The sequence below is a fragment of the Trachemys scripta genome, chromosome 8 (genome assembly GCF_013100865.1).
Source record: "Trachemys scripta elegans isolate TJP31775 chromosome 8, CAS_Tse_1.0, whole genome shotgun sequence".
NCBI classification, from domain to species: Eukaryota; Metazoa; Chordata; order Testudines; family Emydidae; genus Trachemys; species Trachemys scripta.
In genome coordinates this window covers 72,101,204-72,229,071 of record NC_048305.1, presented here as the reverse complement: position 1 = coordinate 72,229,071, position 127,868 = coordinate 72,101,204, and the positions used below count along the sequence as shown (strand labels likewise).

At 39.0% G+C, this 127,868-nt stretch overlaps 1 protein-coding gene across 2 annotated transcripts; it reads left to right on the top strand.

Moving 5' to 3' along the window:
- The first annotated feature begins 22,033 nt into the window (after nt 1-22,033).
- Nucleotides 22,034-75,077, top strand: SNX7 (sorting nexin 7). 2 transcript variants are annotated; one of them, XM_034779454.1, is made up of 9 exons: nt 22,034-22,257; nt 38,045-38,227; nt 39,442-39,552; nt 39,968-40,132; nt 41,313-41,517; nt 44,259-44,458; nt 48,323-48,409; nt 67,166-67,318; nt 68,847-69,050. In XM_034779454.1, the coding sequence occupies exons 1-9, from the start codon at nt 22,069-22,071 to the stop codon at nt 68,952-68,954; spliced, it is 1,401 nt and encodes a 466-aa protein (XP_034635345.1). In that variant the 5' UTR covers nt 22,034-22,068; the 3' UTR covers nt 68,955-69,050. The 2 variants fall into 2 exon arrangements, with proteins under 2 accessions (XP_034635345.1, XP_034635346.1); XM_034779455.1 differs by lacking the exon at nt 68,847-69,050 and adding an exon at nt 74,687-75,077 and having other exon boundaries at nt 22,040-22,257.
- Nucleotides 75,078-127,868: the final 52,791 nt, after the last annotated feature.

Here is a 127,868-nt window from a genome sequence, read left to right as displayed (position 1 = left end):
ATGGGTCTGCGGAACCTTTTCCCAGTGAAAGCCTTATCCAGTTTAGTATCAGAGGGGTAGCCGTGTTAGTCTGGATCTGTAAAAAGCAACAGAGAGTCCTGTGGCACCTTTAAGACTAACAGATGTATTGGAGCATAAGCTTTTGTGGGTGAATACCCACTTGCATCCGACGAAGTGGGCATTCACCCACGAAAGCTTATGCTCCAATACATCTGTTAGTCTTAAAGGTGCCACAGGACTCTCTGTTGCTTAAATAAAGAATGAACTTTTGAATAATTTCAAATAATGAATAAATCCGTAGAAATTGTAGGCTGTTCCTGGACAGTTTGTGAACTGAAAAAAGTAAAGTCCTGAAGAAAATTTTTTCAATATTAATCATTTACTTGGCTCTAATCATGTTGTTGGCAAACTGAATCCCCCAGTTCCATTTGTGAGGGGATGGCAGTGAACTGTCCCCTGCAGTCTTAAACCTCCAGCAACACATCTCACTCCCTCCTCTCCCCCAGCAGGAACATCTACCTACACTTCATGACCACTCACCAGTAAACTACAGAGCCCTCACTGTTCTCTTTAAGGGAGTATAACAGGCCTTTCCCCTTGCTAATAATGCCTGAACCTAGTGGCAGTCTTCTGGTGTCTTTGTTAACTGTCCTAGGGATGGAGCCTCATAATGTAAAATGATGGCTTTAATGAATATCTACACTATGCAAATGTCCTTCCACAAAGTCTACAGCTCAAATTCAGTGGAGTCAAGGTTTGCTGTGAATATTTCACACAGCTTTTTATGTGCACTACCACACAGTACTGCATGTCAGATGTACTCAGATGTTTATCAGCTTGTAATTATCTTATCTTTTAATAACTGGCCTGGCTAATGAAGATTTTCTTTTAGATCAAATTTGATAGGTCTATAGTTTTCTGAACATAGGAGGCAACATTTTACTGGATAGGGCACCAGACTGGAAGTAAGAGAACCTGGTTTCCATTCCAGATTCTTCCACTGTACTGCTCTTTGACTTTGGGCAAGTCACATAACTTATCTGTGCCTCAGTTTCCCCATCTTTAAAATGTGAATAATAATGCTTCCCTACCAGTGTCAAGCATCTAGAGGTCCTTGGATGAAAAGTGCTCTGTAAGTGCATGATTGTGGTTGTTGTTGTTAATAATTTTGAAGAAGATTGTGATTTCTCTTCCCCACGATACATGTGTGTGATTTTTCAGCAGATGACCAATGTGCCTGTCCTTAAGCCCTAAACACTAAAATTCTTCATCATTCACCCCATCTGATTCACAGTACTACACAAACCTTAGCTCAACCCTTTCCATTTTTCTCTGTTGGACATATAAAGTCCACATTTTATATTGTGTATTAAATATTTAGCAAGGAATATCAGCTCTCTTTGAATTTTCTGATAGTGTGATGTGTTGGTAGAATAGAAAGATAACTATAACTAGAAATGCAATGATTGTTCGACTTAGTGTTATGAAATATGTTGACTGTACGGTGGATATGTAAATAAATATAATGCTGGCAAATTTGTATTTTAACTACAGTATATTGCCCCTCACATATGTAGTTTTATTGAAGTAAGTAATATTGATGTCCATGTTAGCATTATAGTATAGTATATTGGAAATGAATCCCTTTAATAGGAAATGGGTTTTATCATCTGAGCTGTTTATTATTTTGACTATAGCTATATTTTTAAAAAATGGGAGAAACACTCCAGAATATGACAACAAGCTGAAAAATAAAAATGTGCACGAAGGCAACAAAGAACAGGAGCACACAAGAACCTGTTTGCACATGCAGCATTTCATAAAAATCAGATTTAATGTAAAGTGTGACTTGCTTCTTCCTCTTTTAGATTGTGTATTTCTTCATAACCATCACTTCACAATATAATGTCAGAATGAAACACAAAAGGGAAATTTTTCCAACAATTGGAATTGCCATGGTAACACCCAGATAAAATTTGGTCCTGTATAGATAGTCACATTAGCACTTGTTTTTCAGCTGGGTGCAGTACTGCATGTGAAAAGCACTTCAGTCTATCCAGTTAAATATAGAAGGCATAATTCAGATTATTTCACAAACATCTAGAATTTCAAAATCTCCACAAAAGGATTTAACCTTTAAAACCATGGTATTTTCCAGACAGCCATGAATCATCAGGAGGAGCGAGGTATAGGTATCAATATTAATGCAGTTGTTCGTGTCACTAGTATGGACAAAGTGAATAACATTCTATAATTCCTTTCTCAGTTGCTCAGACATTTCTCAAGCAAATTCCTTTAGACTGAGTTGTCCATACTTTGTTTCAAGTACAAAAGGTTTTATTTTTGGGGAAGTTAGAATGAAATTAATTGATACATTTGAGTTACTGGAGGGTGAAAACAATATACTTTTCCTATGTGTTCTGGTCAGGATTTTTTCTTTCAAATAACTCAAAAGAATGGTTGAAGCGAGTAGATTCAAACCTTGCCCATTTCATGAATTTCACTGAGAATTATTAATCCAGCCAAGTTTTAGGAAAACTAATTAGGTTCTTTTGAAATATGAATGTTCTACATATGTATATTAGAACTATTAGACTGCAAGAGTATTTAGAGCCTGATATTGTAGTTCTTACTCAGGCAAAACTCCCTGTAAACTGGTGAAATGACTTAGCAGAAACAAAATGCAAGTTATGTGCCCTTTCTGAATATGTGATTATTCCTACTAGATACCTGACTCTCATCTAGTCAGGGAACAAAAACATGGCATATGATGTGTGTTTAAGCAAAGCAGTATACATTTCAAAATTCAAATACTCCAGTGAACTGCTCTCAAACTAGCTACAGACCAAGACCTAGTTACAAAAAAAGTCAGCAAATAACTTTGATATAATTATGATTATTTCTGAATCAACACAACAACAAATAAATGAGTGTAAAATTATTCATTATGAATTATTTGTTCAGTTTTGTAAGTAGTATAGACAAGGCTGAATTATTGTTCTAGGAAAAACCATAAACTGGGTATGTCTTGATTTTTGAGTATTTGAAAATTGCAATGAAATCTAGCAACAAGACAAATTTGAAGGCAGGTACTTGATCTGCATGCGGATGTATCACATTTTCAAGAAAAAGGAGAAACATAATGGGAATACTTGGCAGATGGAGTGAGATGCATCAAGCATCAGCCAGCTGCCAAAGGTCCATTTTAAAGCTGCAAATATGTTTGTCTGCCAGAATGTAAAGGGCCAGCTATCACAAAAACATGGGGAGAAGAATTCCCGTAGAAAGTCTATTGTACATTAGGGAGTTTCACTGTTGATGGGGCAGTGTTAAAGAAAGGCGCTTATTGGGAAGAGCCTGAATTCCCACCTTTTTGAGGGCATAGAATCTGCTTGAAAGATTTCTCCAGGATCCCGGTGTTTAAAATAGCTACGCCTTTTTGTTGACATTAGGGGCAAAACTCCCATTGACTTCAATGGGGCCAGGATTTCAACCTGTTTCTAAAATAAAAACTGAAATGCAAATTTGACATCAAATGCTTCCTGTGTTTAAAGGTATCTGACAATCTACACCCCAAAAAAAGTATCCCTGCAATCCCCACCCCATAAAAAAAATCAGATTCTGCTAATTATGTGTCCTCAACCCCTGTTGAAGTTAATTTGATTGAGGGCTCTGAGCACTTAGCAGAAGCTGATTAGCATGTTACAGATCAGGCCCTGAGTAGCCAAGATATATGTTTGATTAGGATATGCTACCTACATTTGGTTAATTCTGTCAATGTTAATGCAGTGGTACAGTATGTACATACTGGAATAGAGATGGGGAATTCCTGCCCAGAGTTCTTTATTGCAATTACTTTAGCTGTGTCCTTTATCATATTGATTTTAATTATATAATGAAATTCCTTTGGCTTTATTATAAAATAGTCAATTTTTGTAAAAGATCTTTCTTTTCTTATTTAATTACTGTTTAATGGATACATTTTTCAAAAAAAGATTAATGGAGTCTTAGAGCCTGGTATCTTGCCCCTCTCCACCCCCTGCTATATTTTATCAAGAAAAAAAGGTGTCCTTGAAGACCCAGACTGGTTTTGGAATGTACTTTCCCTGCTGTCCAGACAGCAGATTTCATGATAACACATGTTGCCTCTGCCAGGAATTCCATCCTATGTGATATGAGACAACATATTGTGTTGAATTGTGGAAGCTTAATGCTGAGAGATAGTGGCCCAAAATACATAAATGGGAATCGTGGTGGGCAGGGGAGAGACAAGGGATAGGCCATACCACTGTGTATCTTTTTTGCCCCTTTTCTTTGCTGCACTGGGATTTTTTCTGTATTGTAGCAGCATCCCCTTGAAGGGAATAGCAATTTAGGATCCTGTGTCTTCAGGAGCTATTTCTGCATGGTACAGTTGTGATTTTATTATGCAGTTGTTATGTTTTAATAGTCATTTGAAATTATTCTTAAAATATTTCCTTGCACATTACAATGATTCTTGTACCAGTAACTAAAGATGTGGTCTCCAGGAAGCGCCATTTACTTCAGGGGAGCACAGCTGCAACAGAGCAAAATGCCTGGGGCAGCAACAGCCATAGGGAACCAGCATCTCCTGTCTATTTGAAGAAGGAAAAAAATCATTCTTTTAAAGTGTGTAGCTCACACAGCTACAGCCACAGTTAAAACTGGGTCTGTGTCCCTCTTGTTTTATTTTTAAATTGTCTAGGGTTTTTTCCTATTCTGTGTTATATTTTTTTATTTATTTATGCTCCCAAGTACTTGTTTCACAAGCAAAATAAGTCATGTGACAGGCTCCATTTTTAGAATTATTAGCTATTTGATGATGTCTCCCTAGGGAGCTGAGTGAAAAAGCAACAAGAAAAGAGACAGAACATATCTGGGGGTAAAGAACCTCTGTGGGTATTGATGAAAGAATGTGGAAAAACAGCAAGAACTGTGGATAATGGAAGATTGCTAGTGCAGGTAGTGGGCTTATCTATATGACAAATTGATGAAGAGTGACTAGGAAAACAATGTTGATTTAACGCTGGCAATTTGAAACATAGACTGCACAGCTGTTTCAGGCAGAAATACTAAGATAAATTCAGAAGCAACCTCTGCTCTGACAGATTAATAAAATACCAGAAATTCTTTGAGCTTCTTAGAGGAAGAGGTCACTAAAGAACCCTTAGAATACGAGATGCTATACATAAGAATAAAGAAAAAGCTCAGAGCTGCCTGTTATCGAGTAAATTCTTTAAAAAGATAGCTTGACTTTTTTAGCAGACAAGACAAAGTAAGTATTAGAAGAAACAGTAAAGTGTCAAATATCTCCTGTTGACACAAAACAAAAAACATTAGAAAATCTGCCAGTGGTAGAAAATATGCGATACTTTCAAAATGGCCAAATTAAAAAAGAATGAGCTAAAATAAGAAAAATACAAGTTGGTCTAATGCTGAAATTTAGAATTCATAAACTCATTAGAGTTTACAGGGATGTTAGCCAGCTACATGAAAAATACAGATTTTTCACACTGGAAGACCTGCAGAAGTTAAACAGGTAGGGAACACTTGAAATCAGCCAGACTGATTGGGTGTCACCATGTTGGTCTTGATTTAAATGTCCCCTCTTTAATGTATGACTGAATAAGGAGATCCAAGGTCTCCAGAATAAGGAAGTCCATAGATCAGGGGTGGCCAAACCATGGCTCGTGAGCCACACGAGGCTCTTTTACAGTTGAAGTGCAGCTCGCAGAGACTCCTACACCCCTCACCCATTCTCCACCTACCAGACTTGGGGGAGGAGGGAAGAGCTCAGGACCTCTGCCTTGCAGCGGGGTAGTGGAGTAGGAGCTTCTTCCCAGTGGGGAGGGGGGTCTTAGAGGCTTCAGCCCCATAGGGTACCCCTGTGGGGGCTTGGGGTTTCAGCAGGAGCAGGGCTGAAGCCCCAAGCCTTGGCAGCTTGGCTGAAGCCCCAATCTCCAGCAGGTGTGCCCCAGCTCTTGAGCTTTTGAAGATTGTTGTATGCGGCTGGAAGGGTCAGTAAGTTTGGCCACCCCGGCTGTAGTCCTAACAGTGTTTTATCTACATCTGCCAGCTGTTTATCATGCAGTCCCTGTGGTCACTGGCAATAAAACAGTGGGTCTACCCTGCCATTAAAAGATATTTTTGCACATTTTACAAATCAGAAAAATTCTGCATCATAGCTGGGTTTCTGAGAAGGAGTCCATTTACCAGACATTGCTCCAACTCCAGACAGTCCAGTATTCTCAGAAGGGCCTCAATGAGTCAGCATTTTTCCACTGGGCTGTCCCAGAACCCAGTGAAAAATAATGAGGATTAATTTATAGACTAGCCATGCAGGAGTTAACTCTTTGCTGAAAGTTCCTCCCTGTGCACTCCCTAAATGGAAGAATGATCAAAGTGATAGACAAGACAATAGTAGAATTGACTGCAGGGATTTGATTTCCCCCTCCCCCTCCCCCCAAAAAAGGGAAACACTCTTAGTCAATGTGAAGTCCCAGTGATTAATTATTCATGCCAAGGCAGGGCTTGTTTACTTTCCCAGGGGTTATAGCAATGTCAAATGAAAACATGTCAGCCTGCCAAGAGACGCCAATGATGTGGAATAATTCTTCTGGAGATGATACACTCACCCCCTCAGTTGATAATGCTGATGAAACCACTCCTTTGAGGAATACATTTGAAACTCTTACTACATTTATTTACAGACTGCCATAAAAACTGCATGTTTAATTTTAGGAAAACTGAAAAATTAAACCAGCTTTTATGAACAAATTCTAAATCATTTCTTTATTTTTAATTTATTAAAATTATGTTATATATTATATAAACTTGTCACCAATTGCAAAGATTAAGAGATTATTCTAGAGTCCATTTATGAGCACTGTTTCAACAGTATAGAGGGAGCAGAGATCTTTAACTTTCCTAGCTCTGGGGCTTACATCAGGAATATAAGAACTGCCATACTGGGGCAGCCCAGAGGTCTGTCTAGTCCAGTATCCCTCTTTGTTAGTTTACTTGGAGGTAGTGGATCAGATTAAGAATCTCACTGTCACATTAAGCCTTTTCAAGACAAGCTCCCACATGCTGAATATGGTATGAAAGTCTCTTTTCCAGGTGTACAATTTGCTCTTATCGTCTGACAATGTCAGAAAGTCACTTTATGACCACAAAGCTCGGTTATTATAATTCTGTCTTCACAGAGCTCTCAGTTCCTCATTTTCAGCTTGTTCAGGATGCAACCACACATTTTCTTACTCACTGATTTGATCAACCGTGAGTATAAAGTGCCCACATTCCACCCTTTACATTGGTTGCCTATAAAGTGACAGATTGATTGTAAGCTGGCATAGTGGGTTTTAAGAGTGCAGGCCCTACCTATATTTCAGACCTATTCCTTCAGCATCTTCTTTGAAGTCACAAATATATTATCTGCTTTTTGTAATATAAAATTAATAAAGAGAAAATATTTTCTATTAGCTACAAAGTCTGTATCTTTTTCAGTGTGCCAAATAATAGTCATTTTTCTCCCAAAGCATTTTGGTTCATGGCTGACATGTTTGCTTTCCTTGTCTGTTGTTTTGCATTCAGCCCAAGTAAGTAGAACAGTGTTCGATATTATCAGACTTGAGGGTTTAAGGGACAGCCATTTCAGTGTTACACTCCTGTGAAAACCATAAGCCCAGTTCGTTGCTGCCCCATTCTCCAAAGTATCTGACCACCTCACAATTTGTAATGTATTTATCCTCACATGGTCCCTGTGAAGTAGGGTACAGATAGGAAACTGAAGCAGGGTGATTTGCCCACAATTATACCAGATGTTCATGCTAAGTGGGAGTTGAATCTGGGTCTCCCAGAGCACAAACTAGCATTCTAACCACTGGACAATCCTTGCTGGTTGCTAGACAGGCTCCTTGGGGCATAGACAACTGGGCTCAAATTAAGGCAGTGCTGAGGCTGTTCTAAAACGTACCACAGGCTGAAGTGACTCCCAGCTGACTGCAAGATAGGGGAGGGTACAAAGGTAGTATTAAAGCTACCTTTGCCCCATCTCCTTAGGCTCTGCATCCAGCAGAGTTGGCCTGCCACCAAAAATCAGGCCCCCTAAACCTAAGAAACTTCAGGAAATAAAATCAGACTGTCTTGTTAGGCAAACCAGAAGTTGTTCTCAAAGATGTTGCATTTGAAAATGAACACTTTACACCAGCTGCTCTCTGTTCATTGCTGTGTTTAATAAATGGCTGTTTTCCTCAGGTATTGTATACAGAACATTGAGCTAACATTCTAGCCTATTTCTCCAGTTTCATATAAAACTTTTTAAAAAGTGAATAATTCTCCAATATAGATTGCTGAATCCACTTAAAGAGGATTCCTGCCCAACTTAAAATCAACTACTGTAGCAAAGATGACCACAGGCTGAAGAAAATGCAACATGGTAGATAGTCATTTGCTGTCTGAAGTGCTATGACATGGAAGAAATGCACTGCTAGGTTTCAGGAGATCAGTAAAGCAGAAAAGTGTGTGGCTCTTCTTTACAGATAAGGAAGGCAGAATTATAAGTTAAAAATGGAAGGAACTGACCTGTCTGCTTCCCAACCATTTCACAGTGTGGAACACTATACACTGTAGTATAGGTTCTGCTTTTCTGGACCATGCAGGTTCCCTTGGATCCCCTTCCACATTCACAATGGTGCAACATCCCTGTGGCCACCACAGCAATTGTTTACTAGAAAAAGTAATAAAGGGAAAGAAAGTATTTATGTATTTTTATCTGTCTGTAATACAGTAAGTGTTTTGTACTTTTGGGAAAAATACTTTTTACATTACCCACCTTTGCTTTTTATTTCATTCCCCTCCCAGCTGAAAACAAGGAGAGACAGTACTATGGGACTGTCCACCGGAAGGAAGTGCTTCATAGACCAAGATTGGTCTATGGACTTCTCATTAGGAGTCAATTCTCCAGCAATTACATTGTGTGAAAGGCCTCATAGGTGCTTCTCTACTACATCATCCCTCAGAGACATGCATGGCACAGGGGTAGAGCCTACAAAAATCTCATAGGGTGGGGATTAAAGAAAAAAACTGGGCCTAGCTACATGGGCTCCCAGTCAGCTGGATCTCTGTGGTCTTTCCAGTTTCCACTTATCCCTAGCAGCAGAATTGCTGGTACTTGTTCTGGGGTTGGGTTCGAGTGATTTCACCTTTAAAATAAATTAGACCCACCTCTTGGATCACACCCTTTCCAATCTGACCTAGAGCTCTTGCAGCTGGAGACTCATAGGCCTGTCAAAACCTGCACTGTGGCCTGGGTTCTGTCTTAGCATAAAGCCCTTAAATATAATAAGTTTTGGCGACTTTTCTTTCCTGGGATTTGGTAATACTTGTTCCTGACGTTAGACTGAAAACATCCCAAGTTTTTAAAACCTGACGCAGTGAAGTGTAATATTAAGAGTCAAAATTTGTTAATATGAGCCTTTTAGTGGGAATTTTGCCTACAGATTGCAGGATCAGACCCTTAGAGATACAATGTTGTTAATTTCTCAACATATTGATTACTCACTGTACTTACTATGCAGTTTGAATCTTGTATATGTTACACTGTTTCTTCGTGCAGGTTTTGAGAATGGACTTAAAATCACCAAACTCACTTAACTTTAGTAAGTGGAACAACAAATGTTCCGTTTTTAATCTACTCAGATAAAATATTTTGTATTTAAAAATACCTGCGCCTGATGACTTGCGTCTGTTTAGACAATCTCGGGAGAATTCTTATCAAAATGTCAGCTGGTTTACTAACGTACTGATCTCTTGCATTTCAGAAATGAAATAGAGAGCAATGCCATAAGACCACACTGTATCTTGCTATTACATGGCTACATAGCAAATAGAATCAAATAAGAATTATTTGCGTCCACATAATCCATATTACTATGGTCACTGAAATCTGATGAGTCAATATTAATAGTCAGAGTAGAACTGTGGTCCAAAGAAATTGTATTCAGCATGACCCACAAGAAACAGGGAATAGTTTGGTTCTGCATTAGATACAAATACATTTCATTTGCTCAAATAATCTGGAAAGCATTATTGGCTGAAATGCACTCCATTGCCAGCGGAGAGGAGAAAAATGCAGTCAGGAGCAACTGCCTTTTTTATAGTCTGAAGCTGTTTTTCTGGGTTAGAACAGGAAAAGAGCTGGAAAACTAGCTGCCCACAAACACTTTCTGTTTTACACATATATTGATCCACAGAGAGGAGAACTAGAAGCAGTTGGAAACTTCATGATACTTTTGCCCAAGTAAGGAATGTAAGATCAGGCCTAAAGCTAAAAAGCTTCCCATTAACGTGTCAACATGGCAGATTTCTTTAAATTGTATTGGTATTATTTTGTACAATTTTAGCAAATCTCATAATAAAACAGCAGAATTCAATCACATTTCAGAAATTTGATTTAAATACAGTTAATTTACTAAAAAAAAATGCCTTTCTGCAAAATGTGGACCATATGAAATCCAGAAATATTTTTAGACAAAACTATAATTTCAAAAATACCCTAAATGTTTTAGTTTAGTTTAGATCATATAACATTCTGTTTTGCTGAAGTGGTATTTTTACAGTGTAGGAGTTTGTAATTTTCTCATGTAATACATTACATGAGAAACATTTTTAATGCTATATATATTAATTAAGGTACTACATACTGAAACATTGCAAACACCACTGATTTGCCTTTACAGCTAGGGTTACCTGTGGTATGTTGTGTATTTTGTAATATTTATAAGCAGCTCCTTTAGATCACTTCTGAACCTTAGGATTTTTCACTTCATGTGAACATTGTTCCATAGCTTCCAGAGTTTCCAAGATACACAACTTATTTGGAAGGACTGGATATTGTCTCAGCATAAACTTACATGAGACATTGCCTGGAAGATGTGAAAATGAGAGTTATTTGTTGCAAATGGCCTCAGAGGAGTCCATGAGGTATATTCAGAATTTATATCTCAAGAAATTTTACTTCTGTCAGGCTATGTGGATCTTGTTCTAACTGTGGGAGACTGCAATTGTTTACTTAAACTGGGTATTGATTATAGCTCAACTGCTGGCTCACTTCCTTCAACTGCAATTTTCATTTTGGCAGTTTCATTTATACTACATTGAAATTCCATTCATCAGTTGAAGAGTTCACATTCCAGTCTCTAGTTCACAACATATTGTCTAAAACTGACTTTAAAAAAATCTGGTCTTATAGAACAAAATGTTACATTTTTAGCAAGTGTGACCTCTAACTACTTTCATTTACAATTAATACTGTTTATATTTGGGTGGGAAGAGGAAATTTTACTGAGGCTGGGGCTAAAAATGAGAGATTTCAGGGCAGTGTGGTCCTGTGAGATATGCTCTTTACACATTTTATAGGAGATAAAGCATCTATTATTTGATACCAATATCTCCATCATATTTTCCACTATTATAAGTGATGCTTAAAGCATTAATTAGGTCACGCGTAGTACCCCAATTTTATGTTGACTGTTAAGGTAGAAAGTTGGAATTTGAGTGCAAAAAAGTTATTTCATGGTTTCTAAAGAGCTAATCTCCAGGAATCAAGAGCCTGGAGAGGGGCATATGGTGATTCTATCTGAAAAACTGTTTTTTAACCCCTGGGGTTTTAATTGGACCATTATTGTGGCTCTCAGATTGATTTGCAAAGCTTATCGACCAACACTTACACCTCTTTGGTAAAATCGGTTTGGACCATTGAATATGGGTGTGGACAGTAATATGGCAAACTGTTAAATCTTTGTAAGAGAATTTTGTAAAGGCAGCTTGCCAGTGACCCTTAAACAACCAGTGATAACCCTCTGTTCTAATGATCACTCCGTGCAAATTATCACTCTGTCCCTAACCTACCATAATAAGGTACTGTTGGAATAGCTGGTTACATCTTGATCCCATGGGTGTCCTTGAATCCCACCACTCTGTTTTTAGCCATAAATTTAGCATGTAGATGATGTAATATGTGGCTGCAAGTTGCTTTGCAGGAAATAGTCTCTTTGCAGTAATAATTATGTAAGATGTATGAGCAGAGTCCTGGATGGAGGCACCTGTCAGCAGGTTTGTTATTTCCTGACTGAGATGTACCCAAAGATGGTAATGGGTAAGTAACTCCTTGTAGGGTTTCTCCGAGTTCCATTTTATCCACCATTTGTTCTCTCTCTATATATAGGTTGCAACGTCCAAATACACAAATGAAGCTCAGATTTATATCTCCTTTTTCTTGAACCTGCATACTACACTTGCTGTGCTTTTTCAGTAGATGACAGTTGTACTGAGTGGAATAATGTGGCCAAGATAAGAGAAAAGGGATACAGCCAAGTAGGGGGATGTGTCTAGATAAGTAAGCCAGGGTTCTGAGTTTGCCTCTTATGGGAGTGGGGATGTATGTACAACATTTGCCATTTCAATCTTTATTCTCAGGAGCATATTGGACCCATTTCTGGATTATCAGGTTGCAGCTGTAGCACATAATGCCCTTTTTATGTATTTCTGGCAGAAGCTGTGACCATTTCCATGTACTACAGACCTTACCATAGTGATCCAGACCTTTGTAACTTCAAAGCTACTTTACTGCAATACTGCAATCAGAGCTGGATGAATAATGTAAAATCATGTCTGTCAATTGTTCATGAGAGAAACTAGATTTCAATTGAGCCTATTCTTCCTTCTTTATTTGCTGTTTGTGAGTGGTCTTGTATGACTAATATTTTATTTGTACAAATATTCCTACAGCATATTTCTGGTCGGTAGGCAATATTATTTTATTATTGAAGAGAAATTTTATTAACAAGAGAAATTTGTTCTGAGTAAATGAAATTCAGTTTATGGTTAAAAGTAGGTTAGGTCATCCAGTCATGGAACAGAAACAATACAAATTGGCCAGTCAAAGAGTTTGATTAAGGATTTTTGAGCACTGAATAAGCAACTGTCATACAGGCCTAATAAGTAGCTGAAATATATTAATTAAAACTGTATGTTGACCAACTTCAAATAAACAAATTTGCATAAACCATAAGATTACAAAAACCTTACAAACAGAAGAAGAACTAAATTCTAGTATAAAAGAGGGTGTTGGTTTTTTTTGTTTGTTTGTTTGTTTTTTTGGCTCAGCTTATATTGATTGGGAAAGGGGTTTAAACTAAATTGAAAAAAAAGCCACTCATACTGGAATAAGAATGTCCACAAAGGAGTTATACTGGTATAATTACACCATTTAAAGTGGTAAAACTTTCTTGTGTAGCCAAGCCCTAAGTGATTTGTGCAAGGTCATACAGGGAGTCTGTAGCAGAGATAGGAACTGAATGCAGCCCCACTCCAAGGCCTTACCCACAGGCCATCCTTTCTCTCTAGTGTTCCAAACCCAACTGTATCTGCAATGCATGTCTAAAAATTCCTGAAGGCTTCAGCTAGTAGAATACAGCAGCCTCACTTTTGAATGAGGGGTGAGACACTGTAAGCACATAACACCTGTTCTCCACTCTCATACTCTGCCTACATTTTCATTTCAGAGTGCAATTCAAGGTGGTGGTTATGCTCTGAAAAGCACTAAATGGCCTGGAAACCGGTTATCTCAGAAACTGCCTATTTTCTTATTGTAGGAACAGCAGGTTGCTCTCACTGTCAGTATCTCTTGTCAAACTCCCCTTAGCTGATGGCAGAGCATTCTTGGTGGAGGGCCTACACCTCCAGAACCTGTTTTCTCCAGTGTTTCCCTGGAACTAAGGGTCCAGTATAAGACGTAATTTGTAATCTGTTCACAATTTTTAGTTTGGTTGGAGGATTTTGTTATGGAATGAATGTGGCTGCAAGGTGTGGGGTGCTTTACTGGAACTGAGGTACAAAGTCTTGTATTTTGCTGTTTCATACTTTCATTACAGATGCAAGACACTCACCTGCTTGGGGATTAATACCAATAAACAGGTATAAATAATAATAATAATATCTTTTTGGGTCTTCTTTTTCATGCTGTAGCAAACTGGACTAACTAGAGCCTAGTTAGATGTGTTAAATTGAGCTACAATATTCAAAGCTCTTTTATTTTACTTAAATGGGTGAGCTACATTGTGTGCAGACTAAAAGTGCCCTGACACCTACTACAGTTGTACTGTAAGAACAAAGTGCTTAAGTTCATGAATCAGGTGTTCGAAATTACTCAAATATTAGATTGTAGGATGCTATCATGGGACATATCTACATCCCACTACAACTGTTTATAACATAAACAGTGATGTCTCTAGCATGTAAAAAAGCAAGAAGGAACTCTTTCATGTGTGTCTGTATACATATTGTAATCTGAATCAAGAAAATTGTATAAACCATATAAGAATTAATATTGTTATCTGATATCTTTGTACCTTCTGGACTGGAGGACAACATTATATTTCATAATTGAATGTATAGATTACGAAACATAGTAGTCATCAAAAAATTAGAATTGCAATTATGTGGAAACAAGAAACTGTACCTTTAGCAGCAGAGTAGATGTTGGATTTAAATGGATGAACTCCATTTGACAAAAGTGTAAACCATTACAAAAATCAATGTTTTCAGTTCCAGTGAGCTTGGAAACTGTTTTTAGATCTTGTTAAAATTATAGAACCCAATACCGTTTTACCTGGAATACTTTCATGTCTAAAATTTGGCAGCGTCACATAACTTAAAAGGATGGCAAGCTTCAAGATATTGATTCAACAAAGGCTTTAAACATCTACAATGTCATAAAAATGATCTGCAGCTATAAAACAGATAACATGATTATGCTACAATGCATTATAATTTCCCTCAGGCAGTAAGAAAAATGCAGGCTGTCTGTTAATGTTTTTTCTTGTATAAATTGAAAAATGAAAAATAAAATATGAAAAACAAACAAACCTTGAAGTTACCCATTGCCTGACAGGTTAGCTGTTTTATAGTGACCCAGTTAAAGAACCTTCCGATCTTAAACCAATTTTAATAATAATAAAGAGTTGAATGGTTATCCTTCTACTCAAACATAATTGGTAGTTCAAAATCTGAGCATACTGACAACTTGCTAGAGAACTTCAACTATCCCATTCCAGTTTTAGTTTGAGGACTGAGCCCAAATAACTTTGTTTTGAAACCTCTGATGGAATTGGCCATAATAAATGTCACGATATAAAGGTCAGATCTTAATCCCCTGCAATAGCTGTTGGTGAAAACATAATGACTTCTGTTTGAACTATATAGATCCCTGACAAGAATTCCACTTCTGAATGTATTTCAAATCTAGGGACATTTTCTCATCTGAAAGGTGCTGAATGTCAACAGATTTACTAATATGCTTATTATTTGTACTTCAGCGGTGGAAGAGAGTGAAACAATTTGATCCCTCTATAGCCCCCTATTCCTGGTTAGAAAGCAGATAAAATAAAACAAGATTTAACCCTGCTCGTATACCTGAACAGTCAGTGAAACCTGACAAGTCAACATTAAGTATTCAAAGTGGTATTGTGGCCTAAAGGGATCACATGCAGCCTGCACATGAGAAAGAAGGAATAGTTTGGTTCTGCTTGGATGTTTGTAAATTTAATTTGTTCAAAAACTCTGGAAGGGATTACTAGCTGGCATGAACTCCATTTCAGCTGGGAGGAAAAATGCAAGTAGGAGTGATATTGACAATATTGCTATACAAAATAGTTTTGCTGGTGAACAAATAAAAGGGGTAGGCACTGCTGGTTCAGTAATCACATATGCATTCTACTGGGTTCAGGGATAGGAGGACCTGAAGATATTGGACATTTCACAGTGCCATTACAGCAATTAAGAAACCTATATATATTACAAAATATTAACATTGATTTTAAAAATACTGTCGAGTATCTTTTCTCAAAGCATAAATATATATTTCTAAATACACAGAAATAATACTATTCATGACATGAAAATAAGTCTGATTTATTGTCCTTTTGTTGAATGAACATCTTTTAGGTCTTCTATTAATATTCTTTGGTGATTCCCCTCTACATAGCCACCTCTTATTGCTTCCTAAGACTCTATCTCTTTTTTACTATCTCTAGGCCTAGGAAGGGGACTGTGATTCCCTCCCCCCACAAAGGGAGAACATTTTTTAATTTTCAAGCAATTGATGGGGAATGTCTGAGGCATTTATTAATCACCTAAGGTAGGATGCATACTTAATAGGAGAAAAACAAGACTCTAGATTGACAAAGAAAAACTATTCAGAAACTACACAGATATAGATTTAGACAATTGAATATAGAATCAATGATGTTATTATTTATGGTTTACTATTTATATAAGGTTGGCCCTTTCAGCAGCACATCTAAAACCACTTTGGTGATATAAGGGAAAACACATTTAACTTGCAAAATGCTGGATACAAAATTTGCATTGAACAAAGTACATATTTAACACAAATTATTCAGAACTTTAATTTAAAATACAAGAGTGATGGGTTGGACCCCCATTCCGGGGTGCCACCTAATGTATTGGGGTCCCCCTGAGCCTGCCTGTTCCACTAGCCTGGGCTCCCTGACCATGTCCTGCTGTGCACACACACACACACAGGTAGGGACACACCCAGCTGTAGAATCACACACAGTCTGCAATCAGCTCAGTGTGTGAAGACTCAGCTTGGGGAATTGCCCAGCACTCTGGTGCACACACTGTCTGGAGTGTAAACCCAAAATTATATTGTCTTGCACTATATAGAGATCTACATAGCGTAAGCTCATGAAATTCGCTCCCTTCCTCAATGTGAATATGAACAGCTTCCCCACTCCCAGTTAAGATTTCCAAAAACTGGGTTTTAGAATAAACAAAAGAAAGTTTATTAACTACAAAAGGTAAATTTTAAGTGATTATAAGGGATAGCAAACAGAGCAAAGCAGATCACTGAGCAAATAAAACAAAACATGCAAACTAAGCTTAATAAACTACAGAAAACTGGCTACAAATAATAATGTCACCCTAAATGTTGTTTTAAGCAGGTTGCAGAATTTCTTTGTGGACAGACAGTTCTTGCTTGCAGCTTAAAACTCCAGGTACATTCTTCGCGGGGCAGACATCATTCCCAGCCTGGGCTGAGCCCTGCCCTACCCCAGTTTAGTTCCTTTGTTTCTTCAGGTGTTTTCAGCAGGCTTCCTTCTTGGGAGGGGAGGCAGTGGAGAAGAACCAAGATTAACTTATTCCCCAGCCTTATACAGGATTTACATATGGTGGAAATCCTTTGTTTCCTAGTTTGATCCCCACCCTCTTCCAATGGAAAAATACCAGCATTTCAAGATGGTATCCAGTACCATTTGATGTGATAACATGACCCTGCAGTGTCAAAGCAGCAGCCCAGGAAACGTCTCAGGAAGGAGGGAGATTAGTATCATCAAAGTCCTACTGTCCTTCCTAATGGCCCATCCAGGCTGTTTGCATACTGTCTGGTGGGCATTCCCCAGGTGAAAACACAGTTGTAATTATTACATAGTCAATATTTCTGACTTCAGATACAGAAATGATACATGCATACAAATTGGGTAATCACATTCAGTAAATCATAATCTTTCCAATGATACCTCACATGACCCATCTTGCATAAAACATATCTTAGTTATGCCATATTCATATCATAAGCATATCTCTATGAAGAATATGGGGCGTAGGGTCACAACAAGTAATTCTGGCATTCTGAATTCTTCCTGGCAGTTATGATACCATCTTGCTGAAAATGTTTCCAAAAGCTGATTCCACGATGTTCACAGCGGGAATTTGTGGTCTTAAATTAAACATGAAGGTCCCAGGTACCTGAGGAACACAAGGAGCCTATTGAAAATGAGTCTTTGCAAATGCACTGAATAGTTTGGACTGATGAAGAGTAAAGATCCACAGCTATGTGTTTTAAACTCATAAATCCTTTCTGCTGAATGCAGTTCTCTGTTTATGCTATCTACAGTATATCTGAATAACACAATCAGTCAGCCTACAAAGATAGAAGGATAGCAATCTTGCAGCATACTCCTCCCTCCTCTGGAGTCTGTAGAAGCTCTTCCCACAAACCCTGGCTGGGCCTGCATGAGTTGTGACGGAGCCAGGGAACTGCTGCTCTATGTAACCGGCTCCCATCTGAATCCAGAGGAAATACCAGTGGTAACATCAGCAAGATCTGTGAAGTTGATACTGCTCTAAATTCACTTTTACTCCTTATTCTGTGACCCCCTTTTTGAGGAATCACAGCAGGCCTGGAGCCAGCAATGGTAGCATGGCTTCTGGATTTTTATCAGTGATTAAAATGATGATTAAAATTCAAACAACTGTTTTAAGTACAGGGAGAGTACAATTTCCTCAAGTGAAGTAAAAGAATACCTTTTCCTCACAGAATGTACTTCAAATATAGATAAAATCTAGAAAGATAAACACTACCAGTCAGGAATTTTAAAATATAATGTCTTGCTAAACTTGATTAATGAGATAATAAAAAAGCTATAATACAAAAAAATCCAATTAAAATATCTTGTGAAATTTCTGTCAAACAGAAATAAAGAACCAAGGAGACCGGTAAAATGTTGAAAAATTGAAATGATACACATGATAGCTTTAGTATTTGAGACTACTTTATATCAGTTTTATACTCTCACTGATTGACTGTCCCCTAGTTTATTAGGCTTCTCAACTGCTGATGTGTTGTGCCTGGAATTCTTTATTTTTATTGTTTTTTTTATATTGTCTTACAGCATAATCTCTGAATATAAACAAATTAGAAATTATAGCACTACACTGCATGTAGGTACTTTCCCTGTACAGAAGACATACAGGATGTGGCACAGTATAATGTATTCTACACCAATGAAAAGAAAACCGAAGAAGAAAGAAAACTCACCTACCACTCATATTAAAGAGAAATGAACAGATGATAGTCTAGCTATAACTTGTCTTATCATTGATGCAGGAAGAATAAGGTTGAGAAAAATAAGATGGAATGTTCCAACATCTTGCTCACATTAGCTAGCTTTAATCAGTAGCTGGGTTGGGGGATGTTGGATAATAATATAAGGGAAGGAGCTCTTGGGGTCTGGGTAGGAGCAGAAGGGCAAAAGCCACAAGATGGGGAGCAGACTGGAAGGGGAGCAGACCTGGGGCAACTATACTCCCCTTCAGAACCTAGAACTGAACCCACGAGTCCTGACACTCTACATTTCTCTGCTGTCAGCAAACAGTTGTGAAACCCCCTGAAAAAAATGTGTCTCATCTCCTTCTAGTGGTTGTTCCACAAAGGACAACCACCTACTACTACTACCAGTTCTTTCTCTGTCTAGCTCAAAGAATCTATGCTGTGGGTATAAAAGTTTGAATTTTGTTCATGACCCAAGTTGAGGGTCAATATGTTTCCACGTGGTAGAATTTATGTGGGTTTTTTGTCCATTCATTTATTTTAAATAGGAAATTACATTAAAAACTACATTAAAACAACATGGTTAAGACTGCAATGTCAAGCAATCAAAAATCAGGAAATGCCAGAATTAAGGGTGAGTCTGCATTATGATAGTCTCCAATTATATGATGTCATACTATTTTTCCACAGACCCCTACCTCACTGAGTGAATGAGTATTATCCAATGTTTATTTTTATTCTTTTCATTCACTGTGTGGATCAAGATAATATTTAATACACAGTACTGAATATGGAATTATTAATTTCCTCATGGTCTTTCCTATGGTACTCTCCCCATCTGAGTGCATCACATATGAATAAATTATCTTCACAACACCTATCAGATCAGGTGGTATTATTATTCCCATTTTATAGCTGAGGCACAAGAATGTTAAGGCAAAAACGGTTAAAATTGTCTACTAATTTGGGGTGCACAACTTGAGATATCTAGGGCCTAATTTTTTAGAGTACTTCACCTTTTTATAGCACTTCATGTGTTCAAAACACAGTTTCAATCCATTCCACTTTTCAGTTGCAATTGTTAGTGCTCAGGACTTCTACAAACCTGACCCAAGTGTCTGGGCATCCAGAAAATGAGTCACATGCAATTAGTGGCTTGTGGCCAGCAGTGAAATTTGGTTTAAGTGCTTTTCCTTATAGGATCATAGAGGAACCCTGTGGCAAAGAGAGAGATAATCCAGTTCTACAGGGCAGCATTCAACTTCCTTAACCGTGAGACCATCCTTTCTTTTCCTGTGGTCCTCTGTCTTATTTATTTCAGTCCTTCTAACAAGTGCAACATGAGGCAGGCGTTCTATAGGCAACAGCCTCCTTCTCAATACAACCCTGATTCATTCCCAAAGCACCATCCAACCTGTGCATTGAGTGACACAAGGGACCTGTGGAAAAGCAGTATGTAATTAAAGACTATATCATAATGCATGCACAAAAGGCCCCTGAATTAAGGTTGCATATGTAACCTTAATACTGGCATTTTCTAATTTTTGAGGGCTGGACTTTGTAACCTTCCTGTTAAAATCCTTCTTTGGGTGTAAATATGGAGTTATACCTATCTCATAGAACTAGAAGGGACCTTGAAAGGTCATCATTGAGTCCAGTCCCCTGCCTTTACAGCAGGACTAAGTACTGTCCCTGACAGATTTTTGCCTTGATCTCTAAATGGCCCCCTCAAGGATTAAACTCACAACTGTAAGTTTAGCAGGCCAGTGCTTAAACCACTGAGCTACCCCTCACCCCACCACATAATAATATAATAACATGTATATAATAATGTAATACATTGTTATGTTGAAAGGTGGTGATGGCTGGCTGCTATCAAGCGAGTCTTTGATCCAAAGAACTCCTGACCTAAAGTCAGTGATTGTGCCGAGTACTCTCTTTCAGGCTCATTGGGAAGAGCAATTAAGTCCCTTCACATACAGCTTCAAACAACAGAGGGATTGCCCAAGGCACATGGCAGGTTAGAGCTAAACCATGTGGGATAAGGGTATTTTTTAAAATGGCAAACACAGGGACAAGAATATTGGCAATGGTTTTCCAACCTGTTTGAGTCAGTAGTGGTAGAAAGCCAGAGAAGCAGATGTGAGTGTGATGCTGAGATGAAAAAGAACTAGGGCTTCATAGACACAGAGCTCCCTGAGAAGCACACTTGGGGTTTGCTGAGCAAAGAAGATGCCTGCTGATGTTTGTTTCTACTGGTGATTTGGGAAATGTGTGTTCACATTTTTTGTAAATAAACAAAATCAAACCAACCTCCCCCGTCCCCCCGACTTGCAGCATCAATTTTTCCTCCTAATGGAAACAGCCCTAACAAGACCCCAAATATTAGCTAACTGCTTGGACCAAATGCAACATTAGCTCTATTTATCAATAAACTACAGAACGAACGTGGTGTTTTCAGCCTGTTTGCACATAAAAGCACGTGAGAAATGGCTGGCGCTAGTGAAGGGGAGGCAGTTCTACATGCTTGTCTGCAAGGCTTTACTAGCGAAACAAGGTGGGGGAAGGTAACATCTTTTATTCATTGGACCAACTTCTGAGGGTGAGACGAGCTTTCCAATTTACGCTGCGCTCTTCTTCAGTGACGCTTTATAGCAGCTTTTGGGCTTTTCCCTGCCCGTCGGTTGGCTTGGTGCCAGCCCTTGCAGAGATGCTTCAGGCTCATGACTCCTGGAGTGCCCAGACGCCAGAGGCTGGGAGCGGCCTAGCCCGCTGCTAGGGCGGCGGTCTGCTCCCCACCCACCCCTCGGGGAGCCCTGCCGCCTGCAGGCTCCCGGATTGCAGCCCAGCCCGGGCGGGAAAGCTACTTCGCTCCGCCTCCCACAGGCAGCTGCAGCGTGGGGAGCCGCCAGAGTGCAACGCGCGCACGCGGCAGGTTTGCCCGTCCCTGGGGCGGGTCTTCTCCCCCCGCCTTTCCGCGGAACGTCTCTTCCTCCCGTCCCCGTGCCCGGCTCCGCTCCCTGCCTCCAGCCGCTTCCAGTCCTGCGCACTGGGCGTGCGGCTGGCGGGGCGGGGCGGGGCGGGCTCCGGCAGCCAATCGCAGGGGCCGCCGGCCGGGCTGCAACAGAGGGATGGAGGCTGAGAGCAGGGTACCGGGGCCCCCGCTCTCCGGCTCCCCGCCTGGCGGCGGGGGAGGAGCCGCTGCTGCTGCTGAGCCCCGGCCGGGCCCCCCCGGCGCAGAGCGGGCCCCGCCGCCCCCCGCCTCCCCGGAGGAGCTGGCCTTTGACGACGACGAGGAAGACCTGGAGGTGTTCAGCAAGGTACGGCCCGGGGCCCCTCTCCCCGCCGGGCAGCCCCGCGCCCTCCTTCCCCCGCTGCACTTTGCCCCGGGCGCTGCCCCGTCTGTGGTGCCGCCAGGGCTTGTCTCCAGGGCGGCGGCGATGTGACTGGCAAGCGGGGCCCTGGAGCTGCCGCTGGCCGGGAGCTGCCCCCGGCTCGTCTCATCGCCCCCTGCACTTCGGGATGGGGCAGCCTGCCCAGTGCAGACACCCCGCAGCGGGGTCGGCCCTCCCCTCCCCTCACGTGACCCCCCCATCATCCTGTTGCGGGGCGGGGGGTCAGTGGCCCGGGAACCCCAATCTTGCACTTGTCGGCAGGTTCCTGTGGACGTGCAGTCGGAGCAACAATCCAGGTACAGTGACCTCTGTTACCTGGGCATGGTCCTGCAGGTTGTTCATTGCTCTAGGCAATGGCAATGAAGCTTGGCAGAGAAATGGCCCTCTTCCTCTTCAAAGCGTTGCACACACATTAACCTGAGACGTCACCATCTGCACTGTTTTAAAGAGCAGAAAATAGGGATTGTAACTGAGTAGAAAAAGGAAAGACAAGCAATTGAAGTGCACGTAGTGTTCTAATTCTTGTAGGCAGCTGTTGTTTTCCACTCATGTTTCAAACAACCATTTAGAAACAAGGAGTTAGGTGCCCGCTCCCCAGGAATTTGCATTTAATGGTTCTCTGGCATGCATAGAGGTGTTTGGTTTTTTCCCAATGGGGATTCACAATCCATTAAGTACTGTAATAGTTTTAGGATGCGTTTTTAAAGAAAAGTTGCTAACTTTTAAGTTTCTATTCAGTTTGTACCAGTAATAGAGGTTGGACAGCTTTAGGATCAAAGTATTCCCAGATGTTACACTTTTTGTAATAGGGGAACTATTATGGTAATTTTGGATATTGGACATCTGGGTTCTGACTCTCTCAGCAGTTTTTCCTCAGTAAACCATTATTGGCATTTGTCATTATTAAGCACCTAGGTAAAATTGTTTGGTAAATTTGTGGGTGCAAGTACAATTCTATTATTGTACAGGCAACTGACCTAGAACCCCAATCTTGCAGTGTAATGTGCACGGGTCAGTGCGAGTTTCCCTACACAGTCCTAAAGTGGGGGCAGAGGCCTGTCTGTATAGATCTTATTGCATTATCAAACCCCTAGTTATTATCTTTAATTAAGTACAGCCCTTAACATTTACAGTCATGTGTACCAATAAAATACATAACAAATATAATATCTAAATATTTAATCTACAGGCATGGTTTATATACAGTATATATTGAAATATGCTCACCAGTACACAAGTTTCAAACTTGAGTTTATTCAAAACAGTTTGAGTGTGTGTACCATTGTTGTGTATGTAAATCAAATTGAGAATAGGTATCATTTAAATTTACGTGTACTTTGATAGAGGAGGGGACAAAATGATTAGTGTCTGAAACTTGGTATAGACCCAGATTGTGCAAACATTCACACATATGATTAACCACATTCATGGAAGTAGTCTCTGAACTATCATGAATCTGGTGATTGTTTTCTTAACACCACAGCTCCTGAAGTCCAGAATCTCACTGTTTATTTAAAACAAGTTTCTAGCCCTCATGGTTGCAGGAAAAAAATGTGGAAACATGACTTGACAAAGTCCTGGCTGGGATGATTTAATTGGGATTGGTCCTGCTTTGAGCAGAGGGTTGGACTAGATCAGTGGTTTTCAAACAGCAGGTTTTCAAACAACAGTACTGGGTCGCGGCGGCTTTGGTCAGCGCTGCCGACTGGACGCTTAAAAGTGCCATCGACGGTGCTAGCTGTTCTGACACCGCGCTATGCCCTGGAAGCGGCCAGAAGCCAGACCTGCTGCTGGCTGTTGCACTCCAGAAGCCTCGGAGCTGGACCTGCTGCTGGCCGCTTTTGAGGCGCAGCATGGTCCGTGGTGCCAGGACAGGCATGAAGCCTGCCTTAGCACCCCCGTTGCACCACTGACCGGGAGCCGCCCAAGGTAAGCCCGTGCCCCAACCCTGCACCCAAACCCCTTGTCCCAGCCCAGAGCCCCCTCCCTCACCCTAAACCCCTCGTCCCCAGCTCTGTTGGATCATGGGCATCAACAATTTTCTTTAACTGGGTCGCCAGAAAAAAAGTTTGAAAACCACTGGATTGATGTGGATAGATGACCTCTTGAGGTCTCTTCCAACCTAATCTTCTATGATTCTGTTGTGGAAGCTTAGAAGCCAGAAAATAAAATGAACTCAGTTAAAAACAAACAAAAACTTTTAACCCATTCTGATAATTTTTTGAGGTCTGGCTCATAATATTTGAACTCTTGATGTTGGCAAGTGCACATTTAAGTGCTTGTAGACTTAGGGCCTAATTCCTTGGCTTTTGGGCCCTGATTTTGAATTTGGATTCATATGAGTTACACTCATAGACTAAGACCAGAGGGGACTTTCATGATCATCTAGTCTCACCCACTCCTATAACAGACCCATAGCCTCTGGAGGAGTTATTGAAGTCCTCAAATCATAATTTAAAAACTTCAAGTTACAGAGAATCCACCATTTACAGTAGTTTAAACTTGCAAGTGACCCATGCCCCATGCTGAAGAGGAAGGCAAGCGCCACCCCCTCCCCCCGTCTCTGCTAATATTTGAGGGGAAATTCCTTCCTGATGCCAAATATGGCGATCAGTTAGTTGACCTTTAATCCGCTTGGTGCTCACTCACATGGCTCCAGTTGTAAGACTAGGTAGGGCCTTGCAAAATTCTTTGATGCCTTACATTGGGTACATAACTTTTTTTCTTTTTAAAACAGATGACTAAAATAAGAAGCGATGATTCTTTTTTTTTTAATTAAAAATTGGATTCTTTTGATTTAAATTAGACTTTTTGGATTAAATTATAATTTTCTTTTTTTAAATAAACCTGTTTAAAATAAAATCTGAATTTAATACAAAATATGTTAAGGCCTGCATAAAAAGTATATATGCTGAATCCATGAGCCTCTGTCAAAAACTTAGATGTTTATCCCTGATTCTAACTTCTGAGGTCAAGCTTTATAAATATGGCACAATAAGTCAGTCTGAGTAATTTAGGAGATTGTGTCATTTTCAAGATTTAGGCAAGACCAGAAACTTAAGCTCTTGTCACTTTTACTTAGACATTTTTGAAAACTTTCCCAGACTGACCTGAAATAATCAGTTTACTTCACTGACTACAGTTAATCCCTCTGTTTAATAAATCATTTAATTGTAAGTGAAACATTTTTTGATACAAAAACTTCTCTTAATAAAATGTTTAAGGTTGTTTTGTTTAATACAAATAAATTTTATATATTATTTTGTGTGTTTCCTTAAATTCCAGTTACCATCTTTATGCAGCTTGATCCAAATATGAGCAAAAAGTAAATTATCTAGTAAATAAGCAATATATCATTCAGTGTTTCCTAACATAATAAAATGTACAATTAATAAGAATCTGAAGATATTAGGCCATATAATTCCTTAAATAAATGTATACAATTATAGTGTACCCTCCTAGGTAGCAAAAAGATTTACCAAATCTAGTTTAAAGGCTCTCTCTTGTTGTAAATCAACATATTAGAATGGTTGTATCAATCAATGAGAATGCACCTTTCTTTAGAAAATAACTGAAATACAAAAGGAAAAGTTGATTTAAAATCAGTGATTTTTAAATTGAGGCTTTCCACTTGGTGATTTAAATCACCTCAGTCCATTCTGAATATCACGATAAAGAATGGATTAATTCATTTTCGCCTTGACTGATAAATTTTATTGTAGTTTTTCAAAGCTATCCAGTGCTTGTTCTAAAGTGTAGAATAATACATAAATCTAGAGGAAATAATCAGTGTGTGCACAGACATGTGTTGGGAAGTACAAATAGGCTACCCCTCCATCTCATTAAGTGATTTTTCTTTAACCTGGTATTCTTTAAGTCTTCCAAGATTGCATCTGCTATATGAAGATCTGTAAGTTGGTGCATTAAATATGATTCAGTTATGGTAATAATTTTTTTATATCTGATTTGATAAAAGCAAGATCTGTCATTATTACCTTCTCTTTTCGAGCAAACCCTCAAACTTGGTAAAGAATAGAGCATGCACTGAGCCAGTATTGTTATGGCAAACAGGCTCCAAAAATAGCATATGGGGTGATAACCACCTACCCTTTGAGGCTTCTTAAGTAAACCCAATAGATTGCTAACTCTCTGAAATGAAACAATAGAATATCTAATAGTACAGTGGTAGGAGCAGCAAATATTTCATCCTGAAGAAGAGCTCGGTGTGGCTCGAAAGCTTGTCTCTTTCAGAAGTTGGTCCAATAAAAGAGATTACCTAACCCACCTTGTCTCTCTAATTAAGTGCAAACTCATTTGGCATTGATGTCGCATGTACTTCTATAGCATGTGGACTGTAATTCAACATTTATTTACTTGAGCACACATTTCTAGTGTTTCTGTAAACAGTTAGGCACGGGTCACAGTGGACTGGGAAGAAATTGATATATTAGAAGGGTAACTGTAGAGACTTCACATTTACTATGGAACAGTTATGTGTTTGATAGTACTGAAGGAAAAATCTTGATATTAATAAAGTAAGGCCAGAAGGGACCATTAAATCATCTAGTCTCATTTCCTGTATGCCACACAATACTGTGTACCTCTGTAGTGAGCCCAATAGTTGTTATATTACAGCATATCTTCCAGAAAGATGTCCAATCCTGATTTGACGACATCAAGAAATGGAGAATCCATTTGAACAATTTAGTGCAAAAGAATGTCAAAACATAACTTAAAGAGTTATTTGACTTTTATTTGTGTGATCTTGGCTTTTGGCTTTACTGGTCTAAGCTAGGAAATTTATTCAGGAAGTAATACTCATTTGCCTCTGAGTATGTCTACCCAGGGATAAAAAAAACCATGGCTGGCCCAGGTCAGCTGACTCAGGCTGGTGGCGTTTGGGCTCTGGAGCTGAAGGATTGCTGTGTAGATGTCCGAGTTCTAAGACCCTATGAGGGTGAGGAATCCCAGAGTTCGGGCTCCAGCCCAATCCCGAATGTTGTAATTTTTAGCTCTGCAGTCTGAGCCCTGCGAGCCCAAGTCAGCTGGCCCAGTCCAGCCACAGCCATGCCATAGGGCTTTTATCCCTGGGTAGATATACCCTATACCTGCTGGTCCATTGTAATTAGTTCAGTTATGGTGCTGCTTGCTTATCAAAGGGATAAGGTACCTTATATCAAAAACTTGTTATAAAACATGGATTGCAATCAATATTTAAGGATAGCTATAAAAACTTTATAATTATTAAGAATCCAAGTGGCAGAAATGTATTCCCTAATTATATCAAAGAGAAAATGTAATGGGTGTTAAAAGGTATGCAAAGTGGTAAATTATTTCCATAAACAAAACAAACATTTCACACTGTGTTTGGACGCATAGCATCCCTTTTCTGTCTTGAACATTTGCACTTACTGCTTTTGTTTATAGGCGAGGAAGACAGTTTACTTAAGATGCAGATTTGGGATCCAATTTTCTATGGTAGTGAAAGTCTCCTGCAAGGTTTTTAATACTCTCAACTTCTTCTGTAGCCAGGAGGTGTTGTGCACACACAGTTCTTTGCAGGATCAGGCCCTTTTACTTGATTCCCAAATCAACTTGCTTTCTTGTTTCCAGTCTCTCAGACTACCTACCTTGTTAACTAGCTGGTCCCTTGTAGTTGTTATATCCTACTGTTAAAGGGGTAGGTATGAGGCAAATTTTGGTTTCAGATTTAACTTATGGAAAACTTACTGTTCCAAACTCTATAAAATGTTCCCAATAAAAATAACTAGATGTGAAGTAGCTGTAATTTTTTTGCTTTACATATAGTCTTCTGTGGAATTTGTAGCTTAAACAATGTTGTATTGTGCTGGTACATGAGTATCTAAAAGTGAAATTGACTTCATTTTTAATTTAATTCAGTTTAGGCAATGAAAATAGGCCAAATAGCTAAATGGTGAAAAATAAGATTCTTAATTGTCAACTTTAATCTAAAGGTATTACTCAGAATATAAACACAAAGCATTTATTTTGTAAAAAACCACATGGATGTTTAGCCTGACACTGTCCATGTCACAGGGAGTCTCTGTCACTACACAGTGTTTGACTGCTTGACCAGTTCATGTAGTCCCACACACACCAGGTTGTTACCTTTTCACCACTTGTGTATTTATTCTTTCCTTGCAAAATATCACAGTATAAGGCAGGCTTAGAGCAAGATGGGGCGTCCCCACAGTCCTCACTCCTCAGCCCAGGCTCACCCTCTGAGCTTTCCTTCTGAGCTTCCCCTTACATCCTTTCAATTACATCATTAGCCCAGTAACTACCACCCAGGTGCTCATAATTCCCAACAGAAAGTAGTTAATTGCTCATAGCTGAGCCTGTGGCCTTCATGCTGGAGAGCATCAGCAAACAGGGTGCTACTAATCATGCCATGACTCAGTCCCTTTAATATAGAGACCTTGACCAGTATCTGGAGGGAAAATATTAAAGGCCAGCACCCAGTGTTGTCAGCCTGATTGGGCATTGTGTAATATTCAAGGTGTAGGACCTGTTCCTTTTTATGTTAACCTCTGTTACAATGGTTAAAAGAATGCTGAAACTTGTTCCATCTTGTAAGGTAAAGTCAAATCAAAGTGTTGTCTTCAGTTTCCCTTCATCCTCTGCTTTCTTGAATTTCATGATACACATGATACCTCATACTATCAGTTGTGTCCCATGTTATAATGGGATGACATAGTTTTGACCAGAGCTGCCAGGACTTTGGTTATTGACCAACTCAAATTCTTGACCATGTTCTCCTCTCAAAACTTCACTATGCCTAGCCAGGTCTACCCCTTTGGAGAAATCCTCTCTCAGATAGCCACAGTATCTGTGAGAGCTTGGAAAATCTATTCGGTCTGACTGTTCTGGGGAGTGATCTATTTTATCAAATAGTCTGAAATTTACATTAAGACAGGAATACTGTTATGTATTGAAACTTGCACTACACCTCACCAGTTGTTGGAACAGTCATCTGTAAACTGAACCCAACAGGTTAATTTTCCACCTGAGTTCTTGGCAGATCCTCAACTGGTGTAAGCTGCCAGAAATCTGCTGAAGTCCATCGAGCTTTCGTGACAATTTAAACCTGTTGAAGGTCTACCCCTACGTATATGTTCAAGATTTTTCTTTAGGAGTTTGATACTCTTCATGTAAATACACAATGTGGAACTGAGTAACCTTGTCTATCTGAGGTGATTTTGTGAAAGGTATATGTTGGAAATGCAAAGAAATTAAGGATTCTTACTTGGAATTCAGAAAAACATCTACCTCTGAAAATTTTTGCAAAACTTTTATCTGTGACAACTATCAGGTTAAATGGCTGTAATAAGAAGCATCAATGAGTTTTTAGAATTGGATGTCCTGGTAAAAATTATTTACAAAAAATATAGTTTTTTTCAAATGTTATACACTCAGTTTGTAATCTTAAGGAAATAATAAAGCAAGACATCTCTGAGCAGTTAACTCGCATAGACATTGAATTTGTCAATAGGCATATATTTGGCTGTGATGTTAGTTTTATGAATGCATAAAACTTCTCCTTACTGACATTCAATTCTTTCTTAATATAAATTGCTTGTTAATTTGGTGGCTTTTTAAAGGGACCGACTTGAAACAGTATTCTTCTAAGTGTCCCCTCCTGCAGGAAGCTGTGAACAAATAAAATCTTGATGGAATTCCACATAGAAACCACCATGTCTAAAACCTACAAACATTTATATTCTTGAAAAAATACCAATAGTCATTGTGCTACTTTAACAATCTAAATAGTGAGATAAGCCTTGAGAAAAAGTGGCAAAGAAATGACAGGGCTTTTGGAGAGAAAATGTATCTTTAAGTTAGATATAGGTTAACTTTACAAATAAGAAGAATATCATGCCTCACATCATCAGTTAACCTGAATAATCAGTGAAACTAACAAGTCATGATGTGACCAGTATTTTACATAGCATTTATGCCATTTAGGCCCCACTTGTACAAATGGATCCACTGGTGCAAACCCTATTTATTGGGACATATGGGTCTTCACTGGTACATATATTTGTCAGATGTGGGTCTTTTAATCAGTATTCTTTTCTTTGTACAGCAACAAAGAAGAAAACATTATAAAAGAGAAAGTATTGCAAAGTCACAAATTGGCAACATTCAGCTCAGTTTCTGAAGTTGACTAAGCTTCAAACTGACATACAAAGTACATTCATTTTCTGTTTATGCAACTTGCTTCTCCAGTTTGTTTTTGATTACTTGGGGTGGATCAAATGCAAAATGTGGTATGATCACTAATTCACATGCAGCTTGAAAAACCTGTATGCACGCACTCACTCCTCTACAAAGAACAGTATTTCATTTGTAGCTATATCTTCATCGATGTGGGTATTAAAATGCTCTTTTCTCTCACGTTCTATTTTTATATACTTAGTGCACAGGAACTGATTTTCCCCTCCATTTCATGCTCAGCAACTGCTTCTTTCTTCACCCCTAAAGGCCAGAAGCACCAACCCCTTACCCATACGTCATGAAAAAAACTAGTGTTCGTTGCTTCTTACCAAAAATTATGGCTTCAGTAATTGCTCATTGTAACCATGCCTCAGTGGGTCACAACTGAGGATGCCAAATTCAGGACAAACTGCTGAGAAGTAGGGCAGATACACCCCAAGACTAGTGGCTAATCCCCCATAGGATATACCAAATCAGCAACAGAAGTAAACTTCTGTTTCACCACATTGGCTAACAAGAGTCATAAAGGCAGTTTCCTTTCATTCCAGTCATTGTATTACCACCAAAAACACTAGACTTAGAGATGAGTGGTTCTTTAAAACCAATCTCTTCAAATAAAAGGTTCTTCTGATCCCAAATGACCAGGCATACATCCGGGTCAATATATAACTTAGATCTTACCCCAAAATCACGCTGATGCCAATCCTTTAGTATCTAAAATCTAAAGGTTTATTTATAAAAAGAAAGAAAGGTGAGAGTTAAAATTGTTTAAAGGAATCAAATACATACAATAATTGCAGTTCTCGGTTCAGGCGTGCAGCAATGATGGAATAAACTGTTGGCTTAAGTCAGGTCTATGGCTGCTTCCAAATCATTGGAAGGGCCTCAATTCCTTGGTTAGAATGCTCCCATTAGTATAAGTTCATAGTCCAGAAGCTGGAGCAGAAAAGAGGCAAAATGGAGGGGTTTCCAGGACTTTTTATATCTTCTGCCATGTGGAAGGAAACCCATTGTTTTGAATAAAGCCCTCAGTACAACTAGTGGAAAATTACAGATGACAAGATGGGAGTTTGGAGTCACATGTGCAAATCACCTGTGCATGCCTGATTTCATTTAATCATTGCAGGAAGCCATTACCTATATTTCAGATGCAATGTCCACTCAGTGTAGATGGGTGTCTCCCATGGTCCATTGTGAGTTACGTGCCCTTTTGATGGGTTACTCAATTTGAATAGTCCCTCCAAAATGTGCTGGCTAACTGCCTTATGGGCGTTACCCCAGGAGCAAACATTTGAAATGCAGGTATATAGCCAATTCTCATCACTTCAAATGCAAAAATGATACATGTATACAAATAGGATAATTATATTCAGCAAATCATAACCTTTCCACAGATATCTTACATGCCACATTTTGTACAAGATTTGTTGCAAATATAGAACAGTGGTTGCAATAATGATCGATATGGTCATATTTTAATCAGATAACGTCACACCCTTAAAACCATAAAGGCCCAGGCCAATGTTTACTTTTCCTTATGAATCCTGCCCCCAACCTCCCTAGTACTGCTTTACCTTAATTTTTCTCCTTATTGACAATATCTTCCTGAACTTGTTTCCCATATGCTCTATATAAATCCTATACCTGGCTACTGAAAACTTCCAAATCTCCAAAACATCTGCTATGGACAAAGCCAGGTATTTGAGTAGCCCGTCACTAGCACTCCTTTTTAGTATAACAGTTGGTCAGGCCACTGACAATGGTTTCTTTCTTGCTGCTCTAGTCTCAAGCACTTAATCTGCAGAGGCCTCTAATAGCAGCTTCTTTTCCCTCCACATCTGCAAGCATGTCACGTGAGGCAGACTGCAAGCTCCAGATGCTTGGCTCTGATTGCAGCTCCTGTTGGAAGCACATCTGCTGTGTGTCCAACATGTTGTAATATTTGGGTGATGGCAGAACGTGAATTTCAAGAGACTTTAGAGAGTCAACTGAAACAAAAACCTTTAGGAGGACGAAATAAGAAAACTACAAATTTGCCTACCAAAACTGACAATGACCTTTAACATTACAACAACCCTACAATAATAAATCTAAGATACTGTTTGTTTCATAATCGTGGATAACTTTGTCTTCCCTTCACCCTTCTTGTTTTCCTGTGAGTCAGAGTTTTCACATGTGTAATATACTCTGGTTTCTCTTCAAATCGTATAATTCCTTCTAGATTCCTACAGCAGAATTGTTGCGTGCTTGAGTAGTCTGCCTGTGTTCTTTTATAAGTAGGCTGAGTGATGACAATGTAACTTGCCAACCAAAACACAGCTGGCTGGTCTAATTTTAGGACCACAAACTGAACATCCCTCTCAACTACGTGGTTACTCAAATCCTTTCTGTGGTGATGTGCTCTTCTCCCCTCCCCAGAAGGCTTGTACACCTCTACCTTGATATAACGCTGTCCTTGGGAGCCAAAAAATCTTAACGCATTATAGGTGAAACCACGTTATATCGAACTTGCTTTGATCCACCGGAGTGCGCAGCCGCGCCCCCCCTCCCTACCCCTGGAGCACTGCTTTACCGCGTTATATCCGAATTCGTGTTATATTGGGTCGCGTTATATCGGGGTAGAGGCCGTTTTGTGTTAGTGTCCTGACCTAGCATATTTTGAAATGGCTTTCATTCTGCATGTAAGTTACCATACTTAGCCAAATGGAGTTATGCAACTATAAAAGCACAACTCTTACGTCTTCCCCCACACTTCCAACCAATGCTGATTAGGTGCCAGAGTAAATAGAATGCTTTTGAAGGCAGTATGATCTTCAGTGGAGTAGAAATGTCTGGAGAGAGACTAGGTGAAGTCAGTAAAATCACTGTACTGGACACACACTTAAACTCGTACTCAGTAATTAATAGCTACTGAAGGTCTTAAGGTAACTTTATTCTTCTGTAATCTTCCGTCTCACTATTATTTACTTATTAAAAAAACTGCTTCCAAAAGGAGGGAGGAATCTTGGCACATTAGCTATAGAAGTGAGTAATTCTTGGAATAATACAGGGGATGCTAGTATAGTGGCTGGCCAACAATATATGCTTGCTACTTCAGCAATTTCTTCTCAACACCCCTCCCCCCTCTTTTTTTTTTTTGTTTGTTTTTGTTTTAATTGATGGACTCTGAGGAGGGCTGTTCTCCTGACTTGCTATTGTTAAGCAGCATGTTTGAAAGGGAAATAGTCACTATGGGGCTGGTCATTCCATAGCACTGTTGGCTGAACAAACAACTGGGATTTCATATACACCTCTACTCCGATATAACGCTGTCCTTGGGAGCCAACAAATCTTTACCGCATTATAGGTGAAATGGTGTTATATCAAACTTGATTTGATCTGCCCCCCTGGAGCGCTGCTTTACCGTATTGTATCCGAATTCGTGTTCTATCGGGTGGTGTTATAATGGGGTAGAGGTGTACTGTTTTGAAATTGGCCATGCCTATAGGAAAAAGGCTGTAAAACATTTACTATGTAAATAAGTGGTTTTGCACTCTTGAGCAGTAGTTTGCTTTTTCTGTGTCATTTTAAACAGCTAATTATAAGTAAAGGGATATATTATTTATTTATGTTGTGGTGATGTCGGATGGCCCAATCAGTAGAGCTCTGTGCGGATACAAAATTTGTATCTGCATCCAATTCGCAAACATGATCTGCGATATCCGCATCAGTGGATGTGGATATCTGTGGATATAAAGCGGATATCCACAGATTTGGGGCTCTAACAATCAGGTTTAGAGCCATGTTTTGCTAATAGAGAGTGTTGCAGACTTGGCTGAGTCCCTCTAGTGGACTATCACCAGTCTGTTGTAATTGGACCCAACCTTTGGATCCCATGTGCTTCCAAGCCAGCTGGGTCTGGGCAGACTCCAGGCACCGTATGTCACTGTCTGTCATCTTTCCTTGGGATGTGGGACTCCATAGTCCTACTGCCCTGGGCCCCGAATCCAGTGCCAGGACTTCCCATCCCTGCCCAGTCACTTATGCATGCTCCCCTAGCACCTAGCTGTGGGTGCTCTGGCTTACAGTTTAACCCTTCAGGAACCATGTGGCAGTTAAAGCAAGGAACATGGGCTTTGCAACAGGAGTTTCTTAACCACAGTAACATTTACTCCTAAAGCATACAAGAGTTACAGATTTTTAGGAAAAAACAAAAATGTATATGTTATCTTCCCCCACCTCTGTGTTCACCCCTTCTGGTGAGGCCTAGGCCACTCATTGTGTCATAAGGTAGGTATCTCTGCCTTCTGCAGGCCTTTCGCTGCCTGGGGATGGTTGGCTTGAGGAGAGAGGGAGCTGAGAGCAGATCCTGATCTTAAACAAGGTTTCTGCCCTCTCTGTCAGGTGATGAACTGATCAACAGCAGAACTCCCGTTGGGTGGTTAGTAAGTCCCAGCCATTCTGGAGTTCAAATTGGGAAAACCTGGCTCGTCTCTATAGCAAAACCCTTGTGGGGCTGGACCCTTTACTTGGAAGACTATCACAGTTGATGACTCTTGTGTTAGCTTTTCAGGGAGGTGTCCAGTGTTGCAATAAGCTGCCATTGGTCTGTCCTCTAGGCAGCTACGGTTATATACTCAAAATGAGAATTTGAAAGTCCCAGTTTGATACTGACATACACCAATCCATCAAATATGGTTCCTGTCCTGAAGAGTGAGAGGTTCCTAAGAAGGGGAAAATACTGACCCGCTGAGCTGGATTGAGCTTATATCTATCAAGAACAAGTTTGATTTGTGCTGGATTGTCCCAAGAGAATGTGAATAAAGCTGCCAACTGCCTAAAGCTGGGGGAGGAAGAATCTAGCTTTGTAGTGAGACCCTTGTAGGACTGTGATTGGCCAACTTATTTGATTTTTATTTATCTGGTTCTGATATTATGCCTGTAAAATCAAAGCCTGGCAACTTTAAAATGCTGCAGCTCGTTAAATCTATCAACTGTGACTTAGCCATTGTGTGAAATTTGTTCTTCCCCCTGATGGTGATGGAACAAATGACTTCACTGCACGTTAAGTGGTGGGGGCCGTTGTCTGGCTTTTAGGAAAAGGTGTGTGGCCCCTTTAAGGTCTGGATGGCCAGAATGACTTGCTGCAGCAAGAGGATGGGGTCCACCTGTCAGACTTAGGAGCTGATGCATTTTTGGCTGATATCAAAGAGGGTATTGATACATGGGGGGAGGCTGCCAAGCTAATTGCTGGCGCTTCCTTGTGGTGGATGTCCAGTGCAGGTTTTCCATAGGGAAGGGATAAAGTGATCAGATGGAATGAACTGGGAAAGAATTTAAGGGAGGCATTCTTTAAAGGAATTGAAATGGGGCGGGGTGTGTGTGTTCAGGGCTCCTATGACTGGTACAGTGGGGAACTAATCCCCCTCTTTTTAGCCCCCCTTAACCATCATTTCAGGGGTGGGAGTGGCGAGGTCCCAGTAGCGGGTAGGTTGGGGACTAGGATGAATAAAGGAGGAGGGCTGGCACCACCCCCGCCCCCTCCCCCAGTATATATAAATGATTCTAGAACAGTGGTTCCCAAACTTTAACAACCTGTGAACCCCTTTCACTAAAATGTCAAGTCTCATGCCCCCCCGCCCCAAAATATTTCCAGATATTTTCTCCTTTACCTGAGTATAAATTATAAAAGCAGTGATCTTGGAAATATAAAATTTGTTTTTATGACATGCTTATTACACACTGTTTATTATTAATTATTATTTATCATTACAGTACTTTTATTACATTATGAAAACGGCAACACTCTTCCAAGATCTCACTTTCGTAGCTTGTATCACTTTGAATAAGCCTGTTATAAGACAAGGCTCCTATGTTTCATCAAGGAGTATCAGATGTGAAACAAGCATGAAGGTATTTAAGAAGCCAACTTAAAGAGTTCTTCCTACTCAAGTATTTAAGTCTTGAGCAATCCAGGCAAACAACGCACGTTACAGCAAAGCTTAAACTTGTTCTTCATAATAATTTTAAAAATAATACTAGCTGCCTATTTAATTTTAAAAACAGCAAAAAATATCCACCTCCCTTTTCATTTCTTATAAGGAGTCTTGAAGTTTAAATCTTAGTGTGATAGATATGCTTGCTTTGATCTGCTTAGCTCTTGGAAGTCCAGGGGCTCCGGGCTGCTGGCCCCATGGTGACTGGGGTTCCTAGGGACAGCTCTGTCTGCCATTAGGGAATTTTTTCCCGAGAACCCCCTGTAACATGTCACGAACCCCAGTTTGGGAACCACTGTTCTAGAATTACCTGCACTGTATGCTGCTATCTGCTGGTTATTTCCTGACATTTAAGAATAAAGTTGTGGCCTAATTAATCCACATCTTATTGTCTCCTGTTTGTCTTCCAGCATAGCCGGACAATGGAAGTGGTAAATGTGATTTTTATACCCTTCTCACTTACTGAAGAAAGCTGCTCAGTGTACATCTAACTTCAAAAATATGGACTAGATGCTTTCCTTTTGCTATAAGAGCCTCATAAACCTTAATGGTTTGCTTAAGCATTGAATGAGGGTGGGGTTTGTTGTATCAGTCTTGTCTGATCTCTTAACATAAGTGTGGTCTCATGTGTAGCTCGTACTTCGATGGAAGGGATATTTAATAGGTGTGCTCCTTTCTCTGAATCGTTATTAAACTGATGCCCCAGTATTGTATTGGAGGTCATTTTGTGACTGGAGGTGCTGTCTTTCAGATGAGGCTTAAAACTAAGGTCCTAGTTTCCCCGCTCCAGGCCAATGGGGGCTGCAGGAAGCAGCATCCAGTACATCCCTTGGCCCGTGCTGCTTCCCGCAGCCCCTATTGGCCTGGAGCGGGGAACCGCGGCCAGTGGGAGCCACAATCGGCTGAACCTGCAGACACAGCAGGTAAACAAACCGGCCGGCCTGCCAGGGGCTTTCCCTGAACAAGCGGCGGCCCAACTTTGAGAACCACTGTTGTACAGTACAGTGGGTGCTTGGTTTAATTAGTTTGGGCATTTGTAGGTGACTTCTGTTTTCAGCTATCCATAATGTTGTCATCAAATATAGTGTTCTGCTTTTCTCTCATCAGTCTTGTTCTTGGTTTTTTTTTTTTTTTTTTTTTTTAACCACTTATTGAATTGAGCACTGAAAAGGATAAGAGGATGACAAGGCTGTTTGTGGAATATTTTCGCAGTTTTATCTGCTATCTCTTTTACCATCTTAACCGTTCACTTCAGAGCAGTGGTGGGCAACCACATTGGCCAGGAACGGCGAACCACGGCCACTGGGAGCTGCGAGTGGCGGTTTCTGCGAACGGGCAATGTAAACAAACTGTCTCTCAGTCTGCCAGCGGATTACCCTGACGGGCCTTGTGCGGGCCGCCAGTTGCCCACCACTGCTTCAGAGCTATTGTTTTGATGTCTGAATCCTCCACCCTTATATGTTAATAAGAATTTCATCAAATGTCTTATTTATCTATAGGATACATCACTGACTGAGGCAAATTCATTCAGTCCTTTGATACCAACATCCCCCTCTTCTATGATAAACCAGTACAAGTTTGAAGATGAGCCAGAATTAAGGGATCTCTTCATTACTGTTGATGATCCTGAAAGTCACATTACTGCCATTGAGACTTTCATTACCTATAGAGTTGTTACAAAGGTAAGTGTTTAATAGTCATGATAGTTTAAGTGTAAAGTAAAATTTTACAGGTGTTTAGTGTTTTAAAGGATTTCAAATAATCTTTCTAACATTTCAAAATTATATTCTGATTTTGCAGTGAGTTAACAGCTTAGTCAAATTATTTCCAACTAGTGGCTAGATTCTAAAAACACTTAAGGTGAGTAAGATTACTCATGTGAATATTTGCATGACTGAGTGCTTGAATGAGAGATCATTAAAGGACTAGCTGAAGTTATTTTAATGATTGCAAAAGCAGCCTTTTGTGTGAAATTGGCATTTGCTATTGTGTGTGTGGCATTTGTATTATTCATGACAAGAACATGAAACAAGAGGAAGGCTGATGCAGTTGGAAAGTACTATATTGGCATAAGTGTCGTGGCTGGAAGCTGGCAGAGTGGAGCGGGCTGGGGCTGGCTTCTTTGCTTCCGCCGCTGCCGGTGAGTGTGGGGAGGTTGGGGAAAGGGCGCCCCTGCCGTACTCACCTGCGGCGGCAAGTGGAATGCCGCGGCCCCAGCCCGCTCCGCTTTCCTTGCCCCGGCCCCAGCCGTGTCGCTGGGGGAGGGGTTGGGGAAAGGTCCCACATTCACCGGCAGCGGCAGAAACAGAGCAGCCCGGCCCGAGCCCGCTCCACTCCGCCAGGTCCCAGCCGCAGCGCTCCGCTTCCCGCCACTGGTGAGTACGGGGGGGCGTCCTTTCCCCAACCTCCATGCATTCACCGACGGCGGGAAGCAGAGCGCCGCAGCTGGGAGCTGACGCGCTGATCTGCCAGAGCGCTGCTTTACCGCGTTGTATGCGAACCCGTGTTATATCGGGTCGCGTTATATCGGGGTACAGGTGTACTCCTCTGAGGGTATATGTCTACACTCCAGCTGGGAGGTGTGATTCCCAGCTCAGGTAGCCAGTCATGCGCTAGTGCTGCTTGAGCAAATGTGCTAAAAATAGCTAGGTAGCTAGGGTAGCACAAGTGGTGGCTCAGGCTAGCTCCCAAAGTATGTGTCCAGGGAGCCTGGGTGGGTTGGTACTCAAGCTAGCCCCAGCTCCTGTGCTATCCCAGCTACGTTGCTGTTTTTGGTTTGCTAGCTCGAGCAGAGCTACTATATATCTGTCTACCCGAGCTGGGAATCACATCTCCCAGCTGCAGTGCAGACATACTTTTAGATTTTCCATCTTAATTTTGTGGTTATGATTTTCAGACATCTCGTGGTGAGTTTGACTCCAGTGAATATGAAGTTCGAAGACGATATCAAGATTTCCTTTGGTTGAAGAGCAGACTTGAAGAAGCACATCCAACGCTGATTATTCCTGTAGGTTCACTGGATTTTGTGTTACATTTGTTCTTTTGTGTTAAATTTATCTGTAGTGAGCTTTGGAGAAATCTCTTTCAGGATTCTGGGGTCTAACAACCATTAAGAAGCTAATGTAGTTTGATTAATCTTTTATGTGCATGTGCAAAATTCAGAGAAAAATAAGGGCATTTCTCTTTTCCTTAACCTACTCTCCCTTTCCTTTCTCTTGATTTTTATATCTATTCTGATGCATTATCTATTGCTAGAATCAGATTGAAACACTGTTTACTGTGTTAATTTTATAGTGTTTTTTTGTGTGTGTGTGTGTAGTGAATTGTACAAGAATGTCTACCGTCTCATGGGTAGTAGAACTATTGTAATATATGTAATATGCAAAGTTATACAATGTTTTATTTATTTATTTTCCCCTCAGCCATTGCCTGAAAAATTTATAATGAAAGGAATGGTGGAACGATTCAGTGATGAATTCATTGAGACTCGAAGGAAAGCATTGCATAAATTTTTGAACCGAATTGCTGAGCATCCAACTTTGACTTTTAATGAAGACTTCAAAATATTTCTTACGGCACAAACCTGGGTAAAAAAAAAAAAAATCATCTGATTTATAGTTACAAGAAATTATGAACTGCCTTACTAGGGGCCTGCATAGTTCAGTATCTTCTTACCAACCATGGCTAGTGATAGAAGTGTCATAGGAAGGTGCAAGGAATCCTGCAGTAGGCAGCTATTGAATAATTGCCAATAAGAAAAAATTATTTCTGATACCCGTCAGAGTTTGTCTTATGCTCTGAAGAATGAGGGTTGGTCTCCCTTCCAAAACTCTTATTCTGACTCTTCTAATTCTAATGCATGTGATTTTAAATTATTTTTTGTTTTGATATTTGTCCCTTTTTGCCCATATTTTTTAAAAACAGTAGTAATAATCTGTTCATTGACAATGCAGCCAATAGACCACCATTTAATTTCCCACTGTAAACTGTGCAGAATGTATCCACTGGAAAAGAAAGCAAGAATTTTGTCCTCCAAAGAGCATAGCTCTGAACTTAACCAAATGTTCCATTAGCAGTTTATAGAAGTGGAGGGAAAGTAAAAAGGAAAGAAAGAGGGGCTGCTGTTCACTGTAAGAACATAATTTTCCCCAATGGATGACTTTTCTCTGCACATGCTTCCCTCTGTTGTCTTGCCCAAAAGTCTGCATACTGGCTGACTCTGCTTTAAGACTGAAAGGGGAAGAGGTTTGTATTGTCTTAATCCTTCCCTTCCTAATCCCCCTGCATGCTCCCTGCTTAAGTAGAGCATGGCTAACCTATGACACAGAATGGTTATCCTTGACCATACAGCCTTCAACCACAATATAAAAAGGGAAATTAGTAAAGGGATGGGGGGAGGAAGGGAAAGAGAGTCTAATTGCTACATACTTAATAACTTTACAATAAGATCTAGACATCAAATTAAAACCTAAAGTAGTTTTGTTTCAGGGCCGCCCAGAGGATTCAGGGGGCCTGGGGCAAAGCAATTTCGGGGGCCCCTTCCATAAAAAAAATTGCCATACTATAGAATACTATATTCTCGTGGGGGCTCCTGCGGGCCCGGGGCCTGGGGTAAATTGCCCCACTTCCACCCCCTTACCCTCCCGGGCGGCCCTGGTTTGTTTTATTCGTTCCTGTGTAGTTTTATTGTTTTAATTTGTTTTGCTTTAATTGTAAACCATGGGTAGACAACATTAAAATATTCACAAGGGTATGTTCTTCTTGTAGGAACTTTCATCTCACAAGAAGCAGGGTCCTGGCTTGTTTAGCAGGATGGGACAAACTGTAAGAGCTGTAGCATCCTCAGTAAGAGGAGGTGGAGTTAAAAATCGTCCTGATATGTTTACAGATATAAATGACTATATGGAAACATTTAATCAGAAAATAAACTTGCTAGACAAAATATCCCAAAGAATTTACAAGGAAGAAAGGGGTAAGTAGAAATAATGAACACACGCTTGTTTTTATTGACTTCAGAAAGTAATATATTGAACAAGTGAATTACTGTGAAAAGTTAGTTCACTTTCACTGTTCCACACAAAATGCTGCTTTCTAGCAAGAGAAATGGAGAACAAGAAATTCTTACTTTTTTCATTCAATGTCTAATCCTCAGCCTATTGGCAGATCAGTGTGCAGCTGTGTGGGGATCCACATCTGGAAGCCTTCCTCATTGGTTTGAAGTTGTTAAGATGCCTGCAGAGGTAGCATGCTCATCTCTCAAGAGAGAAGGAAAATAACTTGCCGATAACCTCACCTTTCTCTTGCTTGTTACTGAGTCACACCTGGAACTTCCTTGGACAGAATCAGCATAAATAATGTATTAATAGGGAGGGTAGTTTAACTATGCTGACAAGAAACTGAAAACTAAGAAGACCTAGACGTTTGGTTGGCTTTTTACCATACTAATTGGAAAAACAGTATGAACGCTTTTTGTTGTATACAGATGACTACTTCTTAAAGTGAGATATAAACACTTATTTCCTACTAGCATAATGACAATCCCATTCTGAATCCCAGTTGTTTGTAGATATTCAAACCCCTACAAATTCTTATATGTTAACCAGAACCTCTTATGAAGTTTTTTGTTTCTACAAATATAGTGTTCTGTACCTGTCAAACTGAGAAGTTCTTTGTACTTATTTTGAACCTTAGTCTGTGTGTATATCCAAATACTGGAGTGTGTAGAATCAACAAAAAAATGTTGAGATGTTCAGGAAGGGATCCCTGATTACTATCAAAAGATGTCTGTTACTATAGATATGTGTTATAATGAACAATATGGTGTAATTGATGAAGGGTGCTTACAATCTAAATATGTTCTGTGACTGATGAGGAATATTTGTTACTGCAGATTTTTATGTGATTTATAAAATAATGATTCATTGAAAGATATTTGTAACTCATTAGGAATTGCTTGTTGCCACAGATGTTGTTAGTAATATGTTGGGGTTAGAAATTTCTTTACCTTATCAGTCATGTAACCTGACATATCATAAAAAATTCCATAAGTAATTAGGCAAATAAAAATATCAAAAACTGGACACAGTGGAATATGTTGTGGGAAAGTTACTTTTCCTTCCCCCCCACAACGGAATTGTATTTGTCCTAAGCCTTGTTAAATCTGAACATGTAACACTGTCACATCCATTCTTTTGGTTGATTCTGCATCTTTATTTGGTGTCACATGAAAGAGAATTTTAAAAAATATTACCTTTCTTGTTGGTCATAACATCTGTCAGATGGGTTTGTTTGAACTTCATGCTCTTGTTAAAATTTTCCTTGATTTTCAAGAAAAAAAGTTTGTTCTGAATGGAACAGCAGCTTGCATGCTTACTTGAATCTTTAAATTATATACTTTCTGAGCTTGAATCTGATCTCACGCTGAACTATGTTTTAAAAATCCCACTGGTCAATACTTGAGGGTTTTCTCTTGCATGTAAAAATACTTTGAAATGCTTCACTGTGTTCCATAATAACTAAGGCTTTGTTTCCTTTAGCTTATTCTGTCATTCCAGATCTCTGCATGTCCTGACTAGATTGCGTGTTCCTTGCACAAAGGAAATACATATTGATCAAAGGGATTTTTTTTTTGTCTTAGCAGTTCATTCCACTAGGTGTAGTTGGCATATAGTGAGGAGAAGTTCGTGGTTATACATTTAAAGCACCAGCACCAAAATACTGGTGATAAAGTCTCATGGAGTTTTATTCACTCTCAGGTGCTGCCAGATGTTGCTTATGTCTAGCCTTTCCCAACAGTAATCTGCAGAACACTTGTCATGTGCAAAGCTGATTTTGTCTCAGCAGTGAACCATTTGTCAAGCAGTGAGTGATGCTTCCTACTAGTTGTAGCCCAATCTGGGATTTTCCATTAAGTTTCCAGGGCTTTTTTGACCAACTAAACTCAAAACAAGCATCCCTCTCTACACACACTGCTTCACGTGTCTCTGTGTTGGATGTTTCTTTGGTATAAAGTCAGCTGTGACCAAGTTGTAGAGGGCAAAAAAAGTGGAGGGACTGAAAACCTCAGCAGTCAGAATCAAATTAAAAAGTGACATTAGAGCAGTGTGGACTTGATCCAAAGTCATAGCCACTTCAATTTACCTTGGCCCATAACACATGAACATTGGTAATGTGAACACACTGTATAGGGCCATATTCTGCTTTGCTCATCTTTAGTAGTTTATTGAAATGAATGAGACTACTCCAGAGTAAAGTTCTATAAAAGTGGCAGTATCTGGCCCTACTTTTTCTGAGAGAATACTGTGGCCACACTTACAAAGTTTTATTGCGCTATAGAGCTAATGATTGTTTTCTGAAGATATTTCTTATACTTAAAAAGAGAAATACTTCTAGAGTGGTAGTAATAAAGTGGTACTCCAGAACTGGAATGAACTTAAGCGCACCCACTGACTCTATTGTGCATGTACAGCTCTTTCAGAAAGGTAATTTTTCACTGATTGATTTTTTTAGCAATATGTTGGTAATAGCTTAACGAGTAAAAGTATGAGATGTTTCCGTTGACCAAAAATAACAACAAAAGAAGAAGAAAGCTTTGTTACTGTAATATCTTCTCCTTTTTGAGGATCATTTGGCCAGATTTTGAAACTAGCCTGTTTCTGTGCTTTGCATCTATCATTGACTTGAGTACTAATATGCAGTAATCTTCTTATTAAGGGTATTATTGTGAAATGAAGGAATATGGTCCAATCCATACTCTTTGGTGTGCATCAGAAGAAGATCTAGTAGATTCGCTGAAAGGTGTTGCCAGCTGCATTGACAAGTGCTGCAAAGCTACTGAGAATCGAATGGCAGGACTATCAGAAAATTTGCTGCCTGTTCTACATGAATATGTTCTCTACAGTGAAATATTAACGGTAAGACCATAAGGGTTGCTTATACTGGTATATTGAGTGACCTTTGAAGACAGAATCTGCTTTGTATGTAATTGATTTTGCAGTCACTACATTAACTCTTTGAGGGCTACAATTTGTCTTTCTGCTGCTAATTGAGAACATAACAAATGAGTTACAGAGTGAAAAAAGCTTATTTTAAAAAAAAAATAAAAGCAAGAATAATTTTCCTTAGGATGGCTGCCCTCTTGCACAGAATCTTTTTCTTCTTCTTCTTCCCTACTAATCAGACAAGATGCGTCCAGTCTCAAAGAGAAGATTTCTTTTCACTGTAGGGAGTCCTCTCCAGTTTCCTCTTACAGCTAACTCCCCATAACAGCAACATTAAGGGTTGAGGGGTTGTGTGTCCTTTCCCTGGAAATTGTTGCACCTTAGGAAAGGCTTACATGCTAGTGGAGAGAATAGTTGTCCTTACGTAGAAGGGTTCAAGGAATTACAACTCATGATGAATACAGAAGAACTATCTTCTCTGTGTCAAAATATTGACTCATCTAGGAATGGAGACTGATACACAAAGTAAGGCAAGGTTTTTCCCTCCTTGGAGATGTTTCTAAACCTTAAAATCCTGACTGCTATTCTGGAAAAGGGCAATGAACTTCTTTAATAGATAAGAATCTGCCATATGGTCATGCAGATGTCATGCCAGGGCCTGGTACCGTGCATTCTGTTCCATTCAAGGCCCTTCTAACAGTTTCTCTGACAGAGTCTCCCATTGGTGGGAGACAACTAGGAAAATCTTTACTCTGTCTTAGTGAATAAGAACACAATACAGTGTGGGTCAATTAAGGGACATTGGTTAAGCAAAGATCAGAGCCTCTACATCTACATCCTAGTATTAAGGTCTGTCTGCCTAACAGTACTGTCCCCGCAGAAGTCCTGACTAGACATTTTTGTCCTCATTGGAATAAACAACATTGTGATAGCAGCATTTGAGAATAGCCAGGGTGCTGTAAATGCAGCTCCCTTATGGGAGAATCCTCTCCTGAGAGTGTTTTACATCCCAGAGTGCACATATCTGTAAGCAGATCATCCCAGGAGAATGACCAATCCACAATGGGGTGTTCCAGAAGATGGTTAATTGGACAGTTTGACCAACTATCTCTCACTCTACATCCATCGCAAACCACCAGCTAAGACAAGCATTACAGCCTGTATAGAGATCCCAAAGCCTTAATATTAGGGAGAGTACACAGTCATCTTGGCCAGGGGTGATTTCTTTGCATTGCCCACCTCTTTCCTGATAGCATTAAAGACGGCAGAGAGAGACTATGGCCTGCTGAAGTTAATTACGTCAGTGTGGCAGCCTCTGCACTGGGTATCCACATCATAATGAATCGTAACCTTCAACTTGGGACAGTGCTACTATCCTGTGTTCCTTCAAGCCTTTAGATTTCATTTCCATCCTTTGCTTGTCCTGGGAGGCAGCTCTTACTATGCCTGAAGGTTGGAAAGATTGCAGCCATAGCAGGTGACAGCCTCAATTCCTTAGTCTTATTTTTAAGTATGAAAAGACAGTTACCCATACCTGCCCCAGACTTTCTCCTCAGACATATTTGTTACTTCTTCTTTGCAGTTTGGCCTGTCCCTTTGCCAGTTTTCTCTGCCCATCTCATCAGAACAGTTGCTGTGTGTGTGCTGACGAGAGATTCTATGGACAAACTGCAGAGTGACTATGTGGCCTTTCATTCGCATCTCTGAAATGAATGTTGCTTGGGTGTGTCTACATTAGCTCTCATATCTTTTGGGATACTGAGTTCTTGGTGCAACCCTTCCAATGCAACATTAGGCAGCCTTAAGCAGTTCATCCATTGGCTCCTTCCTCCTCTATTCCATGCCAGTCTCTCTCCCTTCTTTCACCCTGGATATTTTGTTCTAATGCTCACTTCTGCCCTGCACGCTGGTTAGGGTACTCCTAGGCAGACTAAGAATGCATTGATCATAGCCACGCTTTGGAAAAACCTGTTTTCTGAGGTATGACAGTGCTAGCACCTCCCAAATTGTCTCCATAAAAGTGTATGCCTAAGCAAAGGTTTTGTCACTAAGGCAGGATAATCCTCATATTTTTTGGCTTTGGAAGTGCTGAATGGGAAAGCGGATGCATTTGGGTCTTAAGGAGGAGGTTCCAGAGCCAAAAATCTTTGCATCTGGATTGGATCCCTCCTACTTGACTGATAGGGGAGACAGGACAAACCTGGGGAAAGTAGGCCTATACTACCACTATGCCTCAGAAAACAGTTAACAGGCAAGACATTTGTTTTAGGTCAGAGTACTGTTGTTTGGAGGATTTGTGAATGTGCTACCGATTAGAGCAGCAGAGGAACTGTGGAAGCATAATATATTTATTTGTTTAACTTACTAAATTAATAAAAATATGAAAATTAGAGAACTAATGAACATTCCCTGGGTTCCTCATTTACAAAAAAGCATTTGCCAATAGCTGGCACATATTAGTACTGAAATTATTAGTTTTACCTTGGAATTAGAATAGATATTTGTTATAATGGCTGACAAACAGAGAAATTCTAATGGTTTCTCCTGTAGTTTTATATAGGATAAAAGAGGAAGTAAAAGGAAAAAAAATACACAAAAGAATATTAACCCATTTCTACTTGTTTCGATTTTACTCTTATAACCATATATTTGACGTTTGTAGTCAGACAGGAGATACTTTAAGGTAGTGAATGGTAAGTTTTGTTATAAGTATGTACTATAGTGTATTACTTGATAGTCTTTAAAAAGGTATCTTATTGATAAATCATCTTCAATATGTACTAGTCAGGGTGGCAGTGTGTTTCCTCTTCAACATTAACGTTTTGACAACTAGCATAATGTGAAATAAACTTCTAACTAGGACTGGTTATGCCCTACACTGTTTAACATATACTGTACTATATATGAACACTGTAAATCTCTAAGAATATCTAAATTAAAGAGTAGAAGTTGTTGGGACAAGATAACATACAGGATTATCAGAGAGTTTTTGAATTTATACTTGCATACTATCTTTCTTCTGAGTCCTCTTAAAAAGACATAAGCTTCATAATAGTACTGTGAGGGAAGTTTAATTTCAGTTTTACAGATGGGGAAACTGAGGCACAGACTTTTTCACTGACTTCTTTGATGTCACACTGCAAATCCGGAGCAGTTTGGAATGTAACCTGTCATAATTACTGGCCCTGTAGTCTGACAACATTCCCTCCCTTTTTATATTAGTTTTTGCCATTCCACTAAGAATCAAATCTATTGAATTAGCCTTAACTTTAAATAAAAGTGGGCTTGCTAACATTGATAGATTTAGTTGATTATTTTCAGATAAAGAATTTTGATAATTTTCCTCTTCCTTTGCCACCAAACTGTGGTACATACATACATAACATAGCGGATTTACATTGATATTTCCTATAGTATCTGGTATATCATTTTAGTTGAGTCCTATCTCTTGTGCTATTGCTTTCATTCAAATAAAATACTTCCAGTATTGGGACTTCTCTAAATCACGTTTCTTGTAAAGGATTAAAATAATATGACTATTTCATAGACTGACTCACTACATAATTCTTTATAATTTGTAGCTACATAGATTCTCGTAGCGTTGGGTTTGGTAGGATTCCTAACAATTTTTCAGTTAAAAAAAAAAATGGGGGTAATAAAAACAAATATACAATAGATGCTTTGAAGTTATCTAAGTAATATCTTTTAAATCTGAGAATTCTATTGATGGGATAATCTAGAAATTCTCTAAAGTGGTAAGTACTCTTGATTGCAAGACGTCTTTGTAAACAGATTATCACAATTAAATACAATCTATTTCATCTTAATGTTTTAAAGGGTGTTCTGAAAAGAAGAGACCAAATTCAGGCAGAGCTTGATTCCAAAGTTGATGCTTTATCCAATAAAAAGGCAGAAAAGGATCTGGTAAGTTTGTAAATCTTTCTGAATGTTAAGTTGTATGACTAAGGACCCTATTCTGACTAAAAATTAAGAGTTCTCCTGACAAAAATAAGCTCTGAAAAGCCATGTTTTGGGGCTGCACACTTCCTGACCTATTCTAAAAAAGTTTGCTCATGCACTGCACAGGAAATAAGAATTGATACAGTGGTGTATTGACAGCTGCTGAAATGCCCTAGAAGAGGTAGATAGGATGGTCAAACCTGTTCCTTGTTTATGCTTTTTTTTTCTTTTTGAACAAAAATGTGCATTGTTTGTTTTTGTTTTGGAGGGATTCTGCCCTTCTGGTAGAGCTAATTGAGCTCTTGTCACCAGAACTGGTGAGGCATCTCCATGCTTGCTGCTTCTTCCTAACAAGAAGCCAGAATTTGACATTTTGGCAATAAAGCTGTAAGTTAACTACTTTGTCATTGTAAGACTGTCATTTATTCCTTTAGACTTCCACATTTTAGTGTCCATCTGTTTATCTTATGAGCCTGGCCAAGTGTCACCCAGCAACTTTTAGCTACCTTTGTCTGCAGTAGCATCAGTGTTGCAATAGTTCGTGTTTATCCTTATTTCCTTGATAGGTTTTCATTTTGTTTTAGACAATATTTGTGGGCATTTCAAAAGCACTTGATATTAGCCTAACTGCTCCCATTGAAATAATTTGGTAAGAGTCCTGTTGACTTCAGTGGGAGCAGAGTTAGGCCAGTACTGAGTGCTTTTGAAAAGCCCATGGCTTTAATGTGAAAATGTCTTAAATAGTTTCTAACAAAATGACTGTAATATCTCCTCCTTTGACACTGGATACGATTTTGAAAGCTTAATCAGCTTTCTTATGTTTGCAGTTGGTAATAAATTTGAGGGTGCAATTGATGTTACTTGGAAATCTTAAATACCTGATTTGGAGACACAGTCAAATATGTGTAAATAACAGCTTGTGCAAAATTGTAGGTGCAAACAGAGGCCTGTTTAAGGTCAGGCTGTTGTCATATACTAAACAGATGCAGTGCCATTTCGCATATTGCAAACAAGAACAATCCTATTATGTAAAAATCAACTGATATAGTTTTACGCTTTGAGAGAGGATTGAGATTGAAAACTTAATTACTTTCAATTCAAGAATCATTTGCCAACCCAGATAGCTATTTAATTGTAGTGCAAAAAGGAAAAGTTAGTGCAGAAATCTTATTTTCAAGCCACTCTCATATTCTACATAAAAAAGCATAAAATCCTAATACTTGGTTTCAGAACAGTCAGTCAGATGACATGAGCAAAGCAGGCATTTTTTTCTCTGAATATCAAGACTGAATGATTGGGTTGCCCCTCCTGCCGGGTAGTGACAATGGGTAGTAGAGCGCTGTCAAACAAGGGGAAGAACAAAGTGTCCAAGCTCCTGCTACTGTTTGCCACATCTCAGGCTTGTTCTTTAATATCAATAACTTAATTTTAGTTCCGGCAATGAACCTTAGGTTTTATATTTTTAATTTAATTTCTGGCATACTTTGAGATCATGCTCCTTTTACTGCACTGACTCAGAATATGTGAGCAGCTGCGCTGCAGGGCAGACAAGATGACTGACCCAAATTTAGCTTATTTCTTCACTGAGGACATGTCTAGCAATCTGTCTCCATGGGTTTTCTAGATGGCTCTATTTATTTTGGTAGTTGCTTTTCTAGTAGACTCTCTTTGCAGCTATTGAAACCTTCCTTAAGCTACCTGCAGTCAAGAAGATGGGGGAGTAAGTGTTAAATTGCTTATTGACTGACAGATCTGCTCCGCCTTCCTCTACATAACCCAGGTTTTTAGAATTGCCAGGAAATTAGCAGACAAGCCAAACTATTTTTAATGTCCAAATGATCAGTGATCCTGATAGAAATTACTATTGTGTAAAGGATATGAGTGTTACTAATTTATATGAGCAAATAGTAGGTAGAAAAGGCTGAAGAAATGTAATAAAAGGGTAGCACAGTTTGTTCTTTGCAATGAAGGGTGACTAGCAAGAACAAGTTAGTACAGAAGGGAGACATACTGGAGCTTAATATGTCTTACTAAAAGGAAGAATGATGTGATAAACAGAAGCCTATCTGAAGTACTTGTATGGTGCCCTTTCCAGTTTGACATATGGGGAACCAAGGCATAGTGAGACTGTGACTCACTGGAGCCCGGGACTGAAGCTGAAGCCTGAGCCCCGCTGCCCAAGGCTGAAGCCAAAGCTCAAGCAACATAGCTTCACAGGGCCTCCTGTGGTGTGGGGCTTGGGCAATTACCCTGCTAGCTAGCCCTGCCCTGGGTCCCCAACAGGAGCCCCCCACTCCTGAGCAATCTCAATGTTCCCAGCTGTTCATCTAACTTACTGGGTCACCTTTGAGGTCAATTCCCTATAGTGTAGTCCCTGGTGGTGCTCCCCAGGTCCTGCTACAGGTGGCCTCTTGCCTATATGAGGCTTCCAATGTCTATTTGCCCCCCCGAACATGTCAGAAGGAAAAGGGGAAACTAGCCACAATCCCAGGCAGGGCTCCCCTTGCTACTGGATTGCATTATCAGTCCCTAGCAGCCTCTCCTGCTCCTGGGCAAACTTCTCCCTCCATCTTTTTAAGCTCCCCTTCTCCAAGTGCACCTAAGTGGAGCATCAGCAGACATGGCACTGAGAAGACTTGACTTGGGAGCTGTCAGAGCACCTGAAGCAGGTGGAGGAAGAGAGCTGAACTAGGTTCCTTACCTAGGACCCATATCAGACTGCTACTAGTTGAGCTACATGGCTAAGTGCAGTAGCTGGCAGCAGGACAAGGCTGTTATTCCAAAGTGGGGGACTGGGTGTTGGATGTGGGGATGGTTGCTGGAAAAGAAAAAGAGCCTAGTCCCAGTACTGTCTCTCTCACCCACCCCTAACGTGAGAGTTGGGGGATCTGCAGCTCCATGTGATACAATGCAGGGGAGTTGGGCTTCCGAATCCAGAAGCTTTGCTGGGGAGCCAGCCCCTACCCCTTGTGGTGCCCCCAGAGGGGACATGGGCCACTGGGGACATGTGAAAGCACTTGAAAGTTAGGAGATGCCAGATTTATAGTTGCCAGAAACTTTAATTCTGCCCCAATGTATGGATGCATTATGATAGTGTTCGCTTACATGATTTTTCCTACAGGACCCATGCCTCAGTCAGTGCACAGGATGGACATGCAAGGGGGCAAAATTAAGGTTGCGGTGGAAACTATAATTCTGGCATTTCCTAACCTTTGAGTGCTTGAGTTTGCAACCTAAATTTAATGTTTTCATGTAGTTTCTTTGCATGAAATACTATACAGTATAAAAAAAATACTTAAGTTACAACATTTGTGTCTACACAGCAAAGATTTGACACAAATGGTTTCTGTTAGACGTCTCATAATCTGTTTAATGTAAAGACGAGCTGGGAGAAGTCTCATGTTCAAACTATTCTGACATTTGTAATGTGTATTTTTTTTTATTCCCCATTTGATTTCTTGACAGTGAACTAAACATATTGAAATATTACTATCTGGTGTCGTTTGATACCTACAGGATCATATTCTGGAATGATGTACGTGTGTTTTATTATGTAGTTTGTAATTGAACTCTAGTCTCTTTTGAGACAACACATACCTTTGGTTTTCATGAAGTACAAATTTATTTTACTTGTATCTTTTACTGTCCTCGTTTTGCTGCCACTGTGTCTGTGCATCTGTCTTCGATCCGCTCTGCTGCTTTTCACTTGTCTTCCCTCCTTAGTATACATAGGAAGTTTACTTTGCTGTGTCCAAGTAATTGCAGTAAGCTGAAGATCATGCAACTACTCCAGTCACTGAGCATGCTAGGACCTTTTTGATTTACATTCCTCTATATTTTTAAATGGCATATAAACTAATTATAGAGGAATGTAAACCAAAAAGGTCCTAGCATGCTCAGTGAGTGGAGTAGTTGCATGATCTTCAGCTTACTGCAATTACTCAGACACAGCAAAGTCTACAATTGCTAGACTGTTACATGATCTTTACTATATTTGAATGAACAAATCTGGATGAAAACTACGTTGAAACTAGAGGCGCTGCTGATTTAAGAGCCTGGTCCAAGATCATTAAAGTAAATGGAAAGATTTGCTGGTTTAGTGAACTTTGGATCAGGTCTTCAGGCCTAAGTTTAGGAAGGTGTTTATTAGAGCTGTATGGCGAAAGCTAAATTCATTTTGTGGAAGACTTCACTATTTTGAAATTTGGTTTCATTCTGATTTTCAGCACCCCCCCCCCCTTTAGAAATTCTTTGTGAAAGTGAATAGTGGGAAGCCCTGGGTGCCCAGCCTCTAACCAGTCCACCTAGCAGGTGGCTTCAGAGCCATGGATCTTGGAAGACCTGTGAGCCTGGGCTGCCGAGGAAATGGGAACTTAGGAGCCAGGGCTTCCAGGTTCTTGGTTACCTATTAGTCTGAGGCGGTGGGAGCCTGAAAGCCCAGGCTGCTGAGGAGCTGGGTGATCTAACAGAAACCTGCCTGAGATACATTGTATCTTAGTCAAAATTGAATCAACACTGCAAAATGTTTAGATTTTGATGCATTGTCAATTAAATCTTTGGCATGTTTCCAACCAGTTGTGGTACTTATGTATTTAAAGCTATTCATATATATGAATTGTGCCTTTGAAGTCAATACACATCTTGAAATCAGTGAGACAGTCAACGTCCTGAATTGGGGCCTAAATACTTATATCCTTCTTGCACAGAAATATTGTCTGCCTCTTTATAAGCTGTATGAAATTTCAGTTCCTTACTAAATTGCTCTATGCTTTAGTGGAACTGCCAGTAGGAAGTATAGAGATTACCAGTAGGAAGTACAGAGGAAAAACAGTATGCAAAAGGGAAGAGGTGAGCAAAGAACCATATTCAAAAGTGTGGGGGGAAAAAAAAGTAAAACTACACCTTCCCCCCCCAAACCCTGTTGTAGGAGCTTATATAATTAGCTGTCATACAAATAAATTCCCAGATGCAATTTTTTAAAAAAGTTTAATTAAAATTTTATTTCTGAACAAATGCCCAATTTTCAGCCAAATGGATGCCATTTGTAATGTTGGCAATGTGTATGCCCATTCAAAGGATCACAAGCCAGTTACTAACTTGCTCTAGCAGTTAGGAGAAACAGCTGATATTTAAAATTTGATGGACAGCTGTGCAAAATCCTAAAATAGAATATTTAAAATGTAAATAATTTTTAAATGCCACTTTTTATTTTTTACAGCAATGAGTAATTAAAGCTGTTAGAAACTGGTTTCTCACTTAATTTCACAAGTGTCATACTACTCAGCATTATGCTCAAATGCTTATTGTATTTTCTGTGTTTAAGAACAATTGGTATATCCATACATAAATTCATGCTGCTTTGGCTAACCACATATGCAATTTTTTCTTTCAAGATTGTATTTTTCTTAAAGCCTGATGCAGTGTTCTAACATACTAAAATGGTACTTGTAGCCCAAGAAACTCAATTTTGTTGAATTTGTGAGCATTAGAGCTATTTATAAATAAAAAGGAAAGATTTTCCTTGTCACAATATTTATTATACTGGGGTAATTTTTTGTAGTTAATATGTTGCATCATAGTAGTGATCATATCTATTCTGTTTAAAAAGAATCTTTCAAGATAATCCTCTGTACAGCCTGTTCTTTTCCTCTATTTGTTTCCTAATTTTAATTCAGATAAATGCCTGGAGCAGTGTGATTAATCAACGTTCAGGCCTCTGATTCTTTCTTTGAATCTTCTGAAATGTGTGAGAAATAAGAAGATCATGTTGCTGAGATCTTATTTCTGCTTTGCAATGTTTATAGCTTTAGCACAGATGTTGGTCAGATCTAATCTGATCTTGAAATTGCCACTCAATTAGATAACATGGAATTGTATTTCCAAGAACTTTCCTTAATTAGAGCTTAAACGCCTTTTTCTTGTTGTCAAGGTAGTCTTGACTACAAAAATTGGTGCACTGTTGTTTTGTTGACCCTACAGTCAAACTAAAATAATAGCAGTAACATGCCAATACCAGAGGTATTAATAGAACATTATTGTTGAATTTCTGTGTACAAATGAAAATATTCAATATTCTGATTCTTGAAACAATCATAACTAGGTCCTCAGAGTTATGAGCTGACTAGTCAACCACACACCTCATTTGGAACCGGAAGTACACAATCAGGCAGCAGCAGAGAAAAAAACAAAACAAAACCAAAAAGACCTCGCAAGTACAGTTCTGTGTTAAATATAAACTACTAAAAAAAAGCTGCATTTTTTTTCTGCATAGTAAAGTTTCAAAGCTGTATTAAGTCAATGTTAAGCTGTAAACTTTTGAAACAGCAACCATAAAGTTTTGTTCAGAGTTACAAACAACCACCATTCCTGAGCCATTCATAACTCAGAGGTTCTACTGTAATATACATGCAACTTCACCAAGTAATGAGTACTGTGAGAACCAAAAACTTTGTACTTCCTGATAAGGTGTATATATGTTTTGTGCCCAACCATTCTGTAATAAATAAGCATAGTAGTAAAATGAACAAGATGTGTGCTAACCTTTACTACTCAGCCAGTTTTGCTTTTAGTAGCATCGCTTTTCTCCCATCCTTTTTCTATTTAAAGTCAGGGACCCAATATTATTTATCTGTTGAGCACTTACCACATTTCAGGATTTATATAAATGTTTTTTCCACTGAATTTCCTTTCACAGAAAAATTACACACACAGGACTTGATTTTGTTCTCAGTAAAGTCAACAGTAATATTCCCACTGACTTCAATGGTACAGTATGGGTATGTCTACATTGCAATAAAACACCCGCTCTGGCCTGTTTCAGCTGACTTGGGCTCACAGGGCTTGGGCTGTAAAATTGTGGTGTAGCCATTTGGGCTTGGGCTGGACCCTTCTAAATAAAACTGCGATTCTGTCACAGAGGTCGTGGAAGTCATGGATTCCGTGATTTTCCACAGCCTCCGTGACTTTCACAGCTGCAAAAGCCGGTGCAGCTGATCCCGGGGCCAGCTGTTCGGGTGCCCCATGACAGCCACCCTGACTGCTGCTCGGGCAGCCTGGGGCAGCTGGCCCCAGGGAGGGCCCGAGCAACGGACCCAGGGGCAGCCCCAGGGAGTACCTGAGCAGCGGACCCAGGGGCAGCCTCACCAGCCGCTGCTCAGGCGGCTGGCATGGGAGAAGCACCTGAGCAGTGGTCCCGGGGAGCACCCAAGCAGCGGTCAGCAGGGGTGGCTGGAGGCAGTCAGCCCCCAGCAGCGGTGTCCTAGGGCACCCCAGAGCAGCAGCACCCCAGACCCTAGGAGCTGCTAAGTTTTAGTCGGGCGTATTTATATAGTAAGTCATGGACAGGTCATGGGCTGTGAATTTTTGTTTATTGCCCGTGACCTGTCCATGACTTTTACTAAAAATATCCATGACTAAATCTTAGCCTGTAACGGGGTTGGGACTCCCCACCTGGCACCTCTTGCTGGTGACTTACGGGAATTAGCTCAGTCCAGTGGAGCGCCCTCTCTCGGTGGTGTCCCACCCGTTGTCTCACCCTTGGTTGGCGCCTGAGCCCACGTTGCTCCCAACTTGCGGAGTCTTCTTCGAGCCACTGCCCTCCGGCAGTGCCCTTAGTCCATCCTCACCCCCTTCCGGGGGAGGGGTTGATCAACAGTCTCTCTGCGCCCCAGCCACCATGTCCAACCACACACCCCAAAATCTAATCCCTCTTGTCAGGGATCTGGCATAGTCTATGATGGCCACTCCCTACGGCCGATGGCTGGGTGTACTGCAAGGCGGGTACCCAGGCCCGCCCTCTACTCTGGGTCCCGGCCCAGAGACCTTCTGGCAGCAGCCTCACTGTCCTCCTTCTCTCCCCTCGTCTGTCCGCTTCCCTGGGCCGCTTCCCCTACGGCCCCTTGCACCCACTAGGCCCTTCCCTTCAGGGCCTGCAGCCTGCCAGGCCTCAGGCTAGAGCTCCTTTCTGCTCCCTGAGCCTGGCCAGCACTGTGCTGTCCGTGGTGAGTGTCTCCCTGGTCTGGAGACAGACCTTCCCCTGTCAAAGGCCCTGGGACAGACTGACTGCTTCCTTCCTGAGCAATCTTTTTATAGGGCTGAGCTGGGCCCTGATTGGTGGTCTCCAATCTGGGCCCTGATTGGCTGCCTGTCTGTGCCGGCGCACTGGCCTGTTGCAGCCCACACTCTCAGGGAGTGGGGCAGTCTGCCCCACTACATAGTCTTACTTATAAACAAAACAAACCATTCAGCCTGTCTTAGGAAGTGTGTTCTCAATGAAAACTAAGTCAATGACAAGTTTGAAGTTTTAAAATTAAACTGATTTAGCATACTTGAGGCATAGCACTTTTTTGAACGGTTTTCTTTTTGTAAAATATAAAACATTTTTCATATTCAGATGAATTTTAAATGGTTAAGACTTTTATTATGTTTAAAAAATACGCTGAAGTTTTTAACAACAGTGACTTCAGCATAAAAGGATTTTTAATTTTTTGTTTGTTTGTTTTGGTTAAAAAGAAGTGCCTGAAAGCAGAAGCTTATGATTGAGAAGGCACCTTACTCTGGTGCTTTCATTATAATTAATATCCACCACTGAGCTTGGTTCTATTTTGTATGGTTTTTAAAATTTATTTTTAAGCAGATCTTATATAGCTTTTGATGATCTCCACTCAGATGTCAGATTGAACTTGTCAGTGCAATCTAGTGGTCAAAAATTCTGCTGACAATGAGTGGCTTGAACTCTAATCCAATTTGAAAAGCATTTCTGCCATAGATGTCGAATCACAAACTGCCATTAGTGCTGATAAAAGGCTAGTGCAAAATCTTTAGATGAGTTGTTAAATTGTTCTTTGTCACTGAATGGTTTAAGAAATGGGAGATTATAAAGGCTACAAAATATTTTGAGGTCAATACAGCTGTTACTGCTGAGGCTTTCTGATTTCATTCAAATAGGTTTGAGTCACAAATGAACTTCATGACATTAAGGTTTTCTGTTTGAGTAAATCAAGAACACAAGGTCATTGTATTTACCCTGTCTCTCTGCATAACAATATGTGATTCGACATATAGCTGAAGAAAGCCAATAGTGTAGAATATTGCTGCCCTGGCTGTGTTTTCATACAAGAGAGAACTGAATTCAGCTTAAGTGTGGGATTTAACACAAGGTTTATTGTGACATAACTGTTTAAAAAAATCTGGAAAATAAATCTAAAATGCTGAAATTGCAGTTATAAATCTTGTTGGAACAAATGAATTAGCTCTTGCTGCCAGTATTCTGTGGTTTATATCCCACTGATGGGCTGATGCCAAAAAGACATGGCCTGAAATCTAAAGAGGCTAGAAAGCATCAAGTCAGATGACAGACCTCTCAGTGATGTTGCGAAGCCAGCTGAGGAAGTGCATCAGATGTTTTTGACCAGTTCCACTGAAATAATCATAGCTTCTTAATTTTATCACTTATGTTATGGAGTCTTATACTATTTGATTTTAGAGTGTTATGTAAATATATTTATTAAAAGTACTACAGGTAAAGTATTGTATTTATTGCGTTTCTTTAATTAGCCAGTAAATGTTCTAGATTCCTAAGGCCTAATTTTCAAGCATCTATATTTCGTTCAATACTCAGAATAAAGATCTCTTTATCTGTTGCTAAACATATTAAACGTCCATAAATGAATAAATTGTAAAGCTAAGAATGCACGTAATCCTTAAGGTAACTCATTTAAAAGACAATGCTTTTAAAGCAGAAATATTCTGGCGGCTACTTCTGTTCACTTTCTGTGTTCCTTAGCTTAGAATACAGAGTTACCATAGAATGTTTTGTTTCCCATTTACGGTAATATACTAAAGGTAGCTGGGCCCTACAGGATTTCTAGGCTCAACTTTTTATATCTTTCAACAGTAGCCATTTGGATTTTGTTGCCAATTTCTTTTCTTCTGTAATGTGTGAGATTCAGATTGTTGCACTCTAGCTCCCTCCTTTTGTTTGTTTATTGGTTGATTGGTTCTGTGGTATCTTCGTGATTGTCAGTAACTGGTTTAGATCAGCTTCATCTTGTCCTCATCCCTTTTGCTTTAGCAACTGCTTCAGCATCTTCAAAATATCTTTTAAACCAGAAACATTATATTATTTATTTATTTTTGAGGGATAGTCCCATCTCTTGCAATGCTTTTGTCAAGTGGATTATTCCTCCTTCAGAAACTAGATTTTAGTGCCACACGTTGCCAAACATGGTACAATATATTGAAATCAAAGTTTCATAAGGTAGAAAAAAGGTATTGCTCTGGTATACTTCCTTATATGTCAGTTAGTGATTAATGAATTGTAGCTTGTAGAGAACATAGCAATCCATCACCTATCCCAAGTTTAAGTTATTTAGTAGTTAACTCTGCATGCTTGGTTTTGAGGTGGGAAATAAGGGGGAAATCAGAGCTCCTTCAGTATTGGGCCCCTTCTAACTTTTGCTGTATTTTTACAATATTTTTCAGATTCTAAGCTTTCATTTTAAAAGTATTAATTTTCTGCCATTCTGCTACAGAGATTCAGGTATCACAACGTGATCCTGTGCTGCTCTTTTCCAAACGGAGCTTTACAAAATATTGTCTTCAGCCAAATAGCAGTGGCAAAGGCATGAACGTACCTCTACCCTATTCAGCTCCACTGAGGTAATTAATTGGGACAATTTAAATGCTAATGTTAGCCACAGGCAATATTGTGGGGGGTTTCCTTTTTTTTTTTTTTTAAATAAGGAAATTGACAGCAAAACTATGAATGCAACATTTAAGGACATACAGTTCAAATTAAGTCATGGGTCCAGGATTTCACCCATGACATGTGAAAGCTAAAGTTCATATAGTGTTCCTTAAAATGCATGATATGTCTGTCTTATTTTGTGGCCATATAGTTAAATATACAAACAATAATATAATAAATCATGTGCATACGAAAAGGGGGAGAAAACTGTTTCATATGTGTAGTATGCCTGTGAACCTTGCTGTAGGAACGCTAATTTTAGCAGTTTTAGCACTGATAATTTGGGTTTGTTTAGTTTTTGTAAATCTATTGTGCTGTCTTTGTATTTGCATTAGGTTTTGTTTTTAATTTGATAAATTATGAGTTTCATCTTATACTCTCACACTTCTTTCTAATCTTGCAATATGACAAATAATACTCTCCTCTCACCCTCCACCTCTCCCCCAGAAATCTCTTGCAGTAGTCACTGAGGGGAAAAAGTGAGTGTCATAGCTATACATTATGTCTGTTATTTAAAGCCCTGATTCTTATGGATGTGTTTTTAAGCAATCTCATTCTGAGTCTCATTGATCGCTCCTGTGAGTAAAGTTAAGCATGTGTGTAAGTGTTTTCAGGATCAGGTCCTTGAGTACATGAGTACCCCTGTTAGGTTTACTACTTCAGTGCATAAATATTGGTAGGTTTGGGGTCTTATATGTATGTTTAGAGAACTCTTGAAATGCCTGTTCTTTTCTTTTCATTTTTTTATAGATATACCAGTAATTTTTACATTTTTTAATTCAACTTTGCAGAAAATCATTTTTAGGAAGTACATTAGTCTTTTTTATAATTAAATTTAATTGTGGTAAGTGAATTGTTTTAAGTGTTCCATCATTCTCTCACTTCAGTTTTTTACTTTGTTGTATAATGTCTGTATTTGCTTCAGTTTATTACTGTGTATTTGATTCAGCTATACATATGCTTTCGTGTAATTTAAAGGGCTTGACTAATTCAAACTGAACTCTAACCATTTTAATCTTTCATTCCTTAATATTTGGTTTTCTGGCGAAACTCTGATTTGTTCTGAAGTATTTCATTTAGTTATGTAGAAAAAGAAACAAATCACTTTTTTGTTTAACATTAATGAATCTATTTTAAGAGAACTATGTTTTTTTTTCCAGTAGCTGTAAAGTGTAGGAACAACCACTAGAATTTTGTTTTAAAAAGATAATTTAGTAATTGTCACAAGGTGCCAATCACAGACCAATCATAGCATTTGCAATTCAACCCTCCCCCCACATACTTAATTAGCAGCAGTTCCATTTGGACCAGAATAGTCCTAGGTTTTTGGCTTCTTTTCCAGATACCTCTAAATAGTAACTGCAAATGGGAAACTCTTTTTTGGTGTTCTGCTCCCCTCTGGCCACTAGTACACACTATTTTGGGTGCTTCTAATCATCTGAAAGCTTCCTCTCCTCCTATCCTGGCAGTACCTCTGCAAGGTTCCACTGCAGACATGCCAAACCCGTGAAAAAAATGCAGAAATCAGGCTTGTTTAATTGGCTTGTAAGCTAGTTTTTGGCTTCTTTTCTTTTTATCGGCTCCTGGCAGCAAGCAGGGGAGAGAGTCAGGGGTGCACACCGGGTCCACCACAGTCCCAGACTTCACGCTGGGGGAATCTAGTCACATTGAGTGTTGGGGTTCTTAGGGATTGGCTTGTTTTGGCCTTGTTTTGAAATGGGATTAGCTTGATTTTTGGCTTATTGTGAAAGTTGGGGTGCTTATTTACCGCGTAAAAGTTGGCTTCTGTGTTCCACTGGCAAATAGGCAGTTACCAGCCACAACAGTTTTAGTTCCATCTTTCAGTAAGAGGTGGAATTGAGGCATTAGATGAGGAAGTCACCTTGATCACCTGGTCCATCAGCCCCCACAGAGAGGGCGCCGATCACAACACATCATTTTTGGTGTTCTAGCCAGTCCTTCAGCCATCCGCTGGCCAGAATGTCAGTGGCACCGGACACCCGATCAACATAGGGTACTGCAGCCCAGAACCCCTAAGTGATCACCAGCCTGAGCCTCCCCAATAGCTTGGATTACAGGCGCGTGCCACCACGCTTGACCGGATGAGGAAGTAGGGATAGAAAAATGTTAAACCTATTTGGACAAGATTGAGCAGAGGGAACGAGGAACCCTACAGGAATAGCATAATATGGCTGTGTCCCATCCTGTGCTCAGTTGCACTACATGTACCTATGCTGGTGTTTTGAATTTTTTCATTGCATGATGAAAAAACACATTCATGCAACATTGCATTGCAACAAAATACAGGATTCAGTGGGTGTTCTGTTCTGGTAGGAGAACAGAGCTTTAGGAACAGTCTGAAAAATATGTTTAGCTTCCAGGGCCTAAAATTTTAAGACTTGCATTATTTTAAAAAACCTCTAATTCACAAGAGAGAGCATGTAACCCCGCTGTCGGTTGGGAACTTGGTGTCCTCCAGAATCCTAGTTTTATTTGTAGAATTTACAGATGTTGGCAGTTGTCCCTATCATGCCCTCTAATGTAACACAGCCTTGTTCTGGAGAGATGACCTCAGTCTTCGTACCTATGTAATTCCTGGCCTCTTTCCTGGAATTGCTAACAAATGTGCTAATTAGTATACCTTGTTACTTGGTGAGGTGTTAGATTGGCCTGAACTGACACCAGAAATTTACTTAGCCTAGACCATCAGATAACCATTAAATGATAGCTTTGTCGTTCTACTGTTCAGGTCTGGATTTGAACTAGTACCACAGGCTTTATAACTCCCTGACATTCCCTTTATTGTATTTGGGCTGTATATTTTACTTTAATACTAGGGTGGAAGGGTTTAATATTAGTATGCAACATAAACCATTTTCTCTAATTCACGTGCTACCCTTAAAGCTAAATAGAAATTCATGCAACTCTTGAATGAAATAAATGATTTTTTTTTTAGAAGAAAGCTATATTGTGTGTTTATAATTGGGTTAGTTCAGTGTGTATTATGTATTCTTCAGTGTGTTGAGTGGTTTTGCTGTGGAAACTTGTAGTTCAAATAAAGACTTTGTTGTTGGGAGTAACCATTGCTTTGTACAGTGAACTAACTTTCTCCCCTGGCCATAGTCTGGAATATGAGTTCTTGGTGAATCATGCAATGTCTGTTTAACTCTATGGTTTTCTGCTGGGATCACTCTGTAAGAGACTTAAGCTATCAAACTACTTGCTTCAGTAAGACTGGCAAAACAAAATATGTGCATAGCCAAGTTTTATTGTGAGGATAAATTATAACAGTAAGAAAGTATCTTGTAGATCGGTACCATACTGTGTTCACGTTACTGTTTAGAGACCAGGCCTTTATTCCCTGGTTTCTACTGTCATGGCTGGCTTGTTTGGCTTCAGAATTTGTCTGCTAAAGTGCATGGTGGTTCTTGGTTTATTTTCTGGTATGTTTCAAATAGATTCTAAGCTTCGTAGTCAAAATGATCAAATGGAACATACTGCCTTAAGGTCTAAATCCTGGCCTTGACACACTTGCGGCTCCGACTCTCCCATGGACTTCACTGGAAGATGTGTATGCTGCATATCTGTAGGCAGAATATAGCCCTAAGGGTAGGTCCTCGCTGCAAAAAAAGAGTGTGTTCTTAGCCAGTGTTTAGCTGGCTCGGGTTAAAATACCAGTGAAGATATGGCAACTCTGCTTTTTAACTTGGGTTAGCAGCTCAAGTTAAAGCCTAGTAGTGGCCTGGGGTTGAACTTGAGTTACTAACCCGAGTTAAAAGTTGAATTTCTGTGTCTTCACTGCTATGAAGTTAATGCAAGTTAGCAAACTTGATTTAAGAACACGCCTTTTTTTTTTAAATGAAGACTGCATATGCATTACTGCAAGAATATTCAACATTCCTAGAAAGTGCCACACAAGTAAAGGTATGTCATCAGCCACAGATAGCCAGGACAGCCTAAGCTGTTGCACCTAAAACTAGTAGTTTTGGAAGGATTTTATTTAAATTGTTAGTTGTCAGTAAACCATGTTTTCAACTGACACACACAAATTGATGGAAAAAAAATGCTCATTAATAGAGTTGGCGAGTGCAGTTCCCCCCCCACACACACACCTAGTGCCTGCAGGGATGTGGTATCCTGGGGCCTCGGCTGGGCAGGAAGCCCCTTGCAACGCTACTGTCATGGCCCCATTCACTCACTCACCAGCTGGGAGTTGAAGGGACCATCCACCACCCCTGGGCTGGAACCATTCAGCAGTGGATTGGCCTCCCTGTGGCTGGGGGTCTCTGCTCTGCCCAGCCAGGACTACTGCAGCCTCCCACAGGGATGTGGTACCTCAGGCCCCTTGGCCACACATGGAGCCTCATGCTGCCCTGCGGTCGCAGCCACACTCATTCACTGGCTTGGGAGTGCAGGGAGCCATCTACCATCCCTGGGCCAGAGCCACTCAGTAGTGGGGTGGCCTCTCAGCACCCTATTTTGTACCCTACAGTAACATCCCCCAGCACACTCCTATTACAAATCCTGATTGTAAAGACTAAAATTTGCTGATTTGTGCCACCAATCCCAGTGCAGCGTCAGTGAAACCAGGATGTCTCAGAACAATGTGTGATAAACAGCCTCTATCTTCCACCAACAAAACTCCAGCTGATGTCTGTGGGACAATGGGTTTGGACCAGTCTGTTCTGTGATGCTTAGGACTGGAGATGAAGCTGCAGCTCTGCATTCCCTGATTTGTGGCTTTACGTTTTGAGATCACTACATACAGCTTCTGCTGTCATTAAACAGTTACTGTCTGACATCTCTTTCAACTGTGAAAATTCAGACTGATAAAAATAAAAAAAAGCTTAAAACCCATAATTTCATATAACTGAGAAAATTAAAATAGATACAAATAAAAAATGCTTAAAAATAAAAATAGATATTATCTCTTGAAATTACAACCAAACAAATAAAAAACTAACTGAGTTCTGCCCAGCCTATTTATGAGATAGAAAATTCATTTTTCATGTATGGTGCCCAGTTCATTCAACTGTCTTCCCGTAATGCAACCATCAATTAAAAATACGTGGTATTTTGAAGAGGAAAAAAAAGCGGGGTGTAAGGGGTTTGGCATTCTACCTACATTTTAATTTCTAAGGAAGTCTGCTTTAGTGTTTTTGAAAAACACAATTAGATCATACAGGGTGTGGCCAAGAGAGTAATTTTGGTTCCTTGAGCTTCACCACATAGTGAAGTTTTGGAAGCAAGGCTATTAACTGACTGTGGTCTTGTGTTTTGTGTCATGCTGCTGATGGTGTATAGAATTACTGCTGTTCATTATTTGAACCGGGTGGATGTTCAGTCCTGTAGAACTATTATTTATGTATTGGTGTTAGCTGGGTATTTAGTGAGTCATGAACCAAGAGGAGCCTGGGGAGGAGGATCCAATCTCCAGCATAGAGACTGGATCTAATTAAGTACATTTATCTCAAGTATAAATATTGGAATGGGGAAAGGAGGTGATTAAAGGTGCTGTGCAAGGGGAAATGGCTGGTAAGGCTTAGTGATGTCAATATCTTTCAGAAGATGTTCCTTCCAGGAGTTTATGGCTGCTATGAGTGGCAATATGGTTCTACTCCTATAGCTTGCCCCACTGTGGATCTACTCTTGAGTTGAGATTGGAGGTCAGAAAGGTGAGGATTATACTTGTATACACATACCAACCTTTATGTTCTACAGTTTGGTCCTGGGGGGGCTCCTATCCATCAGGAAGAAGGACCTGTTTTGATGGTCTGGTCTCTGAGACAGAACTTGATAGATTCCAGATGATGATAGGGAGTGTGCTGTATTCCCAGCAAAATGATGGATTGATTGGTCTGTAGAATCATGTCCATGACTATTGATACAATAGCTCTAGATGTCCTCTTTATGGCATTGCCTCACAGATCATCTTGTTGTTACTGATTATTTGAGATGGTTGAAGCAAGAGGCGAAATCATGAGAGCATTGATGGTAGCAGCCTCATAATGTGCCCAACCATTTGTATCATAAAGAACTGGTGAAGTGCATGCTGAAAATATATGGGAAGCAAAGAGAAATTTCCACATAGTCTTGTATAATGGAAATGTTCCAGGTAGTGGGCTGCTTGGCTAATTCAGGTTGTCTCCACTTGGTTACAGAGGCAGTATTTTTCTTACAGCAAGGGATTTTCATGTGCTACTTGCACCCAAAGACATAGCACAGAGTCTTAGGATGGCAGATGCAGTCTCTTGGTCTGTGAGGGTTTCAAACAGGGTCACTTACTGAGGTTCTAAAGAAGTATGCTGTGCCACAGGCACCACTTATATCAGAACAAGTGTCCTTCATGGCTTGTTTAGAGTAGTGGGTGCACACCTCAAGCTCTCCATACTCTGTGGTGTGGTCTGAATTTTGATTCATACACATGCTGTGCATGTTAAATTACAGTTGAACCCTAATTATCTAAAGGCCTCAATGGTTATTGCAAACTTTTGGAGGTTCAGATTAACAAGAGCTTTTGCCCTTTGAGCTTCTTAGCTTCAGGGGAATTATTCAACTTTACACCAATGGAGCTCTTGACCTGAGAACAGGGCAGAGTGTTTGAGACACAGGATGTCTGATAAATGGGGTCTGCCTCATGAAGGGAACAGAAGGAGGTGGAGTTTCCCCTAGTACTGGCTGAAACTACCAGCTGCATTAATGGCAATATTTCTGCCTGACTTTCCCAGGTCCTTAGAGCACAGCTGAGTTTCAATCTTGCAGAATTGCAGCTAAGCCACTATAGAGCTCATCTTCATCTGTGCTCCTGCTAAATATAGAACATTGGCTCATTGGGGTCTACTGGGATAACTTGTATATTTGTTTTTCTTCAATAAGTTCCTGTTACTTGTATTCAGTTTTCTCATTCTTGTCACTTCACTCATTGAAGAATCAGCAGAAAAAAATTCTATCAAGATAAGAACTTGCACCTAATCTCTTAAACAAAACAAACCACCACCAACAAAAAATCCTTACTTCAGAAAAGAGTGTATATTACCAATGGTCATTGTGCAATCCCAGAATAGTAATTTGCTCCATGACTGTAAATTTATCTGTTACCATATTTGCTGCCAGCCAGATTCATCATGCTTGATTCAGAAATTGCAATAGGTACAAAGGTAAGAGCAGTTATTGGAAGGGCTAGATGGCTCATTAGGTAGAAGACCTTATCCCATTAAATGTCTCATATTTCACCAGGATCAACACTCAGTTTTGGCATCTATAGTAATTAGAAGAAACTGTCTGCTCCCCAGCCTGAAGGCTGCAGATCCAGGCTCCCTGAGAAGGCTTCTGCAGAAATGAAAAGTTAGCCTGCAGCAAAGACCTTTGTTTTAATTTTTTTTTCTCCCGCACTTATTAGTTCCTCAGTCAGATTGTAAGGTGCAATACATGAAAGTGGAAAGTTCCTGCATAAAAGTTACATTTCCTTCCTTCTGAATTGCCTTCCAGAGAAAATAGAGATCACAATTGTGCAAAAACATTAAAGACCCCAGCACAGTTTTCTCAGATGGCCTGGCCAAATTCCAGTTTGGATAATTGCATTCTGCATCCCGCAGAGATGTAGTGGTGGGTGTAGTTTTGTATTTTGTATTTTTTTTTTTTTTTGGCAGGGAGGAAATCCATTTCTATTCTTAAGTGCAAATAATGTGGTACCAAAGACTAACTTTGCAATTGACAAGATTATTTTTGGTAACAGTTTAATTCTTGTCTTGATTTTGTGTCATAGTCGTAGTTTAGAAGTTGTATTGAGGTACTTGGTTTGTATAAAATCCAAGATTAACAATGAAGCACAGGACTTTCTTCACCCTGAGTTTAATATTATGCTATGGTCTTGTATTCTGTTCAGCTTTCTATACTATGACCACCAGGTTTCAAGCACATTTTAAATAATGACTGTCTCTAAATAACTTAAACTATTTAATATTTTTATTTAGCTTACAGAAGAGATTGGAAATCTTGAAGATAAAGTGGAATGTGCCAATAATGCTCTGAAAGCTGACTGGGATAGATGGAAACAAAACATGCAACATGATATGAAAACAGCATTTCTTAATGTGGCCGAAAATAATATCCACTATTATGAACAGGTAAAACACACCTTTTTGTTTTATTTTTATAACTTTTTATTTATTTCAATTCCTCTTGGAAGTCAGTGTATTGTTTTTAAAAATAATTGTCTGTATCCTCATTTGAACGTGTTAAGTTCAAATTCAATATTTTGTCAAATTGGTGTTTAATTGGCCAGTATACACGGTATGTATTTTACTTGAGCCCAAGCATGCTGATCCTAAGTTCATCATCAATAGAGGGCAGTCTTGTTTTACTGAGCACAAAAATTTGAACATATATTTTTTTTCTGTTCAATGTGAGCTATAGTGTTTCAGTTGGGAAAACCTTTTACTGGGGCTGCATGAGGATGCTTCCCTGAAAACACTCACTCATGTAAATGATTTTGTATAAAAGAAAACTAATTTTTTTTTCTTTCATCTTTACAAATTAACTGTATTCCCAGTGCTTTATGAACTAGGAAAGATCTCTTATATCCTTCAAATTGCAAACAAGCAACAAAATCAACAAAAAATAGTGATGATAAAATTTTGGGGAAATTACTGGGAGAATACATTATATACTTTAAAAAAAATTAAGTCTACTTAAGCTGTGTCCTTTATATAATGGTGTACTACATTGGTACTTTACATAACAATCCCTTAATCTAGAAAGAAAGCAAACAGTGTCATCCCAAGACTTTTATCAGCAAATATGGTTTCTAATCTTCTTTGTTATGACCTCCTTTGACAAGTATATACACTTTCTGATTAAAGAGAGTGTATACACTTATTTATAAGGAGAACTAGAAAACATTTCACAAGGTTTGCGGAGTGTTCTGCGAAGCTTCTTCATGATCAAAAATGGTATTGTTCTCAGTGCACATTTTGTAAGAATCCTGGTAGGCTAGATATTTGTGTGCTTTTTTCATTTTTTTTTTTGGTTTGTTTTTTGTTTAAAAGCTTCTCTTTACTTTGAAAAATGTACTGCAGCCCAATAAACTATTTGTTAATTGGGAAAGAAATAATTTGTTTCCTTTATTAATACAATTTTGATACTTTGCAATCTCCTTTTTCTGAGCTTTTTGTGGCTTACTCTGAATGGATGATTGTGTCCTGATTTTACAAATCATTGCAATGGAATGTAATTGAAAAGACAGAACTCATGATAATCAGGTCCACGTAATTAACATATTGTCCGTGGGAGGCATGGACATTGACGATCTGCTGTTACATATTAAGATCAAAGTATTTGCTGAAATCAGACATTAAAGTTTTTTGGTATCCTCTTCTTTTTCAGTCATCTAGTTACTTCTGACTACATCAAGAATATGTACAAATGTTAACCATGAAGGAATATCTTGTTAACTTGTAGATAAATTGAGACAAGATACAGTCCCTGGGTTCTCTTTCATGAAAAGAAATGGTCTTAGTTTAGTTAGGACTTTAATTTAAATATTTAAATATCAGAGGCCTTTACAAAACTGTCTGTATTAAGTACTATCAAACTGATATAGCTGAACAATTAGGGCATTTTTAGGTAATTTCTTACAACGCTCTTTTTATACAGAAATTTTTTGATTTGTTTGAGAAGTTTGGGTGCGATGAGGAGCATGTGGATATCTCGGGCATACAGGAATCTGTAAGCCACTTTTCCTTTCCCGTGAAGATGTCCTAGGAATGCACCACTGTTGGTGACCTGCAAATTATTTTTTTGAAATGGTTTGTGTACCCTTTTCTGCCTCATTATAATGCCTGAAAGAATTTATTTAGAGAGATGGATGGGGGTGCGGGTGGGGATTATATACAACATTTATAGTAAGTCCAAATCCAATCAGCATCCAGGTCCTCAAAACATTGAACCTAGTTCTTTCATCAAAAACAGGAAAGTCAGAACCGGGTATTTCTAATGCCAGAAACCAACAAAGAACTTAACAATAAAATTACCCTTACAGGCGTCTAGTATATGATTGAAGTGAAGAGTGCAAAACTTGCTTTTCCTTTAATCTTTAAGCATGTTGATAGTTGCAAAGCAGAAGTGCCTGAGCTTAATCTTTTGACATTTGGCACTTTTTTGATGTTACTAGTTGTGGAGTGTTGGTTTGTCCTGACTAAAGAAAAAGTGTGGTGCAGTGAAATACTCAGATCATTATACGTAATTACAAAATGTAAACTACTTAAAAATTTTCATCACTAAAATGGCTGGTCTAATGTAGAGAGATTTTTCTCCATTTGATGGAGATATTGAAACGAACAGATATTTAAAAAAATCTTTTATTACAGTAGTTTTATTCCTGAATTGTAACAAATGAGTTTTTCTTTTAAGGAATTTATATAGGTGGGATCAGTGGACAGAGCCCTGATCCTGCATTTGGAGTGATACAGGCAGATTTCTCGCACCCATATGTATCTCCATTGACTTGAGCACAGGAGCCAACTAGGTATCGTCTATTAGATTACAGACCAGTTGCAAAATACTGGAAACATAAAGTTGTTTTTGTGTCCAAAAGGTGGAGTTTACAGCTGGGCAAGTCACCTATAGCTTAGAACTGATTATGGTTGATTGAAATGTCAGTTAAATATTTTCTCATTCTGTACAAAAGTTCTTCACAGCCATACTGGAAAAAAAATATATTTAGTAAAATAAAACAAGATACCAAAAAAGTCACTACACAACATTTTATTTTATGTTATTAATACATCTAAAATTCAAAGATCACATGATACAATTTAGGGAAAGCAAAGCAGATAACTGGAAGTACTGAACTCTGGCTTCAAAGAACTACTGCGGTTACTCCTGTTTGTTTTCCTCACATGCTTTTTCTCACAATCTCTTCTAGTACCAACAAAATTAAAAACACATTAACAAAACTGCCACTCTCTTCTGCCATCAAAAGAAAAAGAGCCTTGGTAACCCATTTCTTCTGGAAAAGCCTGAGTAAAATGGCTGGGCTTTGCAACAAAATCTGAAGGCCAGAAAAATTTGTGGAACCAAATGACTGTATGTCCCAGAGCTTGTGTTTTCCAGTGTGTGTTGGACACTCCATTGAGTGGAGGTAGAATTCCTTTCATAATGTACAATGAAAAGTGATATTTAATTAATTTTGGCACTGAGAGAAATATTTTTCCTTCTGCACGAATGAGCCTTTCTTTTAAAAGATAGATTCTAATTTTACTTTTTTCATGTGTCAAACTACTGTAATCCTGTTCAGCCTTTGCAGATTAGTCAGAAGCAGAGCTAGTTTATCTTTGATAGGATAGTGAGATCCTTACCAGTACTAACATTGCTTGCTGTTCTCGGAGAATTTAAATAATGTTCTGTGCTAATCTCTTATTTATTGATTCAAATTTATAAAAAAGTTTCTGTCCACAACCCAATGTGCTGTACAGTCAAACACATGCAAAAATGGGCCAAAAAAGCCACATACCTAACAAAGTAACTTCTCTCCAACTCCAAATCTTTATTCAACCTTCTCTTCCTAGGAAAAACCTTTGCAAAATGATTTGTAGTGCACCCTGAATGTCTTCATATTGACACATTTGGTTGGTCATATCCTTGCATAGCTATGTTAGCTGCACATGCACGTGCTTCACCTCCTACCTTAGGCGGTCCACTTTATAAGCTTAACAAATGCTTTGTGTGTGATTTTTTTTTTTTTTTTTAACTTTCCAAACTTGGTTAAATCAAAATCTGTTTTCCTCCAGAAGACAGGATACTCTCCTGTAAGAGGGCGATTTGGATGCCAGATTTCACCTTCCAACCTCCAGTCATTTCAGCTATAGGAATTAAAAGCAAAGCTCTTTTGTTTATAATAGGAAGTGGCTTTTTCCTACCCCTCTGTCTCCCTCACTCTTTTTTGTGCTCAGGAACTGCTGAACTGTACATGCTCAATCCTCTATAAAAAGAAATAGAAACTCAGCCTAGAAAACATCACCCCCCAAAAATGATTTTTTTAAGAATGTCATTAGCCAATGTCATTAGCCTGAAAATAGGGGGAATGGGAATGAAAACAATTATGCATCTTTAAATACTTCATGCTGCTCCTGCCATTATTATTGTGCATTCTATTTTTATATATTATCATGAATTAGACATCCAACTGTGCAGTATGGAGACCTTTTCAGTGTTGTTGCTAAAAATAATTCAATATAAATATATAACTCAGTGCTCTAATGAAATACACATTAATTTTAGCTTTAAATAAAGTAGCATTACTTAAGATCTTGTAGCTTCATTTTTGCATATTTAGCTTTTTGGTGTGATATACAGTAGTTTTATGACTAATTGCATTCGAAATGACAAGCCTTATAAGTACAAATTAAATTTCCTATTAACATTTTTTTTCTGTCTTCCTGGTTGAAACCTGTTGATGATCCTTTATTTAGAAATCTCCTTTTTCTCTCTACCAGAAGAACTAAATAAAATAAGTCTAGAAGAATGGCTAAAGTACATATTTTTAAAGTAATGTGATTTTATGTAGTTCATGTTTCACAGTATAAAAAGCTTGAGCCTAAGGCATAGAGACCTAGTTTTGTGTTGGTTAATTATAAATCTTGTCAGCTGTAGCACCACAGTGATGTCTGACAACAAAATGAGCCACAGTAATTCCTATATTTTGGGAAATGAATTTTTGTTACATAAATGAGAATAAATATACATAACTAAAAGATCTTTACATCTTTACTTGAAAAGACTTCAGTGGACTGGTTCTGTAAAAAAAAAAAAAAAAAACAAAAAAAAAAGAGCAAATGTAGTGTGAATTAGTTTAAAAACCTGTTTTGTCTCAGTTTGCAGTGGTAATACAATGTCACTTTTATCTTCCAACCAACACTGCTATTTTTTTATTGAAGTTACTCAGATGTATGTACTGTGAAGTCTTTAGTCACATGGGCAAAATCTAAAACAATTAAAAAAGCAGTGATCTAGTATCAAAAAAGACTTCAGTAAATAGCATTCAGCACACATCCTGACTGAGCAGCCCTCTCAATCCCCAGAAAAAGTTTAGGAAAATAGATGTGCCTTGCAACATTCCATGAAGATAAGCCAGTCTTGGCACTGGTGAACCATGGTGGGGAAACAAATCCCAGAATCTAGGATCATCACTGGAAAGCACCCGGCAAGTAGCCACCCCCTGGTCATTTTACACCAAGAGGAAGCCTCCAACTCAAGTATCTCAGATATTCTCAGCTGCTGTGATATTGTACATGAGAGAGAGAGAGAGAGAGAATCTATAACAACTCCATTTATTAGGGACTTTACACAGAATGTCAAAACCAAACTTAATTTCCACCCATAAATCAACTGGCACCAACTGCTCCCCTTTAGCACTGTTTCTGCTGTTTCTCTCCTCGTATTCAGCACTCTTTCGCCATCTCAAAGTAACCTTTCCCCAGTCTAGTCATTCAACACAGAAATGCAGCTCTTCACATGAATCCTATCTAATGGTTTCATTCCCCTCCCTCCTTTGAAATTGAGGTGCCTATCTCCAGAATGGAAATACAGGGTTACTGCTTGCCGCAGAGAAAGTGGGAATCAGTAAGGGACTTTGTCAGCAGGGAATGATCAAAAAAGGGTCAGAGGGACGCTGTACACAGGGGGTCTCTAGCACAAGGGATGATCTAAGCCACCTTGTGAATAAATACAAACCATAGAGCCACTGACATGTTCTGTAGTAATCAAGGATCCATACAGAATAAGGCTCCTAAATATTTTCTTTTGTTGCTCTCTTGGGCATTTCGATACTAACCCTTTATATCTTACAATGTCATTCTTTTGAGACCAGGTTTCCTTCATTTTTCATGAATCCATGATCCTGGTCATTTGTGTTGTCATTCATCCATCCCCCTGCTTTGTCCTCCTGTGCTTCCCTGTGTCCCAGCCTTTGGGATTTTCTGTTGAGATTCCTTGTGACCTTTTCACCATCCCACCTACTTGCTTGCAGGTATCCAGGAATACCAAGACTTGGTCACTTTAGAAGAAAAAAAACAATCCTGAAAATCATGGAATCCAGGGCTTTTGTGACAATGACACATCTATCACTATTAATAAATAGAGATTTCATGGCTAAATTTTGAAGGTTTTTCCTATAAATATGTCAGATAAGACAAAAGCTGTAACTTCACCTATCAACCTTTTCACTTCTGCTAAGCAATGATGAATGCTGTGTATTTTATTTTATTCAGGTATAGTAAAATATTATAGCTTAAATAGCTTAGTTTTTCACACAAGGAACAATGCCATTTTCAGAGCAATTGGAATTAATATTAAGCTTGAATAGATGGAGCGTGCTGTTCGGTATTTAATATGATAAATGCTTTCCTCTATAGATGTTCAGAAGACTTATTTAATATCAGTTTTGCAGATTCTTCTTCAAAAGATTGTGTACAGGAAGTAGTAATTAAGGTGTGTTACTCTTCTGTATTAACAGCTATTTGGGTAAGAAAACTAAATTTCATGAAAGCATGCACAATTTCATGTTTTCCTGAAGCATCAAAAGTGATAAAGCTACCACAACATAGTGGCAGCACTGAATGTTTTCACCTTTGTAATGGCTCACTCTAGGTGACAGAAACTTGGAAAGTTTGAAAGCTTTGGGTGCTGACTGACGGTGCACACAACAATCATTAATCATAGGTTTTCTCTGTGAACTGACATCTTAACATTCACCTGTAATTTAAAATGGTTTGCCAAGCAACTTTTTGTGTTCTGCGCTACAAACATTCATACAAATCAACTTGAGCCAAAGAGGATTTATCAAAGTAGTTTGATGCTAATATATAATATTGGTTTCTAAAACGAAAAACTGTTCACAAAATTAAGAATATGTTTTGCCATCAGGAGAGGTATATGTTTGTCCTAGAAAAGCTACATTTTTTCCCTCCTCCCTTTGATTCTATTCCTTAGTACACAGAAAAATCTGTGACTTTTTGAGTGTTTAGAAACAAATGGGTTTGATTTAATTTAACTGAGAAAGGATATTAGATCTCCAAGTATGAATCCTTAGAGATTGCTAAGGAACTATAACCGACAGTTGATGTTGCATTCCTTTTAATTTGATGCAGTCTATTTGGAAGATATCTTTGCCTGTATGTGAAGGGAGAAATTAAAGAAGAGCATAATTAATGGAAGACTTCTTACCGTGTCATCCCTTATGCTAATATGTACACTTGTGATGCTTGCAGTGTGCGCTTGTCATTATCCAAGAGTGGTATTTATTTGTAGCTCAGCATGTTGGCTAACAATATATCATTGATCTGTCTAGGAATTTATTACTCACTGTAACTCCTCACAGAAGCATTTTGTGGTAGATATAGATGTAGATAGATATAAGTCTTTTCCTGTTTTCTCCTTAGCTACCAGTTTTACCAAAAATCCATATTCCTTATTCATAAGTATCTGTTTTCTTTAAGTGCCTTGCTACCTGGGAGTCCTTCCTGACATCTCAAACAGTGGATCTTCACTTGGGAGAAGATTCTGAAGATAAGCCTTGAATATATTTCCAATTGATCTTCCTCTTCAGTGCAGTTTCTGCCAACCAAAGAAGTGCTCTTTATATGAGATCAGATACATTATGAAATAAAACTGTAAGAATCAGTGACATCTGGAAAACCAGCCTATTGAAAACTCAGGTATTCTAGTGTCCTGAGCTACATTTTTGGATCATGGTATATATTGCTATATATTGCTCAGTAATAATTTTACACATTATAAGCAAACACTTGCATAAAATTGTTTTCTTAAATATTGTGTAATTTGGATAAAAATATTTTAAATATGTAAAAACTCAATTTTAATAAAAAGTTTAATACAAAATTGGTTTTAATTCTCTTTCCTACTCATTAAGAATTAAATTTTCCATTTTAGCTTGCTTTGTTGATTTTTATTTGTAAGATAAACTTCCCACATTTCATAAAACTACATAACAATTTTCAGGTAGTTGATCATTATTTTTTTTAATTGATTATGCTGGTGTCATTCCATGGTGAAGTGGTAGCTAACTTTTATCACAAGTCTGTTTTTGACCGTCCCTAATTCTCTACGAAATGTAGATCAGTCCCCCCTGAAATTTTCCATTATCATCTTATGCTGGGATAGAATTTCTATGGAAGTTTTGAGCCAAGTTGACAGTACATCAAAAACTACTTGATTTAGAAATACTTTTATTTGTATATATTATAGATAGATAAATAGATGGGGGGCGTGATTTCTGGTAGCCTCAGAAAACTGGTGACTGACTTTCTAGAGGTGAAAGTAGTGACCTATCCCTTCCCCCACTACATCTGAAACTTGAAGATCTGTGGCTATTATTGTCTCTGACCTCCATAATACAGAAAGGACATTGACAGCTGTATATCAAGAAAGACATCAGAGACACTTAGTATGTTAACAAATTTTGGCTTTGGTATATTTTCATAATTTACTTTTCACTTTATTATTGATATTTAACAAAGCTGTGAATTGTGATGGGAAAGTCATCAGTTACATGGTGCTCTTTCATACCAATATATTGTTTATTCTATGGGGTGTTTTTAACAGTTGAATAATTTATAGCAGATTTGGTTTTTATGATTTGTTAATAGCATTATTGTAAAGTAGAGACCAGATCTATTCATTATTAAAATATCATTACCATTTTTGTAGGATGTAACACTATTTTGAATATAATTTGAAATTCTTCAAGTGATTTTTCAGACAACTTTATTGGGTGTTTGGCCCTATTTCTAGACACTTAGCTTTCTTTTGTGTTGTCTTTGTTTTCCTTAGTCTATAACTTACAAAATGTTTCAACTACTCTATTAACACCCTGGCTTATTCTCTTACATTTTCAGATTTTCCTTGCTGTCTGCTGGTTTTGCACAGAGTCCAACAATTTAGCGTGGGGTCATCTTTCTAAGGTACACAGGGTGTGCTTGAGCAAACCCCCAGACTTTTAGATGCTTATAGCCTGCACCCTCTATTTTGGGGGATTCTGCACGCCTTGCCACAGAATTGTACTGCAGAATCTAAGTAGTCACTTAAAAAAAAAATTGTTTATCGCCTTATGGTAATGAAAATAACCCTGAAAATCTGAACAGTCATAAGAACATAAGAATGGCTGTACTGGGTCAGACCAAAGGTCCATCCAGCCCAGTATCCTGTCTGCCAACAATAACCAATGCCAGGTGCCCCAGAGGGAGTGAACCTAACAGGTAATGATCAAGTGATCTCCTGCCGTCCATAACCACCCTCTGACAAACAGAGGCTAGGGACACCATTCCTTACCCATCCTGGCTAATAGCCATTAATGGACTTAACCTCCATGAATTTATCCAGTTTTCTTTTAAGCCCTCTTACAGTCCTAGCCTCCACAACCTTCTCAGGCAAGGAGTTCCACAAGCTGACTGTGCGCTGTGTGAAGAATTTCCTTTTATTTGTTTTAAACCTGTTGCCCATTAATTTTATTTGGTGGCCCCTAGTTCTTGTATTATGGGAACAAGTAAATAACTTTTCCTTATTCACTTTCTCCACATCACTCATGATTTTATATACCTCTATCATATCCCCCCTTAGTCTCCTCTTTTCCAAGCTGAAAAGTCCTAGCCTCTTTAATCTCTCCTCATGTGGGACCCATTCCAAACCCCTAATCATTTTAGTTGCCCTTTTCTGAACTTTTTCTAATGCCAGTATATATTTTTTGAGATGAGGAGACCACACCTGTACGCAGTATTCAAGATGTGGGTGTACCATGGATTTATATAACGGCAATAATATATTCTCCGTCTTATTCTCTATCCCTTTTTTAATGATTCCTAACATCCTGTTTGCTTTTTTGACTGCCGCTGCACTCTGCGTGAATGTCTTCAGAGAACTATCCATGATGACTCCAAAATCTTTTTCCTGATTAGTTGACGCTAAACTAGCCCCCATCATATTGTATGTATAGTTGGGGTTATTTTTCCCAATGTGCATTACTTTACATTTATCCACATTAAATTTCATTTGCCATTTTGTTGCCCAATCACTTAGTTTTGTGAGATCTTTTTGAAGTTCTTCATAGTCTGATTTGGTCTTAACTATTTTGAGCAGTTTAGTATCATCTGCAAACTTTGCCACCTCACTTTTTACCCCTTTCTCCAGATCATTTATGAATAAGTTGAATATGATTGGTCCTAGGACTGACTTTTGGGGAACACCACTAGTTACCCCTCTCCATTCTGAACATTTACCATTTATTCCTACCCTTTGTTCCCTGTCTTAACCAGTTCTCAATCCATGAAAGGATCTTCCCTCTTATCCCATGACAAGATCCTAGAGAGACAAGGTGAGTGAGGTGATAGCTTTTATTGGACCAACTTCTGTTGGTAAGTCTCTGTCTGTTTCTCACCAACAGAAGTTGGTCCAATAAAAGATATTACCTCACCTTCCTTGTCTCCCTAATATCCTCAGACCGACACGGCTACAACTACACTGCATGAACAGAGAACAGACAGATACAATGTTGTATAACTGAGTCTGAGGAGGACTTTAAATGATAGGTCTGAGTGGTATAAAGCTTTCATCTCTGAGAGTTCAACTCTGAAACTTAAATGAGAATTTTATATCAATATTAACTATTTTATTGCTGATTTTTAACATAAATAACCAGCTAATGTGTTTGTAGCACAATCTTCCTGGTACCAAATCTCAGCTATCCCCGACCTCACTTCCACAATCTTGAACTTCCCCTGACATCTGACTATAGTGCCAGTGATATTTCTGACAACTATGTTAAAAACTTCGTTTCATAATTTGTCATCATAGTGTCTTCTGTCATCTACCTAAATTGATGGTTTTGGTATGAATCAAGCTAATTGTTCCTATTCACTTTTACCAGGATCATTTTGGCTTTTGTGATTCTCTTTTCTCTATGTTGGCACGTGAAAGAGAGTATACTATGTAAAATGCAGGTCATCCATCCAAAATGTGGCAGCTACATTTTTAGGATTGGCTCCTCTCAGGACAGGTGTTGCTTTCCTCACAGCAATGCCATTTCCAGACAACCTAAGAATGGGTTAGGATTGGGGCAGCCTGCTAGAATGCTTTTCCAAACAGAGCATCACACTCCCTTGGCTGAACTTTGCTGTCTGCTGGAGGGAACAAAGGTATGGTGGCAGTGCTTTTACATCACCAGAAGTTATAGATGTACCACACATCACCTGAACCTGAGAGAGAGATGGCCACAAACTTTCAGTGAGTCAATTTCGGGAAGTATTTCTTCATAAAACACCCAGTCAACCTGTGGACCTCATTGCCAGGGGATGTTGTGAAGGCCAAATGTATACCTGGGTTCAGAAAAGAATTAGAGAAGTTCATGGAGAATAGTTCCATCGATAGCTATTAGCCAAGATGGTCAGGGACGGAACCCCATGCTCCAGGTGTCCCTAATCTCCAAATGTCAGATGCTGAGACTGGACAACAGGATGGATCATGCAAAATTGTCCTGTTCTATTTATTCTCTCTGAAGCATCTGGTCAGAGGACAGGATACTGGGCTAGATGGACGTGTCCCAGTATCGCCGTTCTTATTTTATTTTTCCTTCAATTCACTAGTCAGGAAGTACCAAAATCTTAGAGGACTGGAGAGCTGCAACTATATTCTGTTTCAAATGCAGGGTGATAGAATATGTACAGCTAAGGAAATGCACAATTGAAAAACCACCTTTATTTAAAAATGAATGGAAATAACTTGCTCCAAAAACCTTTTTTCTGTTAAAAATATTTATATTTTGTGCGCAGGCCAAAAAATATGATTCTATTTTAAAAGTTTTGAGTTCGTCCACAGTGTGTTAAACTCAGGTATTAAACCTTTGACCGGAGTCATTTCCTTTAATAATTCTATCACTTCTAGTAGATTGTTTAGGAATTAAGCTTTACTATGTTTACATTAATATTTAACCAAGAGTGTCAAGTAAACTACCAAGTGTCAAATTCCAGGCTCAGAACCTTGAATCCATTGTTTGCATTCAACTAAAACAGTCTTGTAATTCTGATTATGCAATATGACATAATATTCGCTGTTCAACCAGCAAACCATTTTTAGGCAGATATAATTGTTTTGTAGTGAATATAAGTAAGCTTGTTGAATTAAAAGTTAGAAAACATGGCAGTTTCAATATGTTTCAGTGTAATGTATGTTTGAGTCCTAAGGTCAATTTTAATATCAGTAAAGCAATGTGCATATTACTTTTGTAATTGTAAAGAAATGAGTTGATTACTTCTCAATTATTTTTTAGTCTCTGGAAGCATGTTTATTTAAATTGTAAATTAAGATTTTTTAATAGTGAGAATAACCATCTATACCTGAGCAGGAGCTCCATATGCACTGAGCTACCACAGAGCATGTGGCTCTTGCACGGAACATTTTTTATTCAATTAATTTTTAACATTATTTGGAGGCTGGGTCAGAAAGTTGAAATCCAGCCATATCCTGACAGGTGCTGAGCATCTGATCTTGAACAAAAGCCCACAGAAGTTGCATGCCCCCTGCACAGCTTTGGATATGACCCTTAAAAAGGACAAGGGACATTTGTTAGAGACACTCCCAGGATTTTCCATTTTGAAAGCAAATTACACTCTTAACATTCACCGATACAATTTTTTTCAGCTCCTTTTATTTCTTGATTCCCCCCCCCCAGTAATATGCTGTTCTTCCAATTCAATTAACTAAAGGAGCCATTGCAGTAGAAATTATAAGTCTGCAAGCTTCAGTAAGTCTGTTTTTCAAAGTGTTAAGAAAAGTGAAGGAAGAAATTTATAAATCAGGACCTAAACAGAAAATCCACTTTGTGTAGTGCTTTCTTTCTTAGTAAGAAAAATTATGCACCCAGACTCTGTAGGTTGGGTCTCAGCATCTCTGAAAGCAGCCTTGATGTACATTATTCTGTTAGAGAAACAAAGAACAAATCTTAAATCAACATCAAAAATAACTGAATGCTTTATCTGATGTAAACAGGGACTATATCTCTTTATCATGGTCTCTTTCTCTGGCAGCCCCTATAAAAATGACAAGGGCAGGCAATTATAGGAATGCAAAGTAAAAGAAAATTGGAACCAGCTTGTTTAGAAGGGTGCTCTGCCTCTGAAAATCAGGCCCCTACTAAGTGTCTAAAGTTGGTTACCTAAAATTGGAAACTACTTTTGATTAATTTGGGCCTACATCTTCCAGTTCAGTTTCTCTAGTTGCAAAATGGAACAATACAAATCTCAGGGGTGAGCTGAGGGCTAATTAGTTAATCTTTGAAGATGAAAAGTTTTATATAAACTTGCTGTGTTTCGCCACCTATCCCTCTCTGAGTTTTGTCCATTGGTCATAGAATAATAGGACTGGAAGGGACCTCGAGAGGTCATCTAGTCCAGTCTCCTGCACTTATGGCAGGACTAAGTATTATCTAGACCATTCCTGATAGGTGTTTGTCTAACCTGGTCTTAAAAATCTCTGATTAATGTCATACCTTTTGCATGGCTGATAGAATTCTCATTTGCATAAAAGGAAAAACATCATCAGTGTATTTGAAATAGATATTCTATTTGAGAGCATAAGGAAATCTGGTTTTTTCCTTTATTTTATTTTATTTTTGAGGGGAAAGGAAGATTAAAAAGGGATTAACGTGTAAAGTTATAGCAAACTGGGGCTGAAAGGAAATAGTTAATTGTGAATAGTTCTTAGACTATGGGTTACGTTCAGTGACAGCTCACTGGGAGAAAACTAAACTTTGTAAGCCAAATTAATTGTGGCAGCTTGTCCTACTAAAGTAAGTTCTTCAATGTGCATTCGTGACTCCCAGAATGTTAGTGTATTGCCTTGAGCTGCAGATGTTTTGTTACCATCTCATGGAGTGGAAGAATAAAAAAAAAAAGTCAGAAAAGAAATATAATGGGGCAGATACAGAAATGCTCATGTTTATTAGATTAACATTGAAGCTTGAGGTATTTTTTGGTTCCTATTCTCTTTACTATTTCATTGTAGAGTTTTCTTTGCTTCTGATGTTGTCTGCTACCCTTTCCTGATGTTTTAAATTCACAGTATCAACCTTTGTCCCCTGTTTCTGTGGAGAATGAGACCTCTACGTTGCTTGGTAGGTATGTGTTCTTCATGATTGTTATAGAGGATCAAAAGGCTTTAACTGGCATCTCAGTCCGGGATTTTACTAGGCAACCACTTTACTACTTCCAGTGCACAGGGACTTTTTTCAAACCCATATGTGGCAAATAGATATGTTTAATATCATAATACAGTACCTTTTAATAGACTACAGTGTGACTCACTAATGTTAAATTGTACAATATCCCAAAGGTTTTTATGTAAATTCCTATACATCTTTTCTACTGCTCTAGGCATTCTGGGGCAGACTCATTATCTGTTAGGAAGATGCGTAGGCCTCATTTCTGCAGTCATATTTTGTGTCGGTGAGATTTGTCTTGTAAAGGTTATTTTTACTTTTTTCCTCTTCCTTTCATCTTTCTATTTCACCTTTTTTCTCTTCTCCTTGTCTCACTTTCTCTTCCTATTCTTCTCCAACAATATTTGTTAGTATATTTGCTATTTTTCTAGGCACCAAGAAAGCTCTTGTTTTTATTCCCAGAGGCTTGCTCCTGCACCATTGTAGTCTGAGTGTTTTGCCATTGACTTCAATGAGAACAGGATAAAATCTGTAATGGACATGTGGGCTGGTATACTGATTTCCAGGCCCCACAATAACCAGTCAGATGGCTGTCAGTTGTGATCCCCTTTTTTCCAGGCATGCCTTTATGAGAACTTATAAAGAGTCTGTCATAAACAGATAGTTAAGGGTTAATGCCTCTTTTACCTGTAAAGGGTTAAGAAGTTCACCTAGCCTAGCTGACACCTGACCAGAGGAACCAATGGGGGGACAAAATGTTTTAAAAGGAAGGAGGGAAGTTCCCTTTGTCTGGGTCAGTTTCAGTTTTGGCCGGAGTGGAAAAGATCAAGGAATCAGCCTCTTATCAGAGTAGTGAGTATTAGAAAAGGAATAAATAGGTTTATATTTATTTTCTTTTTGTAATTTGTCTTGGGCATTAGGGAATAATCAAATTGGGTATGTTTTGTGTAACTAAGTTTTTGCCCAGGGGAACATCCTCTGTGTTTTGAATCTGTTGTCAGTGAGATCATCTTGTATGCTATCTCCCAGAGGGTTTTCTTTTACCTTTCTTTTTAAAGGTAATTAATTAAAGCCTTTTTTTAAGAACCTGATTGATTCTTCCTTGTTTTAAGATCCAAGGGGTTGGATGGGTGTTCGCCAGGGAATTGGTGGAGGAGTCTCTCAAGGCTACCCAGGGAGGGAAAGGTTTTTTGGGGGAAGACAGAGTTTCCCAAATGACAAACTATTTGGGTGGTGGCAGCCAGACCAGATCTAAGCTGGTAATTCAGTTTAGGGGTTCACATGCAGGTCCCCACATCTGTACTCTAAAGTCCAGAGTGGGGGTGAAACCTATGACAGAGTGCAAACAGAACAAAAACATCAGTAGTAAAACAGACAGCAACTGCAGTCAGTAACCATCGTCATACAGGCCTATGGGCAGGGTTCCAGTTTACACCCAGCTGTTTCCCCTCTCCCCGTCTCCCAAGCAGCCTTTTATATTTCCGCTGCTCCCTCTGGTAGGTGAGGGTAATTGGCTGCTGCATTAAGCCTTTAGGGTTTGGTCTAGGGAATGCCCTTGTACCCTGTCAAAGGCACTTCAATGATTCCAAAGGTGGGAGTTGAGCCTGAAGGGCATTAGTGTTTGAAGTATTGCTAAATATGTGCTCCACAGGATTCACCATCACCATCTGGCCAGTCATGGAAGAAAAACGCTTTCCTAAGAGTTGTTGCTATTTGGGCTTGTATCATCAGCAAGGAGTCCAGCCTGCTCATGAGTCTTTTTTTTTTTTTTTCCCCCCTGTGTTTGCAGTCCGAGGGCAAATGCCATCAATAGATGCTGTGGTGTTTACCACCACTTATAGTGTATGTGGACTCTAGGTAGGACAGGTACATGGCTGATTCCTTCTTGAACCAGGAGGCTGTTATTGCAGAACGTGTACACGTGATACTGTTTACATATTTTAATTGCCTATTTTCATAGCAGAAAGCATTCACCATGAGTCCTTAGTTAACAGTAACTACATTAAAACTGAATGAGACGAGAACAAAGAAACTTCTGAGGCACTTCTTGAGAAGGAAGGCAGAGAGCCCTGTGAAAGATTAAATGAATAAAAATTGATGAGCGTTTCTAAGTTGTCCCTCACACAGATATATGGGAAATTTTGTATTACTACAGTGTTTAACTTAAGGTTATTCATTGGCAATCTCCCTTGTTTTCTTCCCTTATAGAAAATGAAGGTTCCCTCTCCCATGTCAAAAAATTCACTGTATAATCCAACCAGGATATCAGTAGCAATCAGATAGTGGCATACACATTATTATAAATTTGGTATAGTAAATATGTTCCTTTTTAGCATCCTAAATCTTTAATAAAAAAGGTGAAGCAACCAATGTACAATCTTATGTGTCGCTGGGTGTGCTCAAAGATATCTGACAACGCAGTTGCTAGAAGATTTTAAAAAAATACAATACAAAAACCTATCCATAATAATGTATTTTGTTACATAATAGCACAATAAGATTCAGAATTACACTTATACCAAAGGTCACCACTAAGCCTTCTCTTCACTAGCATTTTTCTCCACTGTTGCACTACCTTTGGTGCAGCAAATGGTGTTTTAAATATCTATGTTGTCTATCCCTGCCCGGATTAGGCAACTATGCATAACAAAAGAATGTGTTGGGTGGGCCTTATATTACTACAAAAGGGACCCAGATTTAGTAATGACTTTAAGCCAGCAGGTTCTGGATAGGTAGATGCAAGGAGTGTGCACTGTATTAGCAGAAGGTCCTAGCAGCTTTCGGAGGGTGCTGCACCCAGGTGCAGCTACAGTGTGAGAGTTATGATCAAAGGTGCTATAGCATTGTGAAAAGTGGCAAGTATAATCCTAAATTAAATTGGAAAGTCCAGCCATCCTGAATCTCTGCATTATGGCAGTGCATATATCTTTGTATGGGCTGAGGGGGCAAGGGATGTCTTAACTTGATACAGAGATGGAAATAGTATATTACCACAGGAAAATATATGCAAATGTATGAAATATATCAGCATGTATGACTGTAGGTATTACTAGATATCTGGGAGTATATGATATCTGATCGACTTCTGAGAAGAGCAAGGAAGAATCAGTGAAATACAGCTGACCCTTAATGTTCTCTAAAACCTCATCGTCCAGAATATGTCCACTCACAGATCAGTACACATTCAGATGATGATCTCTGAGGAATTTTTTTCTGGTATATAATTTAACATTTAATGTTTGTATTCTTCTTTGGATTTTTGACATAATATTTAAGTTGATAAAAGAAATATTTTAAACTTGTAGTTGTATTTATAATGTTTAAACTTTAATTGACTTTTTAAACTATTTTAAAGAAATAATTCCCATCTAGTTGATAAACAATAGAACACCAAATGTTATGAAAATAACAGAGTTGTTATAGAAGCTACACCACCCACCAAAAGGCACACCATAATTTTTCAGGATTAACTGCATATGTATCATATAATTCAAAATGGAGAAACTGAACATTAACAGTGATTGGCAAATTGAATAATTTGACTAAATAGCATGAATAGAATCAATATTTGTGTAAAGAAATACTGCTGAATATCAGTCTTCTAATCCTCAACTTCCAGATTCTTGACTAGCAGCACTCATTGTATTTGGGGATTATACACACAGGTGATGATTTGCAGGATTGGATTTTATGTTAAGGCACAATTTTGGAAGAGATAAATGCTGGGCAGGAACAAAGGAGGATTAGAGTTACAAGTTCACACAGTTGCTTTGGTTAGTAATACTTGATCTCAAAGGCCTCAGTTCAGCAAAGCACTCAGTATGTATTTGCTTAAGTCCCATTGAAGTAATGTACTTAATGTTAAGCATGTACTTAATGACTCATGGACAAAAGTTCTTATTTTCAAGATACGGAAGGCTGAGGTTCAAAGTGTAACCTTAGATTAATGGTTTTCCAATTAGTAATTTAAAAATAAGGAATAGACTCAAACTAATACTTTAAGGTTTGAGCCTCCAGGGTGGTTCAGATAATTTAATTTAGTGGTGGACTGTGAATGATACAATAAATGATAAATTTAAAGACTTTGCTTAACTATTTTATATTAAATAAACGGGTATTACTATTCCCATCTAGGCATTAACCACACAGTATATTGCTACTCAAATTCTAAGATGAAATGATGCATCTGTAGTGATCAGTCCCTAAATGAGGAGAATGGGTATCTCTCTCTAACGGTACCTTGATGGTGGCTGGGTATAAGTAATCTAAAATTAGCATGCTACCTTTCTTATAATCAACTATCATAACACCCCTTAACTAATTAACATTAAATCCACCTTTTACCATATCTATATATTTACTACCATCATTAAACATTTTCTACTTTCTCATTGGCTATCTAACATTAAACACCAGCTTAGCATCTACATAAATACCATACTAATAATATTAACATTTTATCTAAAACAACTGTAAAAACCAGTTTGGACCAAAACATTTACATTTTGACTGAGGGTTATTTCCATCTTGCTTCTGAGTTTTCTCACTTCGCTTTACTCCTATTTTTTCAGGCCTCTGACTATCGCCAAGTCTATTTTTAGGAAATAGATTTTGGGCCTACTGACATTTCCTCACATTTCTATGTAAACATAAGCAAGCATCAGCTCTCTGGACTATAAAAGGCCTTATGGATTAAATAGGAACCTTGTAGGCTGGTAGGCAAACTCACCAGCTGGAGAAAGTGGAATAAAGCTCCTAACAGTTTAATCCAAGACCCTTTCCTCTTGACTGGTTTTATTTTCAAACAAGAATAAATAAATCCAAATACCTGGTATTAGCCATTCAAAGCTCTCCCACTTCTACCAGGAGGGACAGGTAAGGACACACACTGTCTGCCTACTGTGGAGAGACCCACACTAGAGCTTCCCTGGCCCTGGATTTCTCCTGTCTGTTGCTGTTATCTAGGAGGAAGGAAGCCTTATATCTGGCCTCTTGTAGGTCACCTGTGGGCTCCTAATCGTGTGTCCTGTGACCACAGTTACGAGTTTTAAAGGGTCATAACAGGTACATGGGAACACACACATGCTCCCTGTACAACCAACCTGTCGGAGAAGATGCAGACATGGTGAAGGGGAGAGGAGGATTCCAGGCATAGGTGAGGTTACCAGAGATGAGAGAGAAGAGAAAAGGAAACATCAATTAGCTGATAAGAGGTGCTGATCAAGTGCTATGAATGAGATAGTCTATAGACCCATAGAAGAGTTTAACTTTTAACTGTAAGAGTTCTTGCTCCTAATTTATATGAATTGCTTCACGAGTTTGTATCTCAGAGGTTGCCTTTGGGTCATATGATGTGTAAGGGTTGCTATGGGAATTCTTCTTTCCATTACTCAGAGAGCCATATTTTGCAAGTTGGCAAAGATTATCAAAATGATTGCTGTATATACATTCATTTGCCCTTAGTAGCATTTATCTACTTTTTGGAAAACAAAGGCACAGAAATCAGAAGAAATGCTTTCCTTATTTTATATGTCAAGCCCTTGAAATATGTATTTGCATTTTGATTTAGCTATACTGTTTATTTAGAATGTGTACATTACAAGATTGTGTATTTTCCTTGGAAATTTCTCTGCAGCAAAATAGAACAAAATAATATAAATAATCAGCACTGCAAAGTTGTATTGTTTCAGGAAAAACTAGTGTTGGATAGCAAGCAACTCCAGTAGGAGAAGTAAAACAAAGATTCCCTCTAGCTAAGCTATGACGAGATGTGCTAGCTTGTTTTAGTGGGAACTTTTATCCAGTGTGTTTCATTTGCATTTTCTCTATGTACAAACTCTACCTATGTTTCAGGGAGCAGCGAGTATTTAATATTTAAATTAAGTTCTGGCTACCTCAGAGATTGACACTCTCCCAATGTGTGACTGTAGTGGTTGAGAGCAGGCAAAATATTTGTTCTAACCATCCCCAGGTTTAGCAGGGAGAGGAAAGGTTTTCAGAGAAGAGCTCTCAACTGTGGATCTTATTTTACCCTGTAGGTTTTCCAGAGCCTGAATATAGGTCATATTACAAAGCTCATCTTTTCTCTCAAGCTATTTTTGAGAACATGAGCTGAATTGGCCGTATGTTGTTATGAGAGAGTTCTAAGATAGGCTTGTTTGGGAGGATATTGTATTTGGATGTTGGTATCAATGTGTATATTATATCATTTATTTGGTGCCCAGAGCTTCAGATGGGTGCCCAGAGCTTCAGATGGATGCAGTTTTAAATAAATAATATAGTTTTGAGTATACAGGTAGGTGTGGGAAAGTAAAAGAATGTGCACTCTCCTCTCATGTTGTGTATGATGTGGTTTAAAATGAAGTCTTTATAGACACTTCTCTGAGATGGCTGCCTCAGTCATCAGTGGCAAAATCATGAATGAGTTTTGTAGGTCATCACAAATGAGTATCAATAAAGATTTTAAAATCACACTATAATGTATTCTCTATATAGCACATATAGTACATAAACAATCTCCAAGCATTTTCAGAAATGTTTGAAAATAGGATTTGGATCCCTCCACATATAAACAAGTATCCCATATCTATCTTAACACCTACTTTGAGAACTCAAGAGGAGAGGGAAAATTATAACTAAACAGTGGAAAAAACATTAACATTTATAGAGGGCTAGAAACAAATGTTGTATAACCCACTGGAAAACTGGGATTTTCCCCTTTTCATTGGTCCCATTTCTACCTTCATGTGTCTTGACAACAGCTAGTTCTGATGGAGTGCTGAGACCACTGCCTATCAATATTTTCTCGTTGTTTCTTTGTATTACTTCCCCATCTGTCTGTATCCATCTGTTGTCTCTTGTCGTATACTTAGATTGTAAGCTCCTTGGGACAGGGACCATCTTTTTGTTCATATTTGTGCCACACCTAGCGCAATGGGTGCTGCTCCATGACTGGGGCTCATAGGTCCTACAGTAATACAAATAATAATCAATAATCTAAATAGCCAAGCTGAAGCCAATCACTGGCCTAAGAGTCAATTGTTTTGCTCTGGGAATTTTTTCTGGGGAAATGCCACATTTGTTGAGGGGGGAAAAGAAAACGTTTATGGCTCACATTTATCTTAGAATTGTTAAATGGTTGTTTGAAACTGCTTAGGGGTTTGAAATGTTAGAATAAGTCCTGTGGAGGTGGATTAGTGGTCAGAGTGCAGGCAAGATGATCAAAAGTGTTTTATAAATGCAGTTCACCACATGACTCTGCTACTTATCACATGGATTTCCAACTCCGCATGTATGGTACATATATTTGTGGCATATATATGTGTAACATTGGCACCCAAATATTTCATTTCTGTGTTCCCATTGATCTAACTCTTGACATTTGATACCCCCATCCATTTTGAGCTGCTCAGAGCATGAAACATTCCAGATTTGAACTTTGACCTTTCAATCAGCAATCACCTAAAAGTCAGAGTTTCTTATGGGATATTAACTGTTGAAATATCTTTTTAATCTAGAATTTTAATATTCATTTTCACACCCCTTCATTTTGGGAATTTTCAACTTTTCATCAAAGGCCATCAAAAGATAGCCATAAAATATGTATTTCTTTGGATCCCTTGACTTTAGTTGGCTTTGTATCACATCACTTAATAAGCAGTATTTTAAACAGGTCATGCATTCTAATTAATAAATTTGTGTAGGGAAAATGGTTCATTAAAGGAGTCAAGACAATTCAGTATTGGTCAGAATATTTCTGGGGTTAATTTCTAAAAGTTTGGGTAGGTGATTTCTGTGTAGCATTTTCCATTGTATCTCAGCTGTTTTCCATCAGAAGCAATGAAGTTTCAATTATAGGGCAGTTCAGCAGCTACAAATGCATGTTCTGCTGCTCAGTGTTCTCCAGAAGGATGTAATCAATTTCACCCTCTTTTTGAATGATGTTTCAGATTGTGATCTTGTAAACAGATCTTTAAATATCTATTTTATAAAGAAAGCTAAATTCCTATAATTAGGAGGATTTTTTTTCCAAATTAACCGTAAAAAGGAAAAGGGGGAGGGTGAAGATACAGAAGCTTTGATTGTGAACCCGTAGTGAAAGAACAGAATGTTAATAATTTAAAAAAAAAATTAAAGAAGAATACAGTTATTAAACAACACCAACAACTAAATGCAATGTGTCAGAGATTAAATGAAAATGGTGTTTCTTTAATACTGAATCCCCCTGTAATTAGTTTGGATAGTGAGCACTGGCACTTATTGTTTTGGAATTCAATGAGGAAACAGGAAAACAAAACCCAGGAAGTTCATATTCAACATTTGCAGAATTCACTTTGGACAGTGCACTTCTTAAGTGTTGAATGGCCACTGTACTTCCACTCAGTCCACACAATGTTATGCTTCTGTTGATATGCTGCTACATGGTGTGGACATGGCCGTAAATGTCTGATGTCTGCCATGTCTTCAAACAAATTCAGTCACTAGCTTTTGCTTTGCGCTGTCCATGTCTAAACATTTGACTGCATAGCAACAGGGGCTGAGGTTGGGAAAGAATTCCCCTGGTAACTCCAGTTTTAGCTGCCCCTTCTTGATTTGCTAGTTTTCTGCTAGCTTTCCAATTGAAAGTTGTTCCAAATTCCTGCCCCTTGCTTTTAAGTGAGAACATATTACAACCTTTGGGGAAGTTGGAATTCTTCCAGGAATCACTCCAGTTCATAGACCTATTCCAACACCTTTATCACAGAACTACAATGTCACTAACAGGAACAGGTAATGTGAGTATAATGAAAATAAATCCCAGATGCTTAATGGGACTCTAACTCTATTGGAAAGCCAATCTCAGTCCTTTAGTCCCAGATTCCCTTCCCGGAGTCTCTCTCTGTGGACAGTGAGGGATTCTTACTGCATGATGTTCTTGCTCCCAGGCCACTTTCTAGGCATGTCTCCTAGCCTTTCTTTGCTGTATCCCTGCAGCAGCAGTAGATCCCCCAATCTGTGCAGTCTTTTCTAAAGTGGCATTCCCATCCTCCATTGAGAGGAGAGGTAGCAGCAGGAAACTAGGGGTGAGGTTTCCTGCCTGCTCTCTAGTGTTGAGTGGGAGGGAGTTGGTGGAGATGATGATGGCTCCACCTCTCTGCTCATGCCCTAACCAATCAGGGCTCGAGGGGTAGGGCTGGCCTTTGTAGCACTGGTCCTGGTATGTGAAGTGGCAGCTCCACTGCTTGACATTTCTCAAGTTTACTCTTAGGTCAGAAGAGAAAGTATTGGATAGTTTGAGGAAATTGGGCAAGCCAATCTGACTTACAGGATTTTGAAATACAGACCTCTTTCTCTCTTTGTAAAATAATAACTTTTAAATGACTGGGTCTAAATTCTTAGTCAGATTTTTACTTTTGATAATGCTTCCTTACCACACTTTAGCAACACAAAGCAGCATTAAAAGTCAGCTTAACTGAGCATACCCCCAGTGTAGGGAAATATCCAGGTACTGTATAATTAGAATAACTAGCCCACGCCAGGCCCTTCCTGGTCCTGGTGTAGGGCCATGCTCAGTGGGAAGGGTGCACACCAATAATCGCTGGTTGAAGAACAGCCCCTTGGAGGCCATCAAACCAAGATGTAATTTAGAGCAGATGTGGACGATGAGAAAGCACACACTCCCATTTTGTGTGGCTCCTACAAAATGTGCAAGAGGGGAAAGGGGCCAATTTGTTGAGCCTAATAGTCTCTTCTGGTTCTTAAGATGTAGCATGTGCTTTGTAACATAAGGGTATAACTAATTGCTTTTCTAAGCAGACGTGCAAAAGAAGAATTTGCATACCAATACTGGGAACTGTCCAGTGAAGAGGAGATGGGTAAGTCTATGACAGTTTTTGTAAATGAGACATTTATTGAGCTAACAAAAATCATAAACTTATTTAACTGTTTTTTATCATTTTTCAGGTTAGAGGAACTATTTTGAAACTATAAACTAGCCCTTTTAATAAATATTCCATTGCACCAAATTCAGAGATAATACTTACGGGAGTCTGTTACACTTTCTTCTGACTGGCCATCTAGTGAATGACACTGACTTAGACTCATTCGTACATAGAGCAGATTGACAAATTGGGGGAAATTTTTCATAAAATGTTGAAGTAATTTTGTACTGAATCTTGCCCCCAGTGTGTTGAGGGAGGGAGGGCTGGACTAGGTAACTTTTTGCCATCCCTTGCAGCTCTATATGTCTGTGATTCTACAGGTTTTGAAAAAAATGTTTTCTGTCCTTCTAGTTATTCAGTGATTTTGCTTTGACGGTTGCATTTCATGTGGTCACTTTCCACATGATCTTACTTGCTGGAATGTTCTCAAAAACTGCATTTTAAGTGACTCTTGCAGAATGTTTGCAGGAAGTGAATTTCTAAATGGTAATTATTAGTATTTGCCCAGGAAACATGATTACAAGAAGCAACAGAGGGTCCTGTGGCACCTTTAAGACTAACAGAAGTATTGGGAGCATAAGCTTTCGTGGGTAAGAACCTCACTTCTTCAGATGCAAGTAATGGAAATCTCCAGAGGCAGGTATAAATCAGTATGGAGATAACGAGGTTAGTTCAATCAGGAAGGATGAGGTGCTCTGCTAGCAGTTGTGATTGAACTAACCTAGTTATCCCCATACTGATTTATACCTGCCTCTGGAGATTTCCATTACTTGCATCTGAAGAAGTGAGGTTCTTACCCACGAAAGCTTATGCTCCCAATACTTCTGTTAGTCTTAAAGGTGCCACAGGACCCTCTGTTGCTTTTTACAGATTCAGACTAACACGGCTACCCCCTCTGATACATGATTACAAGAGTTACCTACATCCATTTAGGGAACAGAAACATACCAGATGACATAAATGTCAAATCAACACTGCTTGGATTTTTAATTCTAGTTGCAAACAACGCATAGACCAAGAATTATTTAAAAAATTCAGAAGTTCATTTCAAATAATAAATATTTCAGGAATATCATTATGGACCATTCAGGAGTAGAAAAAGAGGCAATATATTACCCAGTATGAATTATTCACCCAGCTCTAGTGCTGATGTCAGAAATATTACATGGTGTCAAAAGGAAAATGAAGGGAAAGAACTTCCAAATTGGAGCAGGTGAATACAAATATTTTAAAATACATGAATGCTAATGGAATAACTCTTAATAAAAAAACAAAATGGTTAGTACTAACAAAAGATGACAAGAACATGGGGTAGCGGGCTGTCTTTTAGATTTGTGTTTATACAGCCCCTAGCACAGTGGAGTCCTGGTCCAAGTCTGTGGATCCTAAGTGCTACTGCAATAAAAACAACAAGATTAGTCTCTGCAATGAACTGTACTTCCAAAAAAGAAATGCAGGTTCATTGTATCAGGTGCAGACTGGTTTCACAAATGCAAGGCTGGCCCACGGGAATTTTGAGCTATATATTTTTTAAAAACTGTTTGCAAAACACTGTCTGTTGTAGATGTAGTTCTCAGTAACATTTATCCCATACATCTGATGGTTGCTTTTAATGTAGTTGCTTATTTAAAGTTCAATCATATAGTGCTTAGTGTTCCCAATTTAGCTCTTATTGAATGTTACGTGGCATGATTGCTATTGAAACCCATGACGGAGTGAAAAGGGGTGGGGGAGCCAATTTTCCAAGTGAAACTACTGGCTTGGCAGCAGCCTGCAGTGCTTGTGCTGGGGTCAACTTTTCACCTTCTCATTATGTTACAAATGGTAAACTGGAAAGTATTAGCCTTTAGATTTAGCTTTTCCTTAATAAAAATGAAAGTTAAATACAGTGCAGTTATATGTGAAGGAATCTGAATGTTGGCGACCAAACCAATCCTGAGGAAAGCAATTCATAGAATCATAGAAGAGTAGGGTTGGAAGAGACCTCAGGAGGTCATCTAGTCCAATCCCCTGCTCAAAGCAGAACCATCCCCAACTAAATCATCCCAGCTAGGGATTTGTCAAGCAGGGCCTTAAAAAGCTCTAAGGATGGAGATTCCACCACCTCCCTAGGTAACCCATTCCAGTGCTTCACCACCCTCCTAGTGAAATAGTTTTTCCTAATATCCAACCTAGACCTCCCCCACTGCAACTTGATACTATTGCTCCTTGTTCTGTCATCTGCCACCACTGAGAACAGATGAGCTCCATCCTCTTTGGAACCGCCCTGAAGGCTGCTATCAAATCCCGCATTACTGTTCTATTCTGCAGACTAAATAATCCCAGTTCCCTCAGCCTCTCCTCGGAAATCATGTGCCCTAGCCCACTAATCATTTTCATTGCCCTCCGCTGGACTCGCTCCAATTTGTCAACATCCTTTCTGTAGTGGGGGCCCCAAAACTGGACACAATACTCCAGATGTGGCCTCACCAGTGTTGAATAGAGGGAAATAATCACTTCCCTCAATCTGCTGGCAGTGCTCCTACTAATGCAGCCCAATATGCCGTTAGTCTTCTTGGCAATGAGGGCACACTGTTGACTCATATCCAGCTTCTCATCCACTGTAATCCCCAGGTTCTTTTCTGCTGAACTGCCGCTTAGTCAGTTGGTCCCCAGCCTATAGCAGTGCATGGGATTCTTCCATCCTAAGTGCAGGACTCTACACTTGTCCTTGTTGAACCTTATCAGATTTCTTTTGGTCCAATCCTCCAATTTGTCTAGGTCATTCTGGACCCTATCCCTCTCATCCAGCGTATTTACCTCTTCCCCCAGCTTAGTGTCATCTCCGAACTTACTGAGGGTGCAATCATTAATGAAGATGTCGAACAAAACCGGCCTCAGGATAGACCCCTGGGGCACTCTGCTTGATACTGGCTGCCAACTAGACATTGAGCCATTGATCACTACCTCTTGAGCCCAATGATCTAGCCAGCTTTCTATCCACCATTGTAGTCCATTCATCCAATCCATATTTTTTAATTTGCTGGCAAGAATACTGTGGGAGACAGTATCAAAAGCTTTGCTAAAGTCAAGATATATCACATCCAACACTTTCCCCATGTCCACAGAGCCAGTTATCTCATCATAGAAGGCAATGAGATTGGTCAGGCATGACTTGCCCTTGGTGAATCCATGTTGACTGTTCCTGATTACCTTCCTCTCCTCCAAGTGCTACAAAATGGATTCCTTGAGGACCTGCTCCATGATTTTTCCAGGGACTGAGGTTAGGCTGACTGGTCTATAGTTCCCCAGATTCTCCTTCTTTCCTTTTTTAAAGATGGGCACTATATTTGCCTTTTTCCAGTCATCCGGGACCTCCCCCGATCACCACGAGTTTTCAAAGATAATGGCCAATGGCTCTGCAATCACATCAGCCAACTCGGATGCATTAACCAGACCCATGGACTTGTGCATGTTCAGCTTTTCTAAATAGTCCTTAACCTGTTCTTTCATCACTGAGGGCTGCTCACCTCCTCCCTATACTGTGCTTCCCAGTGCAGCAGTCTAGGAGCTGACCTTGTCTGTGAAGACCGAGGCAAAAGAAGTGTAGAGTACTTCAGCCTTTTCCACATCATCTGTCACTAGGTTGCCTCCCTCCTTCTTCTTGTTGCTAACATACCTGTAGAAATCCTTCTTGTTACCTTTCACATCTTTTGCTAGCTGCAACTCCAATTGTGCTTTGGCCTTCCTGATTACACCCCTGCATGCTTGAGCAATATTTTTATACTCCTCCCTAGTCGTTTTTCCAAGTTTCCACTTGTAAGCTTCCCTTTTGTGTTTAAGTTTAATGCTGTAGCTGTTGCAGAGATCTTTCAGGCATTCTCTGATGGAGCAGAGCATTGAGCAGGAGGGACAACATATTAAAAATGGCATTGTATTTTGAAGAGGAACGCTGTCACTCTGTTAAGTACTGAAGGCAGACAAGCTAGAGACAACAGAGAAAAATCTTCCCTTTTCTTGTATTTTCATATGAATTTGTCACATTAAATACAAGAAAAAACTATGAGCCAGAAGATAAATACTGAGAGATCTTGGTGGTCTCAAACAAACAATAATTAAGAGCTGTGGTCTTTTGTTGTACCATTTTAGTTTTACTGTTGTTGGGGTAACCTCTGAGATCTTTTCCACTTAGGAGTATGTTGGGATGGCTTCTGAGACCTTATCTACTCAATAGCTTTCAACACCTTAACCACTCAGTTTCCAAGAATTCAGCTTGACTCCAAACTTGTTCCTGAAGCTTCTTTTATTCACATACAATCAAACAACACTTGAGTTGATCAGGGTCAAGAGTTAGGGGGTGGGGACATAGCACACCACACATCTAAAGTTACCCAGAAACCTCCTTTCTTCATGTATATTTACATATCACAATACATTTACTATATATTGCATCATGTTTTGGGATTGGCTTGGTTACTTTGCAGGAACTATTCCCTGTACAGCATGCTCTGTCCACATACTGTCCATGTTCGACTTTACTCTTTACCTCAGCTTTAAGCTCCTGACTTCTCTGGTCTGTTGTTATCTTGTTCTTAGTAAATGGTTTCATGGGTGTTCTCCCTCTTATCTTAGCTAGCTCAGACATTCTGTCCTTTAGCTTCCTGACCCATTTATTTATCTTAGCACAAACTGTTTTCAGTCTGCTGGCCTAGTTCCTTCCCTTTCAAGAAATGAAGCCTCCCCCCATATTTAACGACATGTTAAGGCAGGCCTACATTAATAAACGATACTGTCACAAGCCCATTGGTGACATTAGCATATATGTGTGTAATTAATAATTACCTATTTTTTTCTGTTTGACCCAGGGAAACAATATCAGATTTATATTGAATGCAACTATCAGATTCTGATTCTCCTTAGTACTGATGACAATGGGAATGATCATAAGAATTCACTTAACAAATATAGATGATAAAATGAAATGTCAGATTTTATTACATACTTTTGTTCCATCTGTCTGAGCGATTTTAAATGCCAGGTTTAAAAACGGAAGTGCCAGCAGGCCATGTCTTTCAGTGGATGCTACACACGGCTCCATGGGCTTTTAGTATTTGCTTTTCATTAAAAAGATAATTCAGTAGCACTATAAACTCCTGGAAGGGGGTGGGGGAGTTGGGTTTGCAGTATGGCACTAATCCATTCTCCATCTGTGTTCCTTTTCCTGCTAAAGATAGTGTCAGTTGCTGCCTGTCATCCTCTGACTTGCTGGCTCAGATATGGTGCTTTCTGTTGATATATCCTCCTAATAGGCCAATAAGGGAAGCTGCATCCTTGTCTTGGAGCTGCTGAAGACCATCCTTGCTTTCCCTTGTCATGATTGTTAGTGTGTCAGTGATAAGCACTTATATATTACGCTTTTTACTGGTGGCAGTAGTTCTTTTGCTCATTATAAAACAATGGTGCTGCTGCATGGGAATAACTCCAGAGAATCCTTGGAGGATATTTTTTTTTTAGTGTTCCCTCCCAATCAGACAGGCATGGGGTCTATTATGTGGTCTTTTGGGACCACTGATGATGTTAGTTTGAAAAAGTTGCATTATCTTCACAATCTCAAATGAGCAGTCTGGAATATTAGTCCTTTCTACCAGACTGCTGCTGTTACTACCACTAGATGTTCTTGGGATTGTTATATAGCACCACCTTTGTCTGCTGCTTAACACTTCTCCTCCAGTCACCCACATACATGTTCACCTTTCTGCTGTCAGAAATCACCAGCACCTATCTGTCTCTTTTTCTCAAACAGGAGGAAGGAGCTGTGTTTAGGGATGGTTAAACTTTTCTCACCTAGATGCTGAACGCCCCTCAGAGAATCATAGAAAGGCTATAGTAGGGCTGAAAGGGACCTCAAGAAGTCATGAAGTCCAGCCCTCTGTGCTGAGGCAGGACCAGGTAAACCTAGACGATCCCTGACTGGTGTTTGTCCAACCTTCCAATGATGGGGAATCCACAACCTCTGTTGGAAGCCTATTCCAGAGCTTAACTACCTTTATCATTAGAAAGTTTTTCCTAATACCTAACCTATATCTCCCTTGCTGACATACTCCTTGTCCTAACTTCAGTGAACAGGGAGAACAATTGATCACTATCTTCTTTATAACAGCCCTTAACACATTTGAAGACTATTACCAGGTCCCACTCAGTCTTTTTTTCTCAAGACTACATATGGGCAATTGTTATAACCTTTCTTCATAGATCAGGTTTTATAAACCATTTATCATTTTTTGTTGCACTCCTGTAAGAGCATAAGAACATACAAACAGCCATACTGGGTCAGACCGTGGTCCATCTAGCCCATTATGCCATCTCCAGCAGTGGCCAGTACCAGAGCTTCAGGAGGAGTGAAGAGAACAGGGCAATTTTGGAGAGATCGAACTCTATATTCCCCTCCCACCTTCTGGCAGTCAGAGGTTAAGGGTTGCACCTCACATGGGGTTACCTCCCTGGCCATAGTGACCAACAGGCATTGGTGGATTTATTCTCCATGAACTTATCTAGTTCTTTATTGAATCCAGTTATATTTTGTCCATAACAACATCCATGGCAATGAGTTCCGCAGGTTAAGTGTGCATTTTGTGAAAAAGTATTTCCTCCTTTTTGTATTTAACCTGCTGCCTATTAATTTCATTGGGTAATCCATGCTCTTGTATTGTATGAAAGAGTAAATAACACTTTTCTGTTAATTTTTTCAACACATTCATGATTTTATAAACTCATTCATATCCTCCCTTAGTTGTCTTTTCTAAGCTTAAAATCCTAATCTTTTTCTTGTTCACCCCCTTTTCCAGATCATTAATGAATATTTTCAACAGCACAGGTCCCAGTACCAATCCTAAGGGGACCCCGCTGTTTACATCTCTCCATTGTGAAAACTGATCATTTATTCCTAACCTTTGTTTCCTATCTTTTAACCAGCTACTGATCCATGAGAGGACCTTCCTTCATATCCCATGACTATTTAGTGCCCTTAAGAGCCTTTGGTGAGGGTCGTTGTCAAGGCTGTCTGAAAATCCATGTACACTATATCGTCTGGATCACCCTCATTCACATGTTGATACCCTCAGTGAATTCTAATAGATTGGTGACTTCTCTTTACAAAGGCTGTGTTGACTCTTCCCCAACAAATCGTGTTCATCTATGAGTCTGATAATTCTGTTCTTTACTATAGTTTCTACCAATTTGCCCAGTACTGAAGTTAGGCTCACTGGCCTGTAATTGCCAGGACCGCCTCTGTAGTCCTTTTAAAAAATCAGTGTTATATTATTACCTTCCAGTCAACTTGTACAGAGCCTGATGTAAATGATATAGGTTACATACTATAGTTAGTAATTCTGAAATGTCATATCTGAGTTCGTTCAGAACTTCTGGGTGAATCCATCTGATCCTGGTGACTTATTCCTGTTTAATTTATTAATTTATTCTAAAACCTCTTCTATTGACTCTGGACTTTCCCCAGTTTGTCCCCTTCTTTCCTAAAGTGTGGCTCCCAAAACTGGACACAATACTCCAGCTGAGGCCTCACCGATGCCCAGTAGAACTGAATAATTACCTTCCATGTCTTGTGTATTACACTTCTGTAACCCCCCCCCCTTAACCTTTTTTGAAACTGTATCACATTGTTGACTCCTTTTCAATTTGTGATCCACTATAACCTCCAGAACCTTTTCAACAATACTACCACTTAGCCAGTTATTCCCCTTATTCTAGTTGGGCATTTGTATTTTCCTTCCTAAGTGTAGTGCTTTGCACTTGTCTTTAGTGAATTTCATCTGGTTGATTTCAGACCAATTTTCCAATTAGTCAAAGTCATTTTGAATTCTAATCCTGTCCTCCAAAGTGCTTGTAACCCCCCTTCCTTATCTTGGTGTCAACAGCATACTCTCCACGCCATTATCCAAGTCATTAATGAAAATATGGAATAGTACCAGACCCAGGACTGACCCCTGTGGGCCCCAACTAGATACGTCTTTGCAGTTTCACAGTGAACCATTGATAACTATTCTTTGTGTATGGTCTTTCAACCAATTGTACACCCAACTTCTAGTAATTTCATCTAGACCACAGTTCTCTAGTTTGCTTATGAGAATGTCATGTGGGACTATGTCAAAAGTCTTACTAAAATCAAGATATAGCACGTCTACTGCTCTCCTCCCATCCAGTAGGCCAGTAAATCCGTCAAAGAGGGAAATTAGGTTGGAATGATTAGTTCTTGACAAATTCAGGCTGACCTTATAACCCTATTTGCCTCTAGGTGCTAACAAATTGATTGTTTAATAGCACTGTGGGGTTGAAAGTTCAGCTCAGGCTTGAGGCTTCTTTGGTGAGTGTTCTGCTTGGAAATACTGTGGAAAAGGGAGCAGAGAAAGGGCCAGGAGGAAACTATCCAATGAGGAAAAATAGAGATCGGAGAATGGAGCAAAACGGGCAGAATGAAAAATGTAGAGAGACTGTGATTATTATATGCTTGCTTTGTATTTCATGTTCTGGGCACCCATCTGTGCCAGATAGGAGGTGTTCTTCTAATACTAATGCATCACACAAACTTCCCTCTAGCTAAGAAACATGTTTGTTTTCTTAAATAAAATTGAACTGGCCTTGGAGGGAAAAAATGGGTTTATAAATGTCATGATAGAGACAAAGTGGGTAAGATAATGTCTTTTATAGGACCAACTTCTGCAGTGAAAGAGACAAGCTTTCAAGCTTACACTGATCATCTTCTCACCTGAAGAAGAGCTCTGTGTAAGTTCAAAAGCTTAAGAACATGGAAACATAAAAATGGCCATACTGGGTCAGACCAATTTTTATCTAGCCAGTATCCTGTCTTCCGACATTGGCTGGTGACAGATGCTTCAGAGGGAATGGTCAGAACAGGGCAATTATTGAGTGATCGATGCCCTGTCATCCGGTCCCAGCTTCTGGCAGTCACTTGTTTAGGGTCACCCACAGCATGGGGTTCCATCCCTGACAATCTTGGCTAATAGCCATTGATGGACCTATCCTCCATGAATTTATTTCATTTTTTTGAACCCAGTTATATTTTGGCCTTCACAACATTCACTCACAATGAGTTTCACAGGTTGACTGTGCGTTGCATGAAGAAATACTTGTTTGTTTTAAACTTGATGCCTGTTATTTCATTGGATGACCCTTGGTTCTTGAGTTATGTGAAGGGGTAAATAACACATCCTTATTCTCTTTCTCCACACCAGTCATGATTCTATAGAACGCTGGCATATTCCCCTTGTAGTTGTGTCTTTTGTAAACTGAACACTCCCAGTCTTTTTACTCTCTCCTCCTATGGACGTTGCTCCACACCCTTAATCACATTTGTTGCCCTTCTCTGTACCTTTTCCATTTCTAATATACCTCTACCTCAATATAATGCTGTCCTCGGGAGCCAAAAAATCTTACCGTGTTATAGGTGAAACCGCGTTATATCAAACTTGCTTTGATCCGTCGGAGTGTGCATCCCGCCCTCCCGGAGCACTGCTTTACCGCGTTATATCAGAATTCGTGTTATATCGGGTCACGTTATATCGGGGTAGAGGTGTATATCTCTTTTGAGATGGGGTGACCAGAACTGCACACAGTATTCAAGGTGTGGGTTTACCATGGATTTATATTGTGGCATTGTGAAATTTTTTGTCTTATGTTCTATGCCTTTCCTAATGGTTCCTTACATTGTTAGCTTTTTTGAATGCCAGTGTACCTTGATCAGATGTTTTCAGAGAACCATCCACAGTGACTCCAAGATCTTTCTTGAGTGATAACAGCTAATTTAGATCCCATCATTTTATAGGTTTAGTTGGGATTATGTTTTACAATGTGTATAACTTTGCATTTATTGATGATGAATTTCATCTGCCATTTTGTTGCCCAGCCACCCAGTTTAGTGAGATTCCTTTGTACCTCTTCACAGTCAAATTTTGACTTCACTTTCTTGAGTTATTTTGTATCATCTTCAAATTTTGCCTCCTCACTCTCCCCCCCCCCCTTTTCACCCATCATTTATGAATATATTGAACAGCACAGGTCTCAGTACAGATCCTTGGGGGACGCCGCTGTTTACCTCTCTCCATGGTGAAAATAAAGTTGGTAAAGCTTGTCCCTTCCATCAACAGAAGTTGATCCAATAAAAGATGTTATCTCACCCTCCCTGTCTCTCTAATATCCTGGGGCCAACTCAGCCAAAACAACGCTACAAACAAGAAAGAAGATGTTATCTGATTCACCAGTAGTGTGTGAGATTTGTAAAATGAGTTCTAAAAAGTTTGTTCACCCCTATTTCTCCCCCAAGAAAATGTCCTTGTATGCAGGGCTGGATCCCTGTTTGAATTTTTCACTGGTGGCTGCCATCCCATTTCTTCACCCTCTAAACAGTCAGGACTGGATCTTTAACCTTGAAGAATTGCCAACTTTCCTAAGATTTAAAAATTAATAAGCTGTTAAAGGAGTAAGATGCAGAGACAAGACAGCATTTAGTTGAACAATAATTGGTATTTCTCCCTCTCTCACACACACACACTCATGCTATATTGACGCATCTTAAAGGTATCAGCGTGTTCAGAGTAGAGATGCCCAGGACTTTCTGAAAATCAGGCCCTTTTATGGTATCTCAAGTTAGGTGGCCAGAATCACTACTTTCTTTTGAATTTAGATGTTTGAATTTAGATTTTTATATAGCTTTTCATGGAAATTCTGGTTGCATTAGATGGCTAAGCTTTGAAATGACTTTTGAATGCACATGGTATGTTTTCTCAAAACAAGAGAAAATTTTCTTCATTTCAGTTAGTTTTCCTGTGTGTGTGTGTGTTTGTGTGTGTGTGTGTGTGTGTGTATAAAGCACCTAAATGTCCAATCTAAGGTAGTTCCTCCTCTCTTATCTTTATGCTTACTCACCAGATGCAGAAACTTGCATTATTTATTCATTTTTGTTCACAATAATTTAGCAAAGACATTGGTGTTTGGTGACTAACACTAACCACTAACGTTTCCAAAGATTGCTAATTTAGAAGTAAGAGCTGTGAGTGTAGGCTGACAATTATGGAAAATTAAGGTAGAAGAAGCACTGAAAAAGCTGACAAAGATGAGCCAACTGTTGATATGATCAAGGCTGTTGGAGATACTGGAGTAAAGTGGCTTCACAGATTACAATATGTTTTCTTGGACAAGCTAGGGTACCAGATGACTGGAGAACTGGACTGATTGTGCCTCTTTGAAGGGTAAGAGTGATACAAATAATCCAAACACCTGTTAGGCATCACCCTCTTAAGTAAGCTTCTGTAAGTGCTTGAGAGAGTTCTGAAGGCAAGGTTGAAGTCCGAAGTAGAGGAAAATATAAGAGAAGCAGTATGGCTTCAGTAAGGGAAGGAGTACTATAGAAGCAATATTTGCAATGAGACAGAATGTGAAAGAATGATAAATGTAGGGAATAACTGCTATGTACCATTTATTGATCTTGAGAAAGCATACAAATTGCTTCCACAGGAGTTGGTGTATGTGGTTTTGAAATGGGTGGGAGGAGGCCTTCAAAAAATGGAGATGATAGAGGAGCTGTACCCTTCTGAAAACTAAGGTGATAACAATACATGGAATTTTGAGTGCTGATTCCACTTATCTTCATCCTGATTATAAAGCTAATTAGTAGAAGAACCAAGCCACTGGAGCCACAGAGAAACATCATGTAAACTGATGGTCTGGCCCTTTTGGCTGCTAGCAAAGAGAAATTGGTAAATATGGTATCAGAGTGGGCATCTGTGTTTGAAGACCATAGTTTTAAGGTAAATATAAAGAAAATTGAAGTTATGCAAGTAGGGAAGGTGGAAGAGGAGTTATTGATTGAAGTTTCAGGAGAGAAGCTGAATTAGAAGAAAGAATTTGTATACTTGGGAAGTACACTTAGTGCCATCAGACAGAAATCTGGAGAATGAAAAGAAGAACCCAGCATGCATGGTCAGCAGTTAAAAAGATGGCAGGAGTACTGCGAGACCAGCAATTAGGTAACAAATTGAAAAGAAAAGTGTATGCTGCCTGCTGTATGGTTTGGAAATGGTGGGTCTTATGGAGATGGAAGAAAAGAAGATCCAGATAGTTGAAAATTATATCCTAAGGAGAATGGCAGGTAGACAAAGGATACACAGAGTGTGTATGGAAGAAAATAGGAGGAAGATGTACTTGGGACTCAGTGACAGATTGTCTGGAGAACACACATTTGAGGTGACAGGACATGTGATCAGAATGGGAGAAAAATGACCAGCAAAGAAAGCATGGGAGAAGGAGGGCAGCAAAAAAAGGACATGGAAGACCAAGGATACAATGGAAAGAGACCGTCAAGAGAAGTTTAAAGAGAAAAGGACTGGAAGTCCAAGACCTGTAAACCCATACCATGGACCAAAAGGAGATGCAGAGAACTGTGGACACCACCCACCCCAAGTAAATGGGGAAAGAAGTCAATAAATGAAATGGAATTGACCAAAGACAAACATTCCAATGGTTAGTAAATGCCTGTATTAAAAAATGTCATGCCTTTTACCACCTCTGTGAACTAGAAAGCTAGCAGCTGAATCTCATCGACAGAGCCAATCCTGCAACCCTACATGGTTAGTCCCAATATGCAGCCATTACACACGTAGTCCTATTGAGTCCAGTGGAAATTGGCACATGAGCAAGAGCTGCAAAATCAGGCCCAAAATGTTTACTTGAACTACTTCTGTAAACGGTAGTTGTCATATGACAAAACTGCGAGCTTAAGTTAGTTTCTGGTAGAATTTCACCACTTAAGATAATTCTAAAGGCACAACAGGAAATATGTATGCCATGATCAAGTATGAAACATGTTCAAAGGGCTTGTGAACACAGTTTGATTGTGGTATAAGAAGCTGAACATAATATATATGTTCAGGGCAATGTTTTATTGAGAGCACCACTGGTTATTAAATATAGACCCTTTTATTGTTCTTGATGGGATTTATGGACTTACTTCTCAGAATACCATACTGATGATATATCCTTTTCTTGAAAGATTAGCTTGTACTTCTATCCCATTCCAGAGTCATTGACTGTAAGATTTATTGCCATGTAGCAAACCCAACAAAGGGACTTTTGTTATGCATTCCTGAATGCTGTCCACTGTACATAGCTTTTGTACATCACATGTGTTCAAGAACATGTCGAATTCATGAGCCGGATTATAATCGCATTTCCATTTACTTCAGTCAAATTACACTTGATTTACACAAGTGAAAATGAGACCAAACTCTGACGCTTTGTTCTGGAAATAAAACAGGATACAGGAAGAGGTTAACTGCATTTTAGAACTGTACTAGTATGCATTTAAAGATAAAAACTTAGAGCCAGGGTGCAAAACTAATCGTAGCCTAGAGTTTCCAAAATACGGATTAGACTAACAGAAGTACCCCCAACTGTGCATTGCTTCAGGGAGGATTTAGATCAGACTGATTGTTCTGTGAAGCTCCCAATCTGGTGAGAAGTCACACTAGTAATTTGCATCCTTATAAAAGAATTAACTGAGCTTTTGCTTTGAAGTTCAATTATCCATGTGCATGTTTAAAACAGAATGTCTTAAATGTATTGTTCTGTTTGCACAGCTGCTAAGGAATTTTGAAGTTTGTACATTTGCTCTGGTACATTGGATGCTCGGCCAATAAGAATACAGTGTTACAGTGCAGGTCACAGAAGGCCTTACATGTGGGCACAAGGTTTGAAAATCTGAAGAAAGTTTATGGCTCCCTGTTAAGGCTGGATCCCCACTTTGAACTTTAGGGTACAAATGTAGGGGCCTGCATGAAAACTTTTAAGCTTAACTACCAGCTTAGCTTTGGTTTGGCTGCCACCATTTTAATGGATTCCATTTCTGGGAAACCTTGAAAAACCTTTACCAAATTCCTGGTGAAAACAGATTCAAACCCCTTGAATTTTAAAACAAGGGGAAATTAACCATTTTCCTCCTTCCTTTTACCAACTTCTGGTGAATTAAGATTTAAACCCCTTGGATCTTAAAACAAGGAGAAATTAACCATTTCCCTTCTTCCTCTTACCAACTCCTGGTGAATCAAGATCCAAACCCTTTGGATCTTAAAACAAGGAAAATTAATTAGGTTTTTAAAAAGAAGACTTTTAATTAAGGAAAAAGGTAAAAATTATCTCTGTAAAATCAGTATGGAAATTAACCTTACAGGGCAATTAAATTTAAAGAGCTCAGAGGACTTCCCTCTAGTCTCAGGTTCAAAGTACAGCAAACAAAGATAAACACTCTAGTAAAAGGTACATTTACAAGTTGAGAAAAACAAAGGAAAACTAACACGCCTTGCCTGGCTATTTACTTACAAGTTTGAAATAGGAGAGACTTGTTTAGAAAGATGTGGAGAACCTGGATTGATGTCTGGTCCCTCTCAGTCCCGAGAACGAACACACTCCCAAACAAAGAACACAAACAACAGCCTTCCCCCCCCCCCCCCCCCCAGATTTGAAAGTATCTTATTCCCTTATTGGTCCTTTAGGTCAGATGCCAGCCAGGTTACCTGAGCTTCTTAACCCTTTACAGGGAAAAGGATTTTGGAGTCTCTGGCCAGGAGGGGTTTTATAGTACTGTACACAGGACAGCTATTACCCTTCCCTTTATAGTTATAACACTCCCACCTTCACTTGTGGAGTGTGAGGATAAATACAGTAACTCCCAATTTTATGAAAATATAGATTACAGACATTGAAGTATTTGGTATATGTAAGAAATACAAATTGCAAATCTATTAACTTTATTTTATTATAATGATTGATGGCACTGATAGGCTTTGAACTTGCTTAAAAATTGTAAACATATCAATAAAACCTTGTGTTCAACTGATACCTATATAAATTGTGGGCAGCGACACTAAAGTTCAGTGTTTCATTTTAATCATGGAAAAACATGGGTTTTTAATGTTTTTTATCAGAGTGTTTTGGGTTTTATTATCATGGAAAACTAGGATCCCTGCTGATTAGCTAGTATACCCCGCTGGACCATACATTAAAAGATCTGAGTAGAGCTTTAAAAATTTAATATAGCATAAGATTGTACATTAAATGTAGTGAAGACTGTTAGAAATGAAATATATTAAACATTGGTGTGCCATGGCTAATGTTATAGATTCAGGGCATTTGAATTATTTTTTCTTAATCCTTTCATAATTTGCATAATGTTTCATGGAAAACTGTTTATTGCTTTCTGCCACTGGACCATATTTTGGTTGCAGTCATTGTTACACAGAACAGCAGAGATTACAGCAAAAGAGCTAGGCATGAAATATAATATTTATCTATGTGTGTGGGGGGATATTTTGATGTGACATTTATAGTTATTGCTACTGATTAATCAAAGTTTCAGCTCAGCATCTAAGGCTCAGCATTTCCAATTTGCTGCCTAACTCTTAATCATAGCAGCATCGTAACAGCAACGATTCTGTAGCCTCTGGCATTTGTTACATGAATGCACTTGGTAAAACATAAGAAAAACTGACAGACGAAACCTTTAGAAAACAAAAATACTGCAGCTCTAATTATATTAATGTGAACTAAGAGTCTTTGAAAACATGGCATCATTCATGTAGCAAAGGCAGTTGGAAAGTGGAAAGTAGGCAAGGAGGATTTTGGAGATACAGTGAGTAATTAAGGAGATTCATTGTATGATAACCAAGTGAGCATTTTACAGTTTCAGGCAGTGAGGAATCTCGCCGAAGGGAAAACACTTTCTAATGCTCACCACTGTACATGTTGTAATTAACTAAATAAAAAATGTAACTCAGTAACTTAGCTGTAAAATATTATCCCCTGTTTTACTTTATGGCAAACTATTCTGGGATGATTTATTTGAGAAATTAGTGACCAATCAGCTCTGTCTAATTCATATTCAATTTACTCAGATTTCCAGGATACCCCAAACAATCTCAAAAGACAAACTCTTGATGAAGAGATTACGGTTTAATTGTTTTTAATTAAGTAATTTTAATCTCAGTAAAACCAAGTTTTTCGTTAACCAGATTGAATACATTTTATTACTCTTTTCTGTTTTATTCAGTTAATGATGTATTAGAAAAGCATTATATCAACATGTGATCATAACACCAAAATAGACTCTAGTTCCCTAAAATGATTGGTCCAATCCAGGAATCCTTCCTCATAAAGCACTTACTTACTTCAGTGGAAGTGAGAGTATTATACAAGTGGAATTGCACCATTTGCAAACAAAATCAACATTATCTGATTTCTAGTAATATCTTAAAAACTTGCAACCTGAAATTATCTAGGTTTTGTTCATTGTACCACAGTCTTAATCCATCCTTTTTTTCAAACTATTAAAGCAATTCCTATGAATACAATGTTAATTGTATAATGTATTGTTTTACTGTGGTACTGTTGCAATAAATAATATATTGTTATGTAAATGAGAAAAATCCAGCTGATGCAGTATATATGTTATATTCAATATTGGTGACTAATCAGGTTTCATCTGAAAATAAGTACATTCTTATCAGCTTCAGTGAGATTTGTGAAAACTTATTTCCCTGCTGGAAGGCTAATAAAATGGCTTTTTCCTGACATCTCTCCTTTAGAATATTGGTTTTAAAGGAAAAACTGTTACACTTTTGACATTTATGGCCTGAAAGAGAGATTTCCAGGTGTTTCTATATAGGTAAGAATACAATAATTGTATACTAAAGTAATGCTGGTTGCCTGGGGAAACAACCAGAAGAAATAGCAGAGATAAAGATAAATTAAAAATTTGTCCCCCGCACAGCAGGCATCTCAATAAACCTCCAACCTACCCCTCAACCCCAATTGCCCCAAATAACAGAGAGAAAAAGATGGGCTTTGCAGTATATCCAGAGTCAACAGAACAAGCTGGATACCAGATTTCATAATCATTCAGAATGAGGACCTCTCCCAGTTGCAGTGGTGGCAGTAGAGCAAAGCGAGCTGGATGAATACTACATAAATGTTTGCAAGCATTAGCTAGAATTTTAAAATAAATGTCCTTTGACTTTGCTCAACCCCTTTTGTGTTGGTTTTCTGTGACATTGCGATTGTTGCAATCAGTTTTTAGTGGCATGACTATTTGCAGAAAGTGAATTTCAAAGCACAAGTATTTATGGAAACTGAATTTGAAAGATTCATGCACCTGTGTGTACTCTGAAGTGTTTGTGCACATATCCAGTCATAGAACAGAAACAATACCAGGTCACTGATCTGACCAGTTGCAACTAACCAGCACAGCTTTAGTTGTGAATATTGCATACTTGCAGTTCACAATCAATTCAGAGAAGTAAAACATTTACATTGGAAAACAAATTGTCAAACCCGGATCAGGCCAGTGGTCCATTTAGTCCAGTATCCTCTCTCAAAGCAGTCAGTACCATATTCTACACTATAAGGCGGATAGTAGACAATGATGGAATAATCTTTCCATAAGGGAAATCTCTTCCTCATCCTGTCAGATAGTGGGTGGATTATGCCTTGAAGTATCTTTAAAAAGCCATATCTAGTATAATTGTGGATGTTTGCATACAAGTACCTAATCCTTTTTTGAATCCTACTAATCTCTTAGCCTCACTGATACCTTATGGCAATGGGTGCCATAGGTTAATTAGAAAAGTAATCTCTTTAAAATTTACCTTCCAGAACAGTTCCACTGTTCTTGTATCACAAATATATAGGAGTGAATTATGTACTTTTTCAAATGCAATGTATTATTTTCTCTACCCGTATCAAGTCCTCCCTTTATTTGTCTCCTCTCTAAACTACACTGCTTCAATCTTTACAGTTTTTTTCTCATAAGGAAATTTCCTCTGGCCTCTATTTGCAAAATAATTAATTGAATAATGAATACATCAAGTAAATCCAAAAATAAGGCTGAATTCACTGGACAGATTATTCATTTCAAATTGTACACTCAGCTTGATGATGATATAATGCATTTGTTATGCTAGCGAATATAAATTGCTGATACATAACTTTATTTAATCTTTTCACTATGAAATGTTTATTGGTACTATTACTGAGAAGCATTGCTGTAGGGTTTTCTGTATTAATACAGTGTCACTGTTTATTTTCCACAGTCATTTTTCCTTTTCTTTATAAAGGTGTGTTTGATTTTCCAGAAGAAATATTCAGTTTCCCTTTACTCAAAGCAAAACGCAAACATCTTAATGAAAGTGATATTTTCATATCATCTCATTTGGTGAGCAAGGCACATTCATTGAAAAACAAGGCAATATCACAGTCATGAAACAGACGACAGCTGTGTTAAATGTTTTCCTTTATTATTGAGGCTGACAAAAAATGCTGAAAGACAAGGTGAGTGAGGTAATATCTTTTACAAGACTAACTTCTGTTGAAGAAGAACTTCTCTGAAGAAGAGCACTGTGTAAACTCAAAAGCTTGTCTCTTTCACCAACAGAAGTTAGTCCAATAAGAGCTATTACCTCACCCGCTTGTCTCTCTAATATCCTGGGACCAACATGGCTAAAACACACTGCATACAAAGAATCTTGTGGGACTGCTCATCTTTCAGAAATCAGGAACTCAGAAGATGTGCTTCTCACAAGGAAAAATCTGGTTAAATTGGATCACACAATCTGTCCAAAGGAAATGTTGCTATTGTAAAATACACAGGAGTGCCAAGCCGCCTGTTGTGTGCTAAGCATCAAAATACAATTCTGGTGATAAAAGCCATGAAAAGACACTTGCCCTGGCATGTGCAGCAAGGTAAAGGACCTAGTTCTGAATTCAGAGATAAAAAAGAAAAGAAAAACAGACTTTGCAGTTCCATCAAGAAACTGAAGCCTCCTCTTCATGACAGAATTCAGCAATGTACTTTAGATCTTCCTAACAGAAAGTCTAATGAGCCCTGTGGAAGCCATAAAGCTGCCAAGAAAATATTTCATCCAAAAGCACCAATGACAAGACTCCTCCAAGTTCAGAGAAGTTGCCAGTTGGCTGTCATTCTCGGCACTAGCTACAACTCTTCCTTGAAGTTCTGGGAAAGCATCTAAAGGGTGAAAATTTGAGTCATAGCTCAGAATTGCTTCCAAATATAGGACAGAAAATTAGCTATCAGTTGTCAAAAATGGCCATCCTGGAACACTGGACAAAAACACTGCTGTCATACCTTTGAGCAAAGAAAATGCACCACAGCCACAACTATAAATAGTTCTGAATGACATATTGTATCTAGTTGTTTTCTAAATAAACATTAAAATAATTACTAAGAAATCTGCTGCAAAGAATTGTAAATCTCATGTGAGACGAAGTGAGGATAATTTCCCCCCTTCCCTCTGCCCGCACATAAAGCCTTCCCTCCGCCCTGGGGGAGGACAGAGTGAACTGTGTTTTCTAACTCCTCTAAAATGATTAATTCTTCATTTGGCAGCAGTTTGGTACAAGAGGGAATTTGACACTGAATCAATAAAAACAAAAAGTTCCACATGGTCTAATTGGCTCACCATCCACCCTGCTGTTTCAAGGAGGTAGTGTGTGGAACAAAACTACATAGTTGAATTTGGTATTATCATCTATAAACTACTAGGCAGGCCCAGAAGTGATCTGAATACCTCTAAAGGGAAAAGCATCAGCAGTAAAGACCAGGATGAACATCATTCTTTGCTTATTTACTGCTTAGAAGTATTTGAAATCTGTTTTTTATTTCCAAGTGATATCTTAGCTTGTAAACACACAATGCACTGTTAGAAATGCTGCAGATCATAGATTATCCTATTAAGAGAACTGAACTACAAGTACACTTTGGAATACTGCCCTGAATTATTTATAGTGTTGGGACATTGCATTAAAATACTGCCAGAACACACCTATTGCCAATACAATAAGAATACACTACTCGTATCAGTATTAAACGTCTATACAGCAGGTACGTCTGATGGAAGCAGGAGTTGCATGCTGTGGAAAAAATGCTATAAGCTTTTATCAAAGTTAATTGGTTACATGAAAATGATCTAGAGGCTACCTAGATTCAGGGCTAATTCCTGATTTTAATGAGAGCTGGGGTTCTTAATTGCATCCAAGAAGGATGTTCTGTATCTTCCAGAATCAGGGCCTTTATAGGTCATTTTAATTATGCTGGTGTAGTTTAAAATAAGACTAAGTGTAAAACTCAGATGTACTGAACAGTGAGGCATAATTTATGGTAAGTATGTTAAATAAGTCGACATTAATAAGACACATCAATAGGATTTACAAATGAATGGTTGTGGAATATAAAATAATTATCTTAAAAATTAATTTAGGCCCTGATCCTGAACACAAAGGGAATATTCATGTTCTTAAATTAAGTACATGCCTCAGTCTTTGCAGGAGTGAAGCCTTATTCTGGGATGGTGATGATATAATATGTCACAATAGCATTAAGAAAATTTATCCATGAGGAGAATGCTTATAGGCACACAGATACAATTGTCACAATTTGTACAACTACAGTTAACTGATAGAATTTCCATTTAAAATCCAGTTTTTCATTGGTTTAAAATAGTCATGCAAACTTGCTCTGGGCTGAATTATGGTATCCAAGAACTCAGACCAAGGACATAATTTAACCAAATTTGTTTTAAATGGAATTGTTTTGAAATTATAGTACAACAGATTATTAGTGACTGAATGCTACTATGTGACAGCTGTTCAGAATGCACATGAAACATTATAAAGCTGGTCTAAGTCCAGTTCCTGAAGGACAGGTAGCTCTTTTTGGACTGTTTCAAAAGAGAGGCCAAGGATTGACTGGGCTTGGAAATTGTTCTTTCACGTCTAGCAATAATTGTTCCTTTTCACTGCTGAAACAAATTGGTGAAAGCTTGAATACCTGTTCTTAAAGAACTTAAAACTGCAGGGCTGTCAGTTTTTCACATCTGCCACTGAACAGCCATCAGATGGCCGTAACTTTAACTTCCTGCTGACCTTGGCTGACCTACCTGCTCCATTCCTATTTCTAATCCCCTGAGCTATCCAGATCACTGAAAAACATTTTTTTGTTGTTGAACAAATTGTTCATATAGCTCTAAGACTATAGTAATTAATAATACTTTTCACTTCTATAATAACTTCTATCTCATGATCTCAAAGTACATCACAGGTATTAACAAAAAAATCACAGCACCTCTGTACGAGCTAAGTATTAAGCTCATTTTATAGACAGGGAAACAGACAGAGAAATTAAGTGACTTGCTCAATGTCTCACATAAAGTCTGCAGTAGAGAGGGGAATAGAACTCGGGTCTCCTGGCTTTAGCTTTCTATAGTGGAATGTTGCATGGGCTACTGCTTCTCCTATAAGAGAGAAATATCTCTGTTGTTTGTTGGTAGAAGAAACTTTTTGGTTTGGGGAGCTCCTGACTCCAAAGTAAACAATGTAAGGGGGCGTCCTAGAATCCTAGACATCTATTATATATAAGGGGACATGAATTTTAAGCTAATAATATAGACTGGGCTTTTCAAAGGAGCCTAGGGAGTTAGCTGCCCACTCCCATTGCATTTCAATGGGATTTGGGCACTTAACTCCCTTAGTCTCTTTGACAAATCCAAACCATGGTATATAATTTTGATTATTATATTGTCATTTGTTTTCCTAGGGAAAATATCTCCTGCAGAACTGGCTTCCACAGTCTAGTATGAGACTGCAAATAGTACTGCCACCAAGACAGTAAGGCTGGAGACCCCACCCTGCCAATACAATTGGTGCATGGTAGTGCTTCCAAGATTCTGGGTAAGGACTGGGATTATGTCATCTCCTGACAGAGGGTGCAGGGTGGTCAGAAGGTCTTGTGCCCTTCTTTTCCACTCTTGCACACCCATCTTCGAATGAGGCATCGTTTAGCTCTTTATTTGCCTCACACTTAGGAATGTTTCCAAGATCGTCTGTTCTGCATGTGTTTAAAGGGCCATTCCTGCTCTCATTGGGAGTTTTGCTTTCTGTACATTCTGGAGTGGCATAGTGTGTTAACCAAGAGTTTGATTTGAATCCCAACTATAGACTGGTAGAGCAACACATATGGTATCTCAAAATCCTCCTGGTATGTCTGAGCCACACACACAGTAATGGATTACATAGGTCAACACTTCGTGATGACATTTCTCAGGTTATAGGTAAATAATGGAGACTAAAGGAGATTTCTCTTTTAGGGCTAACACCTGTAGAATGAACATTACAGCAACAGTTTATAATTCTGCCAGTCCCTAAATCATAAATCCAAAATTCAGTTCTTAAACCTCTGTCTTCATATCTAATGTGGATGTAGGGGCCTATCTTTAGGCATCTACTTTTGAAAATATTGGCCTAAATTTGCAGACAGAAAGTAAGGGTGGTACATGTAAAGATTTTAGGTTGCATCTCTTTGGCTACATCTACACTATTAGCTAGGGGTGTGATTCCTAACTTGAACAGACATACGCAACTAGCATGCTGATAATAGTAATAGAGCTGTGGTAGAACGGGCAGTGGTGAGTGGTGGCACAGGCTAGCTACCCTAAGTACAAACCTGTCCAGACCGCTGAGTGTGTATGCAGCATAGCTAGTCCATGCCATTGCTTGCTACTGCCCATGCTACCACTGCCACACTACTATTTTTAGCAAGCTAGTGCAAGGATGTCTACTCATACCCCTGTCTCCAAGTGTAAACATAACCTCTCACACTTTCATCCCAAAGCACCTTTGTAGACATGTGGAGCAATACTATGTTGCCATTCCTTCCTGTCCATGGCTTGTTTCTCCATTAAGTGGAGCCTGGTTATGTACCTGTGTACTACATCCCTCCATGTAATCACTGGTTGGCTTCTAGGCAGGAGTGACCTTAGTTGTGTTTGCACTATTTTCTTTGGCATCCTATCATCTGTTTGGCTTCTGCAGTGGGCCCACCATCATAAGCTTTTCGATCATAGCCAGTCCCACACCGTGATTTCACATCCTCCTCTCCTAAATTCATTTGTCTAAATCATTCCACTTTACCCCTGCCCTCTTTCAAATGATGCATATACTAAGTAGGCAAAATGAGGATGCATATATTAAGTAACAACTTACTCTCATGTACAAACACAATATTACAGTCAGAAGTGGCCCTAGCCCTTTTGCCAGCCAGGGAAGAAAGTATTTTGATTGCCCTGCCCCCACCCCATGACCAAGCTTTAAAAAAAAGCCCAGCAGCTCAATGTTGGGGTGTGGTCCCCCAGAAATTAGCATCCATGGTAACTGCCCTACTCACCCATCTCTAGAACAGGCTCTGATTATAGTAATCAAAGACAGTTTTATACAGTCAATATCAAAATTATACAAATTTAGAAGTATAAAAACTTAAAATAAGCACCCAGAGGAACTATTATCATTACAAAATAATAAAGCACAACTCCATAACAAAATAGTTTTTAAAGTACATTTCTACTATGAAGACTGACTCTTTAGAACTGTGGGTTCTATACTTTTTATCTCCCAATGATTTCCAGATCAAATGTGCTGTTTACATGTTAAAAGGTACTTTTGTAACTGCCAGCCCATCAAAATCAACTTGGGTTCTGAGAATCAAACTGAGTTATTTTCTTGCACATCATCACAAATAAAAACGTTCAGATAAAATTATCAGGTCATTTGCTGATCAGGTCAGGTATCTGTGCAATCCCCATTAACTTCAATAGATTTGCACAGGTATAGCTTATTGGACCCTAGTAAGCAATTATGTTGTTGATGCAAAAAAAGAATAAAATTCAGGTTCACTGGTCCATAATTGTGTTGGCTCTGTCTACTGTACAGGAGAAAAGAATAATAAAAACTGAGCAATTGCTAAATACACACAGGGAGTTCTTCTGTGAAGTAAGCAAGTGCCATTTTTACTTAGTCACTTTTCATCTCTCCTTTTATATGGATTCTTCCTTCCTGTCTTCATTCCATTCGCACTGGCAAGGAAATGCTTTGAAAAAACTTCACAACACTTGTCCACATGTTTCAAAAGAAGATGTGCATCACTTGCATAACAATGAGGGCACCCAAGATGAATGCTTCAAAGAGTTCTGCTGGCGGAGATTGGACTGAACAACTACTGTGTAGACTGAAGAGGAAGCCCTTTAAGGGTACGTCTACACTGCAAAAAAAACCACCCCCAAAACCTGTGAGAATGAGTCTCAGAGCCTGGATCAACTGAGTTGGGCTTGTGGGGCTCACACTATGAGGCTAAAAATAGCAGTGTAGACGTTCCTGCTCTAGCTGGAGCCTGGGCTCTGACACCTGGCCAGGGGCTGGACCTCAGAGCGCAAGTGGGAACATCTATGCTGCTATTTTTAGCTCTGTAGTGTGAGCACACGTCAGTTGAACTGGACTCTGAGACTTCCTACCACATTTTATGTTTTTGCGGAGTCCTTAAGAGGCATCTCTAGTATCTGTGTAATGCCACTTTTTCAGTTCACTGGTCTGTAGTTTCTTACTGTGATATGTAGACATTAACATTGAGATTTTTTGACTATCCTTCAATTAATCCTATTTTCCCCCTATTTAAATTGAAATCTGGGTCTGGAAAATCTTAAATGTTACTGAGGATTTTCATAGACTCCTGATAGGTACAGTTAAGCCAACTGCAGGATTTGCAAGAATCATGTTATATTATTACTAATATTTGTAAGAACTGGCTTGGTAAAATTTACTTGGGACTTCCTTAATGTGGTTTGTGAAGCTGTAGTTTATAGGCTATTCCATCTGTCAGTCTGAACTCCATTATAAACTAGTTCTCCTCATTAATTTCTGAGGCATATTTACTGCCATAGAGAAGTGGGCTGATAATTTCAGACTTTTCTTCTCTGGCACTTTTCTAAGTGCCAGTTTGTTTTGTAGATTCTGCTTTTTATAATAATAATATAATCATTGTGAACAGATGAGCCAGTTTAGCCACTGTATGTTTATAAATATAATTAATTTCATCCCCAAGGATCCCAGAGCACTTCAACTATCTGCCAAATTTTATGCAGAGCCCAAGTGGGCTGCATAGAACTTGAGGGAAGTTTTCAGGCCACCAATCTGTCCCTGACAACCAAATATGGTAGCTGCAGCACAGTGGAGCTGACAGGATATGGAGCCTCTCAGAGGAGAGGCATCCTCCTGAGCTGAGTGGCAGCGGGTAAGAAATGACTGGACCAAGTTGCCTGAAGACCTTAGTGACCTCTCAGAAAAAGAACCCTCCACTTCCTTTCTGCCTGACCACCAGTCTGTATTATATGGAACGGGCATATGTAAAAGTAAGGAGCTAGTGTACTGCCTACCCCTGTGTACCTGGCCCCAATTCATACATCAGTTCATCCAGCACTCAAGTGTTGCTGTCTCTGGGGCAGAACATGTTGGTTATTTCACAGTGTACAGCAATACTATTCCTCAGAGAGGCCAGGAAGAACTTCCTTCCCGGCTCTTTGAGCTCGCTTCTCGGCTCTCTATGAGCTGTGGCGCAAACGTAGTATTTGTTCTTATCAGTTTAATATCTGTTCTTATCAGTTTAATACCTTTAAGCATTTTAGAGACAAGGGGCCATTGCTTTTGATTTTTGCAGCAGAATTGTGAATATTTTCCTAGAGCATTCCTAAGAACAACTTTTGTTTTAAAGACTAACATTTGTTTAGGTTCTGACAGCTTAACAGGCCCCACCCAGATCCTTCTTTGCAAGCTTGTTTTTTGATTGGATAGATCCAATGGCTTGCAACCTACATCCATATTAAACAACAGGTCCATTAGACTTGGGCCCAGAGTTCATTGATTAGAGGGGCCACTATTCAAGGAAAGGCTGTAGGAATTCATGAGAATGGGACTGTAGCAGTGAGGGGAATCAAGTGGACAAGCAGAGGCCAGCCAAGATATGTTTAGCAATTGGAAATACACTGATCAGCCTATGGGAGGAGCTGTACCTGAGCAACACTTTGCATAGGGGAAGAGTGGCATGCCAGCTGGAGTGGAGAGGCTGGGAGCTGCAGAGATGGTCAAGAAAAACTAATTTGGTGACACTATGTTGTTTCAACACCGTGAGCAATCCGGCTGCTGCATGATTTCCATTGAACCACTGTAGTGATGTGATTGAACTAAAGGAGATAAGATATTGAGGGTGGGGACATACACTAAAGATCTGTTGGCAGGTCTCCTCTGCTCATCAGTGTCTTCAGGCAGTAGACAGTTGGCCATTGCCTTCCATCCCAGGTCTAGCCAGAGTCTTTTGGAGGCATACTGTCTGCTTCCATTCCCCTGGCCTTTGAGCAACAGCAGAAGTGGGAAATGCTTCTGTGGCCCAGCAGCTTTAACCTCCTTTTAGCCCTTTCCTTGTGTGGTGCTGATACACTTCGGAGTGCCCCACATGCTACTAGGGAAGCTCCCAAAGAAGAAAGCACCACAGTTATTACTGTGTTTTATTAGGGGTGTGTGGGGGGAAATAGAACAAAGAATAGGTTAAGACTCTCTCATCCCCCCCAATTAACCTTTTCCTTTGTAGAAAGTTTCTTCAGTAACTTTCACGGGCTGTATGGATTCAGCAGCAAAAAAAGGGCTGCTTCTCCAGGGTCAAAAGCAAGTCACTTCCTATGTTTTCCCCTTTACACACCAGACGAACTTGTTCTTTGAATAGATCGACTCATTGTGAGCACTCAGAGTCTTCTTGTATTTAAGAGTCCCAGAAGATTGCGTAACATGCATGCCTAATAAAGCCACAGAACTTCTCTTGAAGGTTAGTGTTAGCAAGCTGCAGTTATTGTCCTTCTAAAGCCCCTTTACCTTGCACCTGAAAATACCTCCCCCGTGTTTCTCTAAAAGTAACTTATCAATTATGATACTTTCTAGTATGAACCCTAAAATACTATTAATAAATCTGGGATCAATTATCCCATTTGTTTTATCCAGAAGATCCTCAACTACTGTAATTAGAAAACTTAAATTCCATCAAAGGAGAACAAAAAAAATATTGAAATCGGTAATGTTGCTATTGTAAATCAAGCAGCCTGGTTGTAATCTGTATCTACTGTGTGTGTTTGTTTACTAAGGGTTTCCTTCACTTGTTATTCTCCTCCCTGCACTCCCTACCCACAAATCCTTTCTTTTAAATAAAAACCAGGACTTCCTGTTTTTGGTCTGTATCAAATGAAAATTCCATTTGACTGTGCTTTGCATTCATTAAGGGTTCAGTCCAGGAAAGTGCCACTGAGAAAACAAATCCATGTTATGTAAATATATTCTGACAATTCATTCTTTTGGTCAGTTTACGTAAATTGGAAATTTCTCAATAGAGAAAAGCTGAGTCACAGAAAAATGAGAGCAATCCATTTGCCCTTCTGGAAACATGGTGTCTTTAATAAAAAGCTTCAAAAAGTTACAAAGAAGAATTTGAATTTGGTTGGAATAAATATGAATTTGTGTTATCCTTAGTTGGTGCAGTTTCTGTTTAATAGCTTTAATAAGCAACTGTTCTTAAAAGAAATTAATATCAGTGGCTTAGTATTTTCCTAACCCTTTTCTTGGTTTTTTTTTTATATTTCTTCCCCCATTCAAACTAAGTTCCCTCCAAAGCCATAAAGAATATTGTTGATTAGCTTTTAAAAAGTGCTTATGCAGCCAATCTTATTGCTTTCATATTTATAGACTGTGTGCTGCAGCTCAAGGAATGCTAGCATCAGCTCCTGAATTGTGGCCAAATATATTGCACAGGGGTGGGATACCAAATTTGGCTTAGCTAGATAAAGGTACATTATTATATTATTATGGTATCCAAAGGTCTCAAGTAGGATGAGAGCTCCAATGTGTTAGACATTGTACAAACATAGCTATAGACAGTCCCTGCCCTGCAGAGCTTACAACTTAAAAGATACAAACAGAAGAAGAGTTGCAGACAGGAATATAGCATGCAAGCAAATAAATATGGTTATGAATTGGTGCCGTTTTACTTACTTTTTTCATTAGGATGGAAGGAGGGTGAGAGAATGGCATAGCAGGAGCGGAATAATGAATGAGAACAGGCAAGGGAAAGAAGCAGAAGAAAGACCGTCACATCTTGTCACCTGTCTAGCCATGATCAACAGGCTGGATTTTACCTGTTTTAAGGAAGAATTTGAAGGAAAAGAAAGGTGATAGCTATATGGATTTTGTTGTGTAACAGAAAGTGCAAAAGTGTTGGAAAGTTGAGGTATTTTCAGTATTACCTAAATTTCCCTATAAAGGAATACATAGAAATGTGCTGAGAAAGTTAGGTAGTTGTTTATGGTATATTCTAAGACAAATGACAAGTTGTTAAGGAAAAGGGGAGAAGACAATACATGTCAGTAATGCTAACTGAAGTAGAATGTAAAGTGTAAACTCAGTGGAATGAAGCAATGGAGAGGAATGGCACCAAAAGGAAATGGACATTTTTTTAAAGCTAGATAAATGTACGCTCCAAGGCTCTTTGTGCCATCTGGCAATAAGAGCAATAAAAGGCCAATATGGAAGAATGAGTAAGTTTGAAAAGTAATCAAGAATAAGGACTAGACATATGAAAGAAAAAAGCATCTGTTGCAGAGAGTGAATGGAAATTGCATCCATCTACTGCTCCAAGATTCAGAAATGACAGGCACAAAAGCATACTCTTACTGTACTGTAAATGGACTATACCAGGATGTCTTGAAGTTTCTAGAAAGCATCATTTCTGTGTTTGCATGATAATTCTACTGTCCGCTTACTAAGTGAAAGAACATTCCTATGTTGTAGCAATAACCACTGATTGCACTGACATATTGTATCAGCTCTAGCCTCTTGTCACAATAAGGTCTATCAGAAGAGACAATACTATCATAGCAACATGAATATAAAAACTATCTCCAAAGCTTAGGACCATAAACAATGGTCCGCAACAACCTGGAAGGGCATATTTAAAACATCTGGCATCATTTTATTTAACTAAAAGGGAAAGATGTGGAACAGTTGTCACATCATCCAGCACTGGATCATAGGCTGTCTCATGGCAGTGTATAACTCAACTGTCTCGTGACTTCCCAAATGGGCTACAGCTAATGCATCTGTGAAGCAGTACTAACAGCCACTGCAAATGCAGGCGTGTGCTTGTATAAAACAGACTCTGATTATAGCTGGGGTATAGCTAAGGCATCGTAAGTTTGAGGCTTCGCTAAAATCCCCAGGTTTGGCCAATGTGGGGGTGGCACACTGTAGCAAAATGTGGATTTCTCAAAGCAAGAGTGCACAAGCTGTTTTAAGTTTAATTCTACTCTGTTTCTGACAGTCTAGTAAATCTTTAGTTACACTCTCAAGTGGGAATCCTGCTTTGCAATGGCTGTTTGATATGGTGGTCTTCTTTCTTGGCACTCCTCTATTCTGGGTCAGTGACTTTTATAGCCATTGTATGCATGGCTGTCATGCAAAGAGGGCTCTCTAAGGTCTGCTGATATCTGGTTGATATACCAAGTCTTTAGCCTTCCCCTAGGTTGTTCCACCCATGATGATTGCAAAACCACGCTACAAATATAACTCTTGGCTGTTTGATAGGGTATGAGCTGCAAATGTCACATGTAGGTGAAGAGGTCTGTAACATAGGCCAGACCTGAATCACTAAAGAAACCTCCCATGTAAACTTGGAATGACTCCATTGAAGTTAATGGAGTTACAGCAGCGTAAAACCTGGGTGAAATCAAAATCAAGCCATAAAATCCACTCTGAACTATTGTCTTGACCAGTTTCCTTTTTTGCCATACTCCATAAAGGTAAAAGCCCACAGCTTTACACAACTTTGACTTCCTCTTCTTTGTCAATGTCTTTTGCCCAAACCCAGTCCATATTTGTGCCTGTAACACAAATGTCAGATCCAAAAATCTAGGATCTGCTTAGGGTACTTTGATAATACTTTAACCTTATCAGTTGTATAGAATTCTTCCCTATTGACTGGTGTATATGATATTCTCTAAAACTTCATTTATATTAGGCTTTCTGCCTTGATTATCCAATTGGAATTCATTATAAAAATGTGCTTAACTTCTTATTGCTTCTTTCAAGTGCCACCATCTTCTTTTGTTCTACCCCTCTAAAAAAAAGAAAAGAAATTTCTTCATAATTTTCTGCTTCCATATTTGTTTAGAGCATGAATATTTTGAAAATGCATTTTGTTGTTGGCAAAGATCTGAGCCCCAAGTACATTTGCTGGTTATTACATAATGCGACACAGCAATATGTAATATCTGATGAGAAAGGCATGCAGCTATCAGAAACAAAGGGTGAAGGTGGGGAACCATGAACCCAAAGCACACTTCAAAGGTGTTGATATATTAAAAGGGAAGTGAGGAAGATGAACTTTCTGTTAGTGTTTCCTTTTTTATTGGTATGTATATTCCTCTAAAATGTTGAGTATACTGAAACTACAGCATTGGTAGGGTGAACATATTAGGTGAAATTCACCCCAGTTCAGATGGCCAGCATAGAGCCTTATGGACCACTGAAACCTTGTCTTACGTAACCCCATAAGAACAACCATACTGGGTCCATCTAGCACTGGTCAGTGCTAGATGCTTGAAAGGGAATGAAGACAAAAGGGCAATTTATCGAGTGATCCATCCCCCGTCTGGCAATCACTGGTTAAGAGACAACCAGAGTATGAGATTGCATCCCTGACCATCTTCTCCAATAGCCATTGATGGACCTATCCTCCATGAATGTGTATAATTCTTTTTTGAACCCAGTTATGCTTTTGGCCTTTACAACATCCCCAGGCAATGAGTTCCACAGGTTGACTGTGCATTGTGTAAAGAACTATTTCCTTATGTTTGTTTTAAATCTGCTGCCTATTAATTTCATTGGGTGACCCGTGGTTCTTGTGTTCCGTGAAGGGGTAAATAACACTTCCCAATCTTTGTTTCCTTGTAGTGGCTTGTCCAGAGAGGTTTTTGAGTATTGAAGCTCATGGAGATGGGCCTTTTAGCTTAAGTTGTTGAGGCTCATGATTTTTTATCCTGAGGTCCCTGGTTCAATCCTTGCAAACAAACTGGCCAGCTGCCCTATTACAAGTACATAACAGTTCACATCCCCACATAGAGCACCCCTTGTAATGAAGTCCATGGTTGGAATTGAACTTTGGCTTTAAAAGCATGAGCATCTGCTGCTTGGAGACAGTAGCAGATTCTTCAGCTTCTCTCCATGGCCTGGTCACTAGAAGACAAAGAACCACACTGGGTTAGAGTGGGTACACTTTACATTAAAGTTTAAGTGTAGCTTTTGGGACTTGTTCAGGTCCTGTGCATGGGGCTCAATTTCACCCATTGACCATAACAAGTAAGTGAGTTCAACTTGAGTTCCCCTGGTGATCATACTGCTTTCCTTTCTAGTGGGTCATGTAGAGAGACCATTCTAGTAGGATTTCAGCTGACTATAGCAGCACATATGGAGTCTGCATCCGGCCAAGGCCCAAACATGAGACACAATGGGTGACATAGACCTAAAATGGAGGAAATACAAAAAAAATCCTCATTGAGGAGACTTAAAATGCTGTGGGATTCCTCCTTCTTTATTTAAATAGTGTACAGTGAAAGAAAGAGGTCCCCAAATTTTGTGGGAATGTAGGTAACTTGGAGTAAAATGAGAGACATCCCTCAAAATGAGCTTTACTTAAGAGAATGTTTTTCATCTCTTCATATGAAGAGCCCATGGTCTTCATGAACAGACTGTAGTAATAATTAATAGTAAAATTATGCAGATTTTAGCTTTCAGCCGTGCTTCAGAAGTTATAAAATTAAAATGTTGGATATTTACCTGTTATTTCAATGTGCATAGCTGACAGCAATCTTACTAATGTCAGATTCCTGGATAGGAAACTTACCTCCAGTTTTGGAGAACATAAATAAATAATGCTAGTAATCTACAGTGTCCAATCCCAATGGCATATCTATCTGACAGGCTGACAAGGAATTATAGATCAAACACATTGTTTGTCTTTTTTCCTCCAAGTAAAATGTGAAATACCTGAAATGTATTTATTGAAAGTAAAACAACCTGTCATCCCCAGGTTTGCTGTGGGAGTGTTGTCAGAAAGATGGTTACATAACCTTCTAATACGAAGTGCTTGTACTGATTGCCAATACAAGACCTACAATCCTTGCCCTTTTTCCTAAAACAGTGCGAAATGGGAAAGCTGTTACATAATTCTCACCACTGGCAGAGTACAAGTAGTCTAGGCTCTTAAAATTCTCTCTCTCCTGCATGATGACAGGTTTCAGAGTAGCAGCCGTGTTAGTCTGTATCCGCAAAAAGAACAGGAGTACTTGTGGCACCTTAGAGACTAACAAATTTATTTGAGCATAAGCTTTCGTGGGCTACAGCTCACTTCATCGGATGCATAGAATGGAACATATAGTGAGGAGATATATATATATATACACACACACACACAGAGAACTCCCACCTTTTCATGTTCTCTGTATGTATATATATCTCCTCACTATATGTTCCATTCTATGCATCCGATGAAGTGGGCTTATGCTCAAATAAATTTGTTAGTCTCTAAGGTGCCACAAGTACTCCTGTTCTCTCCTGCATGAGATCCGTGTGAATAAAACTGTACATCTGTTTAAAAAGAAATCCAAAAGGACACACTCTCACTGCAAGAGGAGAAGAATAGCATATCTCCAAGCCTGTATACTTCTGTTTTTGCTAATTGCCCAGAAAAAAATTGGCAGGTCGCCAACATGATCTGTAAAGATCCATCACATCCTACTTACAGCAGTACAGCGTATTGACAAATTGCAAAGTCTTGTTTTATATGTAGTGTTTCCCAGCAGGATTATATTCAAGCCTTCTGTCTCAAACAAGACCAAAAGGCATTTGTGGTTTTGTTTTGCTAAAATGAGCATGTTGCTTTCATTGCACCAGGCCTATTTTTAGAATGTTTGAGCCTGAAATCTTTAAGTTGTCATCTAGCACTGTGCAAATAGACAGTGCTAAGAAAGCAATAGTCACTGCTTCTTTAAGCAACAGTAGTGGCATAAGCTGTAACAGCAGACAATTTAGCAGCAGAACAGCTGGCTAATAGAAGCAATTCTATTCTTCTGATGCAATTTCAAGACTAAAGAAATGTTTTCTGCCAAACTACTGGCTTTCTATGCTGTATTAGATAAAGTACAGCAAGTCTCTCTGAAGTTAGTTCATTTACTTCTCGCAGTTCCTATGGCTTTGTGAACTTTGTGAATTTCTCCTCATCTCTCACTCTCCTTTTGATAATGTCTCTTCATGGCTTCAGTTTTTCTTTTATAATAAAATCACAGAAATGCCTGCTTTCATTTTCAGGATATCTGTTTACATGAGTCACTTCTAAGGTGCCTGGCATCTGGGTATCTCAGTGGAAATGCAGTTATGTTAAAAGTAGCCAACAATACACTAGGTGTTCCTCTTCCTTCTCCCCCTCTCTCTCCATAATTGTTATTTGGGGAGGCTTTATCAAAGAACAAGGTTATCTATTTAGAGCTGAACACTGTCAGGTTTGGGCTCAATCTGAATCTCCTCTTACAAAGAGTTCCAGCATCAGAATGATGCCACTGGAGAGCTCTCTGACCCCGGACTCAAAAGTTTTAACTTGATCTCCTCTGCTGCCTCATCTATCTCAGTGGATCATAGATGGTGAAGGCAGTAGGAGGTAACCAGATCCCTGCCATTTGAGAGCAGTCATGTAGATTAAGACCAATTCTTTGAATTCAGTCCAGTTGAAGTCATTGGAGTTTGCAGAACTTGGGTGTGATTATTTTGTTGACTTAGTTGCTTAGGAGGCAGGCTACTAGGTGCTGCCCTGGTGTAGCCAGTAAGAAGTGACTATGCACAACAAGTATTTTGCAGTTGTCCAGCTCCATTCAGGGGGTGATGAAAGCATGGATCGATTAATAGTTTCTCATTTGGGAGTACCCATGGGCAACCCTAAATCGTATGTGCACAAACCATGGCAGATGTGGATACTTGCTGCACAAATGGAAAATTAAAGACTCTCCATTGTGCGACTGTGGTCACCCAGAACAGACCATAGAACTAGGGCTGTCGATTAATCGCAGTTAACTCACATGATTAACTCAAAAAAATTGATCATGATTAAAAAAATGAATTGTGATTAATCGCACTGTTAAACAATCGAATACCAATTACAACTTATTAAATATTTTTGGATGTTTTTCTACATTTTCAAATATATTGATTTAAATTACAACACAGAATACAAAGTGTACAGTACTCATTTATATAATTATTTTTATTACAAATATTTGCACTTTAAAAATGATAAAAGAAATAGTATTTTTCAATTCACCATAGTGCAATCTCTTTACCATGAAAGTGTCTCTTACAAACGTAGATTTTTTTTGTTTCATAACTCCACTCAAAAACAAAACAATGTAAAACTTTAGAGGCTATAAGTCCACTCAGTCCTACTTCAGCCAATTGCTAAGACAAACAATTTTGTTTACATTTATGGGAGATACTGCTACCTGCTTCTTATTTACAATGTCACCGGAAAGTGAGAACAGGTGTTCAAATGGCACTTTTGTAGCTGGCGTTGCAAGGTATTTACATGTCAGATATGCTAAACATTTGTATGCCCCTTCATGCTTCGGCTACCATTCCAGAGAACATGCTTCCATGCTGATGATGCTTGTTTAAAAAATACTGCGTTAATTAGATTTGTGACTGAACTCCTTGGGGGAGAAATGTATTTCTCCTGTTCTGTTTTACCTGCATTCTGCCATATATTTCATGTTATAGCAGTCTCTGATAATGACCCAGCAAATGTTCATTTTAAGAACATTTTTACTGCAGATTTGACAAAATGCAAAGAAGGTTCCAATGTGAGATTTCTAAAAAATAGCTACAGCACTCAACCCAAGGTTTAAGATCTGAAGTGCCTTCCAAAATCTCAGAGGGAAGAGGTGTGAAGCATGCTTTCAGAAGTCTTAAGAGTAAAACTACAGAACCCAAACCACCAAAAAAGAAAATCAACCTTCTGGCATCTGACTCAGATGATGAAAATGAACATGCATCGGTCTGTTCTGCTTTTGATCATTATCGAGCAGAACCTGTCATCAGCAAGGACACATGTTCTATGGAATGGTGGTTGAAGATGAAGGGACATATGAATCTTTAGCATATCTGGCACGTAAATATCTTGTGACGCCAGCTACAACAGTGCCATGCGAATGCCTGTTCTCACTTTCAGGTGACATTGTAAACAAGACGTGGGCAGCTTTATTTCTTGCAAATTGTAACCAAACTTGTTTGTCTGAGTGATTGGCTGAAGTAGGTCTGAGTGGACTTGTAGGCTCTAAAATTGTACATTGTTTTATTTTTGAATGCAGGTTTTTTGTACAAAATTCTACGTTTGTAAGTTCAACTTTCATGATAAAAAGATTGTACTACAGAACTTGTATGAGGTGAATTGAAATACTATTTCTTTTGTTTTTTACAGTGCAAATATTTGTAATAAAAAATAAATATAAAATGAGCACCGTACACTTTGTATTCTGTGTTGTAATTGAAAGCAATATATTTGAAAATGTAGAAAACCCCCAAAATATTTAAATAAATGGTATTATTCTATTGTTTAACAGTGCGATTAATTGCGATTAATTTTTTTAATCACTTGCCAGCCCTACATGGAACATATAGCAACTCAATGCCCGATTCACAAATAAAAAGGGGGCATCACAGAAATACAGTCTTCTACTCCAGATGCAATTATCTGGCTTAACCATTCAAATGTAAAATTATAGTTATTGCACCACAGATACATCAGCCATACGAAAAAGAAAATTATTTGAGAGTAGAGGGCTTAGCTTCTGGCCAGCCAAAGACAGAAAGAAGGATTCTTTGTTACTGATGTACTGTGTGTCTACGAGTAATGAGACATGATGCCAGATGCTTTGCTCTGCTTTCACTATCCATGGTCCAACACCTTCAGTCAATGGAGGTGATAGATTATTGGCAATGCCCTTAAAATATTTTTTCTCTTCCCAAAAGCATCACTTCTGCTTTTTCTGGAGCATGTTTCAGCTGGCTGCTGTTCTGCATCTACTTAGCTATTTCAGGCTGTGGAACATTTTTGTGATAGTGAAGGTTTCACTGGACGAGTAAGATTTACACTTGAGCTTCATCCACATACTGATGGCAATGGAGTCTCAAGCTGCTCACTGTTTGTCCCAGCAGGTCACTGATAGACTATTGAAGTGGAGGATTGACAGTAATAACCTTAGGAGACTCCACATGTTTGGGGCCTAGGTAAGGATGTTCAGGTGTCATCATGAACCTCTGGTGACCTTTCTGACAGAAAGAGTGGCTCTGTGTGGTGTCATCAGCACCACATGGCCAACAGTGTAAAGGCTGCTGAGTGATCTAACAGTATGGCCCTGGAGGTTGTCTCTGCGTCATGTCTTGTTCTGAAAATTGAATGGCAGAGATCCAGGGCACTGGAATATGATGGTTGTTACTGGAGTTTAGATA

Bases quoted from the DNA above. Each gene is read 5' to 3' on its own strand.
- SNX7 (XM_034779454.1), top strand. From the start codon at position 22,069: ATGGAGGCTGAGAGCAGGGTACCGGGGCCCCCGCTCTCCGGCTCCCCG. The intron at 22,258-38,044 runs GTACGGCCCGGG...ATTTATCTATAG, and splicing joins ACCTGGAGGTGTTCAGCAAG to GATACATCACTGACTGAGGC. The intron at 67,319-68,846 runs GTAAAACACACC...CTTTTTATACAG, and splicing joins ATATCCACTATTATGAACAG to AAATTTTTTGATTTGTTTGA.